A 113,424-nucleotide genomic window follows, 5' to 3' on the forward strand; every position below is an offset into this window, starting at 1 on the left:
CCCAAGAAGGCTAGGTACCCCCCCCCCCTCCCCCCCCTCTGAGTCCCACAAGACTATAGCACAGTAAATACATGACAGTGGCGCAGAGAGATTTAGAAAGTGAAAGGCATGGCTGGTAAGTCATTGTCAGATTTCCTAAATGGGTTTTGAATCTGACCTAAATACTTACACAGTGTCTTTTCCCCTGACAATGACAGGAAGCTCGTTCAGAAGGGAGGAGCTCATACAGGAAAGGGCTCTGCCCCCTGATGTTTCAAATGTGAGGAGTAACAACAGCTATTTGTTTTTGAATGAATGCATATAAACTCCTCACACCAAGTGAGGGAACAAGCGATGTTCAACCAAGTACATTTACTCAAGTACAAGTAGTATATGTTTTTAAAAAATACAGTTATTATCTTGGTCTGCACCCTCCATAAGAGGGGCAACATAATACACATATTTGTGTTTACTGAATGATTACATGGTTACATGTTGGTTGTCTATAGTTTATAGTTTATTATCGCCTATATGCTGTATAGGCGATAATAAACTATATATATATAAAGTATACTCTCAAAACATACACATGGAAGGCACGTGAAAGTCTAAACATGTGAGTACATTCCACTCAATCTGGTAAGCACAGCGGGAGAGATGCCGACCGAGATAGTCAACAAACAATTTTCAAAATATGAATGACAAAACTGGAAAAGACAGGGGGCAGTATGAATCTGTTATTAGCTGGCTTTCTATCTAAGTTTATTCATAATGTGCCCCACGTGTTTGTCTTTTTTGGTAAAAGATGGAAATGTTCAAACAAACTGAAGATGTTTGGAGAGGCCTAGTGTATGATAGCATATGGTTTGGTTTCTAAATGAATTAAAAAGACAGTCCGCATTTGAATAGAATCCAGGTGGATTTTTCCTTTGATTCAGGACATACAACTTAAAAGAGAAAGAAGAACATGCTGTGCAGCTATGGAAATCATCTCATCTTTTCTGCTACCGATAGGTATCTTCAATCAAAGTGAAAACAGAAACGTTCTAAGTCCTGGTGTGGTACCAAGAGACAGCTGGAGTAGAGTTGTAACACTGGATTTGTCCCTCTCACTGTGGCTGTGATTGAGGGGGCAGTGGATTGCTCTGGAACCTCAATAACTTCCTGGAGCTGAAGTCAGCGGCCCTCCAATAACAACCTCGGCCCAAATCCAATACAGCCAGTATCCCAAAGACGATGCTGGAGGAGACAAAAAAGAGAGGCTTCTCACAAGTTATTTTATTCTGCCTGTATCTATGTTGTAGCTTGTACTTTCTACAGTTGTGTCACTCTGTAAAGCACTTAATTTATGAGACTGTGCTCTAACCCTGTATTAAAACGTTTGATTATGACTTCATTCTTTTCTTTATTGTGGATTAAATTAGTATTTAACTGCATTTCTTTGAACCCTTTGTAAAAATGAATGTCTTGCTGCTTTTTTTTTCTAATTCTGACTGAGCAGAATGGAATTGCAGCATATTAAACATGATCCCCGTTTGAGCACCTCACTACATGATGCTGTCACTAAAACCTGCGGTTGAATGCATTGTGGTTGATATGGTGATTAATTGATCTGCTATATGTATATTCATTCACTGCATGCACTCTAATAGCCATACACACAATGCCAGCAACGTGAAACACCTTAGAACATGACACTAATATATAAGTCTGTATTCTGTCTTTATTTGCTGTGGCACAGTCCATACAAACTCTGACGTCATGTGTTGTGCTACGACCCCTTGGGCCACAGCTCAACCAAAGTCACACGAGCAGGAAGTGTGTGTTGAAGTGTCCCCTCGCCTGCATGCCAAGTCTTTCATAGCCATTGGCTGTTGCACGCCTCTGATTGGCTCGCACCCCTCGCCTTCTTTGCAGAATGTGTTAAGTTTATTGCTGATGAACAGGAAGGTTGGATGGGCCAATGCTTCTCACTCAGATGTGGACGTTTATCGTAAGGATGGCGGCCCTTCTTTGTGTGTTATTATGTAATGACAGTGTCCTGGTCGTGGGGAGAACAATGTTTTTTAAAGGAGACCTATCATTCTTTCCAGGTTCCTACTTGTATTTTGGGCTTTCTAATTGGAACATGTTTACGTGCCTAAATGTTCAAAAACCTCTGTCTGAACGTGTCCGTGTTCAGACTCTGTCTGTTCAAGGGAATTGCATCGCTATAGGCAGCAGCCTGCAGCTGGTCAGATTCAGATTGAACTTTATTCTCATTGCACATGAGTATAAGTACGATGACAACAAAATGCAGTTTTAGCATCTAACCAGAAGTGCAAAAAGAAGCAGTAAAGGTGCAGTGCAACATGCTAGATATATAACAGTGTATTTCTCTGTGGATTATACATATTATTTTTCAGTATTTATATTGCAGCTTCACAATATATATATATTTTTAAAGACATGGGGCCTTTAAATATATATTCATATCGTTAAACAATATTGAACACATTTTCAAATGGCTCTTCATATTTGAGGTCTGCAGATATGCAGATTCCTGTTCTATAATTGGCGGCATGCACGCGCACTGAGCTGGTTGTCTTGACAGCCGGTGTCATCAACTGGGTCAACGCGCAGACTCGGGGACACGCGGTTCAACGTTAATGGGACGCGAAGACGCCGCGGATTGAGCGCGTGTTTGATGCCCCGTTACGAGCTCTCTATTCCCTTTCCTCTCAGCTGTGTTCACAACACTAACACAGTGCAAATAAACAAAGTGGAACACTTTAACGGAGACATGCATATGTATGAGATGGAAAAAATAATTTGATCCCTTTGAGCGCTTTCCTTGTCAGCTCTCAGAAGCGGCAGCGTTTGTGTGCGTGGGTGCGCGCGTGGGTGTGTGTTTTTCCACAACAACAACAACAACAACAGCAACAAAAGTTTCCTTTCCTTCTTGTCACAGGTGCCATCTTGTTAGCGGTAAATCACTAAGCTGACATTTATGTTGTAGCCAGTCACGCGGCGTGTTCTCTTCACTGGAAGTCTTTGGGTATCACACTCAAAGCAAAGCCGTGTTTGTTCGTGGAGAGATTTCACACAGCAGGAATCATTCCGCACACAGTTTAGCGCCTGTGATTCCGGGTGGCGGAGTGCTGAAGGTTGAAAGCGCGTGACAAAAACCTATTTTTTCTTCTTCTTTCTTTTTTTTTTTTTTACATCCTAATATTAGAAGCCACCCAAAATATAACATGCAAAGCCTACGATATGCAATTGATGTTTAGTTGTGTTTACATTCGTAATAATATCCGTTCTTGTATGATAACTCCTTTCTGGATTTTAATCAAAAGCAATGCTGTACAAAAGGAAATGTGAAAGCATTTATATCGAGGTAGAATGCACTTATTATAGAAGTTTATATGAATGTATTGTAAGTTGCTTTGACCAAACGCATCTGCCAAATTAATGTGATGTAACCTCTCTCTGCAGCCAACCCATAACCCATAAAGAACTTAAAGTAAAATAACCAAATGACCTCCATAACAATGCCATATGGAAACATGACTTTCAGATTGGTTGGCTGTGCTCTATACTCACAATTTGAGCACTTTAAACTACACAGAAATTCATTATTCTTGATGAATGCTATTCCAGAAGTCATTGGCAATATGTCAAAAAAGGTATTAACTTCCTTGTTTATTATTGCAATAACCTACATATTTAATCACAGCATCTCCAGTGCTGCCCAGACAGATGTTGCTATTGGGAAACCCAAAGCATGCACAGTCGGCTCTGCTCTCACTCCTTTGATGGCAAATGGTAAGGCCCAGTGCTAGAGCATGTGTGTGTGTGTGTGTAAAGTTCTTTTAAAAAGCGGAGATGTGGAATTGTCATATTAGAAAAAGCCCAGGCTTTACTGATAACATTAATGAAGGCTCTGTCTTGTGGAAGTGTCCCAGTGAGCCATGACGGTGCACTGCCTTGTGTCAAGTTCCCCACTGTGGTTCTGCCTCTGTGGTTTGGGCTAAAGCCATTTAAGTGAAGGTATGAGGGAACAGCATTGGACAAGGACTTAAAACAGCAACACTCAAGGCAGATGATTACACCGATGATGCAAATAAAGTCTGGCAAGTGTTGTTTCTTATGGGGTAATCATCAAAAAGGTTAAAGATCACTTGCAGTATTCCCTTTATCCTATAACTTCACATTTTGGAGTGCACAACACATACTACTATAGAGTGACACTATTGATAATTGCAATGCCAAATATGTAAAGCAATATACATATATACATATTTATACTGTTTAGTTATAATTGTTCTTATTTTTCAGGAGTGACTTAATCATATAGCTGAACCTGCTCTGTGGCACTCATTTGAACAACTTACACTAATAGCTGCTTAAAATTCAGCCTTTACTAAGCAGCAGAGCTCATAAGGAATTTTGAATCCAATAATCTAACAGGGTTTTTAAATGTGGTGATTTTGATGTCTCAATGTTCTGTACATGTTTGTTTTTGATGTGGTCAAAAATACACAGAAAAACATATCTTGGTCCCCGAAGGCATCCCGTTTGGAAACCAGCGCTGCTTTAATCTATGGCAATGCGTTTGCATTTCGTAAACAGATCTGTACATTTCTGTTGAATTGATGTGGTAAAATAAAAAGTACAAAATAGTTTCCATTCACGTGAAGTCGCAAAGTAGCATGAATACTCAACTCAAGTCATAGCACTTTATTGTTCTTATATGGAGTATGTAAAGGGCTATTTGTTCGTTAAAATGTTAACCAGAATTATGTAATCTCTTTTTCAACAGAAAGCTATGTAAGCCCTCTTTCAGCAACAATAGGTGCTTCATGTAAGTGTGCAATGATTCGTAAAAAAAGACTTCGCCAGACATTCCCATAATCTGGCATCAAGGACCCCCATCCGGATAGAGATCACTCCGTGGGCCCTCTTGTGATAAGAGTGACCCATAGCAAGCCCACACAATAACAGTTTTTTTTGTTTTTTTTAAAGTTTTGTATGGAGTTGCACATCTGGCCTGCACCGTAAAACGGGGAACCGAGCGCTGAGGTCGTGTCAGCGCCCGGCCATGCCATGCCTCCGGACTACAATGTTGAAACGTGAAGATTCAGAAGAAGTGGACCAAAGGACCCGCCGCCACTCTCGCGGGGACTCGCGAGGAGCCCGCGCGCCCCGGCTTTGGGAAGCTCCGCCAGCAGCAGCAGCAGCAGCCCATCTCGCGCAGAGCCTCAACCTCCTCTCTCGAAGCCCCGCCCCCCAAATGAAGCCCCCTAGTCCCAAAAAAAAAAGAAAGAAGAGAAGCAGATAGATAGTAGTAAAGTGTTTAAAACTTTGAGCGAGAGGGGCCGTTCAAGCAGACTGCTGCTTTTACACACATACACACACACACACACACATATATATATATATACAAACATACATATATATATATATATATATATATATATATATATATATATATATATATATATATATATATAAAACACGTCAGCTTTGTCCGCAGCCGTTTTCCTGACCCAACGGGACTGAGTGAGTGTGAGAGCCGAGAGGAGAAGGACTTTTGTATCCGCATCCACCGGAGCGACATCGACTTCAACTTCAAGTTTCCTCGCTCCACTTTCTGGAGCTTCTTCATGGTACGTTCCGACAGAGGGGCGCACGGGCTCCCCTTAGAGACCCATTGTTTCGGGATATGTGCGTTTTTAAACACCCCCACTGTGCACGGTGCCTGTGAATACTATTAACAAAACTAATTCATATATATAGGTTATATATATATATCATTAATTGCTGCGTTAACTCGGCCGCCCGTATAAACCCAGCTGGACATCTGTCTCCTGAATGCGTTGACATGCTGCTTTCCCGTCTTGAAGCTAACTTTACAGGCTGTTGGATAAGTCACGTTGATAGCTACTTTTATTTTTTATTTCTTTTATGAGAAAACGGTAAATAAACACGCAGCGCCGGCCAAACAGAGTAAATGTATCCAGCGCGTACAGACAGAGAGATACGGTCCTGCGGGATGAAACGTGACCGACTGACATATATTCAGAGATACATTCAGAGATACATTCAGAGATATATTCAGAGATATATTCAGAGATATATTCAGGGGAAAGTCGACAGGACTTGGTGGTGAGTCTCGCTGTGTATGTCGTGCTTTTGGTGATTGTTTTGGACCCCTGGAGAAGCACAGTGTGGAGACATTGGCACTTTTCACAATGTTATGATTCACTGCAGATTACTGATGCATACTTACAGTCAGGGGTATTTAGGAAGACACATTTTAATGCAACGTTCTCAAATCTGTACCACTCAATTGCATCCAGGCCTAATATAGAGCTGCAAGCAGCAATGATTCATTTATTGGTATGTCTGTAGGAGTATTTGTGTGTTTATTGATGGATCCTCGATAATCTGAAATGTCATGAAAACAATGAAAAAAAGCTTTCCTATATATATATATATATATATATATATATATATATATATATATATATTATAAATATAAATATATAATATATATGTATATATATATATATTTATAAATATATATTTAAATGTAATATATATGTATATTTATAAATATACACATATATATGTATTTACATATATATATATACACTCTGAAAATAGTTACATATTGATTTTCAGTCAATCCGCAGTACTTTAAAACAATAGCAATACTAATACTTTAAAGTCACAGACATGAAGGATGAAAAATAAATTGTGTTGTTATTATTATTATTCTGACTCACAGCAAAATGGACCTGTTGCTTGTGTCATAGTTCACACATGTCCAAAGATGTGTCTGCGTGGGGACTCACTCGGCAGAGGTGCACATCATGCAAAGGTGTGAAATCCATCCAGGATGTCAAACGGCACGGCGTCTTGAGTGCACGATAGCGTGTGGCGACGGGGTCTAAACATTTCGGCTAGAACTGGGGCTACGATACAATCTCGTCAGTAAGTCAGTCAGAGAGAGGCTGGGGGGCTTTTGTGATGGACTGAGTGGAGGTTTTGGTTGGTTTGTCCTGAACCTGTGAGGGAGGAGCTTGTTTCAGGTTCATTCACCATGCCATCGGACCACAAGAAGGTCCAGATGAAGATATCAGATAGCTCTTAATACGCGTGTCTTACATGATAGCACAAAAGGCAGCATTTAACACACACACACACACACACACACACACACACACACACACGTGCCGCCTCAGCCTTTTGTGCTGCTGCTCTCCTCACTCATGGCTTTGTGATTACGGTAACACAGTATATGTCCTCTGGACCCGCCAACATTTAACTGCAGCATATGGCGTACGCGATGACACAAATACGAGCCGGGCCCTTAACATCGACGAGACCACAAGTATGGCGCTCGGTTTTCCATAATGTGAGCTGCTGTGTTCAGACCCCGGGTCTTGCATGTTTTGATGTACTTTCCAGATCTTCCTCCCGGCTGAAATAGTTGCTCGGCTTAGACGGTCAGGGTTAAAGAGAAGTCACATGAGGTGATTTGAGCTGTTGCTGCAACAAAACCAGCAGGCGTGGTTAAGACCTGCACACTCGACCCAAAACAAGTTGTGGGGGGGGGGGGGGGGGGGGGGGGCAAAGGTACGCGCTGTTGCCCCTAAATGTGATTTCAACAGTTAGTTAAAATTGACATAAAACATTTTCAAAATATCGGACCCAGTCTTCACTCGACAGAGCAAGGGACCTCTTTCGTTCAGTCTTTCCCTTTGATTTGGTCTTTAGCTCACACCAACTGCACAGTTTGCCTTCGTTTAGTCAAGAGAGGAGATGAAGGTCAAGTCGAGGCGTAAAATCAAACAGAGGGCACTGGCTCTCCCTGACCGAAAGTGCAATATTTGTCATGATCTTCCAAAATGACTTGCCTGGCCCCGTCAGCTTCCGCACTGTGAAAGGCCCCTTTGTCCATGTGCAAGCTGCAGAGCGCTGCACCTTTTAGTGGCTTTTGTGCATCACTTCCCATGCACCCCGGTACGGTTCACCACGAGTTGGATAGGCGCACATCTGTTTCTTCCGGTTGCAATTCTTGTCACCGCACCCCCTCACCACGCGGGTTCAAAATTCAACCCAAGATGCAGTTTTGTTGTGTTGAGAATCAGATATCACTCAGTGAAGTAGTTTCTTTGCATGATGTTTTCTTAAAAAATATATATTACAACCGGCCTGTGACTAGAATTGGTCAGAGCCCAAAACATACCCCTTAAAATGATTCACAAGCATAAAGTTTTCCCAGTTTAATCTTTCATTAATCCCCTTTGATCCTTGATGGGCGTAGATTATTGTAATGAGGAAGTCCTTGTACTATTTTGGATGTTACAGGGCCGAATGTACACCTTCTTAATCTGCTCTTTTTGAAAATCTGCTTCTCTACCCTCCATTGATGCAGCGACAATGTTATCATTCTATCTGATGTCTTTCCTCTTTTCTTTTCTTTTTTTGGTCAACTCAAAAATCAGAAGTGGTGATTTCAAACCACCAGACGGTCAAAACTCACAGGAATGCAACTGGTAGTAACCTCAGCCCTCCACACCTCAGCCGGCGATTAAAATCCCCATACAGAGTGATGCAAGGAGGGCTGTAATAACAGATGGGACTAAGGTCCTTGCACACCGGGGAGGGGACAAATATAAACAACACAAAGATTTGTTGATGTACATACAGATATAGGCGTTCTGTGAAAACTTTGGTAAAATCAACCTTGTTCCGGGAAAAGAAAGGTCTTAAGGAATGACTAATGATGCTGACCCTCTGCGGCCGGTTCACTTTCTATGCGACCAGTGGAATTGAAGTGACAGTCGATTTGTTTTTAATGCACCGACCAAATTACATTGTGAGCCTGAGGCAGTTCAACAGAAAAATGAACACTAAAAACATTTTAGTTCAATTTTAATTCATAAAGTCACATGACACTTTTTTTAGGTCGGTTAAGAGGAACTCTATTGAGCGTGTAAAAAAAAAGCTGCACATCCTCTAGTGTATAAAAGTGCATGGAGCAATTGCTGCGTCCTTGTAGTCCGGGTTTGAGGTGACATTAGTAAAGTTAAAGCTGGAGGCGACGTCAAGCTGATTGGCGTGGCGGTACTAAGCTGCTTACCCAAGACCCCGCTGGAGCGTTCAGTGTTTCCTGGCGCTCTCAATTAAAGTGCTGTAATAACCTGTGGCATGTTCCAAAGTGTTTCGCACCCCGCGAGCCGGTCAGAGGCACCGTGCTCCTCACACGGGGAGGTGGTTGCAGTGTCCGTGACCCCTCCACCCCAATTACCTCCAAATTAATCCCCCCACCCGGGCTCCGAACTTCTGCTTCTATTGTCTCATTCCATCACACCCACAGGGCTTATTAAGCCGAGCCCAGTACCCTGCCGCTTGTCCACGCTCTTCTGGTTGACTTTTCTCTACTCTTGTTCACTTTTGCAGCGGCGGCTTTGAAGCTGAGTTCCCGACGACCGCTTCATAGAGCAGGGGAACCCTCGTGAGAACTGCAGGAGAAGGGGCCTGTTCACTCGCCACCCTCATACTGGAAGCTGCGGGATGGCGAGAAGATTCCCCATTCCCTGGTTGCTTCTTGCAACCTGCTGCCTGGCGTCTGCAGGTACGTTCTTCCCATCGCTCAGCTGCACGTTAAGCTGTTGGAAGTATTAGACACACATTCACGCAGATAACTTCAATTCTCATTGGTCGGAGCCAACGTCGAAGCCATGCAACTGTAGCATCAGGAATAAAAGACACCGCCTATGCACCAGGCCCCGCGGTGCTGTGTTGTCAGACAACCAACAACTACCCCAGTGATTTTCCACTGTTTCTCCTAGCATGCCTTTCTAGACGGTGCTTGTCAGTCGCAAGCGAGGGGGATTTACATTCAAGAAAGCGCTGACAAGTTCAATCTCAGAATACAAACACTCAGCGGGCCTCCACGTATCTGTCAGATTGATTGGAATGAGGCTCGGATACTTGCCAAGTGCCTTGTAACCTGACAGCAGTTAAACTGACAAACCAAGAGAGAGGGAAAATAACCAAGTTAAAGTGCAACAAAGGCGGAGGCAGGAAGTGTGTGTACGTTATCAGTGTGTTATATCAGTTACTGTAAGGCCCTGGTTCTGATGTCACAACTTTCCCCGTCGGAACTTTATCTCAATTGGTGAGAAACGCTGTACCTCTCTCTTTGAGGTATGTGCATGCTACGTATGACCTATTAAACTCCCAATAGGTACTGGTGAATGTGAGCAACAGTTTCCCTAGAGAGCGTAGCCTTTTATCTGTAGCACCCTCCCACTTACTTTATCTTCTCATGTGTGCTCATCTTATGTTGTATTCATTGCTGAGATTGTTTCATTCTTTTGTTGGTTAATACCATCACATAGTGATTCAAACTAGAGTATGAAACACAATATTTGGAAAACCCCATTGCCCTTTTTTGTGTGAAAAGTCATGAAGTCATTAGGATGCATCCTCTGGGGACCATTAATGTCTGTGTTCAATTTGATGCTGATGCCTCCAACAACAGACATTCCTGCTAGTGAGTAAAAGAAACAAGGCTAATATGTTGCATATTATTGCTCTAACATTATAGCCTGTTTGGTGTGGTAATAAAAATACCAGGATTGGCCAATCAGATTTGGCAGCCAGTGTGGCTCTGAAAATATTGTAATGGTGTAGAAATTACACAAGGAAAGTCCAATTGAAAAGGATCATTCAACATTGTTTTTCTCAGCAGCAATGACACAGTTGTTATTCATTCTTTATTTCATTGAATTTCTTATCGCAGTAATAAATGTTCTGTTTCCAGTGAGTTGTTGTGTTGTGGTCATAGTTGCACTGGCCAGAAAGGGTTGGAGTTTCAAGTTGTTGGTGGAGTTGACCTCTATGAATTAGAGGAATTGTTAGTCATCCACACTGCCTTTAAAATTCAGCCGCATCTGCTTTTCACCGCCTGAACAAAATGTTCAACTGACAGTCGACCCCACGGTGTGATTAAAATAAATTAATAACAAATCTGTCAAGTTGGCAACAAAAAGTACCACACTGAGAATCTGGTATACGTTCCACTTTTTCCAATTGAGATTTTCTTGTTTGCAGAGACTGAGCTCGCTCCGGCTTGAATCTGCAACATCCCGTGTCGTTCTTCTCGCGGTAGAACGTGAATAATTACCCCCCCGGTACAGGAGGCATGCTGCACAGCCAGCGCTCCAAAAAAGTGTTTGCGTTTGTTTTTTTAGTTGCTGCCCTCAGTCTGATTGCCGCCATAGGTTATTATTCCCAATGTACTTTTCTATTCTCCGGAGGCTTGAACCCCACTCCGGAGAGCTGACTTTTCTCCTCAAACAATAGCAGTGGAGTCGGCATGCGCCGTGGTACAGAGCAAACATCGTTTTCTCCCACAATGCCAGGATCTTCCAACACAATGAAGTCACGTATGAAGTTTTCCCTCTAAATTCTTCCTCATAATGTTCAACGCATTGTTGTGCAGCGCCACAAAGGGACAGATATTTACAGATAGACATCCAAGTGCCCTTCCTCCCCCCCTCCCCCAAAGTGCCCTGGCAGCGAGTTCACTCTGTGATTTATGGACGAATCTTCAGATGCTCTTGGGTTGACGTTTGAACGGGTCAACACATTTTTTTATGATTTTAAAGTCGTTCTTCCACCTTCATTTGGCCAAATTAACTTGTTTTGTTCTTCTTCACACTATCTTTCACCTCTCTCTCTTTCTGTCTATTCCTATCATCTCGCAGCATCTGTGTAAACAGTCACATCTGCCCCTCTAAACTGGTCAGGAGAGCTCTTACGTAATGTTTAGATTAGTCTGCAATGAGTCTTCTCTCTGCGTAATGCTATCCAGGATCTGGGCCTCCCATAACTCCTAAAAATCGGGCCGAGAGCACCTTGACGTCCATATTTCAAGGCTCCGTTCTGCTGCTTCACTCACTTTTTTTCTTCTTTTTTTTCTTTGCTGTTTTTAACTTTTTTCCTCCAAGTCCTTACCACCAGTTTGTGGTTGCATCTCCCCGGCTTGCCAAAACAGTTACTTTGTAAAGAACACATCGCTCGCATTCGGGCACGTTTGGGTTTTGCTGTGGAATAGAAAGTCTTGCAGGAGCAATTTGCCAAGTATTCATTTGAGGCACTCGCCAGAGACAGCAACCGGCAGGATGCTGGTTGTACTGGAGGCACAACGCCGGGCCGGTGACTCACTAAAAAACACTCCAGTGTCAGCGCCGAAGCACTTTCTCCTCCTCCTCCTCCTCCTCCTCCTCCTCCTCCTCCTCCTCCTCCTCCTCCTATAGCCTTTTCCTTGATTTTACTTACGGGTCGGCTTGATGAATGATGGAGCTATTAGTGCAAATCTGTCCTCGTCTGCTCATTGTGGAACCGCACATGTTTAACGGGATTGTTAATATAACAATAACTGAAGGGAATTGAATTGTGCTCATAATCGCGGCGCGTATACGTTTCAACCTATTGCAGCAACGTAAACAACTTTCTCTCCGTCTGCATTTTTTGTATACTCTTGGCAGACACCACAGTCACTGTGATGCCAAAAGAAAAGTGTTTTTTCATGCTCCCCCCCCCCTCTTTTACAGTTGAGCAAAAGCTTCGTCTCTATATGTGCAATGCTTTTACAAGGCCAGCAAGAGAGGGGGGGGGGGGGGGGGGCTGTCTTTAAAATGCATTGTGCAACCGCTGTAATGTGAGAGGTGGGGTGGAGAGGGAGGAGGAAGAGGAGAGAGAGAGAGAGAGAGAGAGAGAGAGAGAGAGAGAGAGAGAGAGAGAGAGAGAGAGAGGCAGGCGTGGGTCGTCCAGTCCAAATCGACACACTCCGCACACGTACAGCGTGCCAAACCGACAAGAGTCCCTTCCAGCGCGCTAAACCAGATGTTGCCCTGTGTTTCACGCAAAGAGGCGGCGCGCTGTTATGCGTAGCGGTTGGGATGTTTACATAGCAACGGGAGTCCTGTCTGTGTGTGTGTGTGTGAGTGTGGAATTACAGATGTACTCCCCCCCCCCCCCCCCCCCCCCCCCCCCCGCACGTTGAGGCCTTTATCTTAACAGCTCCATTTGTGTATTTTGCCCAATGAATAAAGGTCACCCTGGTATTGCCCGGTTTAATTCACAGCAGGGTATGAATTGGTTCACTGTGACTTACTTTGTCTCTGTGAGGAAGAGCGCCCGAATGAGCAGACGGGTCTTCACTTCACAGAGAGACTCGTATCTCCGTCCAGCTCTTTCGTATCTTGTCAGCCTCCCGCTAAGGAGACGCTGACGCAAATGTGCTGGTGTAAACCGAATCCCGCCCTACTCTCTCTCTCTCTCTCTCTCGCTCTCTCTCTCTCCCTAGTTCCAGTAAGCAGGCGTGTAAATAATTTCGGTCAAAGCCAGTAATGGGAGACAGCTGTGGCGATCGTGCGTTTTCCATTGTGTTTCAGAGCGCTATAATAAAAAAGAAAATAAGAAGAAAAAAAAGCAACTGGAGCTGGGGAGAGTTAGAGTAAGAGAGTCATGCAGAGTGTGATTTCATTGAAGAAAGAAAGAGAGTAATTGTACAAAATTGGACGGACTTCTAATCAGATAACCTTAGGAAGCAGCGTGAAACCCAAAGAAATGGTGCTATTGCGTCGTGTTGGAAGGTGTAATTTCTTATTTTTCCGCCACAGACAGTTTGCGTTTATGAGCAATCGAGTTACTTAATGAGGCTGCAGAGGTGCCAGCTTTTCAGCGCACGACTCTTCATCTGCAAAAATAGAGTCCTAATATGGGATTCTAGCTGGAGGCTTCCAGGTGGTGTCTCTCATCAGACGAGCCCCTCCTGGGGCCTCACCTTCCCCACTCCTTTTCCACCAGATGAGTGCCGTTGAAAGACATTGTCCCAAATTTGGACGGGCCCTTTGGAAAACACGAGTGTCCGCCCAAAAAAGAGGTCTGCAGGTCCATTTGTGTTAAATCACACAATTGGAAATGCTCTCCTTTTCCACTTGTTTGTCAAATCTTTTTATTTCAGATTTCTAATAGAGACAGTAGTTGTGGTCTGTTTGTAGTATAAATAATAACCATTAGCTACAGTGGTATGCCCTTTAAACATCTCTGTAATAGGCTCTTATGGTAGCTGGTATAAAGCCCTGTCATTATTTTAAGCATCTGCACAATAAAAAAAATATATATTTCTAGAAGTGACTATTTAGCAGCATGTGTTAGATTCCCTCAACATCGTTTATATCATCTGCTACCTTGAAATTATTTTTTTTTTTACTGAACTTCTATTCATAGTGTCTTCATTGTTTGGTGACTGTTCAAATAAGCCTATTATTACACGTCACACTTTTCCATTTGTGAGCTGTCCAGTGAAGAGGCCTTCCCAGCGTCCTCTGTGCGCGTTGAAACACGACGGCAGCGCGGCATGTGACAGGTCATTCTTCTCTTTTCGCCCTCCCTTTCCTGAAGATGAAGAACCCGGGAGGAATGTAGCTCCCTCCCTCCAGCTTGTGTGAAAACGCTGTCCACCGTGCCCTTTCTCACCTCGCTGGCTCGTTCACACTGGGCTCACACACGGGCACAAAGGGCCGGCATTGTTTGGCTCTTTGCTCTCTGCTGCTTCTCAAAGGCCCCCTTATCGCATCTGAGTGATGATGTTTTCGTAAAAATATCACAGGATCGCAGGAAGGGCTTTCTTTTCAAACCTATTTGATTGATGTTTTTTTTTTTTAAACAAGTCAATGCACTAAATCATCTTGCTGTTATTGATTAAGCGAAATCCTTTCCACATGCCCTCTTGGATATTAAATTCCAACAGAAAAGGCCACATCAGGCTCTTTTTGATATTCAGAAACGATATCTTTCTGATCTCGATCAAGGCATGAGTGAAATGTGCACCAGTCATTGCAAATGTCAGTGCACTGGGATTCTTCAATGTTGTGTATGATCTACAACATGGCTTTCTGACTTCAGCCAGTAACTCGACAAGCAGCCTTCAAGCTTTCCAACATATTGACTTTCCATCACTGACGGCGGTTGATAATAAATGCTCCACGTTGAGGATTTAGACCATCCAACGCAAAAGGAATGAGGCTAGTATCAAGTTGGACAGCACTAGTGACCCTAGGGCACACCTTCCCGCATTCCCCCCCTTCCCGAGCTGCTGTTGGAGAACATGGCTTTTGCGGGCATCCATGATTGATGAGGGAGACGCCCGCGTTTCACTTAATCTCCCCGTTTAACCCGGGGAAGGCGCTTCTACTCGGGTACTCTTAGTCCCTCTAAGTATTGCTATGCGGTGTGCGATCCTTCTTTTTGTGCCCAGTAAAAAAAAAAATGTCTATGGTTTTCTATGGCCAATCACCGTAAGCATCCTTTAACGAATGCAACCCGTGATTGGCTCACTGCCACAGCAGCTGCAACCCATACAAGCAGCTCTGAACGCGGAGATGTTTTGAGCTCACTGTGCTAACAGAGTAAACAGCGCTCACTAACCACCTGTGTGTGTGTGTGTGTTTTTTAAATTTTTTTTGCAGAGTAGTTATCTTTATCTCCCCTCTGGCCACAACGCACATTCACATGGTATCAGTTTAACTTTTAGGGCACTGGTGCACAGCCCTTGTTCATTATCAAACAAAAAAGGTTGACAAAAATCAACTTTGTATCCGACGGTGCTTCCTCATGATGATTTATGAAGAAATATATTTCACGTTTTGACATGCTTAACTACTAGAAACGTTACTACTCCAAAACTGTACAGCTTTAGTTCACTGGTACTGAACATAGGTGCTTGGCTACTTAACCATTTACTGCTTTTGAGAGACACGAACAGCCAGTTCTCGTTTGGTGATTTGTGCTGACAGCTTTTCTTACTCCCTGATATTATCGGTCCAGACAGCACATGTCAGCGCCCATCAGTAAAGATATGCAGTGACGGCACAGCCAGTAAAGTCTTTAGTCGCATGCACACATGCTCGGCGGTCTCACTTTACACAGTGGCTCCTGTGTTCCTCTGGGAATTAGCCTTGTCATCCATCTCTTCAAAGCCCTCTGATTTATGTCTGTATTAAGAGGTAGTGAGAAATGTTGGCCTGTGTCTTCTTGTGCTTCTCGTAATTCGTCAGTTTCTCATTTTTTATTTTTTAAACTAATGGTGATGGTTTACCAACAGGTGCACACTTCATCTGTCAGGGCTGATGGATAATAACCAGGCTCACTGTCAGTAACGGGAAAGTGTTGCATGTAACAGATCAACTACTGCATCTTCATCAAACAGAATAGTACTTTCTTTTTTAGATCAATTACAAATAAACCAAGTACTTTTAAATTTAAAAACAAATAGTTTACACATTCCCCCCAAAGCAACCAAGCAAAACTCATTCCTGACAACCTCAGTTGTATTTTGTGTTTATTGCTACTTTATTGCAACACATGCCTGCTAAACATTAGCTTACATTATGTTAGCACGCCGACGTCGGCGTTCAGCTGCAGCCTCACGGAGCCGCCAGTGTGGCTGTAGATGCTTCGTCTTGTTTTTGGAAACTAGCATCATTATAACTCCCCCCCCCCCCCCCCCCCCCCCCTCTGCCTTATCAATAATTTAGTACACCAGTAGAGTATGCTTTGGGTGTTATTGAGTTCCAGACAGGTTTGCAGGATACGCGACTTCAGATTTCACACTTTTTGTGGGGTTGAGTTTACAACTTCCCCAGTGGACTCACCCGTTCCCTCCTCCCTTCATCCCGTTCCAGCTTCCTCCTCTTATGCCTTCAAGAGATAAATCATTTTCATAGGCAGGCCCATGGAGTGAACCCACACTACCCTTATGAAAGGCTTTGCCTCACTTCCTGTAGTAGTGGCTCAAGGTTCAGGGGTGAGTGGGGCTGCACTAATGTCAACACTGCAGAGCCAGCGATTCTTTTAGTCCAAAGCCCCTGAGGAAAACAAAAGCGGGCAGAATATTACGTTCCCTAAACTGGCTTGTAGTTCATGGGAATCGTGCCCCTCAGTAAAATAGAAAAGAGACCAGAGGATTCATTTAATCCTGAAGTTCATATGGAAACTGGGATATCTCAGGTATAAGGACGAGATATATAGAAACAAAGAGTCCCCTTTGTGCTATTGTAATTAAATCGGCCTCATTATATCTTTACATTATTGGACATTCAGTTTCATTATTGTCCTTTTTTCCCAATAGGAAATAATAACATTTTGCTGTCCGTTGACATGTGCGACATGATCTTCACTGCTCTGACTTTCTTATGAATCTGGAGAAACAAGATTAGCCTGCATGCTAATCTGGGAACTAGAAGCGCACGCACGTACGCACACACGCACGCACACACACACACACACACACACACACACACACACACACACGCACGCACGCACGCACGCACACACACACACACACACACACACACACACACACACACACACACACACACACACACACACACACACACACACACACACACACGTTAGGCAGGCTTTGTTTGTTTATCTTTGGAAATGGCTTTGTGGGAATATCAGATTTGTCCCTAACTGGCACACAAACTGACGTCACGTCCGGTGCCCAAAGTCTTGCCTCAGCGTCGCAGTGTGTAAAGCAACAGGAAGTGCGTTCTTTGGACACGGAGGCGCTCATCATGGGCTCATGTGATGAGCATTCTTCTGTATTTTATTGATAAAATGAAAACATGTCAATATTGGTCGAATATTTTTAGCAAACACTAATAATTTGAGTATCCATTGTTGATAACAGTGTGCGCATTCTTCAGGTTTTTATTTTCTTCATTTTTATGTTTATCTTCTTAGCAAAATAATTTGTGTTCCATCTATTATGTTGGTGGAGTAACCACAGCAACCGCGTGACTAATATATAATGTGTGTTAATAGGACATCAGCCGACATGTATATATATATATATATATATATATATATATATATATATATATATATATATATATATATATATATATATATATATATATAGATATTCAGTGGAAGTACAAACGCAGAATGCTTTGGAGAATTACAAATTCATTGCAGCAGTATTTCTTCTGCTTACCTTAAAGGTTCTTGTATTCCTTGTCTGGTCCAATTTCAATAATGTTTTATCAATAGCTGAAGATAACTGACCATTCTCAGGAACTGCAGGACGACCAGTAGTCTGCGTTACGTCAGTTCTTATAGCGATTGGTTTCTTCTCTTGAAACACGATGTGGCTGCACTTTGCTAAAAGGTGTAAAAACGGTGGCAGGGATTTTAATCGCTGTCCTTTCATCACACTTTTGGAACAGACTGGAATACAACATATCTGAAAGACACATCAGCACTTAAATCATAAAAGAAGTTATAGTCCAAAAGGAGGCTGCCAAAGAATGAGAAGTGACGTCACCGTCTGGATCCCACATTGTTTAAATATATCAAGAGTGAGTATTTATACGATGCTCCCTCTTAATTTGGATTTACGATGTTCCCTTACTGTCTCAACTCCGATCCTATTACAGTCAAGCCTACATGCATTTTAGGCAATGTAAATTAATTAAAAAGACGATATTTAATATCTTGTTCCAGAAAATATATTCCTCTAGCACGTGGTCTTGTAATGCCAAATCCGGTGTTGCTATTTGAGTCCGCCTGTGTATATTTAGTGCAGATCCCCCCCAAACGCCATAACTGAAGAAATAAACATATCGCTGTGGGTGGCTGGGAGAAAAAGAGGTATTTTAAGGTGGTGCGTCAGTCACAAGTCTTTCATCTCCATGTCCTTTTTCACCGCTTGTGTAGAATGAGTCCCACAGGTCGTGATGAACCACCGATAAAAAAAGATGTAACCGCTCCAACTTTACATCTGGGCTTCAACTTTACATCTGGGCTTCAACCTAAACCAAACGCTTCAACCTAAACAACCTTCAGCCTAAACCGAACGCTTCAGCCTAAACCGAACGCTTCAGCCTAAACCGAACACTTCAACCTAAACCGAAAGCTTCAGCCTAAACCGAAAGGTTCAACCTAAACAACCTAAACCGAAAGGTTCAACCTAAACTACCTAAACCAAACACTTCAACCTAAACCGAAAGGTTCAACCTAAACAACCTAAACCGAAAGGTTCAACCTAAACAACCTAAACCAAACACTTCAACCTAAACCGAAAGGTTCAACCTAAACAACCTAAACCGAACACTTCAACCTAAACCGAAAGGTTCAACCTAAACAACCTAAACCGAACACTTCAACCTAAACCGAAAGGTTCAACCTAAACAACCTAAACCGAACACTTCAACCTAAACCGAAAGCTTCAGCCTAAACAACCTTCAGCCTAAACCGAACGCTTCAACCTAAACAACCTTCAGCCTAAACCGAACGCTTCAACCTAAACAACCTTCAGCCTAAACCGAACGCTTCAACCTAAACCGAAAGCTTCAGCCTAAACAACCTTCAGCCTAAACCGAACGCTTCAACCTAAAACGAATGCTTCAGCCTAAACCGAACGCTTCAACCTAAACAACCTTCAGCCTAAACCGAACACTTCAACCTAAAACGAATGCTTCAACCTAAACCGAAAGCTTCAGCCTAAACAACCTAAACCGAATGCTTTCAACTATTTCAAATCTTTCAACCGGGAAGTTTTCAGCCGCACATAAGTTTCTTCAGAAAAATGCATTTCCCAGTTCCACAGTAAGCCAGATAACATGTGAAAGGATAATACAGTAAGGTCTTTAGGTACAATGAGTGACAGGATCCAGATACTGAGTACCGTCAAGCTGCCATTGTGTAATGTGTAATATGCCTCAGTGATGTCCTTCATGATAACCAGTGAGTTGAAGAAGTATTAAGATAATGGTGGTTTGGGCAAACTGAAAACGGCCGATGGAAGTCATTTTATTTCCACGCCAGAAATCTCCAACTCACACCCCAAAACTCCTCTCACAATTTTTTAGATGTGTTGTTTTACACCTGTGACATTTGTGGGAGGGTTCTGCATCAGCTGCTGACTCCAAAGAGGATCGGTCCTCACCCTCGACAAGAAGACGTTTGAGGCTTGAGGGAACCTCGCTGTGGGATTGCAGACATGCTGAGATGTGGCGAGGTGATCTGCAGGATCCTCTGAATAGCTGCTTGGTAATAAGCATCTTTTGATAGACACTGTTGGCTCAATAAAGTCTGATCTATTTCTGATCCTTGGTTTGTTTGCTCTTGATATGGCAGCTATCAGAAACAAGCACAGTGTTGTGTGAACCGCAGAGCACAACAAGCTGGTGTTTGGTACCCAATCTTGCTCAGATGGTTTTTTTTCTCCCTTTCAGAGTTTCAGATCATTCCGCGGTTAAAACGGTGTCACAACTCCCAGCATGCAAAGCTCAAAGAGCAGATTTGAATATTTATGGACTCTAAAAAGAGTAGAAGTTCATAACTTTGCAAATATAACAATAACAACAAATACCACATTTTGACAGACATTCTGGTCAAATTTAAAATCATTTAAAAATGTATTTTAATGTATTTTGTTCTTACTTACCTTCCAGATCATAGCTTAATTTAAATGAATTGTGAATGTGACCTCACAGCTGGACAGGGAGGTGGGATTGATGAGACGTTGACGTTGAGTCCGTTGGGCCGGATCAGGAAGATCAGGATCTAGGCATCTTGTCCGTATTAGCCTTGTTGTTGCTTATTTAGACTCAGTTCTACGAGAACTAAGCTCACGCATTAATGTTAACAAAATGAATTGAAAGTTCATAGGATTTTCAATTCTTTCAATACTGTGTATTGGCTGCAGGGTCAGTATGCTTTGGGTGGCTGGATTTAAATAGATGTACAGGATAGTGAAGAGGTCACTTATATAGTATCGTTCATCATTTTAAGTCCCAAGAGTGGCGAGCTGCAAGCTGCAAAGGCGTCTAGATAGACACAACAGATTTAGAGTTTTTGCATATTTCATTGCAGGATATATATAGATGGGTTACGCTCTGCGCCGTTCGTCTTTCGTACGGTTGGTACTCTCATGTCCCTGAAGACGTTCAATAAATTTGAGCGATTACTGTTCCAGCTGGAGTATCGGATTGAACGTCGGTTCTGGCTCCATCGGTTGGGTTTGCGTCAAATTCTGCGGAGAGTGTCTGGCTGGACTTGCTTTACAGGCCGACCGAACAACAGCCTCTCTCATTCCTCTGCTGTGGGCGTTTGGCCTGGCCAGCTAAAAGGCACTAGCAGCAGCCGGACAGGACATACTCTGTCCTCCATCGATGACCAAAGAAAACATTGCGGGAGAGGAGGGGGAGGCAGAGGCCTCTGTCCTGGGGGGGGGGGGGGGGGGGGGGAAACAGACAAGGTGACAGAAGATACAAAACAGTTGCGAGCATTGGTTGTTCTCCCATTCAACGTTTCTTTTTCCTGCCCATTGAGGCTGCAGGCTGATGGTTCTAGCACATGTGATGGAGTTGGGACTGGAGAGAACAATTGGATGATGCTTTTTCTTTCTCTGTCGTCCTGATCCAATAACGTACACGTGCATGGTTCATTTGAAAGTGTCGATTAAATCAAAATGGTTATTTGAGGAAACACAAATATACATACAAGAGGATTTGTTTTTCATGGTTTTGGTTTAGCTGCCTGCAATTGACCTGTTTTAGTTCAGTTTTACGGCTCTCACTAATGTAGTTACCAGATGCAACAGGCAGCTGTTTTCAGGGTATTCATATATATAAATATATATACAGTATATAAATATATGCTAGTGTTTCTCTGTATTTTCTGGATGTAAACAACCCTAAAATGTCTATTTAAAGGTGACTTTAAGGTCAGTGGTGAGTTTCAGCCCCAAATTGGCACAAAGATCAGCTGATGCAGGTTCAGGCTGTTGTTAGAGTGGCACAAGAGGAAATATTTTCTTTACCACCTTTTGTAGAACCAACAAAGTAAATGTCGGTCGATATTGATCAGTGATCCTTTTATTGGTCTTTACCATTCCATTCACTTTCAAAGTCCATCCACCATATATATTAGAAATAGCCTTGTGTCACTGACTTAGTCGTGTCTAAACAGAGAGCTGGCGCAATGAGGAGACACACACACACACACACATACACACAGATTGTTTTTCTCTACATTGAAGTATTGTAGACACATCATAACACTTTGAATGCCCTACTTTTCTATCCATATGGCCCCTTTTTTTTCCTACACGCCACCCTTTTCTGTTGTATTGTTAAGCCTTAAAAAAGCACAAAGAAACAGATCATTGCCCAATGTGTATTGTAATGTTGTGGCAGTCTCCCAGAAAGAACTATGTTTTTTTGTTGGTCTGGCAGTTGTTTGTTATTCTTCATGTGTGAGGGGGAAAAAGTGAGTTGGAGTGCCCTCAGACGTGTTTGTGGGAGTGAGGCTTGATGACATGGTTAGGCTTCGGTCCTTTGGGAGGAAAAGGGAGGAGGAGAGGGGTGGGGGCGGTACAGCGGGGGTTGAAATATTGATGCACCACAGGTTTTTGCCATTAAGAAGCCTTGTTCTTTTATCACCAAAAAAGAAGACCTTGCCATGCTTTATCATCTACGTAGGCTCCCCAATATGAGTTCATCTATCTGGAGTGATTCACAATCGACAAGAGCCAGCACAAAGTTCAGGTTGAGACATCTGTTGAGGGCTTGGGTTTTATCTCAAGAGACAAATATGGTAACAATAAAGCCTCTGTTTCTTTTCACAACAAGGAGAGGGGAGCTATGCCATACATAATCGCTGGATTCGTGCTGATGTACCATAGACTTATTGGAAAAGACAGGAAGGGAGAAACTACAGCTATGTGTTCGGAGAAACACAAAATATAGTTTCCCCCTCAGCTGTACCCCACAGTTGAGGATTGTTACAACATTGTTGTCTACTCGTCTTTCACTCGGACTCTAACGATTTCCAAATGTTCCATCTGATTGCATTTGGCAGCCTTGTGCGCGTGTAGCGTGATGTGTTTTGAAACGTGAGCGGGCCTCGGCTGGCACCAGGCTGTGGGGTAAAAACACGAGGTCTGACCCTGGTGGAAAGAAAGAAGAGAAAAAACAGCGTTCCCACAGTATGCATGTCGGTCTAATGGAAACGGGCTGTTTGGTACCTTGCTCAAACCTCAGCGCTGTGTTTCTTTGTGTGTGTGCCACGGCTTCGTGTGAGATGGGTGTGTACTTGTGGATGTGCGAGTTACACCCCGAATGTGATTATGAGGTCACTGAACTGTTCATTACAGCTGACTGTGCAGTGGACAAAACACTGATAGAGACCCGACCGTGCACCCTCCTGAGCGATGCTCTTGCTTGGCTGTCCGGGCCCAGAGGGAGATGATGATAAGCCTCCATCCCAAAGCCTTTTATGGAATTTCATGGCCAATAAAGATCAGTTATGATAATGAACAGATTGTTATGACTAAATTAGATCTTATAAGCGATAACGTCCCTTGTAGAATTGCCACTATGAGAAGCAGCCAGTTGAGCATTTACGTGCTTATGTTTTCACAGTCAATACAGTTTTAGAAAACAAGTTGTCATTATGATAAGAAAGACATTTGTTAATTATTTTGTCTTCTCTTCAAAGAACACTGCACAAATTTAGCAAAGCACATCTAACGTTGTCATTGATTTAAAAAGAGTAAAGCGTGTGTTGGTATTAGTTGCTTTTAACAATGAGGGTTTACTTGTAAAAAAAGAAGGAAGGAAGGAGATCTCTCCGACGGTGGGACACCAGAGCTCATAAACTCTGTTCTTCTCTTCGCCACAGGGCCGATGTTTCGCAGCCCATGCGAGCTGCTGCCGGTGGGGGCGGGACACCCGGTGCAGGCCACGCTGAGGAGCTTCACCGCCCTGTCGGGCTGTGCGAGCCGGGGCACCACCGGCCTCCCCCAGGAGGTCCACATCATCAACCTGAGAGGACTTGTTCCAGAGGGACCAGGCAGCACCCAAGTGAGTCACTCTTAGTAAAAGATCTAAACTTGGAGTCATATTGTCTGCCACCATAATTAACTCCTCAATAAAAAGAAATACAAAAAAGAAATTCGAGATCAAACTTAGTAATAAACAGGGAAGACATTTCTACTATAAACGTATTTTTTTTAATGCAACTGCGTTTAAAAACCAGCTAACATGAAAGACTTGTTCAAACTGGCCCAGTTGAAAACACACTGAATCTTTATTTCTTTTTTCGTGACAATTTTTTATTATTTTTTTTCAAAATGATTCTCAATTGGATGGAAACGTGGCTGTTGTCACGGGAAGCTGCGCTAGGCACAGTAGACCTCACAATCAGAGCTCACCTTACCTAACTCGTGACTTTCTAGAGGGGTGGAAGAAAAAAAACAAGACACAGATCATTAGTCAGTCATTTAAATGTCTGCAAAGAGGTATATGTCATTCATACTGTCGGCACATCTCCCGACAGTGCCACAGGTTGGTGGCGGTTTCGAGACCACTCCCTGTCTTCAGGTGTTTTAACATGGCGGGACGCCTCAAAGTCATAGCCATAGTTTGAGGATGAATCATGGCCCCCACGGCCTTCGAAAACCCTCAAACAGTCCCCCCCCCGAGCCCCTCTTTAGTCACTGTACTGCGAAAAGCAGCATGTGTATACTTGCCATTGCAATTCTGCTGCCGATGCAGGCTTAGACATCGCCTCAGCCAGTCATGTTTGCGTTTGCTGCGTCAGCAGGTAAATACTGAAAGGGCCTTTAGTGTTGAAGGCTGCGTTTGTTCTGAACTTAAACGATGAAGACAACATAACAAAGTCTCTCGTTGTAATCTCTCACGTTTACACCACACAATGTAATGTGGGGGAGTTGGACCAGTGACAGGGCGGTTACAAAGTCGACTTTCCATTGTCCTACAGACGAGCCGTGTAATCCAGTTAATATCAGTATTTATTGAATTATAAATACCCTGTCCGCATGTGGAACAAACAGTCAGAGTTATTAAGAATGGACTGATTTGTTTCACACAGAAAGATAAAAAAAGACACTTACCTCTGAAGGAAAGGAGACAAAAGGCAACAAATAAATACATTATTATAATTGAGAAACGTTTTATTCTTAACAAAGATGAGCCGTGCAATTTATGTTGCAAAAACAAAAATGTGCTGGCGTATCCTGCCAAGTATACTTGCATCAAGGTGGATTATGATAAGACACAGATCGATATTTACACAAAACAAACCAAATTGGGTTTTATTTTCAGACCAATTTAAATTTAAGTACATTTCAGGAAGTCTAACATTCTTAGACATATTTTCTTTTTGCTGCTGTTGAAGCCGACACAACCCTCGAGGCTGTCTAAACCGTAATTTCATTTGCTCTTCTGCTGGTCGTGACGGACCTGGTAATGGTAACTGACAAGGGAGTGAAACATGATTCTTTTGTTTATCTTGTCCAAAGTTAGATATGTTTGTCTTCTACATAGTTTTCATTATTTAATTTAATCAAGGAAAAGAAGAAGGAGCATATTTATTTGACATTGTTAATTGTATGGGATCATCAGCTCGGTAAATGTCCGCTCGCAGCATAACTGTAATAGATAGTCCAGTAAAACCTGGGAAATCCATCTTTTCAAGTCAATTTATCCAGCTGTTGGTAACCCATCACCTCTGTGGTCAAGTGAGGACGTTTGCGGAGGAGGCAGCCATCCAGCTGTCCCCCCCACCCCCCCCACCCCCCCCCCACCCCCCCCCACCCCGCCCCTCTGCCCACAGCCTTGGCCGTTGGAAGGTCACTCCGGCTCTGGTTGAGATTAGGTGGCCCAGCAGAAGCTTGTTCCGTGAGTGGAGGTTAAGATAAGATAGGATCCACACTCCCACTCTGGTCCTTGATTGGATTTCCACCTGGGTCGTGGGCATACATTGTCCAGTTCGGACGCAAGCAGCCCCTTCGTTAAGTGCTTGGCCTTCAACGAGGCCTTGATCTATGATCTGTTGAGACAGGAGGCGGTGATAATCCAGTGACCACATTTGGAGCAAGGATGCTCTCACGTAAAAGACTGTGAAAAAAAAACTTTATTATTCACCTCAATGTCAGTCCAAAGCGTGAAACATATTCTGAAAGCAACCTGAAAGCGAGTAAAGTTGGAAGTAAAGAGGTTTATCTCTCAAACCACTCCTGCTGTTTAATCCATCTCTCCTCCGTCCATCCGTATGCTCAGTTTGTACCAATTCACAGTATTCATCTTCTCACGAGAGGTGGTCAGTCTATGATTATGTAGATTCTCCTCCTCACCTCTACCGATGAGGGGGGGGGGGGGGGGGGGGAGGAGGAAGCGATGTCTGGGCCCAGAGCAGACTGTATTTGGGTGTCTCGAACGACGGCCTGTGGCTGTGACTGGCTGTCTGGGGGTTAAACGGCTGCAGGAGAATCCGGTGTGCCCCCAGTGACTCGTCACTGAGGCGTCTGTAAAAGCCAAGCCTCGACCAAGTTAGGGGGAAACAAATCCCGCTGTTGCAACGCGGTGTGTACATGTGCTAATGCGTAGAAAAGGGGGGGCGCGTGGTCCTGGTCTGCGGCGTGTGAGGCCGGCTTCACATCTCCCCTCCCCGTCCACGTGTGAAAGTGGCGGCCCGCCGCTCTGTCCGAGTTCTCCAGCGAAGCTGCGAGAGCAATGAATTGTTTCCTGTCTGCCCCGGTGAACTCGTTCAGCGCGGGTATTAACGAAAGGGGGGTACGAGCTGTTATCCGCGGGAAAATAAATGCCCAGCTGGACCTGACTCAGGATACACACTTTGGCTCCTGGCCAACCTATACACCGCAGCTGAGTTATTAAGTGCAACAGAACACCTCGGCGGTGACTGCGCCGTCGCGCTCCGCCCCCGGGAATACGCTCACACTCACAGGGCAGTCGCCGTGGAACAACACAGCAGAAGGAGAAAATATGCTAGAAATACCCACCATCATATTTTGGATGGTATTCTAGGGGCATACAAGCCATGTGCTCGAAGCTGTGCAGAGGAAAGTATAGTCGTCTGTGCTCGATTTTAAGTTTGTATGATTGAAGTTAAACGGAGTCATGAATAAGTCAGATTTTCTTTTATTGTTCTTGATGAAAATGTGACCATCAGTGCTCATTTAATTTAAAAAAGGTGTTGCTTATTTAAAATACTGTAACTATCAAGCTCTTGTCAACATGAAACTTTCTATTCCAAGCATTCCTTCACACAAATCAAATGACTTCAGTCACGTACAGCATCTGTGCTCGAGTACAGTATTCAGTTGCCCGGTTAGGGTTTATAATGTGTACCAATGAGCCAGTGAATACCTCCTTATTGTGGTAGTACTGACAGTATAGCAGTATTGATCATTTGTCCTGATCATTTGTCTCATTTTACTTCTACCTCTGCGTTATAGTTGCTGTTATTTCGTGTACATTTTACAAAATGTCTAATCCTGCAAATCTTCTTCCTACAATTTGCTTTCCTCTTGCTCTTCGTTTGGATTTTTGAGACGAAGACTGATCAAGTCGAGTCAATGCTAATTATATGGTTGAAAATTATGGACTGAAATATCTCAAAAACTATTAAATGGATTCCCATGACTTTTCCATGAAATTTGACACACAGTCATGTCACGCTCAGAATTGTAACAACTTGGGTGGCCCGTAAACACATCGTCCATCAACAGGTAAAAACGTAATCGGTGCAATACTTTGGTTTGTGACCAAAAACTTTAAAGACTTTTAAAAAACGTGGCTGAAACACATGCTAACATGCTAACATGCTAAACTAAGATGGTGAACATTATTCTTGCTTAACATCAGCATGTCATTGCGAACATGTCAGCATGTCGGTCTTAGCATTTATCTCTTGTCAGAACATTTTCAATTTGTCTTGTTAGAAACTGATTTCAATGAGAAGTGTAATGTTTACACACAAGTTTTGGACTGGTCAATGGTGCATAGATGCTATTGACAAGTGTATTGAATACCATTAACGATTGCTGCTTTCCACTCAGGAGAGGTGCTGTCTCACTGGAATAGCTTACTATGACACAGAATGGTACTCATTGCTAATGTTCATCAATTTCACCTATGCTTTTTTTCGACTATAACAAGTCAAAATGTCTGCTGTGAAAAAGGTCTATTGGTCCTTTTTTCTTTTTTTTATATTCTGAAATGACCACCGTAGACAATGCAATCTGAACATTGCCAGACCACAATGAGGGAGATTTGTGGTCTGGCTTTATTTGGCCCATATTGCAATTTCGAACCAACAATTTTTTAATTTTTTTAATTGTACATACTTTCAGACAATGGACTGTTTGCTTCGTAGATTCCTAACCATAAAATTACCAGTACCGACACTGGCTCGCCTGTACAATCATTTCTTATTTTATTTTAAGTGTTATTCCCGGAGAGTGATGCTTTCCTCATCTCCAGTGGTCACAATCAAATAAACAGAGGCCCCTTTTCTCTCTTGTACCAACGTGGGACTGCTAAATAGAAGACCACGCTGAGAGCCAGTATCCTGGAATAGGACTAGCAAAACTGCAGTGCCAGGTCGGGGGCTTCGCGTAGCCGGCGGTATTGATTTCCTCAAATAATGGTAGAATCATTTTTCACATTTTCACAACGTTCAATTAGCGTGTATGAAAAAGATTGGATCGAGAGAGAGAGAGAGAGAGAGTTACAGTCATCTGCTGTTAACTAGTCTTGCGTCTCAAATTTCGGCCAAGCTTTAAACCCTGGGGGATTTCGAAGCAAAATATATCTTTTTGTCAGTTGACTATTGACCTGAAGGTGTTGGTGTTTTGCCACTTAAGTCCTACCAAAATAATGACATCATCCTGTGTTTTAAAAAAAAATTCGGTTTAGGTATCAAGTTTGAAAATGTTTCCATATGTTCCTCCCGTCACATGCTCAAGTGGCCTTTTGCACCCTGCTAACAACCCACCACCGCCACATGCACTATAGTCCCCCCCCCCCCCCCCCCGTTACTGCAAAACTCAAGCGACTCAAAACAAGAGGCCTGTCTGTGGAGACAGCCTGGTGATGGGGCAGAAAATAAACATAAGGGGCCGGTGATATCTGCCATCTCGCCCTAATCAGCTTACCAAAGGCAAACATCAAACACAGCCACTGGCTCCGAATCAGGGTGAGGCAGAGCAGATGATTGCTTTATCAGCTGGAATTCACAGATATCTTTTGACTGTGCAAAGTGACTAGCTGGAGGAGCTCACTGGGAACAAACAGCTGGCGAGAGCACAGTGTCAGATAAGAGGAGGGCTCGTACACAGGACAAACCGCACGCACGCACGCACGCACGCACGCACGCACGCACGCACGCACGCACGCACAGAAAGCAGAATTAGTCGTACGTGAATGTCGTACAGTCGTGCATTTTTGCTCAGCAGGACTGTTTGTTTTCTCTCTCTGGTGTTCTCCAGATGTGAATATATTTTATAAGAAAGGTACAACATCCAAAGTCAACCCAAAGATAATTAATTGTCTCCGTGGCCTCTGAAATTGAAGCGATATTACAAACCATTTTTTGTGCTTGCACACACACACACACACACACACACACACACATATATGTTACCAATTGTCAGATGGACAAGTTTCACACCCTGGTGAACACTTATATTTGATTTTATTTCTAAATAAAATATGAGTAAATAGAACTTGTTATTATACAACAAATACAAACATTTTGTTGCGCTAAAATTTGTCTCTAATTCCTGTTGGACTTTAATCTGCGTTATCCTGACCCCCCTCCCAACCCCACCGCCTCAATGCTATGTTATTTTCCTCAGCGTGTCCTGCCCTTCTGACATATCACTCACAGATCACTATCCAGCGTCTTTCCAGGCTGTTTTTCCTGCAGCCTGGCGTTCGAAAAGCCGCGCGCAGACAGATTGCCATCGCAGTTCAGGAGGAGGGGAGAGAGGGGGGCGGGGTGGCTCCAGGTAGCATCCCGACCGCACTCGAATATGTGGGTGGTGCTGATAAGAGCGGTCAACGGGTTTCGGTCCGGCTCCCACTTCCCCTCTGTGTGCTCTCGGTGATCCAGAAACAACCAAGATCCAGACAGACAAGACGCACGCACATGCGCAGGCATCAGATAACGCCGTGTGATTGGTCCCAGGCAAGTGTGCCTTTCTCTTCCCGGAGACATGACTTCTCGGCTCTCAGCCAGCCCTCTCTGTTGTCTTTACTTTTGCAATCTTGGATGTAGTTCCATTTTGAGTGTCTCCTATATTAAAAAACCCAGTCGTTGTTGTTCATGCCGTGGAATACATTGTGCTCTCTTTGATTATCATTTCCTGGGAGGGAGAGTGTGTTCCTAGATAAGTCCCACGTTTTTTGGCTAATTAAAGGATGTTTGGGGTTTTTCTCCACATCAACACGAGCGTCAGGCGCTTGATCCGCTCTGTCAATAGAGGTTAAACTGCGAGCCGCACTGATACCGAGCCCCGACTGCAGGGTGTCTGCTGGTCAATATTGTGAAAATATCGCACTGCTGGATCGATGCGCCGCGTTTATGAAGTGCACTTGAAACTTGGGGTTTAGTTGGCCCGAAAGGTAATGAAATTGCAGCCGCATGCTCAAGACAGAGGACAAACAAAGCAGGCGTTATAATCACAGTGTCTCGGGGCATCAGCACGTTCTAAACCTGACTCATGTGGCTTTGGCATACAATTAAGGCCAGTGTGTGATTCATCGTTTGGGCTGTTTCTCCAGTTGGCGCCTTGTTTGCTGTTGATTTAGAGCTTAAAGTCGAAGCTGTATTGTTTCTTTTTTAACATTTCCATTGTTTACAAATGGTACCGCCACTAACTGGAGGCTCCCAGTTTATGCTGCTACAGCTGTCGTCCCCTGTGTGGAGTGTAGTTTCTGTAACGTGATAGGATAGCGGAGACAGGCCCTTTGTACGTTGGCTGCTGGCAAAATGCCCCCTCCCCACCCCCCGTAACTGTAATGGACACCGGACCCCCAAATCCCTGTGCCAGCCTCCTGATAATCAATCAGGCGTAGCCTCCTTAAGGTAGCTGCAAGAGGGACAACTCAGCGCCACTTGATCCTCGCCAATGCCATTAGAGGCACTCGGATGCCTGGTGTTTCTGCACCTCGTCTCTCCACACCTCGGCTGTGTGACTCAGCCCACCAATTGTATTTTCTTAAATGGGACTTTTGTCATCCAGTCACTCCGGGACGCACTAAATAACAAGTCTGTACGCCCCAAGATCCGATCTTGCTCGTATATGGACCTCATGCCGAGGTTGCCTGGCTGGCATTGAGTTTGGACAGTGAGGTGTGGACAGCATGTGGGCACAAAAACCTATCAAACATACATGTCACATCTGGTGTTCGTCTACTGAGGAGAGCAAAAAGAAGAGAGTACGAAAAACCTCCATACGTTAAGTTACTGCTGATGAAAACCCAAACACATGATTCATAAAAGCTTTAAATAACAAAATAGCAGCATTTTTTAATCACTGCATCAGTAGAGCCTTGTTAGCGGCTATTCCCCATTAAAACACTCATACTAATACTGCAGGGAGGAAGAGTAGGCATCAAAAATCCCTTTTATTTTAAAGAATCTATAACAATTTAAACGTTAGCGGATATTCGTCGGCTGTGTCGAAGTGTCAAGCGTGGACGCACATTATGCGGACGTGGCTGTGTTTCCGGCACGGTCCCAACATTCACACTGCAAAAGGAGAGCGTGACCACAGCCAAGGCGCGTTCGCCACCCGTCTCTCCAGACCTCATGGCGGCATCGCCGCGGGCAGAAGAGGAGATGCACACCAGCTGCTACTGCTGCTGCTGCTGCTGCTGCTGCTGAGTCCAGTGCTTACATTGTGCAACCCGGCTCTCGTCAGAACTGATCACGCTTGGTACTATCACTGTTTACTTGCTAAAACTTTGGATAGCCACGTTTTCTCTTCCTCGCCTCGCCGGTGCTTCTTGGCACTTCCTCTCCTCAGCACTCTGTTTATGCCTGTGCTTTTCAGGTGACTCATGTCTCCTGGAAATGTTTCTGTCTGACTTTCCTCTTCTTTTACAACTCTCTCCCCCTCGCTCCCATTCTTCTTCTGCCTCTCTCTTCCAACTCTTGGAGCCAGGGCCTCAAAGCCAAGCCAGGTATGATTATATCTTGGTTGTTGTTATTCTCAGAGGAGCGATGCACTCACTTTTTCCAGAGTCTGGACTAAGGGGGAGCAAAATATGCAATAAATAAAGAAGTAAATAAAAGGGGGAGGGAGAGAGCAGTGAGTCTCTGAGTCTCTGATCTATTTGTTTGGATCACCATACAGTTTGCTTCATAGATAACTGTTCAGTAATTTCTTCCATTTTCCTCTCTCGGAGGGACTTTTTAATGATTTGTGCGGCACTTTCATGCACCACGTCTCTAAACACTCGTTTGTGTTGCTCTCCTCCAGGGCTTACATCTGTGGAGGACTGGTAATTAGGCTTTGATGCTTCATGTTCACTTTGTCTGTGCTCTCGGTGTCTCTTGTTAAATCGCTTCATGCAGCATCACAGTGATGAGTCTTTGAACGCAGCACATCTGCCAGAAGATAAAAAAAAGTCACACTTTACTGGAAAGAATAGAGAGCAGTAGTCTGGCAGGTGAGCATTGTGTGCGTTTGAGATGTTTCGTTTGAAAATACAATAATTTTTAATTTCAAGAGCTGGATGATTTATATGAAGCTTCAGTCAGTTACATTAGCTTAGCATAACGACTGGAAACTGGAGGAAACAGTTAGCTTGTCCAACAGGGACAAAGTCCACCGACCAGCACCTCTAAAGCTCACTCATCCGTTGCATCTGGTTATATCTTGAGACCACTTTTGGGTTTTGGCCCAGCAACAGACTCCAGGGGTGCCTGCGCGTTGCTTGGCAACCCTACTGTGACGACACAATAGTTTGATTAAAGATTCTTCGAGCATATAAGCACAAACTCATTCTCTAAAGAAAACTGTATCTCTGAGGACCCCTTAATGATAGAATTCACAGCTCGGCACGGAGCTCCAGAAATTATCTAAAGGTTCAACTGGAAGATTCAGACTGGTCTTCACTACCAGCTTTCAGTAACTTACACTGAGTGAGCTCGTCATGAAATCACTCCCTAATGAGGCAGCTCCGTGAACTCCCTGTTTATCTCGGGAAAGACTTACTAGCATGTTGATGACACAGAGTGGAGCCTCTGGCATCAACAGGACAGACGCAGGCCTACAAAGACATATTAAAACATATTAAACGGACAGAAAATGGGATTAATAGCGTCGTTCCAGCGGCCACAGTCCTGATTTTCATTGGTCATCTTCAACACCATCATCCTAATTACAGATCGTTGGTTCCATTTTCAGTGGAACAAAAGCGTTGGGCCAGTGTTTTTCGCGAGCTGTGACTCGTTAAGTTCCCGCAGGGGTTATTCACTGTCATATAATACGAATCCTTGTGGGTTGAATGAGTCATTTGCGGCCCTTCACTGCTGACACACAGGATGGGGCTAATGTGATTAGTCGAGCGAGTTTGAAGGAGAGTGTCAGACAGATCACCATAGCCTCTGGAGTACCGCCTCTCATCAAAGCGGGAGAGTCAGAGATGGCGTCAATGGCAATGTTACCAATTAAGTAGTACTATTTAAAAGCTGTGCTGATCTGCAAGGATGGAAAGCCAGATCTTTACCCGAGATAACTTTAAGCCGAGTGCATGCTCAGGCCATTAACCACCTGACTAGATTGGGTCCAAATGGTGGAAACAAGAAAACAACAGTCTATGTCCCAAAACATTTAAGTCCACCCCCGTCCGTCCGTCTCACTACCCGACTGAAAATCTATTTTAAATGGCAGGCTGAGAACCAAAAGGCATAGCTGCATGCTGTACAGATAGTAACAGGGACCCGCCGCTGACTATCCCCCCCTGCTAACAAAGAACTCCACTGTGTGAAAGTTCAGACCCCGCTGAGGCTTCGTATCAGAGGGAAGCAAAGTGCCTTTTAGGGAGAACGCAGCATGCCGCCTTTGTGAGTTTATCAGCAAAGGGAGTGCATAAACAACCACAAAAGCCCGATAAAGAAGAACAATCTACAGCACAGCACAGCAATTAGGCCAGTGGAGTAACCGTGGTTGTGTTTCAGTGAACACAGGAATATCAGAGCTTTGACGTTTGCACAGTGCGGCCGTGTGAACCGGGATCACGTGACCTTTTTTTTTACAGGTGTGTTGTATCTTTATGCTAATCCCTTTCTTTTGCCTTACCAGGTTGAGCTGCATCTGAAGCCGATCCAGTCTCTGCTGCGCCACCAGAAGCCACTGGTCTTAGTGCTCCACTCCCCCCAGCCACTGATCTGGAAGATCAAGTCGGAGAACCTGGCCCTGGGCGTTAAGCGTACCTTTCATGTGAGTCCAGCGTTTACTCGAAAGCCTTTAAATCCTACTTCCCTTAAACTGTGTATTCATTTCCTCACATCCTAAACCGTGCTCCCATTTCAGTAGCCCTGTGCAATAAGAGGTCCGCCGCGATAACGACGCACCCATGCACGGCCACTGTGGCGAGGCATTAATCTATGTAGCGTTTCATCCGCACATCCTTATTCAGCTACAGCTGTGCTGTCTTCTTGGGAAGTGGGCAGACAAATTCTTTGCGTTTTTCTTTTGAGTGATTGTGAGATAATGGTGGAGCTATTTTTACAAGTTTGATTAATATGAATGCTCTTTGAGTAATATCAAATGATTCTGTATGTAATTGTGAGTTTTTAATTAACTCAAACCAGTATCCCTCCCTACCATCGTGGTGTAAAAAAGTATTTACGTAAAAAAGATGTAATGTGCCCTGTCAGCTTTATTCACGCCCTGTAACAACGGGGCCGTATCCCCGCCGCCTCCCGTCCTCCCTCCTGTTAACATTCTTGTTGATAGCTTGGCAGCTGTTCAAATCAGACAGGGTGTATCTGAATAACACGGACACCCTAACAACTGGGAATGTGTGGTTGCAAACACAAAACTACTAAAGCTCTGCTGAGGTACGGAAAGGATCCCTCAACCACTGGTATTTGCTGAAATACAGAATCACAATGCCTATTTGCTTGTAAAATAATGCTTAATGGTCGCATTTTTTGTGTCCGATCTGAGATGAAACTGATCCAGATGTGTAACAGCAGCAAGACACTCATTCAAAGCCGACCTAAAGTGAGACAACGTGGCTTTTGCAGAACAGCGGCCTCTGTGGTTAAAAGCGGTAGTTACAAGACAACGGCACATCAAGTGTTCTTTTCTGTGGCATGTTAAAATGTAGCGAAACAAGAGCACATGGCGAGAACAGTCCTAACTGACTAATTGGGGTCAGGTTTGCTAACATCAGCAGCCATAAGCTACTGGTCAGACCGGGCCAATGAAGGCTGTATAGCAGCTGAAATAATTTAAATAGTGTGTTTTATTGAATGAGCTCAACTTTTTAATTTGTCGACAACGTGTTTGTTAACTTCTTTGAAAAGTTAGTGTGTCACTTTAAAGTTTTTAAAAATAGCTCAACAGAGTTGGGATCAGAGCACACATGGGATATGTCAGTGCACTTGGAGCCAGGTCCCCTGGAGAGCCAGCCTTTTTTAGTAGAGGCACCAGGGGGCCTCGCTGAAACTTAATAAAAAATGTAAAAATGGATTCATTGCACATGTTCAAAGCCCGTGTATCACATGAGAAAATCATAGCAATATGAGACCCAGAAGTCTCAGCCTTGGCTTAACTACGCTATATTGTGAAGAAAACCTTTTTTTTTCTTTTTCTTCTCTTTACTTTTATATGCTCAGAAGGCTTTTTCGATATTTTTGGGCTTCCCAGAAGTAATCACTTTCAATTGTATGTTAACACCACAGCATTCTCCAAGAATGCAATACATCAGGTACACAAATGATTTCCACATGGGGCCCGGTGATTACTTGCTTACCCTTCACGTGCAAAAAAAAAACGCTCCCCCCCCCCCGCCGACACGGAGAAATACGCATTTTTGGGTTGCAAAATCCTCGCGCTATGCACAGGCTCACTCACCCACACACACACAAACAACACACACACACACCTATAAAGAGCCTTGTGCTCCAACTTCCATTGAAATATCCTTTTCCTGTGCACGAGTAGGACCACGGCTGTCAGAGAGCAACATGAAGACACATGGGGCCCGAGCGCCTCCGTTTAATTAATATTTCCTGTAGTAATGGAAAGAAATGCTCTCTTGTCGAAGGAAAGAGTATCACTTCGCGTGGATGGATGTGCAACTGGCCTGCCTGTGTTTTCCTAAGCTGTGATAATGTGTGGCCAGTGATATGTGCGTTTCTGACCAGCAGGCCTGCATCACAGTAAATGTCTCCCCTTGTCAGTGGTGGCAGACAGACAACAGCTGACAGCCATCATTAAACCCTACAGAGCTGTTGCTGTGTGCCTAATGATGTCGGACATCAGTGTCTTTGCAAGGTGCCTTTTACATCTTCTCAATCTCCACTGAGCAAAAGGCTGCCATGAATATACTTCTTGAACGGTGCATCTCCGTATTAGGGGAATATGTAATTTGCAGTGGCAACACGTGCTGTCACTGTTTATCTGACTAGAGTCAGAGTTGAGGTCTGGCCCATGCAGTATGATACCTGTCTGACGTTCATGATGCTTTTTGAGTGGGGCTCGGAGAGATAAAAGGGAGTCCTAACAGTGAGACAGGAGGCCTCTGCAGTCAGACAAGGCCCATTGAATCAGCTGTGATGTATTTTGTCCCTCTTGCGGTGCAAGCTGTCGGCATCTCTCCACAGTGACCTCCTCGACATGCCACCCGACTCGAATAGCGGCTTTCAAAACGCGACTGACACAAATGTTGATAAAAGCTAATTACTTCAAATCAAAAATAACATAATGAGTTAAATTATGTCACAGGATTAAAGAAAGACTGACTCTGTATTTATAATGTTAAACTACGTATTTCAGAAACTTACATTTGAGTAAACATTCTGCCTGCTTGATCAAACTGGATATTCAACCTATTAACCTTTGTTTAGTTATAAAACAATTCTTACGAGTTACAATTCCTCCTCTGCATTGAGGAGTTGCATGTTGGTCTATGCCGTACATCTGGTAACACTCATATACTTCTTGCATCTTCAAAGAGTATCTTGTTCGTACGCCCCCTGGTGTTTCAGAGAAATACTGCAACAAGCATTACATTGCGCGTAGACAACTTTGTGCATGCTGTATAAACAAGACTTCCTCAAGGGTTCCTTCAGAAAGATGTAATAGTTGTTAACTAATTGAGCTAGCATTAGCTTCACAGGAAAAAAACGTTTCTGGATGACACAACATTTTCTGTGTTTCCATGTGTATGGTTATTAAATGAGAACCATGTTAAAGGGGTTTTCGATGTGTACTTGATGGCTACGTACTAGACCAGACAGAGGATCAACGTAGGTGGCAGTTCATGGTGAACTCCCTGCTAGAAAAACAAGCATTACAGCATAAACCAGCATAAACCAGCATACCAGCACCAAAACACAACATATGTTGGTGTTGCTGGTCACCGGTTTTGCTGGTCTATGCTGGTTTTTCTAGCAGGGCTGTGTGGTGAACAACATGTGGTGAAATCCAAAGCACCTAGTTACAGTTGCTAAGCTATGTTGGAGGAGGAGTTTAGCACAAAAGTCGGCTGATTAATTGAAAAACTTGACCATGAAAAAACCATGTCTGCGCCATGACCGCCTCTCAGATGGAGGAGTCGCCGCAGGAAGATTATAGGATAATGGAGTCAAGAGGAGCTGGTTTTGAACTTAACTTAAAACTCACAGCCAGACCTCCCTCGCTCTGCCTTTCCATCAGAGAGAGGCTGTTTCTTTGGGCTAATTGGACTCGGATTTGGCCCTGCCAGTCCTAGTTTCCTGGTCCCAGTGCTCTGGGCTCGGTGGACACAGATGGGCTGGCTGGAAAAGTTTCAGAGACGCTGAGCGAACTGTTGTTGTTGGCCACCGGATCCTGAACGCCTTTTTAAAATGCCAGAATCCAGACTTTTGTTGTAAAACATGTTCTGCGCAGTACTCCACACCAATTAGCAGCAGGCAGGAGTCATCCTGGGTCTAAAGTGGAATATGAACTTTGAAATCATGCCGAATCTGATTTTACCAAGGGGCGCTAGGCTTCACTGTGTTGACTTTGTGGCCAAGTGCATACATTTATTTTCTGATGGTTCGGGAAGGAGGGCTGTGTGTAGCATGCTTGAAAGACTCAATCTGCATCGAATGTTTTGTGACTCTGGATGGAACAAGTCTGTAAATACCTTTGCTGTTGGCTCGCGTTGCCTATTGTTTGTTTGCCAAGCTTTGCTTTTACACTCCCGTGTTTCTCTCGTCGGCGTGGCGGTTAATGGAAACCGATGTTGGTTTTTAGACAGGAATGGCAGATGATCGATCCCGAGTGGTGCTGAGCCATATGCTATTGTTTTCCCCGACTATTTCCCAGAGGCCGTCAGCTCACACAAAACACACGCACGTTTTGCAGCGAGCGGAGTGATTGCCCCCCCCCCCCACACACATCTCATCAAGAAGCGACACGATCAAATCAGCCACGAAAAACATTTAGCACATTAATATCGCCGGAGATTTTATGCATGCTCACATCATCTATCAACCACTTTTTCTCAACTTTCCATCCCCCTCTTCTGTTTGCAACACCTCCTAATTTATAAACAGCCTTTTGCTATTTCCCATGCTCAGGGTGTTGCTCAGTGGAGGATTACAGCTGGATGATAATTGATCTCAAACATTTGGCATGCCGTCTCCTTTTTTACTGCTCATATGGCCGTACTGTGCGGATGCTTACAGGAAGAAAGGGCAGGACATATACAGTTTATTGACATTTGAATAGTACTTTAAACAGATATAATACTGAACTATCAGTGGTTAAAGGGAAATTCCGGCCTGCAAATACCATTACAAACGTAAGTTACACAAGTTTCTTACATTACGAACATGAAAGCAAAGAGGTTGTCCCCTATGGTATGTAACCAACTTCTCCTCGACATTCTTTGTTTGCGCTCCGCTGTCTGCCAAGTCTGAGGAATTCCTCTTAAGTCGAGGTTACATCCCTCTTTCCTGCATTTCCTAACTTCAGAACACAGTACAAGGCCTAAAAACATCTACATTCAAAACACTTTCTGGCAGTGACAGTAACGGATTGCTTCATAAGATGTGAGCTCTATTTTCACATAGGGAGGTTATGCTTTAGTTGGCGGTGGGCTTGCAGCTCAGAAGAACTCGGCTCTTGGACCTTGTCGGCTTAACGTGTGTATATTAGCAACAAATGTAACAGTATTTAGAGAGTGACAGCTAATGTAAATTGTAAGTACTATAGTATATTTATATTTACAGTATATATTCCACTTAAGCCCATGAAAGAAATAGTTTTATCCTTTCCAGCACTTCAGGGGCTCTATTCTCCTGAAGCTTAACGCAAACACAAGTGGTCGTGACCAGCAAATTTTAGCCATTTTGGTGCCTCCAGGCGTCACCACATACTGTATGTAAGAAATGGAAGTAGTCCAAGTGACGTTTCGAGGTCCTCAAAGTTTGATATTGTGGTTTTTTAGCTTTTTTCTTTGGAAACCAGAAGCGATACGAGATCTAAGAGGAACTAAGCTCAACCGTATGCTAATTTGGACCAAAAAGGTTACAGTTAACATTCATGAACTGAAAAAGTATCAGAATCAGAAACATTTATTGCCAAGTACATTACAAATACGAGAAGTTTGAGTTGGTGAAAGGGTTAAAATTGTGAGACGAAAACATCCCCAGATCGGAAGATGCCTGTCAATCAAAAGGTATCCCCGCCCCCTAAAGTATACCCTGCTTTATGGTCTATTTGACTCTAAATTAACCATCATTTACATAAATGAACATCATGCTGTATTGAAGAAGACTTGAAACTAGCGACCGAGACCATACACTCATGTCTACAATGTTTACTGAAGGAATTCATCAAGAGAGAAGTAGAGTCATTTTCTCATAAACTTCTATACAAACAGACTTCTTATTTCAACCAGAGGAGTCGCCCCCTGCTGGCTATTAGAAAGAATGCAGGCTCCTCTGCATTTGGCCTCACTCTTCCCCCCACCTCGGCGCAAACACGTTTCCTTTGTTGCCAGGAAACTACGAAACTTTAAAATACATTTTAAAAATAAATAAATAACAGAGCTGCACCAGAGGAAAATGTATAAGTATTTTGGGTCTGTCAACTGAGGGGAGACGGAGAGAGAGAGAGGGGGGGAGAGAGTTTGTTAAAGCCCACAGTGGGTCCCTCACTTCCCTGGTTCAAATTCCTGAGGTTTTTCAGTGCTCTGGAAGGCCTGGAGCTAATTTGGCTTTCAGGCTTTCCCCTCTAACTCTTTGCAACTAATTACAGTAGTATTCCTGCAATTAAACTGATAAACTCTGCTGAGCTTGGCAAGGTTAGCGAAGCAACCCCCGGCCCCCTCCTCCTCACCCGCTCAGGGCACCCCCATCCGCAAAAATACAATCAACCTGAGTTCTTCTACAGAGCCCGTCTCCTCGGCCCAAGTATTTACTCTGGTGACGATACCAGGAACACCGAGTGGGGAGCGCCCAGAGGTCAGACAGATGTTGCGCGTGAGGGAGATTTGAACAAGTTATGTCTGAAAAAACCCAAAGGGATGTTATTCTGTGGCCGTTCAGACGCTGTAGCAAGTGAGGGACAGCTTCATAACATCGTCACAAAAAAGTGGTCTTGCGTATTCTCTACCGAATCCGAGAGGAATTTTCACGTTTTTAATTGGGCCTGCCAGCACCGTCTCAGCTCATGCATACAGACAGGGTACCGAGGGAGGAAGAAAACAAGCATAGCACTAAAATGGGGTAGGCGGTCTAGACCGTTTGCTTGGACTCGTTTAACCCTCTGAAATGAAGCGTATGGGCTGGGCTCCATAAAGAGCCAAAGGGGTGGTGCCGCCTCAATACGGCTTGGGACAGTGTTCTGTGCCCCCCCCCCCCCCCCCCTCCTAATTGTTGTGACTGTTTTCCATTTGAGCTGTTATGAGAGTGCGGACCCGCCTACCTATCCGTCAGTCTGCCTGCGACAAATATTCGTATCTTCCACCCCTGTGGTCATTTTGATGCAGCACACGGTACAAACACTGGAAACCAGACACCGTATTGTGTGGAGGAACATGTGTAAAAATACGCCGGGGCACATTATGTAGATGCTTTGAAATAACGGTTTGGGATGGAGTGTGAAGGAGGGCTCTCACCAATGTTTAGAGAGCAAGTTTAATTTTGGAAAAACTGAGCCCTGCAGGTTTCTTCTTCTTGGGTTAACTTCTATGCGCACATCCTTCTCAACACAGAGGTCACCGTCGGCTGTAATCTTGAAATGTTAAACCGTGAAGGGAAACACAGTGGATATTTTAGTAGATAAATCAACTGAAATAGATGCTGAATAGAAAAACATGCAGTTATCATTTACCATCACATTAAGAGATAACACAGGAGCTCCTTTTGTCCTCTTAACACTTGCGCTTTCCCTTCCTCAAGGTATCCGAGGGCTCAGAGGTCCACTTCCAGCCGGGAAACTTCTCCCTCTCCTGCCAGATCCAGAAGGAGACCCTTCCCCATGGCAACGAGCACCTCCTCAACTGGGCCCAGAAGAAGTACAGGGCCGTCACCTCGTTCTCTGAGCTCCGGATGACTCAAGACATCTACATCAAAGTCGGAGAAGGTGTGTGCTAGATTCCCAAAATTCCCAACATAGCTCACGGTGCGCCTCCCCATTCCCCTTCAGCTCCCATAACTTTACTTAGCTTTTGCGATTGAACCCGGGCTAAAGGTTTACGTGCACTACTCTGGGAAAAGAATTTCCTTCCCTCAACGGGCATTCGCCCTTTTGCTGTTTAACAGGATACCCGTGGTAACAGTGAGTTGCTTACAGCCTGAAGAACTGTCGGAGCCCACACACATAAAGAAAGAAAGTGCACGGTCTCGTATATATGTATTTGAGTATTTTTGATGGATTATAAAATATGTTAAGCATCGCATGCAGTATCACTATGGCGGTATCCATTTTTAGACAGTCACACCTGTCCAGTACAACCACAGTCTGACCGGCTGTCCACTGATGTTTGATTATTTAGTAGTTACACCACAGGCTTCTGTAGGGGTGATTTTCTGGTTAGGTATTGGAGCATCTCGCTACATAACAAAAAGTTTGAAAGAGTTCAAAATAACAACACATATCCATAATTCACAGTTATTATTTTTAAGCCTTTAAGCACCGCCTAACTTAAAGGTGCAACCGTTTGTGCGCTTTGTATTGCATGCATGATAAAAACAAAGCAGGGACCCGCTTGTGAAAAAAATATTATTCCATAACACGACTAGTGGTGGAAAAACTCCAAAGGGGGTCTTGAACGTAATCGAGGACAATATGATTTCAGGTTGTCTGTCTTTGTGAAGGCGATGTGTCAGGAATGTCAAAAATAACAACAAATGTTTAATAGGATGAAAATGATCAGGTGATTACAATTTGGACAGACATGGACGTCAACTGCTGCATGACACCACAAGGTTGTCATGCTAGTTATTTATGTATGTGAGGTAACGTGAAAGTCAAATACAGATGCAGAAGAAACTGTAAAATATTCAGAATGCTATTTAGGACTTTGGAGTGTTACATTGGAACATACACCGGCACATTGGAAACGTCTGAGATTCGTCTCTTTTTCCAAGTTGTGTTTCTGCAGAGGTAAGCAGGTGATAGATCATTGCTATCACATTTATCTAATAAGCAAGGTGAGGAGGAGGGGGTTAGAGCCGCCAGATTCTCACAGGAGGCTTATGATTGATCTCCTCACGTGGCATTTTCTCTCTGCTGGCAGGCACATACAGTGAACAGCACGTCCAACTTCAGCTCTCAGACAGGACATCTTGACTTTTAATGAGCATCCTCCGCCACATGGAAATGGAACGAGGCTCATGTCTGGGGAGAAATAACGTGGCTCCCACCGCTGCCGCTGATAAGTTCTGCCTCTGTGTTGTTAGTTGCCGTGCAGCACAGAGCGGTTGCTCAGCCTGCAAGCGTTTGGCTGGTGTCATTAGAGGGGCTGTGGTTTGGCAAAAACCCTGAGTGCCACAGTGTTTACTCCGAGCAAAGAGCCGTAGTTTTCCACTCCTCCACATCGTCCGCCGCGTGTCGCGAAGACGGACAGATCCTCACTCTGCTTCCCAACCAGGCTCAAGGTCTCCCCTCTCAGCTCCTTCGAGAGCCACTAGGGTTCCGGATAGGAAGGTGCCAACTTTCAGTTTACACTTTGTCCGAGGCTCTGTTTGCCAAATAAGGAAGCAGCTGTCTTGTGTTCCTCTCCGAGTGCTGAGATGGGGGTGTAACTTTTGTGGACTTTCTTAGCAGTTAACAAAAAAGTGGAGACAAAAGAAATGTGAATATTATTGTCCTGGTATTGTGGTGTAATTCTTTTAAAAACAGTGCTTACTTTTCCCACGTAAAAAAAAAAGAAAGACATAAAACACATTTCTCTGCTTTTAAGCCCCACGGCGATTTACACATTATAGTTAGACTGTAAAACCTTAGAATAAACATGAGCAAATATATTGATGTTATACATCAAATTAAACAAGAGAACTTAGGCTACAAGAATCAGTAAGCCATTTCCACACAACTCAAACACCAACTGAAAGTGTTATGAAAATATCATAATCATCATTTTGTCAGGAGTCAGCCCACTCAGCCCGTAGATCGGTGCTATTAGAAAAAGCCAGATAGCAAAGAGCAAGAGGACTAAATTATTTTTCTTCTTCTAATCAACAAATACTGCTATATTTGGATGTATTGAACACCATAAGTAATATACAAGTGAAATATATGGTTTGGTACATGAGAAAATTAAAATTTCCCAAATGCCCATTTCGCCTAATTTATCTGTACTAAAACCTCTCTAACTTTGTTCTGCTTTACTTTTTCAAAGTCAAACTTTGCAGAGAGACTGGTCACATATTGTGATATGATCTCTGCTGTGCTTTGCTGTTTCTGTGCATCCTTCCAAGAGATAATCATCCTGAAAGTGCTTTTTCTTCTTCTTTATTTACTCTTAACCAGTAAAAAATATAATATTATTTACACTGAACAAAAAATACACGGTTTACCTTTTTTACAACACCAACATTATTCAAATAGCCTTTGTGGTTGCAGAGATACACCCTTTTTAGTTTGGGTATGTTATTTCGAGCAGAAACCTAGAAAATGGCTTGGGGCTTAAACGGTTAATGAGAAGACAGGTCGTACCGACCGGAGCATGGACAGCCTCACCCAGGCGGCCCGGTTAGTGCCGGCACAATGGGGATACCAGCTGCAGGGTTGTGTGGTGAAGTGAGCAGGGAGACTGTTCATCAGCTGCAACGAATGGGTCCCAACAAAGCAAACATCCACCGCACCGAGGTCTCCGTGAGGCATTGAATTCCTCCCATAAGCAGAGCAGGAGGGGGCTGTTCTGTAGCCGACCCACTGCTCTGACCCCCCCACTGGCAGAGGGCGCTAACAAAAAAGGCTGTGTTTCTCTTTATGGGAGGTCAAAAATAGCCCCATGGAACCCCCGACCGGTAACGCAAACAATTTCTCCTCTTTCAGATCCGCTGTTTTCTGACACCTGCAAGATTGATACCAAGTTCCTGTCTCTGAACTACCTGGGCGGCTACGTGGAGCCACAGGCATCAAAGGGTTGCGTCCTCTCCGCGCCCGACAAAGACCAAGAGGTCCACGTTGTTGAACTCCAAGCCCCCAACTCCAGCAGGTGAGCGGCCCGAGCCAAGAAAACATGTTGTCGTAGTTTATTTTCGAGGTCAAGATGCTCTCACTAGAGCACTGAGGAGTTTGTTTTGGATGGGAACTCAGATGAAGGATGGAGGGGGGTGGTGGTGGGAAGGGGGGGTGGGGGGGTTATTCTTCACTTAACGGTGTTAAAAAAAAGGATATTTCAAAACTGGGTCTGATTATCTGGTTAGCCAGATAATCTCCTCACTCCCCCAGTGGAGTGATTATTTAGTTCTCCCAAAAGACAGCAGATCTGGGAACCTGTCTGAAAGACGGATCTCACTCCAGTGCTATCTTGTCTGTTGGCGCATATGTCTGCATTTTATTGAGAAAAAAATATTTTTTTTAATTAGTTGGCCAGACACAAGAGGCGTGATAATGCGTAGACCTCGCCGTCCAAAATTCTGTTTTTCCCTCTTTCCCTTCCCGCAGTGCTTTCCAGGTGGATGTCATAGTGGATCTACGACCTCTGGAGGACGATGCCCCGCTGCATCGTGACGTCGTCTTGCTGCTCAAGTGCACCAAGTCTGTCAACTGGGTCATCAAGGCCCACAGTGTGATTGGAAAGCTGGAAGTGGTGGTAAGCGAGTAGCACGACACACAAAAGCCACTCGTCCAGGAACATCCGCAAGCGCTGAGATTTAAGCTCGCATGTTATGTCGCAGGCAGGAATGTCACCACTTTGCACCAATGACAGAAGAGTATTGTCTCACCTGAATTTTTCGTGAGTTGAATTGGCGCCTGGTCCCCGCCGCAGCGGAGGGGTGGCTGGGGGGGATAACGGGTTTCGGAAAAACTGTGAAATTTCACGGTGGCAGCTCCAGGCTTTGTCATCACGTTTCGGGAGCCAGGGACGGGTGGGAGGAGCAGGTGGGGGTGTCACACAATGATCAGAGCCAAGACCACAGCTGCACTTTAACTGCACACGGAGCCTTGGCTGCTCACCCCGTTAGGAGCTCCTCGCCACGAACGACAAGACAAACACTGGCTAATTACTGTGATATATCAGATTGCCCTTTACTTAGAAATCTGGTTTTATATTCATCAAAGCTGAGTATGAGTATTGATATTAAATCTTCATTAGTGCTGCTTAAGTCTCCCAGGACCCTTAGGAACTATAATAATATGACACCTATGTACACAACTGTAGATCCTGTCGATGGGGAATTGGCAGTCGTCCAAACACTGTAAATTTTAAACCTTGGCTTTTAAGAGTGCATTAACACTGAAGCAGACCCTCTAATGTTGTGCATTTATCAAAATACTGAATTTGTCCAGTGACTTTTGGTATTTTACGGTTTGGATGATGAGGATGGAGTCTCGTGGCTCGTCAGCTTGCCGTCGCTAGGCCTGTACGGATTGTCAGTGGAGGTGTGCAAGCGGGGTTCTGTGCCTCACCCTGTAACGCTGAACCTCCGACAGGGCGCGCCTCAGCCATGACACAGCACTTTTTGCCATGACACGGCACCACTCCTTTTTGCCAGGAGCGGTGCATTTGTACGGCTGCCGGGTCGCCGCTGTACAGTGAGTCAGTCGGGGTCGAGTGAGCGCGATGCCAGGTCAGACAGAGTTGATGGCGAGGCCTCTGATGGAGGTTCCCAACGGATTTGTTTGTTGTCATACCCACTTAACACTTTGCCCCCGTGCAACAATGTTTGGGTCAGGAATGTACATCTTTTTTGTCCACCACTTTGGGCCAGGCATAAGATAACTCCCCTACCAGAAACTTTGTTCAGACATTCATAGTCCACAGAGGGTGAATCCTTCTGACTATGGTGAGCTGCAGATTTCCAGCATCATTATTAGGGAGACATTTTTTGTTTCCATGTAGTATCTCTGTAGCTCAGAAGTGTTTTGAATATATGTTCACAAGTTACCAAAATACATAAATGCGTGTTTGAAGGGTTTGTTTGTTGCCGACGCACGTTCTCATCAACATTAGACCACAGACAGATGGTCAGTCTCAACACAGAGTACGGTTTTGTTCCAAAAAAGCTAACATTTAAGACTTTTATTTGACACGATGACAAGTGGGATGCTGGGCTTGCGCAACTAGTTTTTGGGAGAGTGACAAAAGATTATGTGATACGATAGCCTCGTAAAAAACGAGGCCTCGCTTCTGTCAGAGAGCTGCTTCTCCTCAGCGTTGCTCAAGAGGCCCTGAATGTGTGGGAAATGGCTGTAAGAATTAATCAGTGCTACATGTTGAGTAGCGGGGCAAGACCTGACTTTTAGGAGCAAACCAACCCGTTGGTTTCTCAGCGTTGATTGAGCGCCGACACGCCCATCGTCTTGCACATGATTCACACTTGACGCAGAATGAGAGCAGGACTGTACTTGAAAGTCGGATACCTGTGGAGCAGTGAATCGTGTCTTTTGTTCCTGAAGATCTTATAGGAGCTGTCATAAATATATAGTTTTTGCAATAAGACAAGCTAAGTCCTGACTCTGCTTTCTTCTCCGCAGGCCTCTGATACCGTGAGTGTCAGTATGAACACGGAGAGACTGATGCAAGTGTCAAAATCCCCCAAGCAGCACTTGCCATCGGGGCCACAAGCCTTGATCAAGTACGCAGGGGAGCACGGCTACGGTCCAGTCACGTCTTACACCAACACCCCTGTGGCTAACCACTTCAACATCCGCCTCAGAGAGCCAGGTAAACTGGAGAAACATCCCCCGATTTTAATTGTACTGAGGCAGAAATAGAAATAGTGTGTGCAGGTAAATTATAGCTCATCTTTTAGCAGCTGCTGCAATTTTTTTCATGACCCACATTGCACATTTTACAGTCATTATAGAGGAACTAGTGTGAAATTGTGAGACGGTAATTTCCCTGCCTGTAAAACCAGCCTCAGGAGGTTCTAACAATGTGTGACTTCCAGAAGTGGTGGATCCTCTGGAGCGCATGCTGCCTCCAGAGCTCTTCATCCTGCGTGACCCCAGTCCCCATCCGAGAGCTGGAGCTGCAGCCCGACGCTCCGGTCTGCCCTTTCCCTTCCCCCCGCCTGCGTCCGACGGCCTGCCCTTCCTGTCTCTGCCCTCCTCCCTCGACGACCGGCCCTGGGAGAACGGGGAGCCCGAGGAGCATCAGGGCGCTCTCAGTGTCGGCCTCAGCGTGCAGTGTGAGGACACGAGGATGGTGGTCAGCATCGATAAAGAAAGCCTGCAAGTGAGTGTGCAGCGGGATTTTTTTCCATCTTGGATTAGAAGGCAACAAGTATAACACACATAACACCAAAAACATCAAAACCAGAAACACAGACATGTTATCTATAAATAGCATATAACGTTAAAAAAACTTGTTTAACTATTTACTACGAACACTATTCATTTATTCATTTTAGTAAGAATATTAGGGCATATGTAGCTCTAACCAGGAAATGGTGTTTTTCTTATTTGAAATAATAACAATCGTAATAGATAAATATGTTTTCTGTCATTAAGCTAATCAATTGAGCAAAAAGTTGTTCCAGCACAGAAGACAACCGGTTGAGCAATGTTCCCCTCTATTGTTAAATAGACAGACAGAACTTTTTTGTAAACGACTCGATCCTCAATAACACTTTAATAAGTGAAGAACAACATATATATAAATATATATATATATATATATATATATATATATATATATATATATAGAAAAAAATTGTTTCAGGGTCCGATCAGTCACATTAGCCTCTGAGTATTTTTAGTTTTTTAGTTTTTTAGTTTTTACCATTTCTCCCCATGCGACGCATTCTTGATGTGACACATTGTGACAAGACGAACAGAAAACAACAAACATGGAGGACACCCAAAGAGAATGTGTCAGGACCAATTAGGGGCCAGAATGAATCTCCTCACCAGTGCGATGAAGAAATGCCAACATAAACCTCCATGCTGTTGGGTTTTTTGATATCTGAAAATCATCTAAAGCTAGCACTTTATTACACCACAATGCTCAGTGTGGTAACACATATAAAGGTCACTTGTAGATTTATATGAGGGCCTTCCGCTGCAGAGATCAGTATTGGCTGCTGATAAATGGATTAAAGTACAAAAGTAAAATAAAAAGAAATGCGGTACAATGAGAAATTATTCTATTACTTTTTATTCAAATGCCAGCCTCATTGAAGCAAGAAGCACAACGTTTCCCCAACATTTGGCGTCTGAACGCCCACATCACAGAATGGAAACTGGCAGAGACTGTAATTAGGAGAAGCTGGGACTGGAGCTAGACCACCTTGTGGGATTTGTTTATTCCTGGGAACTCCAAATCTCACACCACTTTGCCTTTTTTTTATTCTGAAAATGGGTTAATAAAGGAACTCTTTGATGTTCATCGAATGTTGCCATTTGTTTTTTGACGTTTCCTCAGGCGAATGGGTTTGCTCATGCCAACCTCACTCTTCAAGACCCAGCTTGCAAAGCAAAAGTCAATGCCACCCACTACACTCTGGAGACTCCTCTGACCGGCTGTCTGACCACCGTGTATCCCATGCAGGGGAGCCCAATGGCCGTCCACATCAACTCTGTGAGTACAACACCCATTATTACATTCGAGTCTCAAACAAGTCATGCAAATAAAGCTGCTTTAACTGAACCATGTGAAGAGACCCTTAGTTTATAATATATATATATATATATATATATATATATATATATATATATATATATATATATATATATATATATACAAAGAAAGTGTTTCCAACTGAAACTAAGAACCAGAACGGACAAACCAAACACTGGCAGCGTCCTCTACATTAGTGCTGCTCTTCTCCGGGGGAAGTGAGTTTCTGGCTCCAACTGACAATGTCAATACCTGATGCATGCTGTGAAATAATATCGCCTCAAGTCCGACATGGGCAGTCGACCAATGTCAGCCATTGTTTTCCTCGTTTAACTAGGTGGAAACCCTTTCTAGTCAGCACGGCTTTAACCGCTCATGGCACAGAACCAAGGCGTCCTGGGCTTGTTGATCAAGTGACATCCTCCAGTCAGTTGATAACATGTTTCCGAGCAACGCCAGCTATCAGTTGTCAAGAGCTGATAGGAAAGCCGACTCAGAGGCTTGACGCTGAAGCACATTTCCCACAAATTGTTTTTTTCTTTTCTGGATGAACGGAGACTGCACAAATATGACAAGTTGAAAGTGCTGGTGAACAGTGTGGGATTCAGCGTTCACATCTGACATCCCGAGTTGTCTTCATTATTGTGGAATGCATTCATTCAGCGTGTTTGTTCTGACAAGCAAGGATGAATCACTTCCTCCCCGACCTTTTGAGATCTTTTGTGGGGGAAATTTGGAACAACACATTTGCTGTCCAATGCCGATTTGAAAAACTGGGCACAAGTCCAAGGTCGTCTTTTGTGTTTTCACTTGGATGCAGGGATAACCTCTGACCTCAAGTCAAAAGAGATAAAAATGTCTTTGTCTGCGATAATTTATCTGTTGTTTCTGCTGTCCTGTGACATGTTGATTTAATTCCACAGTGCCACGAATGGCAGATCAACTCACTAATTTGTTGCAGACTCAAGAAAAACACTGTCAGCGTCACTGAGATCGTCCTCTCGCCTCATTAACTCTAGATTATCTTAAAGCGCCAGCCCTCATGTCAGACCTTTGACATTCTTCCTCTCCACTGAGAAATAAAAAGTACATTTTATGTTTTTGTCCAGGATGAGTCCCACTGCTGAAGCCACGGGACATTCCCACAATTTAAATCCAACTCATTGGTTGCAGAATGTCTTTTGGCAACTCCTCTCCAAGATTTGAATCTCCGTGTCTTTGGCTTACGGAACACGACTCACAACTGGATCTGTTTCAAGAATAAATAAATACTAAAAGTCTGGAAAGGATTTTCGCGAAAGGTTTCCTTTTCGCTCGCTAGCTGACGCCGCTTAGGTTTTGTTGGTTAACGTGCGTCTCTGTGGATTGCAGGTCTTGATAAGTCATACGGAGAACAAGGACGGGAGTGGCAGGCCGCTGGATTACGAGGATCTGGAATCTGGAGACGTGCTGTTCCCGAGAGACCCGGTGGAGTTAGAGAGGACATTCACGGAGCCGGCGGAGCACCAGTCCGTCATAGTGGTGAGAATCATTGTGGCTCTCTCTTGGGGTGGGGTGGGGGGGGGATGGGGGGGGGGGGGACAAGTCAAGACCAATGATCATCTCCATCTCTATGTAAATCATTCCGAGCTGGAAGAAACTCCATTACCCAGTATCCCCTGGTGCATGTAAAGACTCCTCTTGCAATCTCCCTGTCTTTCCACGATGTCTGTTTTATGGACTTGACCTGACATTTTCCATTTTTAAGCTTCTCCATTTCATTCCCTCTACCGACGTATTTTCCCTTTGTCTCATCCGATCCCCGTTTCCTACTTATTGATCTTATTTATACAGTTTGTGTTCCTTCCCCGTTTTCTGATCTGTCCTAATGTGGTCAAACACACACACACACACACACACACACACACACACACACACACACACACACACACACACACACACACACACACACACACACACACACACACACACACACACAGGGCGAAGGTGCTTAGCAGTGGTATCAGGTATCAGATCCCTGCTGATATTCGCGTTGCCGTTGTCTCTTTCTCCTCCCAGTTCAACTGCACGTACCGAAAGAACCAGAAAACCTCGGCAACGCTTCCCAGGATTGTACCAGGACCCGGCAGGCAACCGGTGAGCAACATGACGTTTAACATGGAGATGTACAACACGCTGCCGTTCAGAAACCCCTCGCGCCAGGCCTTCTACACCGTCTCACAGAAGCAGCAGGTCTTCGTGGAGGTACGCCTTTCATTTCTAATAAATCATCGTTTTGCGTCGGGGTACGCGTCATGCTTGTTTTGCAGATTAATGCAGTGTTTGTCTTGTGCAATGTGTGCTTTTGCTCCCAAATGAAGGCTTTCGTAAGAAAACTGTGCTCTCTGTCTGGGACTTTAAACACTGTGATCACTCAGTGTGGCATCCACAAAGTGATTTTTTTATGTTGCCTCGTTGCGACAGAAAAATGCTCACTTTCAACCCCCTCATATTCTTTGCATCACCTCCTCTTTTCTGTCTCCGTGTCCGGTCTTGTCTGCTTCAAAATCCCTACTTTCACAACACAATTATGGAGGTCATGTAAGAAATGGCAAAGACTCGCACTCTGAGGTCATCTGACAGGATGATTTATGACGATATCAGCGGGAGGTGCTTCGCTGACAGTGTGGACGCTGAGCCAGCTGGTTACAAAGGGTTTTCTGTGTGTTTGTGCATGCGAGACCTTTTCAATGAGGATGCCATCACTGATAATCCAAAAGAAGGAGGAATAATAATCAAGGGAATTAAGGTTGTGGGTGGAAAGACATGAGTAGCATCCTAAGTGAAATAAATCTTCTGCATAAGAGCAGTATAAATGATGGCGGTAGTTCTTATCAGCCTAGCCTTGCAACTTTAGTCACTAACAATCAATTTCACCTGTCCATCATCTTAGTTACACAAAGCAGCTGGCCTTCACTAATGACAAATGATAAGTAATTGAAGAATACATTTAAAAAAATGTTTTCCCCTTCTCCCTCATGCGCTCCTTCAGGTCACATCTGCTGCATCGGATCCGGAGCTGGGCTTCACCCTCATATCGTGCTTCATTTCTCCCAACTCCAACCCCAGTGTGGCCTCAGGCTACACTCTCATTGAGACCGTGTGCCCCACGGACGACTCCGTCAAGTACTATCCTCAGAGGGAGTTCCCAGTCCCTCACACACAGGCGGAGAAGAAGAGCTTCAGCTTCACCTTCAACTCAAAGTTCAACATGTCCCTGCTTTTCCTGCACTGCGAGATGTCTCTGTGCTCCAAGAGATCTCAGAGCAACCAGAGACTACCCACGGTATGCAGTATAATCTTCCCTTAATGACTCATTATCTTTTGGCATGTGCAGTGATTTGACTGTACGATTTTCCTGAGGTATAGAGTATTAGCAGTGTTTTTGTTTGGGGGAGATCTTGGTGAAGTAATGCTCCATCTTTTACTCGAGCCGTTCAGTATCAGGTCTGCAAGCTAAGCAGGAAACATGAATCAATGTCACGTTTGCCAGAAGCATCTTTAATGTTTTGTGTTACTGTGTTATCGGTCTAGCACGTACAATTTTTTGCAAGCACTAACTTGCATCTTTTTTTAATTTATTTTTTTTACCTCTTTTCACCTAAAAATGTAATAAAAGTAGTGATAAAGTTGCGGCTGACGTGTAGCAGCGAATCTAATTGTCATACTCAGATTTCCAATCAGACTCACCACGAGTTTGTCATTTGTTTATATATATTTTACACTCGGAGCGTAAGATATTTTTTTACAGAGTGACGTGTGTCTTTTTTGCGTTCATTGTAAGTTTTAGGTTAAAGTCAATTCTGTCCACACAGTGCCTGCAACCCAGTGAGACGTGCGATTCTCTTTCTGTGGACAACATCCTGGTGATGATGATGAACTCCAAGACGTCTACCAAGCCGCTGGTCGTGGTGGATGGACCTGATCAGGAAACAGGTCAGTTGGGAGCAAAGAAAAACACAGTTTTCACTTACTTAGACCTCGTGCCACAAGCTCCACATGCACATGGGTTTTTAATAGCTCCTGTCACTATCATCCACGTTTAAAAAAAAAAACTTTTTCTATAAATGATGAATTAAGCTCTGACTTTCATTGTTTTGAGTATAAAGTGTGATAAGGGAAATGGGGTCAAGGAAGAAGCAGGTCTGAGGGCGAAGCAGCCAGAGAAAGCTCCAATACTCTGCGATTAGACCAAAAACCACAAAAACATCTGGTCACCCTTAGCTACAGTGTGTGTGATTGTGTATGTGCCTATGTGTCTGTTTACATTAACGTCTGTACACAAGTGTGTGTGTGTGTGTGTGTGTGTGTGTGTGTGTGTGTGTGTGTGTGTGTGTGTGTGTGTGTGTGTGGATAATAGCATGTGGTTGAGGAAGGAGTAGAAGGATTCGTGCTAACACTCTGGACCAGTCTGTGCTGAGGGAGAGGCGGAAAAAGAGGAATAATACAGCACCAAGCTCCAGTTGTTTTCACTTAGAGACTTCACTGTGGCCTCCCCTTTCCACGAGAGAAGGGGAGGAGGGTGTGTGTGTGTGTGTGTGTGTGTGTGTGTGAGGAGAGTGGAGGTCCTCTTGTTGGCTTTGGGAGTCCAGCCAGAGCCTAAAGGCCCCTCGATCATCACACATCGCCGCTCATTGTACTGCGGAGTCTCCGGGGTTGTGAGTGTAATCGAAGCGAGGGAGCAGCCTGCAGATGTGGGGGTGGGGGTGGGGGAGCCTGAGGTAACCACAGTCACATTTGACTAATTATGACCTAAACTGAGATGCGGTGATATCACGAGTGCCCGATCTCTGGTGGATGGCCAGAGCTTTACAACATCAGCATCCCCTCTGAGCGATGACATCAACATCATCCTCGTGGTCAGTTTGACTCAAACGGCATTGACTCATGGTTTTAATATACATCACGTCATTTCAATCGGTGTGAGCTGGAGCCTGACTGGTGTAGCAGCACGGCCGATACCGGCCTCTTTAGGGCCAGTGTGGATGTACTGTATCGCTTGATGCGTCGGCTGCTGAGTAACACAAGAAGGGATGAAGACACGCAGTTTGAGGAAGTGCAGACGTCCGTCCCTCAGCTCGGTTGGCCGATGAAAAGATTCAGCGGGTGGCCCGATGAAGATGATGTCACAGCAGCTCCACATGGCATCATCGCTACGATGATCACCGGAGAATCCCACCTACACTATCCGCAGTGGGAAATGAGGCAACAGTCTGCTGTGATAAATCAAAGATACATTTTAGATTATCAGATGGACAAAACAAGCAATTTTAATATATGTAGGGCTGTTAGTGAGCTTTTTTTCTCTGTTTTCTGATGAAAAATAATCCATTTATCTGAATGAAAAGGAAAATGATTGTTAGTTGTAGCCAACATACGTACATTATGTTGGTCACAATTCCTTTTTAAGGATTTCTTTTTTAAACTCCTAATTATCGATATAAGTATCGGCCACAAAGATCCGGCATCAGTCGGCTCTAGAGTGAGTAGTGAGTGAGTCGTAGAGAACATTACTGAACAGAAGTGGGTGGTTTTATTATTTTTTAATACGCTTTTTAATACACTTTTTTTTTGCACAGAAGTCCCAGTGTTGATGCTCGAGAAGCTGCTGAAGCTATTGGTGAACAGACTCTGAAACTTCCAGTAATGAGTGAATGAGCTACACTAGTCCAGAACAGGCACTGGCCACCACATTACTATGCCAGATCCACGGCGTTTATTTTTCATGGAACTGATAAAGTAAACACAAATATGCAATAAATAAACAAAAACAACTCTATTTAAAAGGCATCTCTTGTGCTAGGAAGGTAAACAAAACAAGCAGATTTTTTTAAGTGACAGTATCCCAAAGAGTTCCACCGAGGGGCCACTTTTGGCCAACTTGGTGCATGGAAAAATATAACGGCCTCAAAGCCCGACCATCACAAGTAGATTTACGGCTCCACAATACATTTTATTGGATCTGGTAACGTTCAGGAAAGGTTGAAAAGTATCATTTATGTGAGGGGTTGGCAGTGACAATTGTATTGTTGCACCACTACGAGCAGTATTACGTCTGCAAAAGTCAGCAAAGAATAGAGGATCAAGACGGAAAACCTATAATAAGTCTGGTTTATGTACATCACATACAACAGTAATGTAATCCGCTTCAAAAGAAAAGCCTCAGTAACAGGGTTATCGTGGTTAAATCTAATGGACAGGCCGAAACTGCAGTGTTTGCAATGCGATTGCTCTTCTGTGATATGTAGCACTGTAATGATGTAGCACCTTAAATCGTCTTTTTATTCACTGGCATGATGTCAAGACGCTTACTTAGCGTCGTTCTAAAACTACTTGAACATGGGTTTGGACTCCAGCTCCAGCGGATGGTGGCCATTAGAGAAATATGTAACCCAGAAGTTAGCATCGCATTGGTTCCCTCAACAAGATGTCAATGGGATTTTTTTCCCATTGGAGTTTGGGTTATTGCAGGAAAATGAGCTCTGTGGCAAACACACGATACTTGTTGATGCTTTGTTCAGCAAGGAAAACTTAACAAACGTACACCCCTTTTAGGTTTTTTGAAGTGTGGACCTAAAAAGCTAACGTTAGGCTACGAGCAAATACGGCACGATCACATGAGCTCGAGTATACACAACAGGGCTGTAACGGCGGGCTAGTTTGTGTAAGCAACCGCCTTTTTTAAGACACTTAAATGCTTAATTCTATTCACTGACGTATTTTATGTCACCACGGTCACATTTGACTAATTATGACCTAAACTCAGATGCGGTGATATCACAAAGTGCCCGATCTCTGGTGGATGGCCAGAGCTTTACAACATCAGCATCCCCTCTGAGCGATGACATCAACATCATCTTCGTGGTCAGTTTGACTCAAACGGCATTGACTCATGGTTTTAATATACATCACGTCATTTCAATCGGTGTGAGCTGGAGCCTGACTGGTGTAGCAGCACGGCCGATACCGGCCTCTTTAGGGCCAGTGTGGATGTAGAATCAAAACCTTCAAATCTCTTCACCTTATTCAAAATTCACCTTGACTTTGAGACGTGGTAACCGGAAGAGCAAAAAACGCTGACTCACTTCCTCATTTTAGGACTCGTTCCTGCAGCGCTCTGTTGCAGTAACAAGCTTTAGAAGTATGAACAACCGGGCCCATCCCTGTGAGGAGGGTCAGAGTTGAACAAAAACATGCTCGCTCATTCCACAGCGAGAAAAACTTGCATAAACAAATGACGTCCACAGAGATATCCGACCGTGGACTGGATGACCACCGCCGCTGTCAGACGAGAGTCGTGTAAATTTCTCCACACTAAAACACGGTGGCCCCCGTCCATCAAGCTCCTCCCCCTCTCTTCTGCGCGTGGTGCCGACAGCATTGCGGTCTTGGCTTCTGTCACACGGGACAGATAACACCGGAGTGATGTGGCGAGGGCTGGGCGGTCCGCAGAAAGGATGTCTGCTGGCCATCGTCCCCTCTGATATTAAACGGCCCCTCAGTCCCGCCACCCCCCGGCTGATGACCCGTCATCATCCATTTAAGCGATATGAAAATTCCCAAGGTGTCCTGTCCAAGAATAGCTCCCATTGTGGCAGAGTCTTGGCCGTGCACCCTGCTCGCCTCTTGAGTTTGCCCGTACACAAGCGCCTTTTTACTTTTTTTTTGTTGCGATATCATCGCAGCCAAGTCCACCTATAAAAAGCCTTTCAGATGGCTTGAAATACACCGGTCAGTAGGGAGTCAGGAGGTTCATCCTTTAGGAAGCCTGTCAGCTTCTAGCCGCTCTCTTGCAGCGTCTTTCCTGGTTCAGGTTTCTGTGTCACATTCCTCAGAGAGCTGCTTATCAACACAGGACAATATCAGTCTTGTGCTGGTCCTCTGGCCTGGGGCTGACCTCGAGTAATTAAAATGTATCTTTCAAACTATACATCACTATGATGGCCAACATCCATTGAAATGTCATCATTTGTTCTTGTTTTGCAGTAACTCCTTCTCAGAAAGCGACCCAAAGCCCACAAGGTCCTTACGATGACGGTAAGTCCCTTAAGTCAAGAGTTCCCCTCTCCATTATCCTCGCTGTCGTTTACAATTACATGCATCTCTTTGTATGTATGAATTATATGGAGCCCCAAAAATGTTCAGTGGAAAATTAACAAATAAGACATAGATAATGAAATTCTAATTATTAATTAGCCGCGTTTCAAATTCGCTTGACAGGTGAATGGAAAACATGACTTTAGATGAAGCAAGAAATTGTGAAATGCTTAAAAATAATTATGCATCTTTTATATTTTTGCATTATTTAACAAATGATTGGTTCATCACACAATTTACTCACGCTATCACTTCTTTGTAATGTCTATGTTTATTCATTGGAGATTGGGCATTTTGGGGCTCCGTGGACTCGAAAGGTTTTAAACATTCCCAAGTTGTCACGTTCAACATGTGTGAACCGTGCTCCGCTTTTGTCTCTCGCAGAGGCGCTGTACGTGCTGGACACGCCGACGGTGGTGGGGATCGCCTTCGCGGCCTTCGTGATCGGCGCCCTGTTGACCGGAGCCCTGTGGTTCATCTACTCGCACACAGGTAGGTGCCTTACCTGCTGCTCTGCGGGGGGCCCCCCCCCGTTCGCCTAATGAGAAAGATAAGATGCAGAGGAATGTCCGAGTGTCCCGCTGCCAGCAATGTGCCGCTGGGAATGCCAAACATCCTGCTGCTGACAGAGGCCGGTTCACAATAACAGATTGACTCCTCTACTGTAATTATATCCTGTTGGTCAGCAGCGAGTTTCTCCTCTCTTTCCTGCCTTTGAATGTTTTTCGGGAGCTGCGGGGTGGTCGGCGAATATTCTCAGTACAATGGCTGGAGACGAGTTGGAAATTCCCCTCGTTGGGTTGAGGGGCCCTCACAGGAAAAGACACACAATCCGTCCATTAGATGCCAAGATCTTCCCCATGGTCCCCAGCCCGCTGACCCCTGGGGAGGAAGTGTGCTCCCGGCAGCCCTCTGGAGGTCACCATTGCATGAAGCTGCCCTGTTCTCATTCGGCCTTACCGCTTGACTGGTGATCGGCCGTGCCGCTGACCTGTTGCCGTGTTCGCCATGAACGTCTTTCATAAACGGGGTCAGGATGTTTGACTCATGTCTTTTCAGGCAAATACAACAACGTGCGTGTTTAGGTTCACGCTCAGTTGACTGTTTGGACGAAGCTCACAGTTGGACAGTGTTAAATGGCCTTGATTAGTAAATGACAGTTGTGAGCGTGGCGAAGATCCGGAGCCAAACTGTTCCGGTCTCGCCAAGTCACGTCCATAAGTGTTTTGCCGAACAGCATTTCATGTAGCAGAACAGACCAGCTGTCAGATTTAAGTGCCTTTCATCTTCATCACAATATTGGTATTGGCTCCGCTTTAGAAAGCCACTTTATTTCAGCTTCATGGGTTTCCTAGAGTGCCTTATTGGCCGCTTTTCCAAAGATAATAGAAGGGAACATGCACAGAGAAACAGGTGTAAGGATGGTCGCGCTGGAAAGACTTTCACAACATGTTCCTGTTGTTGTTATTGAAATAGGCTCTTCGCTGGGCGTGTCACGCTTCCTTGGCCTTACATGGCCTTATGGCAATATTGGCAGTTCCATGTAAAACAACCACCAAAAATCCGTGGTGTATTTTAGACCACAGAGAGATGAAACATGAAAACATATCTGGGTCTTTCCCCTCCGACTCTAAAGGACAATGGCCTCTTGAGAAAGACCTTTTTTAGGTTGCATACTCATCTGCATTGTATTTTAGGTTTTGCAGCCGATGTGGTTCAATTCCATACAAGGCGATGAGAAGTGTAGCGCATTGAAAAGCACCCCGCAATACATTATTTGACATTTTGTTCGTTGTCTTGGCGCGTTCAGAAGGTCTGCATACTGCCAGCGCGCAGTCGTGTCTGGCAAGGTGTCTGCTCGAATGGTGAAACAACGTGCGGACGGACAATTCTGAGCCGATTGTGAAAACAGGCTGAATAATTCACACGGGGGAGAAATTTCACACATTATTGGTTCTGAAATCCAAACACACGATTACAAGATTAGAAAATAAAGGGGATCGCACGCTGCGCTAAAGTGAGGTAAGCGGTTTTATAGACTGCACAGCTTAATTTTCTTTGCCACGCTAGCGGCTTACATGCCCAAAGGATGGCGTCTAGTCCCTTTGGTGACCTTTCCTCAAGATTGTAGTTTTGTTCCACTCAGAATGAATTGTCGCTTTGAATTCAGATCAGAGCTATAACTATTCCCATCCGCCTCAGTTGCACTTTGTGTTTAGTGCTATTAAGCAAATGTTAGCATCCTAAGAAGCTAAACTATGGTGTTAACATGATACAGTGCAAACCTCTTATAATATCCACGTCTGATCAAATCGATCACTGGAAGCATTGACATTGACATTGAAATTGAAATTGACATTTCCAGATTTCCTACATAAATATATAGTTATGTTACAGACAGTTTTAATGTGTTTCATCAACCATTTCAAAATACCGAACAGTACAGTTTGAAATGCTTTTTAAATGACTGTACAAATGAAATGACTGTACTGTGTAAAAATGCTTTGGCTTGTTGGCGTTCCCTTTAGACCAATACGTGGTATTGAGCGGTGTAGCGGCGCCGCCTGCGAATACATTGCTCAGATAGCGGAACGGGGCAATAGCATGCGGCGTGAGATACGCGGCACCCACAGTCTATATGCAGCGAGGTCAGACTACAAATACCTTAACGCCAGTAGTGCCAATTGGCTACTAAGCACTTCTCAGTGCATTTCCACAGGAAAATAAACTGTAGGCTATCGAAGCCCATCTAGTCGCAAACATATTCATAAAATACAGTATATGGGGTGTAAAATAAAAACCCAGAATAAGAGCTTTTTGATCCATATAAGAGGTTTACACCCTGCATGTGAGCATCACTGCGAGCGTGTCAGCATGCTAACATTAGCATCTAGCTCAAAGCAGCGCTGTGTCTAGGTACAGTGTTCTCAAACCTCTCTCTGCAAAGAGTAAACTGTGTCTATCGAGGGTTATTACCAAGTTATTGATTTAACTCATGCACATAGACACTTTTTCACTTGTCAAATTAGTGTGTTAGGGAGCTTTCTGTGTAGACACTTGAAATACTTTGTGAATTTTAACTATGCCAAGTGATACTGAGAACGGGGCTTCTGTGTTTTAATTTTTTCTCAGAACACGTTTTCAACAACGTCATGTTTTCATGGCTGAGATGAATTCATGGCTGCAGGAGATTAAGAAACTAAACGCATTCCAGAAGAGACGATGAAACAATGCAGCCAAGACACAATGAACCCCCCTTCATGAAGAGTTTTCATACACAGTCTGTTTCTGTGACAATACAAGCAGTCTTTTATCTCTAGAGAAAGATTTATATTAGACTCTGGGATTTACATTTCCCCCCGACAGACGAGGTGGATCCGAGTCCCCTTCTTTGTTTCGTAGAGCCCTCGGCCCTGCGAGGAAAAGACCGCTGGCAGCTCGGCTCTGGTAAACATTAGAAGGACCGAGGGGCCCCAAAAGAGGGAGCGCCATATAAGATTGCCCGCGGACACATATGGCTGTCATACACACACACACACACACACACACACACACACACACACACACACACACACACACACACACACACACACGCACACTCATCGATTGGAAAATCTTTGTCAAAGAGAGCGAGCCAGGAAGCAAACAAGGGAAATGCTGCAGTAATAACTGTGAATGCCGAATGCTCACATGAAAATAAGACTTCATTTCAAAAGCAAACTCATTGTCTGTCGGGAGACGCTTTCGTAAATATTCATAAGCACTTTCATTCGCCTCTGCAGTTGAACCGTCGGATCCCGAGAGTCGACTAAACAAGATGCTTATTAGACGTAGAACAATATACCGGTCAGTGGTTTGCAATCCTGTCCTTGCGTCTGTTCTGCTTTATTTACTAACGCCAGGCTAATTGAATCCAGATTACTAATGAAAATGAACTCCAGGAACATAAATCCTCTCTCTCGCTTTCTCTCTCTCTCTCTCTCTCTCTCTCATCCGTCAGAGAGGATGTGGCGGGTTGTTTCTGGGTTCTGTGAGGTGAAACGTCTCTGGTCCCGAGCATCTAAAAACACTTTTGTGGATCTGTGGCAGATTATGCTCAAAGATGTTGAAGGAAAGATGTCGCGCAGAGGCACGGCTTCGCATATTCGGCAAACGAGCTTTGTGCTGAAAATCTGATGTTTTTAATAAAAACGTGGGAGTCCTCAAAAGGCTTTGTACAAAACGTTGGGATGAAGCATTTTATTTTAGCTAGAGTGTGAGGTGCATGTCAAGCAGTGACAGTCATAGTAAAAAGTATGGAGATTAAACAGCATTTATTTTTTTCAGAAGAACAACGGCGGTTCTTGTGTCTCAGAGGAGCGCAATTTGTAGCTGTAACCAAACCGATTCACCATTCTCCTGCCTACCTCGGCTAATATATATACATTTGTTTTTCTCCCTTTGGTCCAATCCCCTCCCTCCCTCTCCCTATTTCTCTCTCTGTGTGGAGGTGAGACAGCCGGCACACAGCAGGTCCAGAAGCCCCAGCCGACCTCGGAGAACAGCAGCGCGGCCCACAGTGTCGGCAGCACACAAAGCACACCGTGCTCCAGCAGCAGCACCGCGTAGCCCAGGACGCAACCCGACGGGGGACCGGTTTGTGGATCTCCTTCCATGAAAGGAACCATTTGGGGGGGGGGGGGGGGTGATAGAAAGAGAAAAAAAAGCACACACACACTATACCACTGGTGTCCTGGTGTTACTGGTATGTAATAGGAGCAATCCCAGCTTGGCAGCCTCGCCTCATACTTTGTACGGAAAAACTACAAGAAAGAAATGTGAGTTCAGGCATTTCTTCCCAATTGTTTTTCTTCCTTTTTTTCTTTCTGACCACAACACAACCTTTTGTTTTGACTCTAAATGGTGATATTCATGCAGGTTCACTCCAATAGCGAGGATTGTCTGCAGTGTGTCAGTATTAGGAAGTGAGATGTTAATGGCTGGACTGTAACACTTCACAACGCGCAACCCTGAAGGTGGCAAGGGAGCAAAGCAACCACTATTAACATGCGGACAAAAGTGCAGTATGAACGGAAGTCGTCATCTTGACGCACGCACACACACACACACAGAGAGAGAGAGAGAGAGAGAGAGAGAGAGAGAGAGAGACTGGCTTTTGAAAGATGCAAGACAGTGTAGGTATTGAATGTATACAGAAGAATAGACGCCAAAAAATGTGAATGGAAAATGTGAAAGACATGCTGATAAAATGCCACATTTTGTAATGTATGCATAGTTCCCTCCTAATGGGCTTATACACACAGGCTGGTAAGGCGTATTTTACCAGCGCTCTCTGTAAGGCAATAGTAATGCTTCTCAGTAGACGGGCCTCTGTGCCTCACTTTCGTTGATGTGCCACAGCTTCACTGGGGCATTATGGGTTCCCTTTTACCAGTCGCTGTAACGGGAATAGTGCAACATTTTGAGGGAATACGTTTGTTTGCTTGACATCCAAAAGATCGATACCCCTCTCACGTCTGTGCTTTAAGTGCGGAGCTCGATGCAGGAGGTGATTGCACCACCCACCACGCTAAGTTCCTTGTAGGTTTAAACCTACTTGGCTATTAAAAGTTTCTGATTCTGATTCTGATTCTGATTAGCTTAGCATTAAGAAGAAGAAAAAAGCAGAGGGAAACGGTTAGCTCAGAGAAATAGTTCAACCTTTCTCAAAATAAAAAAACATAACAGAAACTATTCTTACGGGCTTGCTATCCCCCCCTCACACACACATCCAGTTGTTATGCTAAGCTAGGCTAATCATCTCAGGCTCTGGTTCAGTAATCAACGTACAGATATTAGAGTGTTTTCCCTCTTTGTGTCTCGCTCAAAATTGAGTGAATAAGCATATTTCCAAAATTTGGTAAACTATTCTTTCAACAGCTGTATATTTCTGTTAATATTGTAAATACTAAAATGTCCTTTTGAGGCGGAGTGTGTGCGAATGCTGGTCTTGTACTTCTAGATTAGACTAGATTAATCGGTGTGAGATGCAAATGAACACCGTCCCTCATTTCAAAATGCTAAAATAAGAATCAGGATGCTGAACGAGTACAATTTACAAACATCAATTTTAAATCATGGCTTCGTAGAGCTGATGTAGTTTTGGGTCCTACAGTCACCAGGGCTGCTCCTTAATAGTGTCTTCATTCATAGAATGAAGAAAAGCATCCATTCTTCACATTTGAGAACCTGTAAAAAGCATTTAAATATGACCAATAACTTCATATCTAGGGTTGGTAATGTTCTTCAAAGCGAGTGCCGCTAGCTACCTTCATAGGAAGAGAGTTTTTCCGTTCTTTAAAAGAAATCTAGCGCACTCTAGTTTCTCTGTATTACCAACCCTAGCTTAAAATTATGAATATTGTTCTGTACACACAGATTTTTTTTTTACGTTATAAAGCCAGACAGTGTACAGATTATGTTTTTTTTTTCCTTATCTTTTTGTATAAATCTTGGCACTGACGGTGCGTTGAATAAGCTGTAGACGAAGCTCATTGTTACAGATATATATTTTCATGTTTTTTTTTTCAAACTGCAATTCCACGACTACCCCACCGTCTCAGAATGATATGAATGTTTGCTGTCGTGCCTTCCTATAACCGGTATGTGTATTGTTTTTTACAATTTTACAAGGTGTGTGTGGGACTAACTGGGCCCTTTGCTTTCCAGAAGGGAACTTTCCATCTAACGATTTAACCAGAATGAGAAAAACAGAATGTATATTATCTCCAAGCTTTTTACTTTTTATTTTCTTTCTTATGTAAACATATGTAAAGCTTTCTACAGAGGGAACAGAGTCTAAAGATATATATATATATATATATATATATATATATATATATATATATATATATATTTGTGTATAAAATTATATTTTGGAATATATTTACCAAGAGAAGTTTATTGTCTTGTGTCTATGTGTGTATGTACTGTGAAGTGTGGATGTGTTTATGGGGGATTTATTCTGATTATTCATAAAATTCTCATGGCAGGTTTTGTGACACTTTAACTGATGAAAATGAAATAATTCTAACTATAATTATTATTATTGTTATTATCAGTAGTATTTTGATATATTCACCTACATTTGAAATATTCCAGTATATTGACAAACTTTGACATTGCGCTGACCTATATGCTTTTGAAAACTATATATTTCAATTGTTGCTGAAGAATGTGTCACAAAACGTGTTATGAGTTTGTAATAACTGTTTTATATAATGCAGGTCATTTCTTCTGTCCGTGGAATATAGCTCCTCGTGTTTTATTTGAACATCATTATAGTTTGTCATTATCGTTTTATCGTGAAGGTGAAGGTGTTTTCTAAAATATTTTCACATGAAGTAAAGAAATCCTGTCATAGTACCTTGCAAATGAATATTTCATAAATACAAATCCTTGAAGATAAGATAAATATTTGAACATAGCATTAGTTAAATGATGGAGTAAACTCCACCCAAACCTTTTAATGTGGATGTCCAGTCAGTGTTGATGGTAGATGTAGTAAACTGAGTTCCTCATTTCGTTCTTTATACTGACACAGAAAGATGAATTTTTACAGCTTCAAAATCTGATGGTCTCCCTGCAATCCAAGAGTTGGAAGTAAGGGAGAACTACAGGCTGCAATGCATCCTGGTACATGTAGGCATAACTCAGCTTTCTGGGTCACCATTGCACGCACTGAGGGTCTCATTGTTTTACTCGACCACATTTACCATCAAGACTGACTGGACATCCACACAAAATATCTCCCTTTAATGTCCCTCCTCAGTTACCGTAGTGCCCCGTAACAAACGGCCACATCACAATGACGTGAACCCCCTTCAACATACGAAGGGGAAGAGGGCAGCATCAGTTAAACCAAAATGAAAAATTAAACGTGTAATAATCATCTATTCTGTTAGAATGGCGGGTAAAGAGAACAAAAGCCGAGTTTCATTTTGTTTCTGGAAACTCAACCGTTATCGATAACACACGCGAGAAATAATTGCCATTGATTCCCAGGACCACTTGGTTCTGTTTTGCTTTCTTCGGCCCGTCGCCGGGTGTGTCCACGCCGCAACCTCAGTTAAATAAAGTAAATATGTTATCAAGCGGGCATCGCGGAGCGAAACTGTGGCCTATAATCAGCGGTCATTGTGGGATGACGGCTTGCTGACATTCCTCAAGCTTTGGGGTTTCTCTTAACCCCCCCCTCTCCCTCGTGTAATTATCCCCCCGAACCCACCCGCCCCCCTTCAGTGGCCGAGCCTCCACTCGTGTTCTGGATCTGATCATTTGGGGATGTTCTTCTCCTCTAACAGTGTCGTTCTTGAGAGTCGCTGCTCGAATAGCCACATTCCTCCGTGCCTTTTGCCCCCAGTGCATGCTGAATGACCGCGAAGGTGTCTAAAGTATATGCAATAAGGAATAATGATGCTGTATCAGACACAAGGAGCAGTATTATATCGTAGTAGATCACGATAATGACTTATAGTTCATGCTGAACGTTTGGCTGTAATCGGAGCACAAACCCATGTGTAGTTATCGATTGTATTTTATTTTTTTAAACCATTTGACTACCTCATGTTTCTCTATGAATGTTTAATATGCGTGATACGTGTGTGTGCGTGTGTGTGTGTGTGTGTGTTTTCTGTATGTTTGAGCTCAAGAGACGCTTATGGATGATACTGCATTTGGGGGTGATTTCACATTTATTTTTCAAACTCAAAGAAAATGATGAAGAATTTGAGCTTTCCCTTGTTGCCAAAATTTACTTTTTTTTTTTTTTTTTTGCGGGGAGGGGAGTGTTGTAAAATGTGTAAATCTTTGATACAGCGTTAATGATTTTCTTTCAGGTTTTTTTAAATTACCTTTTTCCATTTGTTTTATAGATATATATGCTGTAAATATGCACAATAGCTGTATATCCATTATGTCCAATAAAAATCTCTTATAATGTACAAGAGTGTTTGTTTAATGATTTCCAAATGCACGAGAGCACATGGATACATTCCTCCTGTGAGGGTTCAATGAGCTGTAATAATGATGTGTTGCAGTGAAGTCATGACTCGTCTCTGGTGAGCTCATATGGGATGATACAGACCATGCAGACTTCTGGCCGGGGGTTGCTTTGTTTTTGATCATAGCTCCTTGGAGACGGCTGTAGCCAGGGCGGCCCCCCTCTGCACCTCTACTCCTCACGCTCCACCTCTACTCCTCATGATGCACCTCTACTCCTCACGCTGCACCTCTACTCCTCACGCTGCACCTCTACTCCTCACGCTGCACCTCTACTCCTCACGCTCCACCTCTACTCCTCACGCTGCACCTCTACTCCCCATGCTGCACCTCTACTCCTCACGCTGCACCTCTACTCCTCACGCTCCACCTCTACTCCTCATGATGCACCTCTACTCCTCACGCTCCACCTCTACTCCTCATGATGCACCTCTACTCCCCATGCTGCACCTCTACTCCTCACGATGCACCTCTACTCCTCACGCTCCACCTCTACTCCTCACGCTGCACCTCTACTCCCCATGCTGCACCTCTACTCCTCATGATGCACCTCTACTCCCCACGATGCACCTCTACTCCTCACGCTGCACCTCTACTCCTCACGCTCCACCTCTACTCCTCATGATGCACCTCTACTCCTCACGCTCCACCTCTACTCCTCATGATGCACCTCTACTCCCCATGCTGCACCTCTACTCCTCACGATGCACCTCTACTCCTCACGCTCCACCTCTACTCCTCACGCTGCACCTCTACTCCCCATGCTGCACCTCTACTCCTCATGATGCACCTCTACTCCCCACGATGCACCTCTACTCCTCACGCTGCACCTCTACTCCCCATGCTGCACCTCTACTCCTCATGATGCACCTCTACTCCCCACGCTGCACCTCTACTCCTCATGATGCACCTCTACTCCCCACGCTGCACCTCTACTCCTCATGATGTACCTCTACTCCCCACGATGCACCTCTACTCCTCACGCTGCACCTCTACTCCTCATGATGCACCTCTACTCCCCACGATGTTTTGTAGTCGTCCCCCCCCCGCCCCCTAAAATGATTAGCGTATGTCATTGGGCTTTTGGATGAGATCGTCTTACTCCTGGATCAAAACATGACGCTTCCTGTTTCACTTGGATCATTACTGTTCAATTCGATTCAATTCAATTTATTTTGTACAGCCCCAAATTACTAATTTGCCTCAGAGGGCTTTACAGTCTGTTCACATACGACATCATCTGTCCCGGGACCTCACATCGGATCAGGAAAAATCCCTTAACGGGAAGAAAAAAGAAAGAAACCTGAGGGAGAGCAACAGAGGAGGATCCCTCTATCAGGATGGACACACGTACTATAGATGTCATGTGTACAGAATGAACAACATAACAGAGTTACAACACATTTAATGCATATGACAGAAATGATTCATATAATGAGAGCAGTGGGCATGATGAAAAAGTGACGACTATATACTATACTACTATAATAACAGCAACAGTGGATGTAGTAGAATAATAATGAGAATAAAAGCAGTATTGGCAATGGTATTATGTAAGCGTGCTCACATTAATTTCAAATCTCTCACTTAAAAAATAAGAAAAGTATAGTGTTCAGAATTTATTCTAAGCTAGGCTAACTGGCTGTAGCTTCATACTTAGTAAGTGCTTTCTGATCTTCTCAAATGAGCTATGTCTTTAAAGTTACCACTTCCAGTAATTCTATTCCTAAATCTCTTGAATCTACACCCAATATCTCATTTTTAAAGCATGAAACTGTATAGCCCCTGAGCTAACTTTAGGCTCCCATCACAGCTGGTTCTTACGCTGCACCAACATATGACTGCGCAACGGTTCATTCTGCTGCCAGAATCCATAAAACCAGTCCCATTTTGCTGAATTTCAAACCGTGTTTTCATTGTGGCACATGGGTACAGCATGTGTGCATTTTTTTTTAGACATCTGAGACCCTCTTGCTCACTGCTGTGTTCTTTCCGTCGGAAGAAAAGAAAAAGAAGAAGAAAAAAAAGTCTCTGTAGCCTAAAATTACATTCCTCATAATGAAAAGGCTCAATCATAACAGCTTTATACCACAAACATCTCCCACCCAATTAATGTGAAAGTCTTTTTTTTCCTCTGTACTCCCTTTCTCCTTCATCTCCAAGTTACACACACAACCAAACACACACACACACACACGCACACACACACACACACACACACACACACACACACACACACACACACACACACACACACACACCTTCCTATATGCACTTAATTGTACTGACTGTTTTGCTGCCCAAGCCACAAATCTAAACTGAAAACAACAAAACAAACGGGTAAAAATGAGCCATGCAGCCTTCAGTCAGGCTGTACTTTGGACAAACTGTCTCATCCATAAGCTGTTTATATTTCTGCATTTTTAAATCGGGAACTTCAGACACTAATGATGAAAGGGGACAAAGACAGCAATGTCCAAAGATTCCTTTAAAACAAACTCACCACAGGCCTACCGGCATGGTGTGCTTTCAAGCACATTAGATTTACACCTGGCCACATCTTCCCTCACACTCGTGATTGTGTCGACCAAACACAGTTTCCTGTGAAAATACCTGAGGTTGTTGGTAGTTTGTGTTTCCGCTGGTGTGGTTGAAGTCCTGCAGACACATCATTCATTTACACGCGGCCAGCTTGTGGCCTCGACCTCAAAGTGGCTCCAACCCAGAACGTTTGCCTGGGTTTGAGAGAAGTGAGCCTCGAGTCTCCGGGGGCCTCGCGCTCGGCCTTGCAAGCTCGCAGTTTTTATTTTAGTTTATTTTTTAAACATATAAACATAATGTAACCCTAGGGGGGCACTGAACTGTAGAGGAAGCGAGCGAGACGTAAAGAGCGAAGCAGAATCCTTTGTGTCAAGTGACGAACATTTTGAGCGTTAGTGGTTGTTCTAAATGTTATTTATATACAAAAAGATCAAAAGATGTTCATTAATAAGGATACTGTATCTATTGTATGTCGCTAAATGCGCCGATGGTGATGCAATTGGTCCGATGCTTACAGAATTGATCTACATGTGCCGAGCGCTCATGAGAAGACTGCAAAGCTAATAACGTTTAGCAGCTGAAGACGTCCGACAGGGATGCCGTCTGTTATCGTTCATGTTGGAGAACATTTCATGTGTGTGCATTGTAACGAAAATAGCGTTTCTTTTCGTCATGTCGGGCTGTATGGGACGGATGTCTGCTACATCTGCACTTGAGCTAGCACAAAGATGTACTGCATCATTTCTCGTTAATGTTGATTTCAGAGTTAACTGTGTGGTATTGTTTGTTGTCTCTTATTTTTGTTTTAACAGAAGAACAATGCAGTTATTTATGGACTGCATTCATGCACTGATTGTTTGTGCTGAGCTACACCGGTTTGAGGCACTTGTTTAGGATTTAAGTCACTGTATCAGATCGGTTAATGCACTTCATCGGTTAGTGACAATACTGCTCTATTCTTTAAGAATAGTCGAGAAATAAAGATCCCTTTTGAGACACAAAATATGTATATTCTTATTTTCTACGATGTATCTCAAGTACAACAAATGGTCTTTTAGCAACTTTTAAAAATGTATTGAACAGACTTTTAACAGATTGGCTTTGCTTAAGCTCCATTCTTAGTCAAGTTATTTAAAACACAGTTTTCTGAGGTTAATGCATAATCAGTTCGGTGGAGCTTGGTAATTAAGATCAACTCTAACTTTTGCATATTAAGAAATAGGTTGTTTCAATAAAGTCACACAGAACCCAGTATTTGTTTTTTTTAACTGTGTGACTTATTGGCACAGGGTGCATGTACGAGCCTTAAGTGGTAAAAAAAAAATATCATATTTGACAAAAGAGAAAGACTTTTTTTTTAAATAAAGGAATAGATATTATTCAGTTGTGTCTATCAGCTCATTTATTTATTTTAATGATCATATTATCCCACTGATCCAGATAAAGAAGTTAAACTTCAGTGTGGGTTTCAGCCTTCTGAGTGACATATACTCCAAAAACTCACAAAGAAGGACGGCCAGCTGTTTATTTCTTATAGTGCTCATTTGCATTAGAGCCAAAACAAGCACATCAGCTGTGGACTGTCCATGCTGCAGACGGCTGCATGATTATATTTCTACCAAACCAACCTCCGCCAGTCAAAGAGATGAATGTGTATTTCTTTAATGAGACATCAAGTTTCCAATGTAGTCAGTGCAAGAGTCCAAGAGTGTCATACGTGTACTTTTTTATCTAATTATAATTTAGCAGTAATGACAAGGAGAATAACAACCAGCCACTTCCTGTAATCCGAGGACTGATATAAAGTTATTTGAAAAGATTGTCTGGATTACTATATTTTGGGGCTGGTTGGTCTTGAAAGGTTGTCTCCATCGGGGCTCTTGGCAAGTGAGGGTGTGAAGTGTTATTGGCACTTTTGAGATAACAATTATTCAAATAGAAAGCATATTCTTCAGAGTGTCTCCCCCCCCCCCCCCCGCCCTTGTGTGAACAGCGTAAAACGTGTTAACTGACAGATAAAACTCCTTCTGTTGATTACTTACATCAAGACAATTGCCTACTGTATCATCAGTTTTCCGAAAATGTGTATGAATATGCAAATGAGGCGTTATCTTATTAAAAATGTGCTAATTGTCATACATTTCCACAACAGAAATCTCAACTATATTTTGGGGCTGGTTGGTCTTTTTTCACACCCATTTTCTCCCATTTTGGCAATGTTTTTCACAATTAAATGTCATAAATCAGGCTCTGAATGATATATGAACAAACCCCTACGCTTTAAGTTTGGTGTATGTACGTGCTATTGAAGCAGAGATATTTGGTTCAGTCGGAGAAATAAACTAATTTTGAGAAAAAGATTTGACCTGTAAAATTCTGCAAATACACAAAGTGAGTTAAGAAAACTCCTAATTGTGTATTTGGGGTGCTATATTTCCACTAGTCTGAAAGAAGACCATATTATGGAAACCAAATAGCCCAAAATCTCAAAATTGACCAATGAATACAAAAGAAAAGTATATGTTTTGTATTTCTGGTATACGTTTTCTCTCTGCTCAGCGACACGCAGCGCGAGAGGCAGGAGGGAGCGCGAGGAGGCCATGCAGACCTCATTAAGATCTGTTTTTCCATCCAGAATCCTGCACATAGAACCGCCCTGCCAGGCCTCCAGAGTGCAAAACTGCACTGCAACCAAACCAAATAAGCCCGGTCCAAGTACCCCCTCCTAAATGCAACCAGATGTCTGTCCTCAGCTAATAATCAGAGAGAAATACAGAACTGTGCTGCCATTGGTCCAGTGAAAGCCCCAGCTGATCAGTGAAAGCTGTCATCCAGAAACAGATGTGCGGACTGTGGGCGTATAGAAACTACGCTCGCAGCCCGACGCAGCGCTGAAAGGTGAATGGAGCAGAGGTGTAGTTAGAGAAAATAGTCTAATACAGCGTGTAAAGGAAAAGCTGTGGGTTGCTCTGCAAAAGACCTACAGCTGATATTGACAGAAGAGAACCAGAATCTTAGTGAAAAGAAATTGGATGAGAAAAATCCTCAATAAATCATATTAATTGAATCAATTCAGCAACAAAATGTAATTGAGTCAGTGGACCTGCACACTGGGTGCTGCACGCTGGTGTGGTGGCTAGCACCGTCTCCCCCACAGCAAGAGGGACTAGACAGGCCTTCTGTGGCAGCGTGGGTTCTCTGCAGGTTCTCCAGCTTCCTCCCCACAGTCAGATTAATTGATAACTCTAAATTGCCCTGAATTGGTGTGGATGTGAGCGTGAATGGCTGTCTGTCCATAGCTGTCAGCCCTGCCGTTGTCTCTTCACTACCTTCGCCCAAAGTCAGCTGGGAATCGGTTCCCTGAAGATAACGGATGGACTTGGACACCAGTCAGACTACAATGACTTCACACGAAAAACGGAGAACAACATGTAACTTTAACACCATGTCACTCAACTTGATATGTTCCCAATGATAAAAAACCATGTTGAAAAGTCTGCAGCAAATTACATTTCCTTGAATCAGCCCAACGGCGGCCAATGCATGAGCAGGAAGGGCTGTAGACACACATGGTGTCGGATCATCACATTTAGATGTGAAGGAGAAAGAAACAGACAGTACAACATGCAACACATTGAATGATATTTCTGTACATTGACGACGCTATTTTAAACATTTCAAACAGTTTCAGGTTTTGCAACATGATGACTTTAAGTGGATTGGAGGGTCTTAGGCAAGACTTGTGGCGCCTCAAAGGTTAACGCTGACTTCGGTTTTCAGGGTGGTTTCAAGGACAATATCGGGCCTCTGCCGGGGTGAAGAATAACACGAGAGTACAATCGTCAAAGGCCTAGTACCCCTTAGGGACCCTCTATGTTGGCGGACCTGAGCTGCATTCCGAGGACACGCTACCGTAAAGACTCCCCGAGGAGTTGCCATCTCAATCTTAATAACAGACTCTTCCATGCGGCCCAGTCACCACAGCAAGGTCAGACCCGGCTCCTCTGTCCTCGTCTCCGTCTGCTAGTGCGAGCCCCCTCCCCCTGCCCCACCCCCTCTCACCAAAACACACAATACCCCGCTGCCATTTGTCTTCTGGGAGGTGGCACGAAGGCCGCGGGTGCTTTGAAGTGAAGTTGCCCGGGCTCCTCGTTACAAATCGACTTCTATACGGTCCGACAATGCTGGGCTTGACATGCTCATGGGTTCCTTAGAAGTTCAATAACATCTTCCAGACAAGCTGGACCCCCCCCCCCCCCCCCCCCCCCCCCCTTCCGTACACCGCGTCACGACTGTAAACTGCAACTGTTCACGCCTGCTTCTTTTTACTCTGTCAAGAGGCGCTCTGAACGCCTGCTGAGAAACCCACGGATTCTTATAAAAAAGGCCTGATTGCCTCGGCGTAAACAGATCCATCGACGCTCCGCTGCCCTGCACAGAGTCGGCACCCTATATGGTCAGCGTAGTAAAAACACTCAGGGGCGAAGGGGCCTAAAACGAATGATTCACAGGGACCTCTGTTTATGGAAGTGTCACCGTCTCGAGGTTTCACTTTTTCTTTTCTTTTTTGTCGTCTGCTGGAGCCCAGCTGCACACAAGTTCAGTCTGAAAACAAAAAGTGAAAATGGAAGCACCCTGTGCAGTAGTAAGGGTGCATCGAATAGCACATCTCAATGTCGTGAATCCCCCCTATGATCAATAAGTCCCATTATGCAGGATTCCACGCGAGACCTGCGGGCCAGTAGATGTTCCTCACTATCAGCTGTTCGGTTTGTTAGGAATACACACGTGTGTGTAAAAAATGTCTGCGTTCTTCCCCGTAATGAGGGGGGAATTTACTGGCGCTGCCATAAATCAGACGTGGATGTGACGCAGAGCAGAGCGGAGCGCTGTGACCTCGCCGGCTGCAGGCGGCGTTTGGGTAGATCTGCTAATGCGCTACCCAGCTGCTCCCACACCCCCACTCTTGTTATGGAGGTCTCGCATGAAGTTGGCCCGATCAAAATTGCTACTGTGAAGCAAGTCTCCAAATTGAATGTTTTTTTGGAATGTATTAAAGTTAAAAGTGGATGCGAGCAACCTTCTCTTTGTGTTGACCTTGGTTTCCTGGTTCTGGTTCTCCCGCGCCTCCCTTCCCGTTCCAATCGGCCCACGGGGTTGCGGATTGTAGGCTGCAGCAAAGCTGGATCTGGGTCTGGTCGCTGGTGAAGAGTCTGAGCTGAAGGAGTTTCATGGTGAACCTGCACCATCGTGTTTGATTTCGTTGGATTTCACGCGGAATTCTGACCACGTTGATGGTCTCTTTAACTCACCAATCCAAATCCAGTCCAGTATTTATTGAGCACATTTAACAATAATCACAGTTGACCAAAGTGCTGCACGATCCAATATAGGAAAGACAAAAATAAGCACAGCGAAACAACATAATATTAACCTAAAACCATAAGACCATATAATAGAAAAATAGAAAGTAAAAATAGAAAGTAAAACAACAACAAAGAAAGAAATGTACACTTTCATTGATCCCCGTGGGGACATTCTTCTCTGCATTTGACCCATCCTTAGTAATTAAGGATGCAGTCGGCTGCAGTGAGCAACTGGGAAACAACTGGGGTTCAGTGCTCAAGGACACTTCGACATGTGACTATGGGGAGAGCGGGGATGGAACCGGCTACCTTGTGGTTACGGGACGACCACTCATCCCCGTGAGCTACAGCCGACACCAAAAAAGAGGCATCCATGTTAAATTGAGACTGTTTTATAACAGTTCAAAGGTCCTCACAGTAACTCGAAGTTACAAAGGTAGAAATGTGTAGACTTTCTAACTTTTCAACTTTCCCTCCTTCCTCTGACCTGATGTGCACGTGTTTGTGTTGAGTCGGTCCCGGTTCCACTGTCTCCAGCATCCCACCTGTTCCGGTCACCTGACTCTCACTTTCACCCGCTCACCTGTTTCCACTCCCCCTCATCGGCACCGCAGTGTATAACCAGCCCATTTCCACTCCATTTCCTGCCTGATCGTCAACCCCAAATATGTGCCTGCCTGTACGTCTCACCTTCCCCGTTAGCTCGGTTCAGACCGGCTTCCCACGCCAGTGAGCTCTTGTATTTTCCTTTTGTCACTGAACCCGTCCTGTCTGCCTTCGCCAGCTGCCTTTCATAATCCAGGCCAAAACACAGAAGGTCAATGAGTTAGATGTACAAAACCCCACGACTAAAGTCACTAAACTAGACGCCCGATCATAGCGTTGCATTTAATGAGGCTAATGAGACCTAAAGGGCAAATGTTGCAGCTTTTCAACCGGCCGTGTGTCGTTGCAACGTGTGAGCGGTGTCCGTGTACCGCCGAATGGTGAGAAAATGACACTTGGCAAGACTTGAGGTTTCATGTGGCCCGCAAGCTCTAATATATAACCTCTGCTCATAAGAAAAGCTCATTTCCATATCTGAAGGCCCAGGCTGACCTTCAAACATCCACTAGACTGACCTTCATGCATGAAAAAAAAGAAAAAGAGTCTTGTCTACACTGCCTACTAATGACCAGACGATTTATTCGCCTATATATATACTGCCTGCTGTTTGAAGGACGCCATATTTCTAGCCGTGAGCCTCCATTGATTTGTTCTACCGCCTCTGTGCTGATGGACTGGGTCTCTCGAGTTCTATCTTTTTAATTTTTTTGCCTCGCTGACTTCAAGAGCCACAATGTGTTTGACTTTTAAAATGCAAGGGCAGCGCAGCCCAGATCCGTGCTTACCCTTCACAATAAAAGCACCAGACATACACTATTTACCAGAGGGAACTCCAGTTCACTCGGATCATTTCACCTAACAATAGATTAGGCCGGAGAACCCTGAAGGAGAACATGCAAACTCCACACAAAAGTTTTAGTAAAAGAGTAATGTTTTTATTTTGCAGCCAAAAATAATATTTTTTCTGAATTGGTGAACGTTTTTAAGATGCTGATGACAGTGAAGCATTTGACAGGTACGATCCAATATGGAGATCATTAAATATATTTTTTTTTATAAAGCTTATACTTATTGCTTTGAATCATTGAATATATTTTGTGTAAACACAAGAGACTAAGCTTATAATTAATATATAGATAGTTTAATGCATACATTTTCAGGCACCTCATACCTCATGTTGCTGTCTTTCATTTTGTAGGAGTCGTCCTCTATCTTCCTGTCTGCTTCCTGTGTATAGCATTATTGGGGTAACTATTGGCAGTAATGGAAAAATAATAAGTGTCTGAAACTAAGAGTCGCTGTGTTTTTGTTACCTTAGAATAAGCCGTCCATATCTACAACTTCACAGAGTCTGCCATGTTTGTCTACGGTAGCCCACAACGGACAAAAGCTTTGCCTTTCTGCGTTTTCGTGTCGGCCACCGTTCTCATGCACACTTGGCGCACACCGGGAGGAGCTTCAGTCGGTTGCAACCTCACAACTAGATGCAGCCAAATCATACACACTGTCCCTTTTTAATTATTGAAATTATTGTGATGCAATATCAATATCATGTCAATATTTGAAGATTGGTCCGGATCAACAAGCCATTGACTTGGTAACAATCCTGGTACCAGACTGTAATGAATACTATAAACATAGATTTGAATGCATACTGAATAAATGCAAATCAATGTGTGGATTATTTTTTTCCATTGTAATTGAGTGACACAGATTTCTCCTTTTTATCACTTTGGATTTCTCTAAAATAGAACTTTAAATCTGACCATTAAAACAACCACCGATATAACAAATTAATTGAAAAGCCTGAAACGGTTTCGCACTTCCCAGCATATGAACTAAACCGTCGCCTTTGCCCGCGCAGTGACCTTTCCTGACCCCGTGGGCCCACAGATTGATGTGTGTGTGCTTGAGATTTCAAAGCAGCCCTTCGAGGCGCCACAGAGCCGTGTCTCTGTTGTCCGTGTCATCGGGGACACACGCTGTCCACTGCAGTCCTTCAAGATCTCCATCGGTGCCCTGCAGGAGCTAAATGCATCACTCCTGTGGTTGATTCATGCTCTTCAGAGGTCAGTTACTTGCAGATGAAAGTCTCTGCCGTGGACCGTATCAAACATTCAGAGACTGCCCCATGTTCCCTCTGATCCATTTGAACTGTGAACTTTCTTTTGACCCTCTGTTGTGTCCCTCTTTAATACATCTCTTTACACAATCCCTGTTCAGAAATAACGGTCTTGATGTGCATACGGCATAATTACTGTAATCTCTGCAATCACTAACAACCACTAACAATCCAACCCCAAGGACTTCCACACATTTATGTTATTTGCATTTACCTGCAGATTCGAAACAAACACAGATGCAATCAGATTCTGAATTAAATGAAATAGTCAAGTGTGACTTTGATACTGATCAAACTAATTCAAGACTATTAACTGGATTTTGGTGTAAAAAAAAAGAAGAAAAACCTCACATTATGCGAGTATATTCCAGGTCTGTATCACAGCATCTGATACGCTGCGGTGCCAAGGAAATGTAGTGTAAAAATGCAGTCTGGGGGGGGGGGGGGATTCTTGGCTATAAAGTGCGCGGTCAATGGCGGCGGCGGCGGCGGTAGCAGGGCCGCACCAAACCTCCGTTCCCAGGGGTGAAACGCAATCACGTGGGCAGTCGTTAATATCCAGGCTCTGTTGTGATGAAAACTGCGGCGTACACACTAAAAGTCCCTCCCCCCTCCCCCCCCTCATCCCACCCCCTGCTCTTATAAAGCAGATTTTTGCCATTAGATAAGCCACAACTGACAATCAGGCTGCTGGCTCGCTTTCCCACACAAATTTTTCTGAGCCTGGTTCAGATTTTTAAACACAATCTTTGCACGGAGCGAGAAAGTGTCGGCCCAGTTTTATACATTTTTAATAGCTGTTAGAAATGTTGACACTGTGCGGCTCTATGGGGAATCAACCCTGTCACAGTAAATAGCGCCGTTGTTATTGGGCTTCGACGTGCGTGGCCTAGTAGTCCATCTTATCTGAGCCAGATGTTTCCAGGTCGAGGCCATTTTTGTCCATGTGACTTAGAGGGTGTTAAGCAAGGGAAATTACATCAGCTGTCTTCAGTTTCTCAGACAGACTGCTGTCACATGGAGCCTCGCATTCAGCACGGTAAACAGGAAATTGAGTATGAGAACAACAAATTGTTTTCAATTGGTTCCATGAGCTGCAGAAAACTGAACAAAAGGTGTATTGTTTTGTTATACCATCTGGGGAAGGTGAAAAATAAACGTTTTTTTTGTGCAAATTTTTCCTAGACTGCTCCTCTTCTGGAAGCTGCGCGGTCGTCTACCTTCAGTGCGGCGGCCACCTGCTTTCCCCCTCCGAGCAGCAAAAAACATCTGCATACTGGAAAGACTTGGCTGCCTGGTGCAGAGGGAGAAGAATAAAATATGGCGAAGTGAAGGCAGACTCACAGATGTTGCATTGCAGATTGCAGAAGAGAGAGAGAGAGAGAGAGAGAGGGATCCAGATGTGTGGAGGAAGCAACTCCCAGAGGAGTGGTGTCGGGACGGAAAGGGAATAATTCATTCTCGCATTGGACGCTGCCAAATGGTCGCCAAACACCAGCCCCATCAATCCAGAGCGTCGTCAAGAAGGATGGTGCGAATGAAAAGTTCTCCTAAAGCAAATACCAGACATGTTGGCGACTGACTCAACTGTGTGTTTACCTGCTCTAATCGGGACCGCACTTGTTAGCACATCTCGCTCACTAGTTTAAGACCTGCAGCAGCAAACAGACTTCTATGGCCAAACAGCACATTATTAAAGCACCAGTGGGTAAAAACAACACTTTTATATCACTATATCCTGAGAGTAGTACATGATAGCAGTACATGTAAGTACATATAAGTAGAAATAAGTAGATATAAGTCGCTCCTTATGGCATTTGCCAGTTTGCGAGAGTCCTCCACATCTGAAGAAAAGCACCCTGTCAGTTCCCGTATCGTCTATTTCTCGCCTCAAATGTTTACAGAAACACATTTCAGTGATTGTTGAGCCCGTTGAGAGCGAAGGTTTGTGAACGTTGGCCACCATGTTGAAAACAGTTGAGTCAAAAAAACAAGCACCGCCCACTGGACGGGTCACACTTTCAGACTTTCTGGACAGCCTAACGGCAAACTGATTTATGTTTCTGAAAACGTTGAGATGAGAAATAGACAAAGGAGAGAAGAAATCTTGATTGATGTTTGAGCTGCGCTGCCTAGTTTGACAGTTTGATTCACAGGAGATCAGGAAGCTCGGCTCCGATTGGTGGCTTCTCTTTAGGCCTGGTGGAATCTTGGAAAGGCCATGAGCAGAACGAAAAGGAGGCAGAGGAAGTTGATTTGTCTCACCACATCTGTCTCATGTCCTACTTTCACTATAAAGGGACAGTTTGAGAAAATGGGATTAAATGGGATATGTATAAAAGAAAAAAACAGCAGCTTTAACTACCTACTTTAGTTTATGGAGTAATGGGTAAAAAAAAACATATCCAGGTATCTCAAAACTGACTCATACTGTCTAATCCAGGTTTCGGAAACCAGAATAAGATGTTTATATGTAACTCCAAAAGGCTGAAAAGGCAACACATGCTCCTCAAGGCCAGCTGGGAGATGTAGTCCTTCCACTGAGTCCTGGCCCCGAACCAGCATTTCCATCAAGCAAGTTATGCTTGGAACGCCTCCAGAAAGAGGCGTGGCATCATTCAACAGCTTCAAATGAACCATAAATTCTCAATAAGCCCGCAGCCGGAGCAGCGTGGCTCGGGTTCCAACGCAAACCAATGCAGGTCCAAGTTTATTGATCATTTAAAATCCGTTCATTATGAGGGGGCAGTGAAGCCTTCACTTGTACCACACAAAGTGTGGTCTCTGCTGCTGCCTGAGATGTGTTCGTTGGCACCGCAGAGGGGCAGAGAAGGTTTGTGTTGGATGGGAACCGGCAGAGAGGGGGTTACGCAGCGTTGGGCTGAGCTCACCCTGCGTAATATCTGGGATGAGGGGGATGAGGGGGATGAGGGGGGACAGCAGCAGGGAGACGAACCATCAGCTCAGAGAGTTGTGTGGAAGGACAAAGTGTGTGGGGCCGTTCCAGAGCATGACCGGTCCAAATCCTCTTCTAATAAAAGGTGATGAGTGGAGCAACTCCGGCTTTGTCACAGAGTCTTTGTCAGGAGCAGCCGGAACCAGGGCTCCAAAAGTGTGCTTGTGTGTGTGTGTGTGTGTGTGTGTGTCGGTGCGCACAATAAACAAAGAGAAACCTGTCAGGAGGTGAAGCTGTCACTGTGAGCTCTCACCTTCAGGACAGAGTGCGAGATGACATAACACACACACACACACACACACACACACACACACACACACACACACAATGCTATAAAGCAGTTGTGAGTGCGTGCCTGCATGCATTGGACCAACCAGTCCACATAATACATGCTTATTATGCATGGTTAATGCAGCATCTGCAGAGCTCATCTTATAACCATCCAAAGGGAGGCCAGCGTCACTGAGGGGGAAGCGCTCGCCTGCAGTGCCCTCTAGTGGAGACTAACATCCTGCAGCAGGGGGACGGAAACCGCTCCTGCTGTTGTGGTGAATCAAAACACAATCAGAGGAAGTACACCTTCTGCATGGACAGTTTATGGTAATGTTGGTGATACCTGATAAAGGGGCACAAGGAAAGGGTCGCGTTTGAAGCTATAGGGAGTTAGAATTTTGTTTGGTTTTGGCAGCTTGAGAAAGTATTTACCCAAGGGCAGTCGTGGCCTCATGAATCACTATATCATTATATTACACCTTTTGTTGTCTTTCTCCAGATATTACACACATTCAAACACCCTGTTTCTACAGCTGCTGTGTGTTTCACTCAAACTTTAGACAGAAAAACAGTAAATGAGGCAGTTCTCGCTTCAAAATGGTCTCTGAATTCATGCAAACAGTGCACCAGGCCCCTCCTCTGACCGAAATGCATGAACAAACACAGTGCTTTGCAGAAGCAAAGGCCTCGAGCACAGACAGACAGACAGACAGAGAGAGAGAGAGAGAGAGAGGGATGAGTGAGAGGAGGAGTGCAGACTGCGACTAGGAGCCAAAGTCTGCATTCCACCGTCCGGAGCGTTGTAGCACTTTCATTATGGCAGCCGAATGTATCTGAAGCCGCTCGGCTCATCGGCCACGCTGCCAAAGCAGGATTGGTGAAGATCTGGCTCGTGGGCTTCTGGGTGCATCACACACTGCCACCACAATCCCAGTGAAACTACACCACGCCTGGCCGGGAAATTGACAAGCTGGGTGCACAACATATATATATATATATATATATATATATATATATATATATATATATATATATATATATATTTTTTTTTTTTTTTTAAATGTCCTTGTGTTTTCATTGTGAGTGCAAAGAAACTCAGTTCACTGTGGATCTTCTAACTTCTCTGGCAGGGGAATCATTAACACATTCCCATCACTTGATTCCCCGCCCATGGCAGTGTTGCCCTTCTTCCCCCCCGATTGCTTCTCAATTAAATTGAGTGCAACAGTAAATAAAATCAGCCTCGCGAAGAAAAAAAAGAAGCTCAAAGACTGTCAATCAATTATCCCATTAGTGGAAGAACTTTACCCAAACAGGCCGTGTTGTGCTCGCGTGTGCTTACCAGCTCAAGCGGACCAAGCGCGTTCTCATCTAGTCCGGGATAACAAGGCCCCCAAACCAGTTATTTCCCCCGCGTGCAAAAGCATTAACTTAACAACAGAGCCAGGGGTCGTCCGCTATTCTCTTTCGCGGAGCATTCACGGGAGGCAAAGTGGGCGCCTCGCGGTAATGAGCACGCGGCACCGCGCCCTGACACGGACTCCAAAGATCCCCCCCTCCCCCCACCGCCGTCCTCTTTGAAGAGAACAAACAGCGTCGGTGAAAACTTTTAAGCACTCCCCTCTCTTGTTTCTCTTCCTCAGATATGTAGCGAGGAGCAAACAAATCTCGTTGCCGAACTCCAAAGCGCCGCTCGCTCTCCAGTGGGCAAAACTAATCAGCCCGTGTTACACGCCCCGAGGTCTTCCCGCTCTTTTTTCCCCTCCCTTTCCTTATTCGCAGTGTTGGCCCCCCAGTGAGGCAACATGAAAGGGAAAGCATGGGCGCTCCGTCTTTCGCAATTTGTGTCAATCTCGCTTGCTTTAGCATGTTTACAGAGAGATCAATTCCCCGACTCCGAGGGGCCGACATTGTCAAAAATGAATAATTTTAATAATGATAACCTTAGACTTTCTGTTTTTGCCATAATTGCCTCTGTAATATTCTTCCAGATGTTGTTCTTTCCCTCTCTCTCTCTGTCAAAGAAACATGAATCAAAGTGGTGCTTCTTTATTTCGTGGCGGTGACAAAGTAAATGTGTTTTTTTTTTTTACTAATGACTTTGACCTTCGGTTGTTCACAGATTTGGAGAGGAAGCGTTTGTCTTTGAGCTCCTGATGGCTTCTCATCTATCCTGATGTCTACGCAGTTTTAAACAAAGAAGAAGAATGACACTTAAGTATTTTAAATGACAACCAAGTACCACATAGATTACTTCCCCTCGCCCTCTACTTAGCCCTTAAATCTGCGTCCGGCAGCCCAGCACCGTGCCACTCTATTAAACCCATCCCACATCTACAAAAAAAAGGGCTTAAGATCTCGCTCGAGATATGTGGATATCTGCGCCCCGCACCGCTCATCAATGAATTATGGCCCACTGCTCTCCAACAGATGCCGCCGTGTGAGATCTGCTTAGCTGATGAAAAATTACATCAACATCAAAGAAGTCCTCTTAAAAGAGCAAGTTTAGAAGAATTAATATTTGATGGCGCTGAAAAGCCTGCATAAGCACACAGGCAACGAGTGCCTGGTAATCTCTTAAGAATATTAAAAGCCCTAATATGCCATATTTACTGATATTAAGGATTAAAACAGCATATAATATGCGTTTAAAAAGCGTTTTGCATATCAAAATACAATTTGTGAGAAGTGATTTAATAGTAGTTAATAAGACTCATTTCAAAAGGCAGAGCAGGAGTGGACACAGCAGGCTTCCCTCTGCCCCCTTGTGGTTGACTTATAACACTGCAGGGGTTGAAACATCATGACATATATATATATATAAATATATACTTGACGTGGTTCATGTTAGAGTTGCATTTTTAGGAGTATTACTCCTCATTATAATGTCTGCTGTGGCTCTGGAGGAGCGCCGTCGAGTCTTCTCTCGTTTCAGCCAAGTACACGAGTGCTGCACACGGTCCGGTGAGCACATCACCTGAGAGCCCCTCATGTCTGCACCCTAAGAACTGGTCTACGATGCACAATGCAAAGGAGTGAGCTGCAACCGGCCCTCAGACTAGAGTCTTGCATTCCGCCTTCGGAGATTTTAGAGTTTTATTAATTCATGTTTTTTATTTGTTTTAATGATTTTTTTCTGTTAAATTATTGAATTCCTGTTTATTGTGTAGTCGTGTTGTTTCTGTTTTGCCGATCGTGTTCCCGTGAGTGTTTCTTGTTCTCAGGTCTCTCTTGGTAAAAGACGTTTTAAATCGCAGTGACACCGGATGATGAATTAAAGACTAGATGAAATAAATACATAAATAAGAAATCAGACTGCGTTAAAAACAGGGCGTGTTGAGTTTGAGAAGCATTCTCCAGCCAGACACACACACCGGGAACTAAAAGTCAAAATATTGACTTTCTTTCCTTCTTATGATCCGTCTCCTCTGAGGCCTCTGACTGTTGGGCAGTACTGGAGAAGTATTTTGCGATCATTTGAATATACAGTATATATTCTGCCGCATAATTAATACTTTTACGCTTTTTGCTAGACTGCTTTTTTACTTTGCACTTCTGGAGTGCCATTCCAACCCGAAAATAAGATGACCCCGTCACTTTTGTGTGGGCCGCCTGGACCTGAGATTCAACAAGCCAATCAGATTCAGCCAATCTGAGTATCTCCACCCACAGCTCGAGAACTACCTTTGCAAGGTGTGCCATGTTAAGCGGGCTTACAGTAAAGAGACAGGCGCTAAAAGGGAGCGTTTCAGAGAGAAAGGAGAATACGTTCTGACAAATCAGTATGAGAGAAATAACGTGTTTCCTGAACATTAAAGCCTGTGAACATGTTGGGGGGGGGGGGGGGGAGGGGGGGGGGGGGCGACACATTATGACAGAACCCATAGGAAAATCCCAGGTGTAAATAATGCATGAACACATGTCAATGAGTGGCAAAATGTAAAAAGGTCATCACTGGTCCTCAGCCGATGCAGACATGGGACTCACGTTTGAACTAAGGCATCATTTATGAAGGTGCCGACCTTGAATTCCAACCAAGGCCTCAAACAGCCTTTCATTAGTGAGCCGTTTCACCTGAGAGAGAGAGAGAGAGAGAGAGAGAGAGAGAGAGAGAGAGAGAGAGAGAGAGAGAGGGCCCGGCGTCTGAGTGAGTGAACTCGGTAATTCCTCGTACTGTCTTGTGCCCCCGTGATTTAAACTTCTCTGCCTCTCTTTGTTAACTAGCTTCAGTATAATGATGTAGTTTTCTGTGATGTTCCAACACCATGGCTGGAGGCAGGAGTTTAGTCAGCAGCATGCAGGATCAAGAAAGAAAAAGAAAAAAAAAGAGAAAGAAAAAAAGTGAACCACTGAAAAATTGAGAAAAATGGCTCGCAGTACCCCAAGGTAGGAAATAAATTGCAGACGATAACTAGTGAAGCGGAGACACAAACAGCATAATAAATTGTTCGAGATTTTTGCTCTCATTTCGTGGAGCAAAATCAAACTTTGGAGAGCACAGTTGGCAGGCCATTAAAAGAATTACTTCATGCTCTGAAAACAGAGGGCTTGTGTCAATCCCTATTTCTTCGCTGCAGAAAGACAACGCACTCCTCGGGATTGCTTTGTGTTGTCTGCCATCTGGGCGGGTGCGCCGATAAGCTCAGATCACAGCGAGGCAAGCACAAATACAGTAAGTGACTTGGAAACAGCTTTGAAAGAAACACATCTCTGTTGAATGAGCAGCCAAAGCGCGTGCTAATACATACTAGCGTGGGGGCGAATGAATATTAATGCACAAATATTACAGTTTCTCTCAATATATCAATATTAATGATTAATGATCCACATTCCACATATTAAATAATTGAGCAAAAATAAATAAATAAGTCATATTTGGCCCACTCTAATACATATTCAGCGGGTTTGGAGAGTTGTCTGCAGACTGTTTTGTGTTGATAATAGCAGTCACTGGAGCACAGTACATTCAAAGATTTGTTAGTTGTTTGCTTAATCCAATCAATATTTTACATGGATATGAAAATGAGAATTACCACTCCAATCAACCACTGCAGACTCTTTCTCTCCCACACACACAAACACACACATGTTTTCCTCAATGTTCCACACAATAAAAGTGTATCATGGTTTGGTGTTTAGTGGAACAACAATAGGGTTTTGTCGTATTGCGCGAGTGGACTCAGAGGAGTGATGGTAACCGCAGAGTGGCAATTGTATTCCGATGCACAAGGCCTCCACCTTCCAGTCAGTTTAACGTTTGACAAAAAGCCATCCAGACATTTTGATTGCCTTCTAATACGATGGCAGGGACATACAAATTAAACATATTGGCGTCACTGCGGCAATCAGAAATGAAGCTAATCATGCGCTTAAAGCTGGCGTTTCTGGTCCAATGACAATCCCATTAAGTCAAACAACATTAAAAGAAATGATCTTTGTGACAAAAAAAACTAACGCGTTGACGCTGACACCACAAGGTTTGAAAGGCCTGATGGTTTCCTGTGGAATAATGGAAATGACACTTGGGCAGGGGAAAGAAGCAAACATGTGACAGCATTAATAATGCATTCCCAGCATGCATCCTGCATCTTCATTCTGCAATTGTAATGAGGGTCAAAGCGGGACATATATAAATAACTATATAAGCAGTAGAATATTGTTTTCTTCTCCCATGCAGTGAAACTTTCATTTCATTTTTTGGGGGAGAATTCAGATTTTAGTCATAGAAATTTAAATTGGAAACCTTTGTGTCACACTGTGGTCGACACAGGTTTCTTTAAACTCCCGAGAGAGCAACTGCTTTTCACTGTTTACAGTCACACAAGCCGATTGAATAAATAATAAACTGCGATAATATTTTGTATTAAATGAAGGTTTACTTACACGATAACGACAGTGTTCTCAATAGGCAAAGCCTGTCTCCGTGCGAGAAAGTAGGCCCACTGTCGTTGGTTAATTGTCTCTTCATGATGCATTCAGTTCAAGGTCACCACCCCCCCACACACACACACACACAAACTTAAAAACACATTGTTGTGATGATACATTTAGTAATCCTCTTAATTCACATTCGGTAGTCATTGCTAGTTAGTTAGTTGGTCTGGGTGTTGATGGCGGTGAGATACTTTGAAGTGGACATAAAGGACTCGGTGAGCAGTTTGGGTGACGCTCATTCCTCCACCTCCGCCGTGAACATCCCTCTCCTCTGGACCAGAGTGCAACCTGCCTGCTTTTTAAACCAAAATGGCGACAGTCTGAAAGAGAGGGAGGACGGGTAAACGGTGTTGAAAGTGCAATGACAAACTTGAGGACACGACTCATCGTCCCGAGGTAAGTGCCCCGCACCACAGCCCGATGTTTGATGTGCGCAGGGATACGTCGCAGCCAGGTGTGGTCATTAGTCGTGGATGCGTCGCTGTCGTGGGTCGATGTGGAGAGAGAGATATACACAAACTACAAACACTGCAGTGACCGAGGACTGGGGGAAGCTGCTGCTGCCGCCGCCTCAACGTTTACAGCACAGCGCGTGTCTGCTCCGCCGTGCCCGCGTGGAAAGGCTCAGTCTGTGGGCAGAGCAGCTAGCCGACTGTCGCATAGCCGGTCCAAGTAAAGGCAGGCTCTGCTACCCAGCTCAATAGTTCCAGTTTGTACTTAAGGACAGTTCATTGTATGGCAACACGGAAAATAGCCTTTTAATTAAATGTATGCCTTTTTAAATGAGAGAGCGACTGTGGGAGAGTGAGGAGAGTTATCGTGCCCTTTAAGTATGGAAGTTAAAAGTGGTGCTGGTGGCTAAAGCAAAGTTCAACTCTAACCTGCAGGTTGAGACCAGGAGCAAAAAAGGTTGGAATTAAAACAAACAAAGTGGATCTAAATCTTATGGAAGTTCTTAAATGGCAAAGCTACCGAGTCTGCATTTAACACAATTAAAATATACTCGTACCATTGCGAACGCGAAGAGCTAACTGACAACCGCTTTTACAGAGAATTTTAGACACCGGGGTACACCGACCAACTCCTACCCATCTAAACCTGTGTCCAACATCAATCCCACAATGCATTGCATTTTTATAGATGCTCAATTGTGCCGTACTATACCGGGACAGCAGTGACAGAACTGACATGCGTTTTGTTTGGGGGGAAATCACGTGATCCAGACTAATTTCTCTGTCATGGCAGTGAACTTGGCACACTGTAATGTGCAGACACTCGCCCACACAAGCCAGACAAGCATGTAGTAGCCCAGCTGCTAGCATACACGATAACTGTATCAAAGAGACATAAATGTGCATTTGTGAGTAAATATCAGCAGACGAGATCTACATCTGGTCTCCTGCGACCACTTGGAACCGTTGCACCAATAATTCGTGAAAAATACGTCAATAAGTGATTGTTCGTGACAACTGTCAATCGCAAGCAAAAGAACTGACTGGCAGAGATAACGAGCACGGTGGTAAAACACAACTTCCGCCGTGTTGTTTTTTCCCCTCCGCAGACATCGCATCTTCGTGTCCCCGCCATCGGCTCAGGATCGGAGCTTTGCAGAGCGAAGGTCCGGGTAAGTGAGTCCGCCGCTCTCTGCGGGTGTCTGAAGACAGCTCCCGTTTTCATAGAGTCAGTGGCAGCTTAGCGGGCCGGTGTCGGCCGTATTAGTACACCGCCCTAGAGTGAAGGAGTCAACCGCTCGACTAAATAAATGAGATGGTCGAGGCGCGTTATCCACAAATTGATTATGTGTCACTTGACAAGGTCAAATATTTTAACCAAGATGCCTGAAGTCCCTGAATGCTCGGCATAGCAAGCAGCTCTGTGTTCTCTGTTGGCTTGGCCGGCTGCTTGCACAGCTATAAATGAAGACACCGGGGACTACTTAAATCGGAGTACACTGGCCTGAATTAGTAACCCAGCTGAGAAGCAGCTGAGGAGATGGGATATTTTAGTAATCAGGTGGGTCTACCAAGAACATTGAGGTCTGCAGAAATATATCAGAGGCGGGGGGGATGTGGGGTGGGATAAGGGCGGCGTGCCTTCAGAGAATCACATCGGCTGAATCGTTTCAACTCGTTAAATCATCCGCATTTTAATTAACAACTGTCATGGTTGTTTCTCTCGGTGATGGAAGCCGCATTGAGTTTTTTTTTTTTACCGTCTTTTTTTATTTTTCATTTGTTGAATTGTCTGAAAAACTGTGATAAACTGTGGTCAGTTCACTAGGACATAAGACAGAAAATAGTTGTAAATACATTTTGTTGTTGCTCGACTTAATTGGCAAAACATTTTCATTTTGATGTTGTCAGGCGTAAGTTAAAGTTACTACAAGGAAATGTAATTTTGTGTTGATTGTGGCGGCCCCTGTGGACAAAAGTGGAAGTGTTTCTGAGCACCAGAGTCTGTTTTTAGAAAACCTAATTTTACTGCAGCAGGTGTCTGACAGTCTGCTACACGCAAGGCTTAAGTCTGGTTCTCCCTCGAGCCTCCGCGGGCCCAGCAATGCGGCCTGGGTCTCGGCGGTGGCCGGTGGGGTCTGAGCTGAAGGAGTTTCTGGATGATTTCTTGTGAATTCTGCGTGGAATACGACCCAGTTGAGGATGACTATATAGAAAAAGCTAATCTTTTTGCCAATCGTCTCATTTACTTATGTAGGTCATATAGAGGCATCTGTATTACATTGAGACCGTTGCATAACCAGTTAAAATGTCCTACATAATGTTTTTAACTGACAGACATGAGTCAACTTACTTTTGTACTTATTTGAACCCTAACCACGATATCTTCCTAAACCTAAACAAGTTGTTTTGTTGCCTAAACCTAAAAAGTATTTTTGTTGCCTAAACCTAACCAAAGGGGGTGAATTCACAATGTTAACCATGTTGTTGAAGTATCCTTGACTTTGAAAAATGGCGTGAAAGAATGCGAAGAGTCGGGAGTGAGAACGTTTTTGCTGCAGCAGTTGGGTCTGTGTGGGAACCCAAACAATTACCGATTTTAAAGCCACAAAAAGAACACCCACAAAGGCTTCAACTTCAACATCAACTAATCATGTCAGCACTTCCATCATAATCCCTTGTGTGGATGTCCTCAGCTTTCACTTGTGGATCCCAAACAGCGGCTGGTTATTGAGGGACGGATTCCCCGAGGCAGCGTGTGTCAGATGTAATCATGAAATCTTACTGAAACCTGAAATTTCTTGGTTTTTTTAACAGAAAATCACAGGGATCTGTGTAGTGAACAGCTTTGTTAACGTAGTTAAAAGAACATTGTCTCTCTGTTCCAGTTGTGCTTTCTCAGAGCCATGCGGTGGAATCGGTGCTTCAACATAGACTCGTGAGTACACATTCGTTTAATTTCTTGTTAAACATCCTGCATGACTATGGAGATCTCTCACGAACACTGTGTTAGCAGAATGTCGTCTCCGCTATCGTCGGCTCGTGGCTTATGATTCAGACAAGAATCTCAACAAGGTGACCCCCACCCCCTTTCAAATAGCCGCTGAACTGAAAGGACTAGTATTCAAGCAAGTGTTGATTGCGTTCAAAATTGAAAAGCAAGAAAAACGAGTGTCATGCGTGCGTCTAATGTTCTCGTTATTAGCGTCATCGTCATTATAATCGCAATGGCGGAGCTAAAATGTGACCCCGCTCCGAAGAGGTGTGATCATTCAGAGGCACAGTCGTACGTCTCCTCGCCAGCTTGACACCTGAAACTGTAGCTCCGATGTGTGAAATGCTCTGAAACTGTGTGCTGGGTGTGATTACCAGTCAAATTAAATCTGAGATGTCAGTTACATGTGTCAGTGCTTCCACTCCTACATTTGGCAGGTTGCTGGGAGTGACAAGCCGGCTGTTGATTATTCTCCAGTGTGAAACAAAATCACTGACACACAAGTGTTTATGATGCTCCAGTCTTTGTTTAAAATGATTTCTTTTTTTTTTTTAAACGCTCACGGTTTTCACAAAGTAGTGCCAAACTGAAATTGTAGCACCGCGATTTTAATCATTTATATCAGTGGTTTCAAGTGTTGCTCGAGGTCGTTTGAGGTGACGCAGGTTTTTATTTACATCCGTGATTTACTGAATAGTTATTGTGTCAGAGTTTAGTGCCGGTCCCGATAAACAACACCGACCTTGGAAGCTGTGTATCTATCAAAGTTACTCTATTGATGTATTTTTATGAGTACTCTATGATGTTGGCCCTGTTAAAAATGAGGATCTGTACACGGCCTCTAATCTTCCCTATGGGTGTCACTTTTCTTTTTTTTTTTTTTAAAGGAAAGAAAATGTATCATTTGAGTCATTTTTCAAACAAATGCCGAAGATTCTCGACATGAAACATTTCAACATGACGTTGTTCTGCGTCTCTTTGTCTCAAGTGACAGTAAAGTATCTTTGGGTTTTAAAGTCTTTTTAAATTGTTGTTTTTATCACGAGTACTTTCACACAGAATTGATTGTTACCCGCTGTTCTTTCCAAGGACAATTTTAATGAAATAAAGGCATCAACCAATCATGTTGCGCTGAACGGACATATTCAGAACATACACTACAGAGTACAACAACATGGAGGGTCTGTAGTCCAATACAGGACAGCAAACTTTATCACTTCAAACTTGACAAAGGCAGCACAGACCGGATTCACTCCTTCCGTTCTTACCCTTCACAATAAAAGCCCTCGACATTGTGTGTGTGTGTGTGTGTGTGTGTGTGTGTGTGTGTGTGTGTGTGTGTGTGTGTGTGTGTGTGTGTGTGTGTGTGTGTGTGTGTGTGTGTGTGTGTGTGTGGTGTGTGTGTGTGTGTGTGTGTGTGTGTGTGTGTGTGTGTGTGTGTGTGTGTGTGTGTGTGTGTGTGTGTGTGTGTGTGTGTGTGTGTGTGTGTGTGTGTGTGTGTGTGTGTGTGTGTGTGTGTGTGTGTGTGTGTGTGTGTGTGTGTGTGTGTGTGTGTGTGTGTGTGGGGGGGGGCAGGCCTTTTAGCCCATTGGTTGGACAAAACAAGCAATGAATGGTCTCGAGGCATCATGATGAACATTCTTTACTAAATTAAGACTAAACCAACAAAAGCGTTTAATCCAAATTATTATTATTGTCAGATTCTTTAACAATGAATGTAACCATTGTATGTGTCAGCTTCTTACACAGCTTAACTTCAATACTACTGAACTCTCTTTATCCAGTTCTTTTCTTTTGCTCTTTTCCTAGTTTGAGCTACAAATACTTTTCACTTATTGCACTTAATTGTGGCCACTAGAATAACCTGGAACAAAAACGTTTTTTTCCGAAATGTCCTTGGTTTTAATTTCAACCCTCATAGTGAAATGTCAGCTTTTTTCCCTCCGTACATTTCAGCTTCCGTCGGCAAAACGTTCAGGGTCTGCTGCCGCAGTAGCAAACGGTACGGAAAGAGGAGGCATCGTTTTTTGCGACTTGCAGCTCAACTGGGAGGAAAGAACAATACTTTGGCCGAATTTCCAGGGTTCGGGGTTCAATCTCTGGTTTCTGACTCTGACACGACGCCGCCTGATTCAAACAAAACCCCTCGAATGAGCCGCTTTTGGAGCCGGTTCATGTCGTATTATAACATCCAAACTTGAGATTCCCGTTCTCTTCAGTGCTGAGTTTTCTTTGGGGATATTTACATGTAAATGCTTTTTTTTAAAAAAGGAAAAAAAGTGACTTCTTCTCGGAGAGGAACTCTTTTTTTTTTTTAAAGGATTTCCGCTACGTAAACCTAAAGGGGGGGGCCGAGGCAGGTGAGACCGCTTTGGTCCATGAAAGCCAGACTGAAGCACCCGGTCAAGAGCTGCAGATGTCTTCAACCCAGCCGGCTGCTCAGCCTCTGCAGTCTCACTGCGGTTATGGAGCGTTTCCTCCACTAAGGGGCAGAATATGATCACTGATGCGCTCAGCCCTTGCTCACAGGGGACAATGCATTGGAAAGCAGCATCAGTTAAATGTGCACTGTGTAATCTCATTAAATTGAAATAATAATAAAAAGGAATTATATGGGGAAGTGGGGGGACAAACACAAAGAATAGCTTATTTAAAAACTTGTACTGTCATAAAAGGAAACCTGGAAGTAAATCATATATAGATATAATATATGACTAAAGAATATACTGATCTATTAAAATTAAAAATGATGATGTGAAAAAATATTTGTAATAATTTGTACTTGTCATGCCACTGAACTAAATGAACTAAACGAATAATTAGATCCAGTTATCGAGGCTACATATTTATTCTATTTTAGGTCTGATCAGAATGTCAAATCAGAATTTATCCCCTCGGAACATTTCACGAGTCCAAGCGGCGTCTGTCTCCGAGGGTTCGGATTAGCGAGCTGCAATTGTGCATGAGCTGCGAGGCGGCTAACCCTTCCTGTGATACCTATCTAAGGTTGAGCTCAGCACTTTCCTCATTAATTTCCCACTTATTCTCCGAGTTGGCTGTGATATTCTCGAGACTCGAGCAACGCGGGGCACAGGTTAGGCACAATTATGCTGACGGAGGGCTTTTTTACAGCTATGTTCAATGAAATGTGGAGTACAGGATTAGACGTGTAGAAAGTTATATAGTGATTAACCTTCATTTGAGTCCCCTCGGTGATCTCTCGACGGCAAATCCTCCCGCAGTCAGGTACGCTTCCCCGCCTTGATAAGTGACCTTCAAAATGATAGATCGAGGCATTCCCGCTTCTTCTTTATGCTTTCGAAGCATTTGTTTGGCCTTTTCAGGTAGTTCAAACGCTTCCTTAAACTACACACCACTTCCATTCCTTTTAGCCGCGCGGCCATATCGATTCAGAGGGAATTTAAAGTTTCCCTGTGTAGTTTCTGACCACAGTAAATTAAGCCTAGCGCTGTGTTTTATTATACCTTTAATTTTTTTTTTAAATACGGTGTCACTACAGTAAAGTTAGCCTACTAAGCGACCTGGGAAACGAGTCTTGCCGTTTATCTTTTTGTATTGTATATGGCCGCAGGGGCCATCTGTTGGTACTGTAATGACTAAAAGTACTGCAAAAGAAAAGAAGAAAATGTAATATATTTATGTATTGACGGATTTTTCCATGGGGTTCCGTTTATCAGTTTTGTAGTTGAAGAAGATCAAACGTATTATCGGCCTGCATCGCTGTGAGAATGCGGTTGATCCATTCAGGGTCAAATGTTTGTTCTAAAGAAAACCAGGCACTGCAACTGAGATCTCCATCTTTTTGTTTATTGATGGCAACAACGAGGAGACGTCTGCCAGTGGGGCAGAGATTGTTTTAACCAGTTTCCTCCACAAATCCACTTGTTTCATGAATAATCTAGAAATACACGTCAGTCATTTCAAACAAGACGGGATAAAACAGATTTCAGCACCAGCAAGACATTTAGATTTTTAGTTCTATTAACAAGCGTCTTTTTGTTTTGAGAATATTGTTCCCCTGTTTTTATGTCTATTTGTTCGAGGGAAATACAAACGTTGGGACTATGTTTGTTCATGTTTCTGATGTGTTGTCGGCTGTTATTGCAATCCAACCTAGAATGGTTGAAATTGCATGGAAACAGTGTCTTAATTTTCCGCCAGCTGAGCGTTTCTTTCTAACAAGTAGCTGGAAAGAAAAGAAATCCTGTTAATCCACTAATGATATAAGGGGAAAAAAATATATTAACGAAAGCTCAAATATCACAGTTGCTGAGCTCCATTTAATCAATTAAATGTATTGATGCCATCATTTTGTAGTTATTATGCAAAGACATTTAACACTATCCCGGTGTGGATCCATATTGTTTCATGCCACGACATTCTAATCGCCGCTAATCCTTCTTTCTCGGACGCGGTGCAACTGGCGAAGCCGCTTCGGGGTACGATGCCGCCTTGTGTTTTCCCGTGCGTCTGTGGCCGCAGAAGCTGGCTTTCGCAACAATGGCGGGCTCCCTCCTTTGCCCCTCTGAGGAAAAAGGACATTTTCTTTGAGCCCCCTTTGATTCGGCCCGATTTGTTTTGATGTGAGGAGTGAGTGGTTTTTAAAATCTCCTTAACTCCCCGGGCCAGGCCCAGCCTCCCACAGGGCTAATGACCGCAGCCTGGCCCCCGCGTTGAATAATACAGACGATCGCGAGGTGGAAGGGAGGAGGGCACGGGGTTAGACACGGGCCCTCCTCCTACAGTACACCTCCATTGATAAGATTGCATTAATTGGTATGAATAGAGAGGAGTTTTTTTTCTCCTTCCTCTCTCCCTCTCCTTGTATACATTTACCATTATACTCATTAGCTTCCCGTTGCCTCCCAGCGAGCTTCTCCTCCACATCCCCCGGGGTCTCCTGGGAGGCAATTTGCATCTCTCCATGGTGTCCCTCTGGGGTTATTGAGGAAATATTAGCCCCTTTTCTTCTGTGGCCCGACCCCTTTGATTTATTTGGAGCCGGGGCCGATGGAGTGGCACTCACATGTTAATGACTGGCGTTGATACAGGCCCCTGGTGCAAGACGACTCATTGATCTGGGTTGAAAAGGTACAATTGACAAGCAGCGCTAAATAATCGCCTTACATGCGTGTGTCTGTGTCTCTGTCGGTGTGTGTGTGTGTGTGTGTGGACCTTGGGAAATGACGAGGGGGAATCCCGTCGCTGTCAAGGCCGCGGCGCTCAAGCTGTCCACTTAGAGTCCCCCAGTAGAGGTGGATAAATGGGCGCTTCTTTTGCCGGTCCCCGCGTTCCGCCTGACTTCTTGGCCCGCCGTGGTCCTTCATCTCTTTGACCGCGTGCATGCTCACGCTGGAGCCTGCCTGAGCCACTCGGAGCTCCCTAAACCCAAATCAGAGGCTTGCACACAACACACTTGATCCAGCTCCTGTTTAGAGTTGTTTGTCCCGGTGCTAATAATAGAACTCAAGGTGCCTGCTGAGGGCTCACTGCGGTTGCCATTAGTGACTGCAAGGCCCATGCTCTCTGCTTCTCCCCTCCCTCCCCCTCTCTAAATCCTGCCGCGGTGCACTCGCACATTATGTTTTAAAGAAAGATAATGAGAGGTTTCATCCTAATACCTGCGATACTTGACATGCCTCCGAGTTTTAAGCTCACTGATGTCTGCTGAGCAATGTGGAGCCCGTCCTCAATTTGGAGAGCAGCTTGACACCGACTCCCTTTCATCTGAATGGTCACATGTCTGCAGCAAAGCGGCAGCAACAAAGTTTGATATATATTAATAAACGCATCCAAGCTGAAGAGGGAGGCATCCTCCCAAATCCCAGCAACAACTTCTGTCTTGCCTGGTGTTTGTACACTTTCAGTTATATGGTAATCGTAACATTTAATAAAAGTCAACACCCTATAACAAAAATACCCGGCGCCGCAGTCGCTGCATCTCCTCTGCGTATACTTAGAACAGATTAGGGGTTATGTGTATCAATTGCGCAGCTCATGCATATTGTTGTGCAGGGGGGGGGGGGGGTCAACGCGAAAAAATGGAAATGTGCCATTTCAACGAGCTGGCGCAGCGTGCCAAAAGTGGGCAAGCGGGAAGCGCTGGCGGTGATGGTCGGGGTTTGTTTTCCTCTCGGCGTCGGGAGATGAGAAGTCGTGTATCTAAACAAAGTAGATATGATGTTTATGAGAGCCATCTGCTCCGGCAGCCCGCTGCCCTCCTCAACGTGAGAGCCGCCTCATTAAAACGGTCACATGCCTGAGAAATTTCTTCTTCTTCTTACCCCCCTATTTACTTCTTTTTTTTTTTTTTTTTTTTTTTAAAAGGAGTAGAGTTTAAAACTAACAAAGCCTTGGGAAATCCCCATCAGACACCCCTCCCTTAATCCATTTAATTTTGAAAGGTATTGTTTAAAGCTTTAAAGTTTATATCGTTTAATCCCCCTCCAACACTACGGGCAGCAAATGAGGCCGTGTCAGCAGCTTGAGCAGATATAATCTACTCCACACAACAGAAAATCCTCCTTCAAGACAAGGTTGCATGGGGTTTCCTGTGAACTCACTGTTTGATGTTTCTACCTGCTATTGAACATGACTTCTGTCTTAACCCAACTGTCACTCGCTCCCTGTCCCCTTTTATCACCCCCAATGTTCCCGCTTCACCTTTTTTCATCAGTAAATCTACCATCACAGTCGCCTTGCTCGTTCTGCTTTTTTTGGGTTAAGAGAGGAGAGAAAAGAAGTTTGGTGTGGGCAGATTTGGGGGGGGGGGGTTCTTTTTGTTTTGCCAAATTCTGTGTCACCTGTGGTTCAAGGCACCACTCTCACCAGTTTAACCCTTGTCCTGTCTCCATGTGTCTTTTTATTTAGTTTTTTCGTAATGTCCACTGCAAGTGCATGTATGTGTGTGTGTGTGTGTGTGTATATGTGTGTGTATATATATATATATATATATATATATATATATATATATATATATATATATATATATATATATATATATATATATATATATATATATATATATATATGTGTGTGTGTGTGTGTGTGTGTATCTGTATATATATATATATGTGTGTATGTATATGTGTATATATATATATATATGTGTATGTATATGTATGTATATGTATATGTATATATATATATATATATATATATATATATATATATATATATATATGTGTGTGTGTGTGTAAATATATATATATATATATTTACACACACACACACATATATGTATCTATACATATATGTGTGTGTGTGTGTGTATATATATATATATATATATATACACACACACACACACACACACACACACACACACACACACACACACACACACATTTTGTTTTATGTCTGCTAAATGTGCAGCTACAGCCAGCAGCTGGTATGCTTAGCTTAGCGTCATGGTGGGGAAACCTGGCTCTGTCCGAAGGAAACAAAATACGCTGATGACAACTTCCTTTTTTCTACACATTAAACTAACAAGATATGAAGTGTTAGTCTAAGAGCTGCGGAGCTGCTAAGTGGTTTGTATTACCCTTGGTCATTTGCGGCCTGTGCGGCCACTCCTTCCCTCTCTGTAACTCAATGTAAATTGGAAAAAGTGAAACGTTGCTGTCCATATTCCCGAGTCAAATTGGTATCCGCTCCAACCGTGGTCAGAAGTGAATGCCTGACGGGTGGCAAATGTAGGGAGATTTAGTACATCTCGGATACCTTGATAATGGTACCTTATTATCTCAATGGCATGTAGTTAAAGTGGTGTGTGTGTGTATGTATGTATATATATATGTATATATATATATATATATATATTTTATTCCAGACTCATGAGTCCATAAAGCAACAAATACAACAATATATAAAATACAATACAAGGACACAGGTACAATTACTGCAGTTAAAAAGTCACTTGTGGTTAAAAAACATACAAACACTTGTTCCAATGTTTCCAGAAACAGGAAAAATACCTTGTATCACTCTGTGTTGGCTCAGTTAAGACTTTTATAATTACCTTTTCTGAGTCATTTAATCGACATTTAAATTTGTATATGAGACACAACAAGGCGAATTGGCCGGTGAGTCGAGAAGTGCATTTCTCTGACACTGAATTAGACACTTTTTGTTTTAGACACTGTTATAAATTAAAACCCTCATGACTTTCACAAAATGAACTGATTGTTCCGGTTTATTTTCCAAGGCTAGACTTTTGGTTAAAAAACGTAATAAAAAATGTCAATGGGGTTTTGAATTAGATTTTCTTACTCGTGGAAGAAACGTGAAGCTTCCTGTTTCACTTTGGCTCTCTGTTACCAAAAGTTTTCAATCGTTTCCAGTATTCATGATAAGCTAGGCTTGCTGGCTGCAGCTTCATATTCAAAAGACGAATGTCATTGCTATTCTATGTTCTCGAGTAGATCCCAAAAGTGTGGAACTATTCCTTTTAAAGTTACCACTCCCAGTGGTACTTTTTTTCCCCTGTGAATCTTCTCTTCACACACTAGAATGGACACCAAATATTCTTAAAGCATGCATTAGCGTTTAATTTTCTTCCAATAAAGAACATAATTTTCTTTGCAACACGCCTCCTCTGGTACTCACACATTTCCCTTTAATGTATAATTTGAGTCGTATAACTCTGTATCTATTTTCACTCAAGCAGTAAATTACATTGTTTAGTTATCAAAGGCTTTGCGTAATTACATTTGTGCAATTCAGGATGACAGGGCTGATAGTGTCTGCACAAGACGCTGGCATACATAATCACAGCCAAAATCCCATTAGGGAGAATGGAGTCCATTATTATGGAAATGACCTTTGGGTGACAAGAATTCAGTGGGATAAAAGAGTGCGTAATCCAGACAAAGGCAGCGTGTGAAGCCCCTCTCTTTATTTTCTCCTGTGCAAACGTTAGAAATCCGGGGTGTTTTGTGAAATCTGCCGTTGCCGTGTTTCTTCACGTCGCTCCGTTAATCACATTGAGGAAAAAAAGATTTGGCTTTTGGCGTATTTAGCTAATTTCTTCCTGCTCTTCTGTCGTTTTGACAGTGTGGGTAGAACCGCGTGAGCTCAGAGAGTAGAAGAAGAACTTTAACATTGTTTTTCTTTTTTCGCTGTGGCACCTTCTCTGAGAGAGCGTGCTCACCTTGGGATTACCGGAATGTCAAGCCGAATCTCCGTCTGTTTGTTTTTGAGCCTCGCTTTGATACTCTCACGCTTAAGAGGCGGCTTCATAAATTCCCATTGTGTCAAATAAATCAATGGATCCCATTAGCCGAGGAAGTTGTGTACCGCGGTACTCGAGGGGCCGTGCCTCCCCTTGTTTAGACATTTCTCCAGCGAGAGGCGATGGCAGAGGAGTCTGAGGTTGGCTGTTGATCCATACAGACAGCTCCAGCGGTTGAAATGGTTTGGCCGACTGGTCCCAGTTGGTTTTCAGCGCCGTCTCCACTGTGCTGCCAGCCTTCAGTCGAACAAGAAGAAGGAATTTGTCTCGACACTCGCAGCCACCACAAGCCGAAATCGGCAAACTCGACACGCGTGTTGTCCCCGCAAGACTTTTAAGTTTCGCTATTTCGGTAGTTTGCATTCAATAATTGATGAAAAGAAATGTCCCTGTGGATATTTCTGTTAACTGTTTCTGTTTGTGGGGGACAGCTGGACTTCGTCTTGGCTTGCAACTAAATCATTTTCTGAGGTTTGTCTCGACGGTTCCGTTATTCTGGATCCAAGGTGACTTTGTCTAATGGCTTGTTTTGTTTAACCAAGTCCAAAACCCCAACATTTACAATTGATATAAAATGGAATAAAAGCTACAAATATTCCCATTTAAGAGGGTGAGGCCAGCAAAACGTTTTGAAAAAGTCACACCACTACAAAAGACCCAAACTATCCCTTCGACTTCTTCCTTTGTCTTGATTTCTTTTTCTGCCTCCGTCAGTCCCTGTGCATCTTTTTTTTTGTCTCGCTTAAAGGCCACTTGTCCCATGTCACGTGAAGTCCCTCAATAGCACCCACGGTTATATTTAGTGCACTTTATGTCTTAACAATTGAAAAACAATGTTATTTGCTTTCAAGAGCAAAAAAAAAAATGTATTCCGGCAAGAATACTCTTCCAGGCAAACGTGTGTGGCATTTTGTTGATGAAATGAGCTTGTGCACAGCAGAGAATGTCTGGAAGATGAAAGAGAAGAGGGCCTGACACGTGTGCCAGACTCAAAGCCACGCTGATGTGAGTACATGGCACGATTCCCAGCCCACCAGCTCTCGGAGCGCGCCGCGCAAGATGGTGTTCAACTGCATGACTTGAAGTGGTTCAAATTCTTCTTCTCTGTTGGTACAAATGAAAGCTTTTATTGTTGCGAGCCCGCAGTTCTTCATGTACACCTGCTGCGACCTAATGCCTAATAAATCCTGTCCAAACTAAAGCTGAGCAGATCTGTTCTGTTGGATTGCAACACAATGGACCCTAATAATGTCCACCCTGGACAGATTAGTAGAAACGCCTCTCACTAACCTTGTAAGCTTCACTGAGATGGAGCTGTTTCATTGTGTTGGATTACATCAGATTGCACAGATGTAGCTAATAAACTGACGGCTATATTGGACCAGATGTTTACAATATCTTTTTAGAAAGACAATTCTCAAACAGAAAAAAGCTAAAGGACGAGGCACAATACACAACTGTGTTTTAAGAGTACACAATGATGACGACGACGCTCCTCCTGAATCTCATTTACAGAAACCGAAAAGGCGAGTGTCCTGGGGAAACAAACAAACAGGGTTGGTAAAAGCTCACAGCAGATTGATCTGTGCATACAGCTTAACTGTATTAAAGCTCATAATCCCTGTAAATATCTCCAGGCAAGGCAGAGTCCGCCTTTTAACATCGACTAAAGGAAGCAAAAAAGTTCATAAAGAATTGCATTGCAACCCCTGTTTGTTATATACATACATATATAGACGCGTGTTGTGTGAGCTGGCTGCTAATGAGGCTCCGCACACATTTCAAACCAAGATATTTTGATGGTTTTGCCACCCCGCCGTTTGGGGGGTAACGGAGAAGTTCTCTTTTAAATGGAGAGCGTCTGTTCCCCCTTCGAACCTTTTTACACCACAACAGATGGGGAGAATACGGCGCTCGGAAGGTTTTACCTCGGAGGTGGTAACAGTGAAGCCACTCATTAACACTGAATTTACCACTTCGTTAGCGACGCAGCTTCCTGTAGAGCGCGACCAGCCCTGGATGTCAGAACCCACTGAGCGCACATTTTGAACTAAATCAACCCTGGACAGTATATTGTAATCTGTCAAGAGATGCAGCTTGCACCCATTTAATCATATTCTAATCCTATTTAATTGTTAGTTTGGCTAAAAAGTATGACGGATAAAGAAAGTGTGTGTGTGTGTGTGTGTGTGTGCAATGGTGTAATATTTTCTTTATACAGGGCCTGTGTTTGTGTTTTAGACAGATTGTGTGCCTGCCAATTTGTCAGGATTCGAGTAACAACAGTCTCATGCTGGGATTTGTGTTGGCACCATCACAGAGTGATAAGACGCAATATGATCTCATTGGAGGTGTACTTTGTTCCCATGGAAATTGGTCAATTTTAGCAGACGACTGAGAACTTTAGGCGGGGGAAGCAGGGCAGGTTGTGTCCCAGAGGTACGCTCACATAATTAAGCATCCTCGCCAGGGTATTCAGGGCTAACAGCAGGGTTTGTTGTGAATAGAGGTGGCGAATGAGGGTGTTGGGGAAATCATAATGCGGCGCAGAATAATACTGCTCTTGTTTTATGGAGAAAAAAGACTTTTTTTTAACAGCACCACATTACCAGCGTGAAAGAAACGAGCTAGACTTTATTAAACCTGTTGTGCGAGAGTGTTTCATTTTGTAATTTACATCTGCATTATTTCCTCTTGCAAATTGTCTCCGGCTGGTTGAAAACGGCACCCGAGTAAAATATATATTAGGCTCTTAAAGCGATGCTGGCTTTTATGCGGTGCGCTTGAAATTAATAGAAACATGAAGTGCACTTGATACATTTCTGATTATTCTTCATTATTTCAGAACGGACTGGTGCTATGTCTGATCTGGGGCGAAATGCACGAGAGGACAAAGACGTGGAATGGGTGTCTGACAGCCCAGGTCGAACTCAGGAGCCATTACAGAGTCACACATTCTCCCTGAAGAACAATGCTGCAGGTCTGTCCTCGGATGAACACGAAAACCCTTTAAATGGAACCCAGCCGAATCCATTTGTATACAGCGGGGTCCCCGCTGTTCCCCATGCAGGCAATTCATTGCCTTCAGGAGCACTTGTTAATGGACCAGGTTCACACCCCACCTCAGAGGTACACTGTGTCCTGAACAAAGGCACTGTTTTATCCAACAATGTCCTGTATGCCGCGTGGCAAGCGGGGAAGGACACGAGCCCCGAGGTGTTACCACCACCTAGTGAGCTTCAATCAGACGCTTGGAAGAACACAGCGGGGCCCGTCGTGAAAACACTGGCCACACAGCCAGGTGTCAACACGCCACTGTCTCGCTCGGAGGAGAATGAGTCCAAACTGGCCTGTCCCACACTGTCAGGTGCAGGCGGTGCGGAGCAAATGCACATTAGCCAACCTTTGACAACGCAGACCACGAAAACAAGATCTCGCCGGGGTGCAGAGCGGTCAGAGAGCTCCTCGGATGATTACGAGGAAGTCGGGTGGGATTTAGCAAGGGAGTGCCTCTTGCGCGACGACAGAAGGCTCGAGACCAGAGTGATGCACCAAGGGGACAGGAAGCACAACACGCATGCAAAAAGCATGTCAGGCTCTCTGGAAAAGGTTAACAGCAGCTTAAATCACACATACAGAAGTTTCGGTTTCCGCTGTGACGTCGGAAACATCGGCGTCGCCAAACAAGACGATTCTTTGTGTGCCCGAGCTGATATTAAATATTCCGTGGTGCCACTCAAAGCTCTTTCTAGGAACACAGCGTCAGAATCGCACCACCATATTAATAGCACGGCAGAACAGGGAGGCTGTAATGGGGAAAATGACCCTGAAAATGAAGACAATTGCAGCACGAAAGTGGAACTGTCGACGACCGAACACGTCGAACGGGATCCACTTTTCTTTTCATGCACAACATGCAATGTTAATTTCAAGGAGAAGAGGCATTTCCATAGACATATGATGTATCATTTAGGCAAGCATAATCAGGTGAACAGTGAGAACGTCTCGCAGCCCTTTGTATGCAGGGAGTGTGGGCGTTTGTTCTGTGATAGCAACTCCCTCATGAGGCACATCATTATTCACCGAGACAGGCTGGAAAAACTTCTGGAGGGAATCAAAGATCTCAAGAACACCAAACTAGAAGACGGGGGCGCCGCTGCGCCACGCCCTGGTTGCGCACCTGGTTGCGATTGCCCTAAAATCTCCGTCCAGCGCGCCAAAACGCATGACAATCTGAAGCACTACTACTTCTGTGAGGAGTGTAACTACGTTACACTGACGCAGCAGGCACTCGAGGCACACCTGCTCGGAGCACACCTCAACGCGAGCGGGGAAATGACCCGCGCCGAGGAAGCGGGCCACGTTCAGCTTCGCCGCGAAGCGCGTTTCTTCACGAGCAGAGACGACGACGCAGTGTTGGCGGGACGTTCCGAGCTGCAGCGTCTGCGGTCGATCGGTAGTTACAAAAAGGGTGCCGACCGGCCTGAACCAAACCTCCACAAGTCGGCTCTCGGAGAAACAGCCCATTTCCCCCACTGTTCTGGTGAAAAGGGGGATTTTTACGTTCAAAAGTCCTACGACAAAACCGTCGATTCCCCCCAGTTTAAGTGCCGTGTCGGCTGCTTCGACAACACGATGCTGCCGTCTTTGTGGAGGGTCGACAGGCACGGAAAATTACTGCCGCAGCCAACAGAAAAATTAGTTGTGGCAACTGATCTCACCTGCGTGGAGGAGGACTCTGCAAACAATGACTGCAAGGCTTTTGGCAGCTCAAAGCAAACAACCTGTCCTGCGACCCTCGATTTCTTACCATCTGCCAGAAATCTTAAATTAGACCAGATGTTCCGTCAGGGTGGCCAGAACGACCTGGCGAGCGGGAGCTTACAAGCGCAGGCGAACCCAAATTCCCTGTCAATGAGAAAAATATCAACGCCTTCGCATAACACTATTGACAATATGAATGGTAATATATCGGCACGGTTTTGCCAGAGGCTTAAGAAACCGTCTGCGGATAAGGAGATGGAGAAAGGCTGCGAGGGCAGCAGTAAATGTAGTGATGGCCCCAGTGGAGCCACAGGCGGCTTCTTGGAAAGCGAGAATGCGAGGAACCCGTACGCTCGGAGGTATTTCACAAAGAGGCAGAGGTTTTCAGCCGAAGACCAAAGCCCCCGTGTGCTCAAGGATGAAGAGGATGGAGGTGAAGACTGTAGTGACATAGAGCAACTCATAATCAAGGAGGAGTATGTCGAAACCACAGCGTGTGGTGATTCCCCAGAGTCGCCTTGTATGTCTTCGGGGGACAGCTTTGATGTTTTCCCCACACCAGGGGTGGAGCACAAGCTCTGTCCCTACTGCCCGGCCGTGTTTGAGTCCGGAGTGGGCCTGTCCAATCACGTGCGAGGGCACCTCCACAGGGTCGGCTTGAGCTACAACGCTCGGCACATGGTCTCGCCGGAGCAAGTGGTGTTGCGGGACCATCAGCCGCGAATCCGCAGAAGGATCCCCAGTGGCACGAAGAAAATGAGGAAAGGTACAGGTATTGGTGTCTGATTTACTTTGACATTAGTTGAGACAACATTTTTATTTATTCTTTTTACGTATTCAAATTTGATCCAAATTTGGGATCTGGGGGTTAGAGGTCAGGGTTGTGAAAGATCGTGTGCACACACCACTTCAGACTGAAATATCCCTGTTGAATTTTTTCAGTGGTTTATGACCAAATATTTCTGCAAAGCTAACGACATTCTTGTCAGCCGCAGATGCAATGTGCGTTAAGTGCTAATTGGCAAATGTTAACACGCTAAAGTTACCATGGCAGCCATTATACCTGCTCAATGCGTCTGTATTGTCATTGTGAGCAGACGCTCACCCTAAAGCTCCGGTGGTAATTATCTGTATGTTTACAAGGAGCAACTCCTTTTAGATTGTCATTGGGTTTTGTGAGTGCAACCATTAAGATTACAGGCGCTTTAGAGGTACAGCTGCGTTACGTGATCCTGTTATATTAAAGGCTCTCGATACGGAATTCAGAGCATGTCTACTGCCTGCACAACATGAGCCAGCAGTGAGCAGCTAACGGTGCTAAAAGTGCAAACAAGGGGTGCACCAAAGCCATCGGTCATGACGGCTTTAACCGCCATATCGGCACTGCGCAGAAACAGAGAAACTCGAGTTTTACATGCATTATAAAAGGTTGAAAATACTGTAAACAATTTGATTTGGCTGCAAAATGTACTCACATGAAGGTCTTTATGACCTCCTGTTCCTAAAGCCTTTACAAGCGAATTGGCCTTCTACATTTCCCCAGACCTGTAAATAGGTCTGAGGAAATCACGTTTCAAAGATTCAGAGGTGCACACCCAAAGATCCGCGAACACTTGCGCCAGACGTAATTGGCTTCACGAAGGTGAGCATAAACTAAGATTCTCGCACTAAAATGCATGCAAGGGCGTCCAAGCGATGTAAACAAAGCACCAGAAGCTCAGATTACAACACAAAGAGGGAGAGGGACTTCCTTCTCGGCTCAGGTACTCATTCCTCCACAATTAATTCACAGTATGCTGCTATATTAATGCTCTGAGTCCCGTTTATTGAACCTTTTTAAGGCTTTTCCAATACAAATCATGAATATTGGCTTGGTGTTTTTGTTCTTCCATACCAATGTTTTTCTTTTCTTACTCTTATATTACAGCTGTTAAGCCAGAAACCCAAGGAGCGCACAAATGTCCCCTGTGCTGGGATTGGTTCGATACTAAGACCGGCCTCTCCAACCACGTGCGGGGACACCTGAAGCGAATCGGCGGAAGTGTTACCAGCACCGGCAAGTCCCCGCTGGGCGTCCTGAACGAACTGCTACGAGACAAGAAGGAACATCAGAACATCCCCCAGGTCCTCGACAAAAGCCAATTCCCCTCACGGATCAGCGACGATGGCCTGGTCCTGATGCACATGGGCATCCCGGTGAAAATCCAGTTTGAGATGAGGAGTCCACATCCCATGTTAGTCGACAGCTTTGTACCAAAACAGGAAGCAGAGGCCTTCTCAGAGAGGGGGCTCCAGGTAGAAGCACAACGAGGCACCGAGGCCTCCACAAGCACCTTAGTTGAACTGCTCAAGATGAGGCGGCAGAGTGTGGAGCTCTCAGCGAGGAGCAACCGGGAAGCCCACGCCACCAGGAAGCTCTGTGATGTCACCAAAGACTACATGGAGGAACCAAACTGGGCTCATGGTATGGAGTCTCATGCGCTCGGGCCAGATACTTCATGTTCCAACGGTTTCATAAACATGGGGGGGGTGGGGGGGTTCTGCATGTTTTAGCTTCGCAAGTAGATTTTCACAGGATGAGGTGGTACAGTAGCAGATGAATCTTAACAATGTGGAAAATGGTCAGCATCTATGTAAAGTATATTTGATTTGTAGATATTTGGCAAAACCACTCATGAAGCGTTTCAATAAATGCTCCCCTCCCCTTTACCGGGGAAGAAAATGACCACGCAATAGATCGTTCATGTGTAATTCCTATACAAATTAAGTTGACTATTAATAGTGTACACACTAATGTTCAGTCCTCTGATTGGCATCAATATTTAATGACACATTTTCCAGTATCTCTTCACAGAAGGCAGGTGGATGCCAGTTAAACAATAGTTCACAATCATTTGATTTTTTTGTTTTTTTACAGGGAAAAAACAACAACAACACAAAGAGATTGAATAAGTGCTTTTGAAGTTCGTATTAAAAAATCATGAGATCCTCTTGATGCTCAGTTGGAAGCCCGTCATCCGTGTTTCCACAATTTTGTTTAATGTCTGTCCAAATCAAACTTTCAGTGCCGGTACTGAGATAAAAGGTAAAGATTTAAACATCCCATAGCTGTAACATCCTCATGAAGATGTCTTTCTCTGTGCGGCCAGTGCTGAAAGCTGCTTTAGATTACAACCATCAGGGTGATAATTACACTGCTCTTTCATCACAGAGTCGTCGTTCACATCCTATCATCACTCGCTAATTAAATGAAAATATAGAACTTATTTTCTATCAATATTTATAGATATATTTGTTACAAATATGAAAGCAAAATCATTTTGATTTTGAGGGATCTTTTGGGATTTCTCCTTAACAAATATTCTGGTTAACAGGCGATGGGACACAGCAGTGCCACCGCCACTCTTCTGTCAGGACTAACACGTCTGTGATATTCTCGAGTACTCTATGAATCCTCTGCGACTCTGGTGTATGTGAAAACACCCCTCCCCCCCCCACCCCCCCCACCCCCCCTTCCCCACCTCCTCCCACCCTGAAGATGCAAGATTGTGTTAAACTTCGCCATGTAACACTTTTCAGACAGGAGAATGCAAATCAGATGCTTAAAATGAAACCAGGTGGAGGAGCACACTGGGAGTAACAGTTTTGCTTGATAATGAAATTACCGCGTGAACTCGCACGCAATCCCACAATGCTTTTTTTCCTTCAATAGTACGGCACCACTGATCTTCAAAAGTATCAGCTAAACTATATTCGGGACATCATCCGATCGCTCGCATGATTTAAACCTACAATTCTTTTATCCACTGGCATCGTTCTCTGAGTTTAATTTTGTTATTTCTTTTCTTCCAACGTTCTAATCTTCCAGGGGAATGTGATTCAAATGCGATTTGTATTCAGTGTAACGGCGCCTTCCCCGGGCTTCCTGGTCATCTTCGAGCCTACGCACACAGGAAGAGGATTGCCATATTTGAAGGACCAGGTGAGTCGATGACTGTACGTCTCACGGTGGATGTGGATTAGAATAATAAATATCAATACTGGGATTAGTTATTCATGCCTCTTTCCAGTGATTACTGAATGTGTTCCCTCAGATAAAGCAGTGTTTTGTCTTTTTAGGCGACGATTATAAACCGAAGAAGCCAAGGCCTGGGCTGAAGAAGAAGATGCTGCCCTCCTTGGATGCTGAGATTTACACGCTCACCTGCAGGTACATTCAAGAGAAGGTTACATGTGTAAACGGAGGAGCTCTCTGCCCGCTTTCGCATCTTGTATGTCGGCCCCAAATGAAAGAGACAAGCAGGTAAAACTCTCCACTGACCATCAGGGGGCGCCTCCTCTGGTTGCAAAAAGACGTCTATCTTGAAGTCTATGGAGAAATGAAATGTCAATTAACTGGCCCACCCAAAGTTTGAAAGGACCTTTTGGGAGAAATGCTGGTTCTCACCGCTGCCATTTTTATTTCTTCCTTCCAGTACCTGAAGTTGCATATCAGCCAATGCTGTACGATGTTACATTTGACCACATCATGATAGCGGTCGGATATACCTTCGCCCAATACTAATTTTTACTCAATGGACCTTGAATTTATCATAATATCCCTCAATGCAACCTGGCGTATGGGAATATGTAACTGGATGCAGGGAAACAAACGTCATACAATAAAACAAAGCTTACATTCCACACTGGATGAAGACGGTTGTGCATCGACTCCAGAAACGGTGACTTGGCTTCCTCCCTCTCTCTCTCGCTCTCTATCACTCTCATCTGCAGATTCTGCGACCTCGTCTTCCAGGGTCCCCTGTCCATCCAGGAGGACTGGATCAAGCACTTACAGAGGCACCTTCTGCACACCCGCGTGCCCCACTCAGGGCCCGGGATGGTTGAGGTTCTGGGTCTCCATCACATGAGTGCATCTCCTGAGTAGAGTTTCACCCGTCGAGAACTTCCAGCTGCCCAACATTTGCACATTGTTTCTATAATCAACACATTGTTTTAGAATAGTCCTGCAACTGTTTTATGAACATTTAAGAGATAATCTAGACTACTTAATAATAGTATATTGATAATATTGTATATATTAGCAAAAACTTGATATAGGATATTTAATGCAATGCTTTGCCTTATAAACGTAAGCTAATCCGACTTGTAGGATTGATCTTTTATTGACTGCTGGTTTACTGAAGCTGGCCCGGCAGTGCAGAACTGCCATAGTTAGAAAAAACATTGTTCTCCTGAGTGTGTCATGATAAAGAAAAGTGCCTTGTTAAAAAGCATTTTGTTATGACAAAAATATCCAAATATCTCAATTTCTTGTAACTTTTGAATGTCGTAAAGAGAACAGTTCTCATTATAAAAAGAAACATTTCTCAATAGCTTATACTCTTTTTTTTAAATTTTTTTTTTTTATGAGAATAATTTTTTATTTTTTTGTCACAACAAGAAATGTTAAAAGGAGCATACATTGGCAAAACACACAAGCATTTCAATTGAGTTCACGCCTCACTTTCTTCTAGAGACGACATGAAATCAAACGGTGCTCTGGTTGTTAAGCAGCGTGCACGGGGCTGTCGTTAGCTTTGTGGGATTTCACCTCCTGCGCCGGCATCAGAGGAGCGCCTCTTAATCAAAGCCGCGTTCATTATGTTGGGACAGCTTGTTCTGTCGCTGTTCTCCTGCTTAACCTTCACCCATCAGCGCCGGTTCTGAAATACGGCTCTCATTACAGCCGCGATAGCAACATCTTTTTATAATGAGGAATACTCTCGAGTTATAACAAGAAACCCATCCAGTTATAACAACAACAACAACAACAACAACGTGTTGTTGGAATCATTTCTTTTCTCATTGTGGCAGTATCTGTATCTCCGAAAGCTCGGACTCAAAATGGGTCGTTGTCGGTTGGGTCGGTTTTTTTATTTTTTTTAAGAGTCTAACACTGGAAGACTTTTTTATTTTTTTAAAGCACAGCTACAGTTTGGCCTACTTTATTTTTCTTTAAAGTTACATATAGAAAGAAGACACTCATATATATATATATATATATATATATATATATATATATATATATATATATATATTATAGCACCAATATGAATGTATATGTTCATGCCTATCTCATGATAAAACTCTAATATAAGCAAAAACAAGATGTATCAAAGAAATATTTAGCTTTAATGAACAGATTTAGTTGTATCTATTTATTTATGTTTGGTTTTTTAATCACCTTTTTCAAATTTGTAGACTTGTAGCGCTTCCGAATATACTATTGTGAATTTCTATAAAATATCTTACTTCCCTACTCGATAGTTTTTAGACTTCGGCTCAGATTCTAAGACAACATTTTGTAGATGTTTGTATAGAAATCAGTGACATTAATAGTAAACCTGCATGATTTGAAAGTGTCACTAAATTTAAACGAATAACGTGAATGATTGTTAAATCGGCATCATTTATTAGTGATGCAGTGTTAAGTTCTATCAAATATGGAATATATTGGTATCTGGTATCTTCATCGGACTAGTTGGTGACTGTTTACTGCCGCGGTGGAGGAGCGGACCAACGGTTTGAGTCGAGTGAGCGAGCTGTCTTGAGATTTAGAAAAACAAAAGACTTAAATTGGAAGAGAACGAGGAGCCAAAGGTCGTCGAGGTCAGGGTGAAAGAGAATGCTGGTGAATTAATATTTAAAGGACGGCCGCGCTGAATTTTCTGATCGTCAGATATTCTCGCATTCGGCCTTATTTTTGTGAATGTCAATACGGATGTATGATCTGTGTTTTTCAATTTGATTCTGTCATATCTGTATTAAACACAATAACTCTTATGTTTGTGTCAATAAATGATGATTGTGCTTTCTTCAGTCACTCTTGGATGTGACAATACTGACTGAGTTTAAACTCGGTAAGGACTTAACTTTTGCTGTCCCAAACCTCCAGTGACAGTCAGGTCTTATACGGGGGGTGTACCTGTTGTTCCTACATGCAACTGTTCATGCAATTCCCATCGAGTCCCTTAATATTAAAGAGAAGGCCGACTTATTAAAGTCGAAGGCGGAGACCTCTAAAACTAGGCAAGTTGCAACAAAACAATCTAGACTGATAAATAGCACAACAGGTAAGAGGGGATATGTTTCTTTTGATTTTGGGGTGAACTGTCCCTTTTTATTCAAGCAACCTTTTAGTCATCACCATCATGAATGAAAAAAGACGGAACCGTCGACCCGGCGGCACTATTTGAGCCGCGCGATGTGGGAGTTCGTCTGTTGCAGTAATGAAACAAAGATTTTAGCAAAATAAAAAACGGGATACATTTCTGGAGGGCAAAGTAAGCTCGTCTACAGTTGTGACGATGGCTTTGGGGGAAAACTGGGTTTAAAACGTGCATTGTGTCATCTCAAGAGGAAGTTCTGATAAAAGGTTGACCCTTCCACAATGGACCGTTTCCTGCCCCTGAACCATGGACCCGTTGGTTTGTGGGCGGCCGTTATGAAGCATCGAGTTCGGCCATCTTGACTTTTTGCAACTGCTGAACAGAAGTTTCCACATTTGGAATGCGTCTTTGGTAGCTGCCTGTCAATCAAAGTAAGCCTGCCCTAAAGCATAATTTACAAAGTGAACATCACAAAGACTTGAAACTAGCGATTGAGACCATAGACTACTAAGGTATGGAGAAGTCGCCCCCTGCTGGCCTGTAGAGAGAATGCAAGTATTGAGACTTTTCCGCATCGGCTTAACTCGGCAGAAGCGGAGGCCTCAAACATTTTATTTTTATTTTAGGGCCAAACGAACAGATTTCAGTGTCATGTTGCACCATTATTCCCAACAGGAAGTGATTTTTAAGGCTATGTGCTGTTTTAAACTCCAGTTTTTAGCGTTCCAGGCTGAGTATTTGATGTATCCGCCGCTTGTAGCCACTCCTGGGTTTTCTACTTACCAGTGGCAAAGGGGGCTAACCCCGCAGTTTATCTTGGGCAGTATTTAAAGCAGCGATCAAAGCTGTACAAACCAATTGTCATCACGCGTGTCCGGAGGGAATTATGAAGTACATTAATGCTCCTTCTTTGGGAAATAATTGTGCCACTCTGTGACTTCATTAGGTCTCCTGGCTGTTTCAAAAGATGTTCTCTCTGGAGGTTGAAAGCCACATCGCTGGCAGACAGCATCCCAAGGGGCCGAATGAATAAAAAAAAAAAGGGGAGATTATAATGAGATTGAGTTAGCCATGACCAGAATTGGGCTTTTCATTATTCCACTGGCTGAAGAGAGACAGAGAGAGGGACAAGGCTGACATAAAGAAATGTGTTGTTGCAGGACCCACACTCGCCATCTGCCACGGGGGTCCAATGGTAGGCAGCCAATGCATGCTTATCATCGCCGTGGGTATCAAAGGGGCCTCCTCTCTGGAGATTGCTCCATTAAAACTGCAAATCTAACCCCTGTATGCACAACACAGAGAACCTGCAACACTTGCTCTTGATTCATCACATTCAGACGTGAACACTGGGAAACTTTGGACAGCGTCGTGTTTTTGGTGCGTTTATCGGCCAAAGAAGTGTAATTTAGATGAGAAGTTATATCATTTGATTACTATGTCTTTCTTTTTATTTTGTTTTAATGACTCCACGTGTGCATTGGCTATCATAGGACTTTTTTTTGTCAGCGGCCTTGTGTTTCTCTCCCATTCAGTTGCACGTGGCAGCCGTGACCCCGAGATCAGGACCATTGATCACGACCTGTCCTTCTGCAGTTGTTCAGTAGTGCCACAGACTGCCTGTGTGAGGAGGGGAAGAAAAAAAAAAAAAAGCTGAAAAAAATCAATAGCTTTCCATTATCTGGTTGGGCAGTGTCACTGGCCCGTCAATGATCCCGTTACAGAGGCGGTACGAGGGGTGACACGGGCCCGCGCTCGATCGCTGCTGACAAGAGGAAAACATGCTGACAGCCACCGGGAACAAGTTGGAACACAGATTTGCACTTCAAGCAGCCGTCCGAGGAGGCGTATCGTGCAAGGCCACCGCGCGGCAAGGGGGTCGAGCTCAGCTGGGGTGGGGTGGGAGGGTTGAGAGGGTGTGTGTGTGTGTTGAGGGGGGGGGGGGGGATTCCCAGTCAGCCTCCTTCTACTGTCTGACTGTCTAGCTCTCTACCACAAACGCTTTTATCCTCCTATAAATTATTCACCTCTGGATACACCAAAGGAAAAACTCGGCTGCACTGATTGTGGCTGAGGGGAAATTCGTATGAAAAAAACCTAAGGCCCAGTCTGCTCGGGCCACTCCTGCAACAAAAACCACACACACACACACACACACACACACACAACACTCACCTTACAGTGTGCTGCATGTGCTTTGCATCGTACAGTGTACGTAAAAATGCTGCCAGGTGAGCTGTTGCAAAAAAAGAAAGAAAGAAGATCATTTAAAAAAAAGAAGAAGATAATTTAGGGTGGGGGAGGGGGGCTGTTGCGTCATATCTCCATTGCATGGCATTGCATTTTTTTTATTTTTTAATTATTTTTTAAAGTACACTCATTAATAAGTCCATGACTTATTGGCCAACAAAGAACACAGACGTGACCCGCGTCAAGTCGGTTCAGATGGCCGGTGAGAAAATTAAGGAAGACATCAACTGTCTCTGG

The 113,424-nt window shown here is 44.0% G+C and overlaps 2 protein-coding genes across 3 annotated transcripts; both read left to right on the top strand.

Annotated features, from left to right (window-relative positions):
* The first annotated feature begins 5,428 nt into the window (after positions 1-5,428).
* On the top strand, positions 5,429-62,140 carry tgfbr3 (transforming growth factor, beta receptor III). Of its 2 annotated transcripts, none has more exons than XM_034530759.1 (17): positions 5,429-5,627; positions 9,433-9,607; positions 23,746-23,927; positions 34,205-34,342; positions 41,512-41,695; positions 44,615-44,777; positions 45,230-45,377; positions 47,264-47,453; positions 47,680-47,966; positions 49,155-49,310; positions 50,721-50,870; positions 51,408-51,593; positions 52,381-52,674; positions 53,204-53,324; positions 57,375-57,425; positions 57,870-57,977; positions 61,975-62,140. In XM_034530759.1, the coding sequence occupies exons 2-17, from the start codon at positions 9,547-9,549 to the stop codon at positions 62,091-62,093; spliced, it is 2,538 nt and encodes an 845-aa protein (XP_034386650.1). In that variant the 5' UTR covers positions 5,429-5,627; positions 9,433-9,546; the 3' UTR covers positions 62,094-62,140. The 2 variants fall into 2 exon arrangements, with proteins under 2 accessions (XP_034386650.1, XP_034386651.1); XM_034530760.1 differs by having other exon boundaries at positions 47,683-47,966.
* Positions 62,141-101,881: 39,741 nt separating this feature from the next.
* Positions 101,882-108,881, top strand: znf644b (zinc finger protein 644b). Its single transcript, XM_034531403.1, has 5 exons — positions 101,882-104,552; positions 105,714-106,250; positions 107,655-107,768; positions 107,906-107,996; positions 108,560-108,881. Exons 1-5 carry the CDS (start codon positions 101,882-101,884, stop codon positions 108,711-108,713), a joined length of 3,567 nt encoding a protein of 1,188 aa, XP_034387294.1. The 3' UTR covers positions 108,714-108,881.
* Positions 108,882-113,424: the final 4,543 nt, after the last annotated feature.

Source organism: Cyclopterus lumpus, chromosome 4, assembly GCF_009769545.1.
Source record: "Cyclopterus lumpus isolate fCycLum1 chromosome 4, fCycLum1.pri, whole genome shotgun sequence".
Lineage (NCBI taxonomy): Eukaryota > Metazoa > Chordata > Actinopteri > Perciformes > Cyclopteridae > Cyclopterus > Cyclopterus lumpus.

Bases quoted from the DNA above. Each gene is read 5' to 3' on its own strand.
- znf644b (XM_034531403.1), top strand. From the start codon at position 101,882: ATGTCTGATCTGGGGCGAAATGCACGAGAGGACAAAGACGTGGAATGG. The intron at 106,251-107,654 runs GTATGGAGTCTC...CTAATCTTCCAG, and splicing joins GGAACCAAACTGGGCTCATG to GGGAATGTGATTCAAATGCG. The intron at 107,769-107,905 runs GTGAGTCGATGA...TTGTCTTTTTAG, and splicing joins TGCCATATTTGAAGGACCAG to GCGACGATTATAAACCGAAG.
- tgfbr3 (XM_034530759.1), top strand. From the start codon at position 9,547: ATGGCGAGAAGATTCCCCATTCCCTGGTTGCTTCTTGCAACCTGCTGC. The intron at 47,967-49,154 runs GTGAGTGTGCAG...ACGTTTCCTCAG, and splicing joins TCGATAAAGAAAGCCTGCAA to GCGAATGGGTTTGCTCATGC. The intron at 50,871-51,407 runs GTGAGAATCATT...TTCTCCTCCCAG, and splicing joins AGCACCAGTCCGTCATAGTG to TTCAACTGCACGTACCGAAA.